The 126590-nt window shown below is 42.7% G+C and overlaps 2 protein-coding genes across 3 annotated transcripts; one reads left to right on the forward strand and one right to left on the reverse strand.

The window, feature by feature from the left end:
- Nucleotides 1-567: 567 nt before the first annotated feature.
- LOC140133645 (uncharacterized) lies at nt 568-15885 on the reverse strand. Its single transcript, XM_072154089.1, has 7 exons — nt 15743-15885; nt 10785-10991; nt 2907-2990; nt 2665-2811; nt 2326-2460; nt 1634-1998; nt 568-1095 (listed from the first exon to the last, which is right to left on the reverse strand). Exons 2-7 carry the CDS (start codon nt 10857-10859, stop codon nt 906-908), a joined length of 996 nt encoding a protein of 331 aa, XP_072010190.1. The 5' UTR covers nt 10860-10991; nt 15743-15885; the 3' UTR covers nt 568-905.
- A 30-nt stretch (nt 15886-15915) lies between these two features.
- Nucleotides 15916-107228, forward strand: ODAD2 (outer dynein arm docking complex subunit 2). Of its 2 annotated transcripts, none has more exons than XM_072154087.1 (20): nt 15916-16044; nt 18180-18468; nt 20112-20272; nt 23788-23983; nt 26571-26677; nt 27839-27975; nt 28054-28170; nt 29973-30190; nt 32118-32264; nt 37178-37325; nt 57710-57856; nt 59072-59281; nt 62786-63022; nt 68471-68581; nt 70498-70652; nt 72530-72772; nt 75613-75727; nt 91003-91191; nt 93776-93997; nt 106782-107228. In XM_072154087.1, the coding sequence occupies exons 2-20, from the start codon at nt 18245-18247 to the stop codon at nt 106893-106895; spliced, it is 3198 nt and encodes a 1065-aa protein (XP_072010188.1). In that variant the 5' UTR covers nt 15916-16044; nt 18180-18244; the 3' UTR covers nt 106896-107228. The 2 variants fall into 2 exon arrangements, with proteins under 2 accessions (XP_072010188.1, XP_072010189.1); XM_072154088.1 differs by lacking the exon at nt 106782-107228 and adding an exon at nt 100969-101073.
- Nucleotides 107229-126590: the final 19362 nt, after the last annotated feature.

Raw genomic sequence — 126590 nt, forward strand, 5'->3', positions numbered from 1 at the left:
TAAAAAAAAATGGATAGTTCGTAATGTGTATGAGAAATTGTCCGTAGACTATCTAGACGCAATCATGACTGATGTTCTAAGGTTGTGCAAGGGGGAAATTTCACACAACTGGCAATCCAGGGCTCCTTCACTTCCATCAAATTTGGCTAATTTGGAGAGACCAAATAAAGAGCTTATAAAAGAAATGCGAATCGCCCGTTTTCGGAAAAACAAACTTGTCAATAGTTTTGATTTCGAGGTAGATTTGACTGACACTAATCTTTTTGAATAGAAACTGTTGTATTCACAGCTGTACCTAAGAGGAAGTTATTGTGTTATCTTATTATTGTGGGATTGCAGGTTTTGTTATTCACTGTTGTGTTTATAGTCATTCCTATCAAAGTTTTTTTCCTATCAAAGTGTTTTATAAAAAATTATCTGAACAAGTAATGTAAAGCCAAAATGGTTCATTGGATTTGTGATGATTGATTAAAATGTGTTGAATTTTTTTAAAAATAAATGTTTCATCCAGTGGTATGCTTGTTTCATTCAATAAATTTAATATGAACTTTTTAAATAAATGCAACAAGAAAAAATAAACATGTAGAATAATTTTACAGTATAAATTATTAAATATTAAAGTGACGTTGGATTTTTGAAAAACCTTCAAGTAAACAAATAATTGTAACAAATCTATGTCTATTACTAAAATTTTTGTTTCAGCCAGTACAGTCACTAATTGGGTTAATTATCATCTTTTTGTTGAGCAACACTCAATTTCAACATTATCATTAGCTACTCCCATACATTAGTGTTGTATCTTGTAAACAGATGGTTTGATGTAAGTTATCAAGCTTTTTTTTTTTTGGATAAACTATAACACAGAGGACAGTACTGGCTGAGACAAACATATCAATAGCAGTGCTTCATTCAAAAGCCATGAACTCGGCCACCCCGTCGTTGCTTGCTTTGTAACCCATGTATTCATTGTTTGGGTCTGGAAATGCTGAACGTACCAAATGTACTACACATGAAGGAATGGGTCGTCTGTTTCCCATTCCTAGGTACCCGTGTACCCATGCAGTAAATGTACGGTAGGCTGTTTTTCGATGTAACCTGAAAGAAAGACATTAGAAAATATTATATTCATAATATTTATCTAATTTTTTTATACATTTTAGTTTACTAAACAACATGTTTTTATATATTAAATTAGTTTAATACTAAACTCCAAAATATAATGACCGTTGCTGTACATTTCTATTATGAAAAAATTATGAAGATTACATTATACTGAACATTTTGCAAGAAGTAATAGACAAGATGGCTGGCTCACACAGGTTTCATAAACTAGTTATGTATAAATTATGTAACTACACATATGTCTCAAGGCATCTCAATCATTCCACTTACAGTCTGTGCTTTACAAGCTCACATATGATTAAAACCAGCACAATGGGAAAAGCCAAAACTAGAGATAGAAACTTTCAGATAGGCTTGTTTGACTATTATTTATAACAATAGTAACCTAACTTTATTTACAGATTTCAATGAATCACTTTGAGGGCAAAATTACTGTTCTAAAAAGTTCATTAGCAGCTCTTTTATATATGAATCACGGTATATTCTCCAAGTTATATGATGAAAAGCTCACCTATTTTTCGCTTTCTCCAGTGGGGGATTCATTACTTGTCCAATAACTCTTAATATAATATTAACTGTGTCAGCTCTCTGACAAAATATTCTAAAGTATTCATGATCTATAATACATGTATGATTAGTGACGTAAGGGATTGCATTCTCAACTTCAAGGCAGCAAATTGACTCAATGCTTGTTGACATGGGAACACAATTATTGCAATTACACCAATTAACATTTCCGATTCTCTCATTGTTTTCTTCTATTTCCAAATCAATATATTGGGAAAAATCGACTCGCAGAGGATTTGAAGGAAAGCATGGCTCATTTGTTTGGTTCCCTCCAAACTTGGATCTTAATTCGACCAGCAAATCGGAAATCTTAAAAAAAGAAAAAAGTTGTTAAAAAAATGGGGTTAATGTTAACAACAATCACATTTTTCAGTTTAATTTTTAATCAGTTTAATATTATGTAATTTTTAATTAATAGGGCATTATTACAGTCCCTTGAAAATTGGTAATTGTTGTAAGGGGACTGTATCCTTTATGTGGTATGGTTGTTTAGTCATCAACTAATGTGTAGTGCATGACAGCAATTGGATGACCACACTTGAGTAGAGAGACACAATGCATTTCTTTAGTCTAACAGCCCCTTGTGACAGACTGCTACAGAAGACCAGCAGAACAAATCTCCCCCAATGTGCTTACATCCTCTTCATCTTCAGTGCTTGTTGGATTATCCACAGTGTTTATTTGAGAGTGGCTACACCCTGGTATCTGAATGTTGCCAGTAGCAGCTAAAGAGATGGCCTCCTCATTGTTGTCCTCGTTTTCAAATAGTGCCTTTATCAAAAAAATACGATTAATTACATTTTTTTTATAATACGGGCTCAAAGTCTCAAATTTGGGAAGGTATTTGCTGTGGGGTTGTATTGTTACATTACTGTACCCTGGGGGAATACATATATTTAGGTTGTGGGTATCCATCTACAACAATTAGAGAAGACGTGTAGTAACAGAATTTTTGTCATGCATAAAGTTACTTACTTGAATGTTGTAAGATTCTCCATCATCCGATTCAACTATACAAGACAGAATGTTGTAATTGGATTCCACCATAATGCTAGAATCAGGCATACAGGTAAGATTTATCACCAAGGATTCTTCGACAAGATTATCTACCACCATTGGTATCTATATGGGATGTAGCAATGTAGAATATTAATCCAAAAATGAAGAAAATTAGTGTTAAATAATACAATTAAACAAAACATAATTATGAGACTTACATAATCTTGATCTGCAAAAAGGTTGCTGTCTTGTTCATTCTCCATTTTATTGATATGAATGTTTGTTTCTGATACTTTATTAATCTTTTATGAAAAATAAATTTAAAAACACATATGAGAGACAAGTTGGTCATTATAGACCAGCAACATTTACCACTACCACACAAACAATGTCAATCCTGATAAATTTTCAACCACACTAATTGCGATATCAGCCACTATGAACCCCCAAAGTTCCCACAACATTCGTTGCTAATATGCCCCCAAACATGCCATCACATTACTATGTATGCCAGCCCATATGCCCCCAAAGTCCACACTCCCTGTAATCCCAGCTAATAAGCCCCCAAACTTACCATCACATTACTATGAATGCCAGCCCATATGCCCCCAAAGTCCACACTCCCTGTAATCCCAGCTAATAAGCCCCCAAATTTACCATCACATTACTATGAATGCCAGCCCATATGCCCCCAAAGTCCACACTCCCTGTAATCCCAGCTAATAAGCCCCCAAATTTACCATCACATGACTATGTATGCCAGCCCATATGCCCCCAAAGTCCACACTCCCTGTAATCCCAGCTAATAAGCCCCCAAACTTACCATCACATTACTATGAATGCCAGCCCATATGCCCCCAAAGTCCACACTCCCTGTAATCCCAGCTAATAAGCCACCAAATTTACCATCACATTACTATGTATGCCAGCCCATATGCCCCCAAAGTCCACACTCCCTGTAATCCCAGCTAATAAGCCCCCAAATTTACCATCACATTACTATGAATGCCAGCCCATATGCCCCCAAAGTACACACTCCCTGTAATCCCAGCTAATAAGCCCCCAAATTTACCATCACATTACTATGTATGCCAGCCCATATGCCCCCAAAGTCCACACTCCCTGTAATCCCAGCTAATAAGCCCCCAAACTTACCATCACATTACTATGAATGCCAGCCCATATGCCCCCAAAGTCCACACTCCCTGTAATCCCAGCTAATAAGCCCCCAAATTTACCATCACATTACTATGTATGCCAGCCCATATGCCCCCAAAGTCCACACTCCCTGTAATCCCAGCTAATAAGCCCCCAAACTTACCATCACATTACTATGAATGCCAGCCCATATGCCCCCAAAGTCCACACTCCCTGTAATCCCAGCTAATAAGCCCCCAAATTTACCATCACATTACTATGTATGCCAGCCCATATGCCCCCAAAGTCCACACTCCCTGTAATCCCAGCTAATAAGCCCCCAAACTTACCATCACATTACTATGAATGCCAGCCCATATGCCCCCAAAGTCCACACTCCCTGTAATCCCAGCTAATAAGCCCCCAAATTTACCATCACATTACTATGAATGCCAGCCCATATGCCCCCAAAGTCCACACTCCCTGTAATCCCAGCTAATAAGCCCCCAAACTTACCATCACATTACTATGAATGCCAGCCCATATGCCCCCAAAGTCCACACTCCCTGTAATCCCAGCTAATAAGCCCCCAAATTTACCATCACATTACTATGTATGCCAGCCCATATGCCCCCAAAGTCCACACTCCCTGTAATCCCAGCTAATAAGCCCCCAAACTTACCATCACATTACTATGTATGCCAGCCCATATGCCCCCAAAGTCCACACTCCCTGTAATCCCAGCTAATATGCCCCCAAACATAACATCACATTACTATGCCAGCCCATATGAGCACCAATGCCCCCCCCCCTGTAATCCCAGCTAATTTGCGCCCCCCCCCCACCACCACAGCAAAACATTATTATGTAAACCAATATACAATTCTGCCCCCCCCCCCCCCCCCACGATTGTAAAATAAACTCGGCAGAGGCTTCAGAAAATACATTATACACTGCCCATTTATGAGACATCTTACCTCTCGGCAAGACAAGTCCGCAATGAGTGTCAAACAAAGTTTGACACTCATTGCGAGTACAGTGTCTAGACTGAGAGGCGCCGGACGAGAGATACGCAAACTCCGTAGGGAGTTGCGTATACCTCAGTGCTTATCAACAAAGGGCGCATCGCCGCGCGTGCGCAGTAGGCCGGCGGCTTTGGCGGGTACTACGATGTTCGCTGCGCATGATGGAAGTGCGCATGCGCAAGAACTCGGCCGAGTAGCCGAGTGACTAGAGAGGCGTGCACAAACGGACGTGGAGGAGGGAGGAATTTGGACTCGGGCGGATAAGATACGCCCCGCTGGACTACCTTGATTCCATCCATAGTTACCAGGTACCGGATAAAAAGTGTTTTTCTGCTTTTGTGAGGATCGATCTTGCTAGTTGAACTAGGGGTGAGTGTGGGACTTGAGGACTCTATTGGAAGCTGTCCTTAGCCCATTTTTTTTGAACAACGGTGAAAGGTTCCCTTTAAGGAGACTGTCCTATTGCATTATGAGAGCAGAGCAAATCTCTTTGGGGTCTGGGTCTTATTATAATGTTGACAGACATGAACACTAACAATGGGGCTTATATCCTACAATCCGAGCATCTCCAGGCTGCATTGTGTGAATGGGACTTTTAAAAGTCTCTTTGTACATCTGGATGCAGTGGTAAAACACAGCATTGGCCGAAAAATACCAAAACGAATACATGTTCACATTGCCTTATATTTACGAACTATGAAATGAATGCATTTGCCAGCAAGCTCCCTGTATAAATGACCCCATGTTCCTCGTAAAATAACCGACTGTCACAAACTACAGCAGAGGAAAGTTATGAGCCAGATACTTACTAAATCTGGATTTTTGTTTTTTCGAATCCAGCCGCTCTTATCTTCCAGCGTTTTTTTTATTAATGGTGAAGCCTTTTGTGTTTATCTTTTACATCATTACTAATAAGTCAATATTTCCACTATTGTATTTCCAACGAATTGGAGCGCGGCGCTGCCAAATGCTTCCTACATATTTAATTACATATTTTGCAATATTTTCCACCTCGGTCAGATTTGTTTTGTCTACTTTGAGTTATAATGAGAAGGTTAAGACGACACGAGGGCTGGAGGAATCCGCTGTGCGCTCTGCGCCGAGTCTCGATGACATGTATCAGGAGCCGTAAAGTGTGTATTTGGCGCTCTTCCTCCATATTTTATACACTGTTGAGAGACGCTTGTTTATGAAGATTTTCTTTTATATTAGACAGAAAACTATTAGGCTGTTAGACAGAGAACTTCTTAAATACCTCATAGCAAATTGAATGAAAGAAAAATACATCTTCGCGAAGACTATAATGACTTTATCAGAGACTGTACAAGAAATAAATCCTCACATAATGTACAGTAGGATTAAAACATTGCAATGTCTCGTTTCTAAAAGCCAGATGCTTTGTAACAAGCGTCTCACTGGATACAACCCCGGACCTGCTGGTTCTGCACAGCGACGCATATAGGGGCAACACTGGAAACAGCATAGCGAGAGTGATCACTGTGGTCAGTAGTAATGGGAAGTCCGGCTCTTCTTAGTGATCTGGATCATTAGGCTTTGCTTACTAAGAAGAGCCGGCTGTTCTGGCTCCCGAACGGAGCCTTGGGCCGGTCAGTCACAACACTCCACTCTTAAACCAATTTTATCCGGTTAAAGGGGGTGTGGAGAGCCGATTAGGGGCAGGGTTAAGTGAGCTATCGGCTCACTGTAGGAAGCCGACTCCCATTGTTCTCACAAAAGAGCCGGCTCTTCTGGCTCCTGAACGGAGCCTCGGGCCAGTAAGTCACACCACTCCACTCTTAAACCAATTTTATCCGGTTAAAGGGGGTGTGGAGAGCCGATTAGGGGCAGGGTTAAGTGAGCTATCGGCTCACTGTAGGAAGCCGACTCCCATTGTTCTCACAAAAGAGCCGGCTCTTCTGGCTCCTGAACGGAGCCTCGGGCCAGTAAGTCACACCACTCCACTCTTAAACCGATTTTATCCGGTTAAAGGGGGTGTGGTGAGCCGATAAGGGGTAGGGTTAAGTGAGCTATCGGCTCACTGTAGGAAGCCGACTCCCATTGTTCTCAAGAAACAGCCAGCTCTTCGTGCAGGCTTGTTCGCGAAAGAACCCATTACTAGGGGTCAGCTACAGCATTCATGATCTGAGAGTTGGGATACCATGCATTAAACTTCCCAATTTTTTACTGACAAGAGGAAGATACTTATCGGAGGAGGAGCACATCGCCTGAGCGTCCCAATAAAGCTCTTTCTATGGATCCTTATATTGGTGGTTGCGCTCGAAGAACGCCTTCACTCGCTGCACAGGTGAAGAATCAAATTGACAGGGAGACAGGAAACATTTCCTAGTCCAGGGTAGTGGAAGACGAAAAACACTCCTATGTTCACACCTCTATGTAGATTGTTTATGCACTTAGATGTTCCAATCAGGCAAAGTGCAAATCGCCCAAATCCACTAGGTAGAAAACAAAGGCAACACCATATTGTAGATTAACCAAGGGTATTTTGATATCACTGAGCCAGGGTTTCGCCCAATTTTGTCTTCTTTTGGGGCATGATCTGAGAGTAACTGCAACCAAGGGTGTTGAACCCATAAGATAGAGCAGGTCTGATAAAGACTTTCGGGTCCACCATATTCGCTTAAGTGTGATGGTATCTGAGTGCATGGCTGAATCAACCATGTGCTGACAGCCAGAATACACGATAGCAGTGGTGGCGAACCTATGGCACTGGTGCCAGAGATGGCACTCAGAGACCTCTCTGTGGGCACTCGGGCTGTCTCCCAGGCACAGAGTTTGACAGACATGGCACTTTCCTGCAGTCTCAAGCAGTCCCAGTAGTGCCCTGATATTTTAAAATGACCCAACCTGTGCTGCCCGGTCCTGTCCAAACAGTGAGAAGGTGTGGACAGGGTCGGATTGGAGCTCAAAGATTCTGGTAGCAATAAGTCTGTTACTGGCTAAATTGCCGTGTTGGTACTTTGGGAAAAGCTAGTGTGTTTTGGGCACTCAATCTCTAAAAGGTTCGCCATCACTGCACTATAGTATATTAGTCTTACAGTGTGTTTTATCAGGAATGAACAGAGAGATGAACAGACCCAAACTTTAGGTTAGGAGTTTTCTGTTCGCAGCTCTGTCTAACCCTGACATGTTGCTTGATGGGCTGCAGAGCTGCAGGTGCTCCTAGCAACTAGGCATGGAAGTACTGTATGTAGTGGAAGTAGTGCATGTATAGGGTAAAGGCAGGGGAGGGATCGCCCAGCTAGACTTAGCTGAGTTGGTTGTTAAAACCACCACTGGGTTGCTGGGCCAAGGACAAACAGGGAAGAGTGCCAGCTCCCTCCCCTGAGTTTCTGCATGGGAGCATGAGTACTTCCATCTCCAGTGCTCCACTGCAACAAGGTGCCAAGAAAAAAAGACAAAAAAGAATAGGGTAAGTATATTTTTTTATTTGTTGTATTTACCACTGGGTAATGGGTAAAGCAGGGTCCGTGACTCTTGGTGACCAACAGCGGGACTACAGTTGTACAACACCGTGACTACAGGCAGCAGGTCACTTCTGGGAAAAGGGACTGTGATTACTGGTGGCTGGTGCTGTGATTACTGGGGGCAGGAATTGTGACTTCTGTTGGCAAGAACCTTGACAACTTTTGCCGAACACTGTGATAACCATTGGCAAGCACTATGCCTACTGGTGGCAGGAACTGTGACTACAGGGAGTAAGAACTGTGACTACTGGCAACTGAAATGGTTACTGCGGAAGACACTATTAATACTGGCTACAGTGTGCAAGCAATGTAACTACAGAGGGCAAGCATTGTGACTATTGACTACTGGGGGTAATCAATGTGACTACTGAAAAAAGGCATTGAGTCTACTGGGGGCAAGCACAGACCTTTTGCTACTTGGGCAAGCACTTTGACTTTTGACTACTGTGGAGCAGGTATTGTGACCATTTGCTACAAGGGGCAGACACTGAAAGCATCATCTACTGGAGGCAGGAACTGTGATTACTGGCTATTGTGAGGCAAGCACTGTGACTGCTGGATACTGGAACCTGGCACTGTGACTATTGCATCTGTGGAACAGGTGCTGTGACTATTGGCTGCTGTGTGAGGGCACTGTAACTATTCACTACTTTGTGTAGCACTGTGACTATAATAGCTACTTTACGGGGGCTCTGTAACTATATAGGCTACTTTGTGGGTAAACTGTATTGACTAATTTGGTGGCTCTGTTATTATTTTGTATGAGAAGGAAAAGAGGGCGGGGCTTAACGGGTGCGCTTGTAACCAAGTAGTGTGAGGTATCCTCGTCAACGACCAAAGCGATTTGGATTCAACAAATTTTATTTTATTAGCGAGATATAAAATCCAATGGTAACGCATTTCGGGATTAACCCTTCGTCAGGCCAAAAATGGAATTGCTGAACAAGTTGCGATAGACAGCTGTAATGGGCTGCTGCTACTATTTTGGCTATTGTGGGGCACTGTTACTATATTGGCTGCAGTAGGTGGCCACTGTATATGGTTACATTATATTGGTGACTGTGGTTACACTATTACTATACCAGTTACTATGTGGAGCTAATAGTGATCTCTTTTGGAGAAGAACAGTATTAAGTTTGTGATAAGAAGGTAAAAGAGATGATGATGAATTGGGTAATCTACAATTTATGTGTTGCTAAATCTATAGAGATGAGTTGTGGCTGGATGAAGCTGACATACAGCAAGTTCTGGTATTAGCATGAGCTCACAATTCTGCTCTCAATATTTATACATTGCACATGGTTCTGTTTGTATGTACTAAGCTGAATTCCGGTGTTTATTTATGTACACACTTTTATTTGGTGCTGTATTTACTGTAAGTACAGTACTAAGGTTCTAGATCTCTATGTATGGTATAGTCTTGGATCAGGTGCTGTATTTAAAGGGAACCTGTCAACACATTTGCACATAGCAAACAGCATACAGCCAGCGACAGGTTCCTATAGAGCTCTATTAACTGACTGACACCCTTCTTTTAGACTCTCAATAATAGCAAACTGTACCCCATACATGTATCTGACCAGATGAAGTCACAGCAGCCTCCATGGACTTCTACTCCTCTCCATCCTCCATGGAGGCTGCTGTGATTTCATGTAATCACATATATGGGGTACAGTTTGCTATTCTTAGAAGGCTAAAGAACCTGCGATGATGTCACTGGTCACATCAGGATGGGTGTCTGGGCCCACTGACACTGTGGGCCCCATAGCAGCTGCTATGGCTGCTACCCATATAGTTACGCCCCCGGGCATAAAGACCTATCACTAAGTTCTCTGTGTAGTGGAGTGTGGAGTTTTATTCATAGTTATCTAAATGTGTATTTTCAATTCTAAGCTAGAAGACTATAAAGCTGTAAAAATGTAAATGAAATCACTTTAAGATACAAAATAGTTGCTTTAAATATATTAATATAACGTGTATTTTACATATTGTAAATGTCAATTAGAAAGGAAGAATATAAACATTAAATTATGTATCCAATGAAGGGGAGTTTGAAGGAAGGAATCAGCATAGAGCACCATCCAAAATATGTTGGGGGGTTGCACCTGTGAGGGTGCGGTCACACATTGCAGTTAAAACTGCATCGCAATTAGTTTTGAGGTGGTTTTAGGTGCAGTTTTGTCAATTTCACAGGTGAAAGACATAAACTGAACGGGTGAATTTGATTTTGAAGGAGAAAGCTGTTCCACAAATGTCATTCACCTGTTGATTTAATGTCTTTCACTTGTTAAAATAAGTAATACCACCTAAAACCAACCCAAAACTAATTGCCATGCAGTTTTAACTGCAACGTGTGAACGCACCCTCGCAGGTGGGAGTCTCAATGTGACCTGTGTTAAGGTGATAAGTCACAATTCTGGGGCAATCCCTTAAAAACAGAACACTTTACCTTGTATGTTCCCTTGTGACTTCCAAGGTAAAAACAGCAGACAATACTTGGAAACTCTGGCTCTAGAAACCTCATATTTCAATCAGTGTCTAACACAATGAATCTCCAATGTCAAAGACTTGAAAGAGTTTCCAGAATTCTTGCTTTCTTTTTTAAAGTTCAATTAACAATCTACCTTCAGCTGAGGAAATGTAATGCGTTTTACAGCTGCGGAGAAAAAAAAAAAAAGGTCAAAAAAGTCGACGCAGCCAAAAATTGTCTTAGGCCAAGCGTTTGCACAACAACAAACTTAGTGAGTATCTCTACCAATAATTCCTAAGAAAAGTGGTCTGTGTCTTGTAAAACGTCTGGCGAGCGGCCCACCTCTCAAACCTGCTAAACTTGTGGTGAGCTTCTGAAATAGTGCGGGTCAGATAAACATAACATTGAGGAGGGCCGTGAATCAGAAACCAATGAGAGGCAGGAAAAAAAAATAATTTCTTGTGTTAAGCTACTTGAACTTTTAATTAAGAAATATTTGGTCATTTCTAGAATAAACATGCGATAACTCCGATTTCTGTAATGCCGTCTGACAAGCTCGTGCTTGTGCATCGAGAGTAGAGACGCTGCTGTTATTTTAGGCGAATTCTGGATTTCTGTAAAAAAAAAAAAAAAAACATTTATGCAAAGTATAATATAAGTCATAGAACTTATAGATAAAATGTGTTTCTATTTTAAAAATCTCTGCTTGCTGGCAGTGAATAGAAACTGCCGCCGGTTACATCCAGTGGAAGGAAATCTCTCTTTATGGCCAACTGATACACTAGAAGAGGAATAGAGGAAAATTCAATTTTGGGGTTTACCATTTAAGGCGGAAGACAGAAGTATAAGCACAAGCAAGGAACAAGCTGAGATATGTAACAAAACCAGTGAGGTCTGATGGGATTGGGCAGGTATATAAATCAGATCCTGGACACGCTGGGGCAGTAACCCTTTGCTGGAGAGTGCGGAACCGCAGAGAGCAGGGTGTGACTCCCTAAGCCACAGTTCACACATAGAAAATGTAAACAGGAATTAAGTTTTGAGAATGACACAAATTTTATTATATTTTCACATGATGTGTTGCCCTCTGGTTTGTCAGATGTTTTTATCACATACAGAAATACAAGTGCAATCATATTATCTGTAACAAAAGCTTTTATTGTCAGTGAGAATGAGTTACTGCAGCAAGTCAGTATCTGCAGTGTTGTCTCTTCTTCTTCAGGACCTCTGCAATTCTCCCTGGCAGCTCTCAATCAACTTCTGGACCAAATCCTGACTGATAGTCGTCCATTCTTGCACAGTCAATGCTTGCATTTTGTCACAATTTGTTGGTTTTTGTTTGTCCACCCGTCTCTTGATGATTGACCACAAGTTCTCAATGGGATTAAGATCTGGGTAGTTTCCAGGCCATGGACCCAAAATCTCTATGTCTTGTTCCCTGAGCCATTTGGTTCTCACCTTTGCTGTATGGTAAGGTGCTCCATCACGCTGGAAAAGGCATTGTTGATCAATAAACTGCTCGTGGACAGTTGGGAGAAGTTGCTCTTGGAGGACATTCTGGTCCCATTCTTTATTCATGGATGTGTTTTAGGCAAGACTGTGAGAGAGCCGATTCCCTTGACTGAGAAGCTGCCCCACACATGAATGGTTGCAGGATGCTTTACAAGTGGCATGAGACAAGACTGGTGGTATCGCTCACCTTGTCTTCTCCCAACAAGCTGTTTTCCAGATGTTCTAAACAATCGGAAAGGGGATTCATCAGAGAAAATGACTTTACCCCAGTCCTCAGCAGTCCACTCCCTGTACCATCTGCAGAATATCAGTCTGTCCCTGATGTTTTTTCTGGAGAGAAGTGGCTTCTTGTGCGCTCACACCTGCCTGCTGCCATTGCTGAGCTCTGCGCTGCACTGCTGGTAGCCCGATCCTAAAGCTGAAACACTTTTAAGAGACGGTCCTGGCGCTTGCTGGTCCTTCTTGGGTGCCCTGGAGCCTTTTTTGGCAACAATGGAACCTCTCTCCATGAATTCCTTGTTGATGCGATAGATTGGTGACTGAGGTGCAATCTTTCTAGCTGCGATACTCTTTCCTGTTAGGCCAGTTTTGTGCAGTGCAATGATGATTGCATGTGTTTCTTTAGAGATAACCATGGTTAACAGAAGAGAAACAATGATGCCAAGCACCAGCCTCCTTTTAAAGTGTCCAGTGGTGTGATTCTTACTTAATCATGACAGATTGCTCCATTAACACAGGTGTGGGTGTTGATGAGGACAGGGCTGGAGATCAATCACTGAAACAATGTTCGCTGCTCCTTTTAAGGGTGTGTTCACACGTTGCAGTTAAAACTGCATCGTAATCAGCTTTGAGGTGGTTTTAGGTGCAGTTTTGTCAATTGAACAGGTGAAAGACATGAACTGAACAAGTGAATTTGATTTTGAAGGGGAAACCTGCTCCACAAATGTCATTCACTCGTTCAGTTCATGTCTTTCACCTGTTCAATTGCCAAAACTGCTCCTAAAACCACCTCAAAGCTGCATTTTCTAGGCAAATATTGATTTTGAAATTAATTGCTGTTAAGCTGATCACTCTTTATAACATTCTGGAGTATATGCAAATTTCCATTATAAAACCTGATACAATAGACTTTGTAAAAATTAACATTTGTATCATTCTCAAAACTTATGGCCATGACTGTACTGCACATTACAATATAGCACCAAAATATGTATTGCTCTCCAGAACTGCCATAAGGCAGATATAGGCATCAATTACTGTATAAATCAGTCGTAGCACGACCTATGATCTGTCCTGGTCTTCATCTTGGAGGTTTCTCACAGACAACAATTCTTCTCTATCAGTTACAGAACTTTGATAACCTCTCCGGCCGTGACTTATTGCTACAGAATTCACAACAAGACATCTTTAGCGCCGTGCAGAACATCCCAAAACTAGATAAAAACTATCTCCTAATTTACATATGGCGCCCACTAATTGTTATACAGCAACAACATCCTCTTATTAATTTATGTTTACTCCTATTGATTAATATTTAGCATTAATTTATATGTAACCCTGAACCCCATTATTAATTAAAGTAGCAGAGCAGCCCTCCTCACAATCCATGTAGTCATCAGTGTCGCAGTAAATAATATGGAGTATAGCATTCTCTCCTCTCAATTTAGTTAATTTAGTTGATAAATACACGGCTCAGCAGCCCCCAGTTATGAATATACTGTCTTGCAGCCTCCAATTGACCAGCAGTCTTCTATTATTATATGGTCCAGGAGACCACCTCCTAATAATATACTGTCAGTATCAGTCATTACTTACCTCCCTGGTCCGGTGCTCCCAGCGCCTTCTTTTTCCCTGTCTCCACGAAATCAGCAGGTAGAGACAGGCCCCCGCGCTCTGCCTGCGCACACTGTATACCCAGGCGGTGTGATGATGTCATCACGGCACCGCCATGGCACAGGGAGAACACAGACAGAATGCAGGATCTAATTCTACATGTGTGGCGCTGTTAATCAATTCTATGTGTGTCTTAAAGACAGACATAGAATTGATTATCTATCCTTTTCCGGGCCAGGCCTGGCCACACACCCTACGGCCACGATTTTTACGCCCCTGCCCGACCTTTCAGAAAACTTTGCAGAAACCAGTGTGTGTACGCCAGGAGCAGGACTGTTTCTAGCAGTTCTTTCCATTGCAGTCCTTTGTCTGTGAATTTTCAGTCCTCTCAGTGCTGGTACATAAATCTTTATATAGCGCCATCATATTCCATGTTGTGAATGGAAAAAACATCCAAATCGTTACTTTTCCACCATTTTGCCATCCATAAAAATATGGATAAATAGTGATCCGAAGATTGTAGAGTTCCCACAATGGTGTCAGTGAAAATGTCAGCTTGTCCCACTACAAATTACACCTTACAACAAAGTATGAACAAGTTACGGATGTCAGAATAAGGCAAAACAAATACATTTTTTGCACAGTTTTGATTTTTTTTTTTGAAGATATTAAGACATAAGATATTAAGAAAAATAAGATATTATTTTTAATATATTAAGACATAACAAAACTACGGTATATCAGTTTGGTATATCTGCAATCGTACTGATCCAAAGAAAAAAGTGCATGTGTCATTTGCATCTCACAGTAAAAGATGTAAAAAAAACCCTGTAAAATAGGTGCAAATACAATTTTTTCTGCAATTTTTCTGCAATTTTCACCACATTTTGATTTTCACAAGAACAGAATATTAAATGGTGCCAGGAGGAAGATGATTTAGTCCCTCATACAGCTCTGTACATTAAAAAGAAAAAAGTTATAGCTTTTAAAATATGGAAAGTAAAAAACTTTGTCCTGCAGAGACCTCAAGACCTCTGGGGCGGTTTCCCACGTGGCGTTTTTGTCACGTTTTTAAACTCATTCAAAACGCAAGTGGGAGGGTGTTCGGCCAAAACACATGTGTTTTATTGGAAACTACAAAAACGCCACTTGGGAAATTGCCCTTATAGTTCCGGAGGAGGTGTCCATCTGATTTGTACAGCTGGGCATAATTTTTATACACTGTGGGGTGTTCACACGATGCGCTGCGTTTTTTGATGCGTTTTTGATCCCATGCTGAGGTTACATAACCTTTTAGCAAGTGCAGTGGAAACGCAATGTAACCTGAGCATGTGATCAAGGCTGAAGCCTTTAGAATGCATCAAAAACGCATAAAAAAACGTGACACAACACATCGTGTGAACGCGCCCTGGCATATAGCCCCGGCATATACAAAATGTGGACAGATTAGGGTAACACACTACATACACATTTATTACACTTGCATTTACTTCTTTAGGAGAAATTTCAGAGCAAATAATTGTGACAACCCCAATGTGGAGGTAATAAAAATAATGCAAATGGTAAAACAAACCAATCAAATTCCTGTTTACATTTTTCACCAGGGCCTTTAAAAAATGAGAGCCGGGATCTGATAGGTTCTAACGGTCACTAGTTCCACTTTCGATTTGCTTAGGTCTACATAAAAGCTCAGTTCCGCGTCAGCCAATCAGCGGTGAGGACGTTACACCTGCCGTAACCAGAGCTCCGCCTACAGGGTTTTTTTTTTGTTTACTACGGTTTCTAAGCAGCCTGATTCCCTCAGTGCGCAGGCGCGATCCCGTTTCTGTAGTTACCGGTAACAAGCGGGGCTGCAGTGTCGGTGCTGTGTGTGCGGCGCTCGTCTGATCTCCCGGTAAGTGACATCATGTATAGAGGCGGCACCGCACCGGTATATATAGACTGGCAGCACTTCTATGCGCTGAGGGCACTTCATGCCCATATATACAGTGTCAGGACTAGGTCCAGGGCACCATGAATACATATAACCTGCTCATTACCCATTATTCCAATTATACTCTATGTGATGACACAACCAGGTGCCCCCAAAGTGGTCTTTTTGGGCACCAAGCTGAGACAAAAGTTGTAAGACCACGTTCACATTTTGCAAAAATTTGCCCTGTACAAGAAATGCTGCTAATTTTGATGTGATCGCTCCTGGTTTTATTGTAATGGGTGAAAGTAACTAAGTTTTGGAAATAATGGATAGGAAACGGCATGGACCTGGTAAGAGTATGTTCACATTGTATGTATACGGTGCACATCAATTCACCCGCCATATGGGTCTTATACCTGCAGCATGACAATACATGATACAGATTTTCTAAGTGCACCATCAAAGAAATCTACCATCATGATAAACCAGGGACATTACTCATAGATCCAGGCTATGACTGTGGTTATCTTCTTATATTTCTTATTAATGGCCTCCTTCCTTCTAAAATCAACTTATTAATAATAATAATAATTCCTTTATATATATAGCGCACACAGATTACGCAGCGCTGCACAGAACTTGTCACATCAGTCCCTGTCCCCAATGGGGCTCACAATCTAATCAACCTAACAGTATGTATTGGAGTGTGGGAGGAAACCGGAGGACCGGGAGGAAACCAACGCATACAAGGAGAGAACATACAAACTCAATGCAGATGTTGACGCTTGGACAAAATCCCAGGTCCCCAGCGCTGCAAGGCTGTAATGCTAACCACTAAGCCACTGCACAACTTTTTAAATTATTCTAACAAGTCTCCATGCCGTGGCTTCAAAGGCTATTAAACTGTACAGAAGCAGGCAGAGGGATGGTGAAGTGCTTAGGAAGCAGGAGGAAGCTACAACACGTAGGGGCTCTGGTAACAAATATAGGCATGGTGCCTGGATCTATGAGTAAGTGTCCCTGGTTTATCATGATGAATTTTGATGGTAGATTTCCTTTAAGTTATCCCCTTTTCACAGGATAGGGGATAGCAAGCTGACCGTTGGGGTCTGACTGTTGGGACCTCCAAAATCCAAGAGAAAAGGGGTCCTTTTCTCACACATGGGTATAGCATGCTCATCCTGCAGCCCTCCTTTAATTGTATGGAAGTGTTGGAAATTAGGAAATCACTGAGCACAGCGCTTGACTATCTCCAAAATCAAATAGACAGTAAAGTGCCAGAGAAACCTGAGCGCTGTAAATAATTAAGGGTAAACGGAGCAGCAGGACTCATTCTTGATGTGCTGCATCATCAATCAGTTAGTGAGAACAGACTCCCCCTTTCTCTGATTCGCTGTGGGTCCCGTTATTGTCCCAGAATTCGAACCACCACCCATCAGCTTTTTATAACTTAAAGGAAATCTACCACCAGGATGAAGGATTGTAAACCAAGCACGCTGACATGCTGGTGTCTGCCCCCTCTGGCAGGACCTGCTCTTCTTGTAGCTTCATATGCCTTTGTTTTTAAGAAAAAGAGGTCTTAAAAATTATGCAGGTGAGCCTTTGGGGCTCCAGGCTCCATTGACATCTACAGAGTCTGGAGCCCCTGAGGCTCATTTGCATCATTTGTGAAACCCTTTTCTTGTAAAAATAAGGTCCTAAGAAGCTAAAAGAAAAGCAGAATCTACCATTATGTCAGTGTGCTTGGTTTACAATTCTTTATCCTGGTGATAGATTTCCTTTAAATAGTTGGTACAACCCCTTAAAGTAGACATAAAAAAATGTATTTGTTGGGGTCCGAAGTTCTCAAAACTAGCAAAAACTAACAATATTATAAGGATACATTAAATTTAAGCAGCAGAATAGTGAATACAGCTCTGGAGTATAATACCAGGAAATCGGTACAAGACAAATAATGTAACCTCCACTTTCTGACGTCGTCATATACTTTCTCTGCAATGTCAGTGGCCTGTAAATTCCTGCATTATAACAATTTTCTAATTTTCTAGATATTTTCCAGCGAGTGTAATACGCTGGGTCATTCCGTTGTTTTATCTTCCTCTACCGCTTGGCAGGTCCTTTCGCTGCGTCTTTACACGTCTTTTAGAAGGTGACATCCCTGTAAAGCTCAGCCGTTCCAATGGGCGTGGCGCTGACGAGAGCGGCTCAGTGGACAAGCGCTGGTTCTGGAACTGGCAAGCTGGAGATCACACCTCTGAATGAAGCCCTGCTAAACGACATCATAAAGTATGTGGAGCCTTTCAGCTCCCGCCATCCAGAAGAGGCAGAGTTTGTCTTCAGAGAACCTCTGGAATGGAAAACCAATTTGGAGCCATCGGCATTTGGATCTGGTTATGATATTAGGTGAGGCCAGACCAAGTTACAGAGAAAATGTCAATGCTTAAAAAGCACAAAAAATGAGTCCAGATTACTTTTATTTCTGAGCAAACAGTCTGTGCCATTCTGTCCAGCATAACCCTAGTGAATAATGACATGTAAAGGCATCACATTTTGATTATTTTAAGTGAAATCTACCATCAAAATCCATCCAGGGACACTTACTCATCGATCCAGGTACTGTGACGGTGGTAATCTTCTTATATTTCTTATCCATGGCCTCCTGACTTCTATTATCAACTTTTAAAATTATGCTAATGAGTCATAAAGTCTGTGGAGGGTGTTACCAGAGCCACTCCATGATGTGGCTTCACAGATTGTTACACTGCCTCACTCTCCCCCTGCTCCCTCATGGCAGCAGAGGAAGTTTCAGCAGACAGTAGAAGGAGAAAGTGCTCCTGCACACTATAACCTGTGAAGCTACAGCAAAAGAGGGGCTCTGGTAAGGGGCTCCCCATGAAACCTAAAAAGGAGACAATGGACAATAAATACAAGTAGATTACGATGGTCACACTGTCTGGATCTATGAGTAAGTGTCCCTGGTTTATCATGATGGATTTGTATGGTAGATTTATAAAGAAAGTTCCTGTCCTGTGCCTGCGCCGGTGAATGTTCGCAGTTTTTTACTGAAGACTACGTCAGGCCGTACCTTGAATTATTCAAGTCCTTTAAAGGGAACCTGTCACCACAGAACCATTATAATCCCCTAAAAGAACCTACTATATGACTGTAATTGTATTTTCATGGTTCCTTCGTGTATTCTATAAGTTCATTCCGAAAAACACTTTTATCCAGCCTGGTTCCTCTCATCGATGCAGTCAAGGAGGCGGGAGACCAGTCAAGCTCTCTCCTGCCCCCTCACAGCTGTTGTGCCTGGTAAACCCACCCACCACTCGTCCCTTGGCACTGCCCTCTGTTCATGTCACAGCGCTTGTGTTTGAAAACTCTGCGCATGCGCCGTGTGGCTTGAGGCACCGTGCAGCTTGTCCCCGGCTGTATCCAGAGCAGCACCGCGCATGCTTGAGTAGTGCGTGTGGTGCTGGGTATGTGCTAGAGCCATGTGCCGATGTGCATAGCCTCACCATGCATGCGCAGAGTCAAACTTAAACGTGTTGTGACATTAACAGGGGGTTTACAGGGCACAGTGGCTGTGAGGGGGGAGAGAGCTGAAAAATTCCTGAGCACTGGTAAAATGAAAGCTGAGCTGTAATTGGTTGCCAGGGGCAACTAAGCAAATTCTTACTCTTAGGCAGCTTGATAAATCTCCCCCAATGTTCTGCCTCCCAGAATCCTTTGCTCCAGAATGGTTTTGCTGTTTATTATGTGTTCATGTGGCTATGGTCCTGGACTCCTGTTTTTATGTCACCCAGATTTAGTTATGTAACATTTGGCCCCCGAACAATACACATTGTCAGTAATGAGGGGGCGCTGGAGCATCTGTTTGTATTGAGAAAACTTGGGTCATTTTGGGGCAGTAAATAAAGCTTCTGGCACTTCGGGGTGTCACATATTTGTCTGGCGGAGTGACGCTCCCCTCAGTCACCGTACAATGTTGGTGATTTATATCATATGACTGCACATTATTCCAGCTCTCGCTTCTCTCCTTCCAGCGATTCCAATGTGAAGTCTGAAGATACTGACAAAGATGGAAACCCATTGTTCTTCATGTCTTCTTCATCAACGGTGAAAATCCGGAGCTTCAAGCACGTATCTCGCTTTCTCCAGATCGCCAGGGATAGGAAGCTGAAGGAGACCCAAGCGTGCTTGGAAGGTCAGTCCCATGAGCAGAACATGGACGAACATGACGTCTTCAGTCCAGGAGGAATGGTCCTTGTGTCAGCCATATATCCTGGACTCTCTGACCCAATGATAGTTTTGTGAGTTCTGGTCACAGAACTGTCTTCAGTTTGTACAATTATAGCAACAAACAGATCTGGGGCAGATATACAGTATGTATAGAAAATCTATAATCCATCAGGGGACACTTACTCATAGACCCAGGCACCTTGACTGTGGTAATCGTCTTATATTTGTTATCCATGACCTCTTTCCTTTTAAACTCAACTGTAAAAATTATGCTAAAGAGCCTGAAGGGCTCCTGTGGGTGTTGCTCCCTCTGTGCTGAAGCTTCACAGGCTTGCACTGTCTTTCCCTTCCACCCTGCTCCCTCAGCACTTCCCAATTCCCTCTGCCTGATGTAACAAATTGTGTGGCCAGGTCTTAGCCCCACATTACGGTCGTGTGTATGAGACCTAAGGCTTCGTGCACACATTGGGGTAGATGGATCATACACTGGCACTCCTGGCACCTGCGTATGATGAAATCCCTGCTCCTCCAGCGGTGCCAGATACATCAAGAGGTTTATGCCTCCTGAAGTATTCGGCATGGTGCCTGCGCAGCGTATATTTCTACTCCAGGTCCCACCCCCTTGCCGTGGAGCTCAAACCTAGTGGTTTGCAAGGCATTGTGATTATTTCAGGGCCTCTATACCAGTTTTTAAAGCATTTTAAGCTATTTGTCTACAATAAAATACATCCTGATAAACCTGGGACACTTACTCATAGATCCAGGCACCGGGACTGTGGTAATCTTCTTTTACCCATGGCCTCCTTCCTTCTAAAATCAACTTTTAAAATTATGTTAATGAGTACCCCCCCCCCCTTCTGCTCTCTTGTTCCTTCCTCTGTCTAATGTAATCTCATACAGTGGAAGAGGGGGAAGTGCTACAACACAGTGTAACAGCCTGTGAAGCTACAGCACAGAGGGGCTCTGATAACATGCTCATAACTTTTCTGGCTCATTAGCATATTTTCTAAAGTTGATTTTAAAAGGAAGCAGGCCATGTAAAAAAAAAAAAAGATAGGAAGTTTACCACCGTCGCGGTGCCTGGATCTATGAGTGGTGTCATGATGAGGTTTGTTGGTAGATTTCCTTTAATGTCATTGGCCATATTGAACTTTTGAAGGCTTTGTAGTGATGATTGTGCTGAACCATTTTTTTTTAGCCTTTGGCACCACTTAGGGGCTTTATCTTCCTGGAAATCTATGACACCAAGTCCTAAATTAAACACCATCGGATTGAATGGTCGTCTGTTTCGCATGTTGTGATGCAAATCTCAGCGCAGCGCTGAAGGGCTTTGGGTGCTGTCTAGTGTAGTGTGGGGATTAGCTATGGTCAGAGCTCACACACTTCCCCAATAAGATCTTATTATGCTAAAACATCCTTCCATATTCATCTTTTAATCCAAATCACCTCAAGGCACATCAAATTATAATGGAAGAAACTTCTATCACTTTGTGTTTGCAGCTTATTTGCAGCATCATATGTTCCCATGGTAACAGACTACAAACAAGCTCTGTAGCCAGATTCTACAGTCCTGCCAGAATTTAGTGTTACACTCTGTGCTCAGAAAAGGGAATAGCTTGCTGGTTATGGGTATCTGAATACTGGGACCCCCACTGATAATGAGAACATGGGGTTTTCTCATAAAAATGCTGCATGCAAATGAGCAGAGAAGAATCATATTTTACCTGAGATGAAGTTGACTGCAGGGGGAGTGTCACTTTAGACTCCCCTATCCTCTGTTCTGTAGTACCTAGAAACATTGGGGCACATTTACTAAGGGCCGTGCGCCAGTTTTCTGTCAGACCTTGCACATTGTTTTATGTGCAAACTGCTTGCACAGGTATTTAACAAGAGTCTGCAACACGTGTGTCACGGCTACATTATTCTTACACAACACCAATTTCTGCACTGAAGGGGGCGTTCCGGTGCTCAGTCGGATCGGGCGCCACATTTATCATGCAAAATCTGACAGAAATGTGTTGCACACCCCAAGTTAAAGGTCCACCAAAAAAATGTTGGTGCACTCTGTCGGGGCAGTACAGGGGGCGCCAGATTGATGAAGAACGTGTGCCAGAAATCCTGAATCTGGCGCCCCCTGCACACTACACAGGCAACTGCACATAGTATATGCTGCACTGTTCTTAGTAAATGTGCCCCAATGTATTATATAAAAGATAAGAATATCATATTTCAGGATTGTGCTTCTGCGATCTACAGAATCGGAGACGGAGAGAAAAAGAGGGAAGTGGATTGTAGGTCCCATACACACGACTGTAATTATGGCTGCACAAATTGCGGGCAGATCATGGCCACTATAGATAGTCTGTAGCATCCGGTCACAGTGCTGTAAGCACATGATGTCTCCCTGCACCTTGACTGGGTTGGGTGTCCGTGCCGTACCTGATTTGCGGGGAGGCCACTCATCTTTCAACGGAGAGGTGCAGGGTTGGAGCACTCACACCCTCTACCTCTCCACCTGGTCCATCTGCAGTTAACATTTACAGCCAATGGTGGAGATTTATCAGAAGTGTCTGAGAGCAGATCTGTTCTAGTTGCCCATGGCAGCCAATCAGAGCTCAGCTTTAACTTTCCCACAGCTGTTTATAAATTTAAAGCTAAGCTCTATCGTGCGCCCGATATCCTGCATGTGTCGCTTCCCCGCTGAGGTCCGCCGGAGTTCACCTTCTTCTTCCCGGTGTATGTGAGCGCATTGTCTTGCGACACAATTTGAATTTTAAATCCTGTGCTCAGTCCGAATCAGTCGGGTTGTCCGACTGCCACGCCCCCCAATTTGTGTTCGGATTGTGCCAAAATCCGATCCGTGCTCCAAAAACCCCTGTTAAATGCGGCGCTAATCGCAAATAGTCGGGAAACCCGACGGAAATACAGTGTGCAGACCCTTAGTAAATGTGCCCCATAGACTTTATTCCAAACATTGTATCCAGCCTAAAGTATCCAATATTGTCACAACCAGCTAATGTGAGCAGGACAAAAGAACAGCCGACGCGTTTCCAGTGTTAACAAACACTTGTACTCATGGCATAAGAACACCCGACGCATTTCCGTTGATAACCAACGCATGAGTAAGAATGTTTGTTATCACTGAAAACGCGTCGGCTGTTCTGCTGACTACTATACACTGGCTACAATTTTTGGAATAAAGTCTACATTTTGATCCTGGACCATGGTTTGCTGTGCTGGATCTATCCTTTCTTCCGATGGTAAATTCTGGTGACAGGTTCCCTTTGGACATGCTGGATTTCAAGAAGCCCAATCCATAAGTTCTCTAGAAACAAAAGCTACCGGCAGAGGTGTTGGAGGATTACGGATCTCTCTCTTAGACAAGTGTGTTTGGGTATAGGAAGTTTAGGAAGAACGTATGTCGCCTAAACACACAAGATCCTTTACATTCTGATTTTATATAGCGCTTTGTGTTTTCAGCAAACAGAGACCCCATGTCCAGAATCCTCGGCGCCGGCTTCTCCACAGTGGAAGGAGAAGACACCTCCATGCTGCGCCTGTTGGACAAAATGCGTCAGAACGAAGACCAAGAGGCCGAAATCAAGATGAAAATCTTTCTGCTGCTCCAGCAACTGGATATGCAGCTGCTGAACAGCTCTCTGAAACACATCTCCCAGTAAGTACATTTACAAACTCCCATATTTCCAGTCTATCATCTCAGACCTCTATAATGAGCAGCAACATCTGCTTTTTATGCGCTAGGAAAAAATAATGACGGGGAAGGTGAAAGATATGAAAATCGTTACATTTATTGATGTGAAAACATAGGAGCAGGCGAAAACCTAATTGGAAGTGGAAAAAAAAAAAGAAAAAAAAAAGTTGTTTTCCAACTCATCTGCGGGATGCGAACCGTGTCCATATGTTTTATATTTCTGGTTATGATATAAAATATTTCAGATGACGTCCAGTCAATTGCCAGTTGCTAAAAAAAGGAATCTATTTCCAGTTGTTAAATCAACACCACCGGCGGGTTGCACTTACTAAGTGTGTGCCACACAGGCCCCCGGAGCTGGCGCTTTATTTATTGGGACATCTTGTGGTTCGTGGCTCGGTAATAGAACATTAGAACATCTCTGATGTAGCAATCGGATCCCTGCGAGTTATCAGTGTCTGATCGTAAGTTGTGCACCGTTCCCACAATGGTTTGGCTGCGGCAACCAGTGGAGAAAACTCGCACTGAGGCTCGAGCCAAGGACAGGATATCACTTTCCACTGGTAGAAAAAAGACCTCCTGTCTTCAGCAGTTGAGGTTTCGAGCCACTTAATCAAATAATAAAATGCTTTAGTGTTTTCTTTTAAGTCAGCAGGCTACACCAACGTCGCTGGTAATACGTTTTTATGTCTGTGAGTATACTCGGTAATCTTCAACAAAAATATTACCCATGGCACACGGCCGGTGTTATAGCAAAGAGGCCATGGGTTATAATGGAAGAAGGGACCCTCCTGCTCACTGATTTTAGACTGATTTCTTATATTATCAAGATCTATAGTAAGGCTACATTCACACGATGTGTGCCCGCCATACCGTAGCTCCGCGTACACATGTTGGTGCTAGGGAGAGGAGCATGGGGCGAGTGCTGCTCACCCCCACCCTCCTCCACAGTGATACATGGCACACGGCGCCGTATTCCGGGGAAAGATAGGACATGTCCTATCTTTCTCCCGGCTACAGAGCGGTACACGTGCAGCACCACTCCCGTACTGCGCCGTGATCCCATTGCCGTCTATGGGGGATCATTAACACGGCCGTATGGGGGACGCCGTATATACGTCCCCCATAGACGGCAATGGGTTCACGGCACCGAACGGTTATCCATGGTCTCATTCCTTCTAAAAAAAATCAACTTTGAAACTTATGGAAATAAGGGCTCTGGGTGCCTTAACTAGAGTCCCTCCATATGGTTGCTTCCAAGGCTGTAACACTGTGCAGGAATGCAGGGATTCTTCCTGTTTGGGTGACCCAGGTGGAAGCTGGAACAATAATAAGAATCCCCCCTTCTTTTAATGGTATTGGTGACCTCATGATGCTAATTCCATTGAGAGTTGTGGCAAAGCACAACTGACAATATTTGACGATAAGATATTGAAGTTAAAAAAGTAACATTAACATTAAATTGCCATGTTTGCACTGTACGATAAATATGTGGGTTTGGGCTTCACTTTGGGGGTCTTCAAGGTTCACCATCCCTTGAACCCTGTAAAATCTGCCTCTCCAACAAAAAGAGAACAGAGGTGAATGTCCAACTCCATTGTACCTGTAGTAGTCAGCTGAGCTCTTGATAAAGTGTATAGGGACTCAGCTGCAGTTCCCAGCGCCAACCACTACACAGGACATGGAGCTGTTTGTGCTCCCTGTACGCCCGGAATAGCTGATTGGTGGGGGAAAAATCCCACTATTTTAAGACTGTTGGACCTTCAGATGAGTAAGGGCCCGAAACTCAGGCCCTCAATTCACTGATCGTGGCATGCAAATATTTTTTGTCAGGTGACTAGTGCCTAGAATTGACTATTAAAGTGTATTGGGTATAATACCTGGAAACGCTACCAGAGCCCCTCTGTGCTGTAGCCTCACCAACTGTTAGACTGTGTAGAAGCACTTCCCCCCTCCCAGCAGGCAGACAGAGGGGGGGAAGTGCAGAAGGAACATGGGGGGTGGGGACAGAGTAACAGCCTGTGAAGCTACAGCACGGTAGGGGCTCTGGTTTATCATTCTTTATATTGATGGTAGGTTTCCTTTAAAAGTTATTATATCTGCGGGTGTAGGGTAATTCAGGGTTGCATTTCTAGATTTAGAAGGTCCTGAAGAAGTCAAAATCTCTTGTTCTGGGGTATTCAAAGATATTGTCTGGCAGGTTGAAGAGTTTATGGCTATAGGACCAGACTACACAGGGCTTGTTTGTGGTCTGTTACCATGGAGATGTGTGGGCATGCCTTGGAGCTGTATGTAGAAACCTGTAGGAATATTGTACTAAAGGATTTGTTTAGTCATTCATCCTTAGTACTTGCGCTTCCCTTTTCTCTGTGTATCGGTTGACATAACAAGGAATGAATCTATTCAGTAGGACGAGGGAGCGTTACCTCGTGTGACTCAACAAGGATTTTTATGTGAAACATTAATACTGGAACACACGGGGCCGTCCACTCTACAGCAAAGACAGATGTTCTGGGTCAAGGTAATAATCGCTTTCTGTTTCTCATTTCAGAGAAGTCCGGATTTCTCCCACCGCAGTGAAGAACGAGATTAATCTGATCAGACGTTTCTGCAAAGATGAAGACAAATCTGTGCTGAAGTCCATAGATTACACCTCAGGTCTGTGCCGTGCGGTATATACACAGACAATATGCTGTGTGTGAACATGGTTCATTATAATGTATGCATTGTCTCTATGTAGTCTAATAGCATTGGCTCAGCTGTAGTTCAAGGGGTTTTCTAGGGTCATATTGTATATTGAAGACCTTGGAATGGTGAGGGTCCAACACTCCGCATATTGACATATCAGCTCAGTATCTGGTACAGAAAGGAGGAAAGAAGTAGACAGCGGTCTCCTGGGTAGTGGTCAGACTAAGTTCAACTCCTATTCATCTACATAAGGGGTAAGTACAATATCAGATTGGTCGATGTCCAGGACCCCCACAGATTCATCATTGGCGGTAAACTGAAAAATGAGGAGATGGCGCCGTTCTCTGTGTAGTGGCTGAACCGAATCATCTTTTCACTTAGCTCCTGTCCAAATGAAAAGATACTGATCTGTAGTAACCTGGTCTGACCACTACACAGAAAACGGAGCTGTCTGCTTCCTCTTTCATTCTCTAAGGGATTGCTGGGTGCCCACCAAACTGATATTGAAGACCTAATTCCAGACTCTCAGATTACTGCTGACTGCAGTGTTCACACTTGTAGTCAATGAAAGTAACGTCATTAAGCCACTACTCACAGGTGAGAGCCACCTACTTCATGCTCCATGCTCTGTGCTGGGCCCAAACTGTGGAATGGTACAAGAACTGGGTGTTGACCCCTCATGGATTAGTCCCCAGCTTCCCTGGGAATGCACCTATGCAATGTATATACACTGCAAGCATCGGAGATGTGTCTCTAGATAAGGCCCCTTTCATGTATATGACGGCCACATGCTAGACATACGAAAGGCAGCTAATATACAGCCACCGTGTAAATACATTGTGTACAGCTCGATAGGATGAGCACCGAGCGACATACTTTATCTTTAGCCATACGTATGGCCTGGCAGCACTCCTTCCTATGGACAAGGGAGGGGCGAGGAGCCTTGGGTGGCTTAGGGTTCCAAATCAAGGCAACATTTTCCTTTAAACATTCCATTTTCAGATCCTTCGCCATAGGGCCGTGCTTGACTGAAGGCAAACCTCCTATAGATAACAGTAGCTGCCCAGGTGACTGTATCTAAAAAAAAAATCTAGCTTATTTCATTTTAACATCATTGTCATCTCTTTATAGACTATGAATTCTCGAACGGCTGCCGATCTCCGCCTTGGAGACAAGTTCACGGGGAAATCTGCTATCTGATGATTACACCTCATGACACCGACCCTCTCTGTGTGACGTACAGTACATCGGGGGCCTTTGTGAATATGGTGGGTATATCCCTGTCTGTTGGTGCTTGGTCTCATATTAGTAAAATTCTCACTCATCTTCCCCAAATCCTTTTACAGGGTATAATGAAGGATAAAGATGAAATTAACTATGACAGACAAGGTCAAGTTTATAAGGATCTCATAACGTTGTTGAAGGACAAGTCACCGCGATTTGCAGAGAACATCACTAAGCAGGTAGAGCGTCTTAGATGAGGTATCAGGTTCTCATTGGCAGGAAATAGGTCCCGATTAGGGTTGAGCGGACCTGAACCCGGACTTCAGACTGAGTTAACCCTATAAAATGCTGCCATTTTCCCTAGAATTGTCGCTTCCCAATGATGTCACGGAGGAGTGACAATACTAGGAAAAATGGCAGCGTACACTCTTTGCTCGCAGCATTTAAAGGGTTTAGACCCGCAATCGGGGCCAGCCCTTTGTTGTGGTTGTTCACATTTGGGTACTTGGACTGAACTTTTGTTCAAAGTTCGGCAGAACTTGGCGAACTTCAACCGGTACAGGTCCGCTCATCACTAGTCCTTATAATCCAATAATTTGCTGTAGCAAAATCTGCAAGTGTCACAAAACATTTAGATTTCTTTATTCAGATGGTTCAATGAATTTTGTTGTAGATTTCGAGGTGCATTTAAGCACTTGCATAGCAAATCCAAGAGGATTTACAGAGGAATAGGTCTTCCTATGTCATCTAAATGCTACCTGTAGTCTTGGGCCCAGTTTTCACCTCCGTTCAGACCTCCATAATTATCTTCTGTCAGAACAAAATTAAAACAGAAGGCGAACAAATCCGTTAATATTTGCTGGAATTTCACTGGACATTTTTATGGCTTTCGTCAGTGTCCATTTGCGCCACTTCCGTAAAGCTTGTCAATTTTTAGTTGAAAGTTAGACTGCTATTTTTTCTGTCTTAAAGGAAATCTACCATTTTTATGCATTGTGAACCAAACATGCCTCGGGAATGCTGTTGAGACCCTCATTCAGAAACATATCTTGTTTAATCCCTGAACTGAGTGGTTTTGCTCAAAAATACAATTATAAAATTCAGGACCTTGGGAAAGTTGGGTTGCGTACAGGCTGCCGTTCATAAACACATTACACGGAGCTTTCCAACCTCAACCTGAGCTGGATGACTCCTACACAGCAGCTGGGGAATGGTGCAGCGATTGATTACTTCTGCCTGTCAGGGACAACACAATGATTGCAGCAGTGCATAATCAGGGTAAGAGGAGAAGCACTGGGGCAGCCACAGAAGCGACAGAGCCTCATTATCATAATTTTTTAAATAATTTTTCAGCAAAACCACTCAGCACAGGGATAAAACAGGATATGTTTCTGCATCAGTATAGCTACAGCATTCTCAAGGTATGTTTGGTTCATAATGCATAAAAGCAAATGGTAGGTTTCCTTTAAATAACAGAAAACCTAATGCAAGTGGTACAACCTGACCCCTTGAAAGTCCCTTGAAAACCTTTCTTGACGTATACACTAAGGGGTACGTTTACTAACAACAGTGCAGTGCCTGTGTAGCGTGCAGGGGACGCCAGATTCAGGATTTCTGGTGCATGTTTTTCATGAATCTGGTGCCCCCTGCACTGCCCGGACAGAGTGCACCACTTCTAATGTAGGCATGTTAAATCGAGCGCATGGTCTGACCGTGCACCGTAACGCCCCCTAATTTGTGTTGCATAAAGAATAGTCCATCTGCGACACATATGTGGCACGGACCCTTCTTAAATATCTGTGCAATCAGTTTGCAGAAAACTGGCGCAAAGCCCTTCGTAAATGTTCCCATAAATGTGTGCGACACTTGTGATCCCAACCTAACAATGACTTTGTATTTTGTCACTGTGTCTATCACTCTCTTCTCCCATTACATCGTATCCTCTTCCTCCATTTTACTAGGTTTGTTACAGCCTATTTCCCACCACGAGCATTTGTCCGAAAAACAACACGATTCATAAAACCGTATTGTCTATTCATAGGATTTTATATATTCCGAAGACCCACCAGTGGCTCCAACCATTCAACATGTGGATGTAGTTGAAGCGGAGGAACCAAGCCAAAACCATTGGTCTAATGAGTATCCAGAAAAGAAAGCACAGGAGAAGACAAGGAATCCGCTTGTAAAAAGCAAGACTAACAAGGCCAAATTAGAGCCGTCTCTGAAATGGAAGAACCTAACCCTTAATGGTCACCAGGAGTATGTTGTCTTTTCTATCCTAATACCTTGCAATTCTCATAGTTTATGGACGTTTTAAATGAACCAGATCCATAGACAAAGGCCAAATTATTTTACTTAGCGGCGGTGATTTTGTAGATGGAAAAATTCTCTGGAAAACCTCAGTCAAATTGCAGATTGCGAGTCTTCATACAAACGAGTAGGACAAGACGACAGACGTAAAAACGTTATTAAATTCTGCCTTGATTTACGCGGACGTTATAATTTACTAATCTAATAAAGATGAGAAATTATAAAGGACTAAAGGGAAAGCACGGAGCCAGGGCTGTAGTTTTATGGCCGTATAACTGTACGTTGTAGGTACGTCCCTGGCTGCGACCACCTTAGGATGCGGGACGGTAAGGATTCAATTCAATTGCAGATGATGGGACATGAGGAAATCATTTCCATTTCTTAAAATCTTAGCAGAAAACCGCTGGACCTAGTCTTAGACTATAATAATATTATTACACTCCATAAACCTCATTGTGCTGTAGGATTGGACTGTAGAAGTGTATGGGCCCCCTAATGCCTCAGCAAATGTGACCAAATCTGAGGTTAATATAGGAGAATAACTGCATGGTATAGCAAGGCACAGAGATATAGATATAGAGAGTATATAGAGCACCTATAGCTCCACATGGTGCGCCCACATACAGGCCTTACTCCGGTGATGAGCTGCAATGTCAGGCAATACAAATATATAAGGTAGTTGTGTCATAATAGGTATTTATCCTCCCATTGTCCCATTGCTAGGGGTTGTAGGTGCACAAACTTCAGGGGTGACTTAGCAAATACCTGTTTGGACCGAGCACAATACAGTGGATAGGACAATATGGATCACAGTGATATATGATGCAAGGATTCCCTTCTTCCCTGCAGTGGAGCAAGGAAGCAGGGACTCCTTGCATCATATTTCACTATGATGCACATAGTCCCATCCTGTCTATGAAATCCATCCAGTGCGCGGTCCACGATCAACTGACTCACACGGCCGCGTACCATCGGCCTACACTTCTGTTCACCCCACTTTCTCCCACTATGTTTGACATGGATACTTCATCCCCCCCCCCCCCAAAAAAAAATAATATTGTGTAATTGTCATGGAAATGAGCCATCCTGTCGCTATACCAAGCAGCTTAATTGGATCTCCTGAGTTATAAGCCATAGCCAAGTATCGATACCATGTCTACACCATTGTGCGCCGCGGCGGCTCCTGCTACGCATCAAAGGATGACCTCATACCGTAACGCCAGCTGCATGTTTATAGATCCCGATAATGGAGACTTAGCCGTAGCATTTCAAAGCCGGTGACCTCCTGCACAGATTCTTTCCACTCTTTGCTATAGAATCTGTTTTTTTTCTGTCTCCGCTAATAGGCCAATTACATCCAATAATTTGTTTCACAGCCACAGAGCCCTGACCCCGGAGCGCGGGCCGTAATATCTGTGACATCTGTGAAGCCGTGGAGTGGCACAAACCGCAAATGCTCCGTGCCTTTGGCAACTCTTCCTGTTATTTTAACAACTTCAAATTTTTTCTTTTTTCTCTTTTATATTTTTTTGCGACTTTTTAAAAGTTTTATGACCGTACAGAATAACACTCAATAACACTAATAGATAAAATATGGACTAATAACTTTGCCTACGTAAGTGCGCCCGCACATCGGTTCTTTGTATCGTAACCCCCCCTTTGCGATCCTCATTGATCTTAAAGGAGTCGCATTCGTTGTCGTAATCGTCTACAAATCTCCGCTCCCAAGTATAAATATCCTATAAAAAGTCCTTACAATATAAGTTATAATAACACAAGCATGTTCCGAATCCAGGAAAGAAATTAAGATTCATTGAAAATGAAAATAACTTTTTTTTTTGCTTGAACGTCTGAACAGAGTCATTTATTTTTCCAGAGCCACAATTACAAACAAGGACGAGAGGTCTACAAACAAGAAGGAGGGGTCCAAAGAACAGAAAAATGCTAAGCCGACCAGCTCAGAGAGTAAGAAAAGGTCCTTCATTGTCACCCCGGGGGTTAGAAGGCCAAGTGCCTTAAAAAGGTAGGATGTTTTTAGGCTTTTACCTCTTATTAACTGCAATACATATTAACTGCTGATGCCCCCAACTATCCAGTGGTTACAGGCAATGGGATGTGTATTCTGTTTGTCACCTACCTTACTTTAATAATAAAGAATAATAATTCTTTATTTATATAGCGCACACAGATTATGCAGCACTGCACAAGCATGTCAAATTGGTCCCTGTCCCCATGGGCTCACAATCGAAACAACCTAACAGTATGTTTTTGGAGTTTGGGAGGAAACCGGAATACCCGGAGGAAACCCACGCAAACAGGGAGAGAACATACAATTTCTTTGCAGATGTTGACCTGTGTGGGATTCTAACCCAGGACACCAGTGCTGCAAGGCTAATCCCCAACGCATTATCCCAGTGTCTCTGTTGGTTTTTACAAATGGTCTTAAAACTGCTACATCTTAGCGTAGCCCTGGTGTAGGTGACATCTGGTAGATCAGAGGATTAATGTGAAGCACCAGGGGTCAGACAGAGAAAAGTCAAAGACAATCTGAGGTCAGGGCAGGAAAGAGTCAGGTAGAATCCAAGGGACAAGCCAGAGGTCAGGACAGGGAGCAAACTGACAGAATCTAAGTTACAAGCCTGAGATCAAGGCAGGCAAAACTGGATCAGAGTCATGAAGCAGAATCGGAGTCGTACACAGGAACAGGGGACACTTGGGAGGAATTTATCATACGTCAGTTCTCCGGCGTTTGATAAAGTCCGGATATATCAGGAGACTCCTGCTGGACAGCTGGTGCTGGCCTACAATTCTTTGCTTGACCCTGCCTTTATAGAATTGTACCATAACCTGCAAACATACAGTCCTGAAGTTTTGTGGGCTAGTGCAGGAACACCCTGCGCTGGCCCGCTCCACCGCCAGTGTGGAGATAATAACCCCCCCCCCCCCATTGGCTTTTTGGATTTCTGGACTCCTTAGGACCCTGGAACTAGTGGCAAGTGGGTAGCACCATGCATCCAGGAGCAGCTACCAGGTGCTGATGAGGAGGGAGCTGGCGAGACACCGGGATGCCGGCAGCCATGGCCGTTACAGCAGTATTGCCTCAACTTTCTTTATGCGGATCAAGCTCCCTTTAGGAATTTGGGCAATCTGACTAATACAGAATGAATAAATTCTGGAATAGATATACTGGTTTGGTTTTAATCCCGCATCATGTCTTAAGGCTTCTTGTAGGTCATGCTTGATGTCAAGGGAGCTGCCTTACGAGGTAGCTAAAAGAGGCGTGGTTTTCCTTATCCCATCATGGAAATTTTTTTGCATATTTTCCCAGAATCCCCTAGTGGAGCATCAATGGCTATAAGACTCCACACGCCTACATCATGGCCCTAGGCTACATTCACACTGCCGTATGGGGGACGTATATATGGCCGATATACGTCCCCCATAGACGGCAATGGGCGCACGGAGCCCAACGGGAGCGGTACGGTGCAGCACACGTGCGGCACCATACCGCTCCGTACCCCAGAAAAAGATGTGACATGTCCTATCTTTCTCCGTAGTACGGCGCCGTGCGCCATATCTTCCTATGGAGAGGGGCGGGGGTGAGCTGCGCTCACCTCCTCCTCCTCTCCCCATGCTCTGCCGTTGCCCGCTATGGTACGGCAGTGTGAATGCAGCCTAAGTTGGCAAAGACTCCGTAAGGAGAACTCTTACTTCCTGACCCTAATACATAATGAAAACTTTCAATCCTAGTGCGACCGCGCAACAGTTATAATGGAAATTGCTTCTTCTAAAGGGGTTTTGTATTTTGAGATTTTATTGGTTTTATAAGAAACCGGAAGCGTTAACCGAATTTGAGCACAGTTATGGGTGGCCACATCTGTAGCCCGATGCCGCATTGTATCTCGGGCAGACGGTCTCGCAGACTTCACTGTTTACCCAGAGAAACATTCAGATTCCCGATAAACCTGAAGCGACCATCTGGATGTGATATTTTCTAGGCGTTGGACACCAAGATTGACTTGACTCGTCCCGATGAACTGTAATGGGTCTCGCACTCAGGACCAGACTAAAAAATTGTCTGATCATTGCTGAAAGATTATCTTTGATTGATGTCAAGCAAAAGCAGATGTTAATAAATGGGAGAGATAATGAGTGGCAGTCGGTGATTTGTTTAATTTTTTTTTTTACCAGCGGACTCTCGTTCCCTCTAATGTAAATTTGGAAATTTTTAAGATGGAAAAGATACGAAAAGGAGCAAATCGGAGCTTATTTTTTCTTTATTTCTTGAACAAAGATTCGCTCTTGTTGAGAGGTAATACAAAACAGATGTCCCGATGCGGGATGATACACCTCCCACTCTAGGTATTCACGTAATTATTTTTCTATCTAATTTCACCTTTAAAAGCTCGGAGATGCTCAGAGATTTGTCTCAGATGTTGAAATCCAACTATGGAAATAATTGTTCATGGAATTTGCAGCCGCACAAAAGCTGATTTTTTTTTTTTTGTTGTGTTAGCAAAAAAAAAAGGCATAAAACGTTGTCGCTGTATTGTAGTTAGTTCTATTCAGATATACATTTGGAGAGTTCTTAAAGAGAAGCTGTCATGCAAATGAATGCACCCAAAATTAAGACTGCATAAAACTCTGGGGCTCAATTACTAAGGGCTCCGCGGCCGCACTTTCATCGGGTTTTCCCGACTTTTTCCGTTTTGCGCTGAATTCCGCCGGGATTGTGGCGCACGCGGCCGGCTTTCACGCGACAGAAATGGAGGGGGACGTGGCCGTCAGAAAACCTGACGGATTCGGAAGAACTACGGAATTTAAAAAACCAATTGTGTCGCAAAATCAATCACTCACATGCACAAGGAATAGGTTGGTGAACTGCGGCGGACCTCAGCGCAGCAGCGACACCTTGTGGACATCGGGCGCATGACCTTAGTGAATCGCCGGAAGACCCGAATCCTCGTCGGAGAACGCACTGCTGGATCGCGTCAGGACCGGGTAAGTAAATGTGCCCCATTATGATTAAAAAGCATAACCCTCATCCCTAAATGGTTCCTTTCAATGGCTGCAATGTTAAAAAGCCACTAGTAAGCTTATGTGAGTCATTCACACTAGTGGAGTCACTAGTTGTTCCTGATTGACAGGCTATGATATTCTGCTGTATGGAGCATTGAGAGAGAGCTCTGTTACGTCATTGGGCGCTTGTCCATATGACCAGGATGACATCATCTAAGAACTTATTACATCTGCAACGTCTACCCCATGTATGTATCTGATCACATGAAATCACAGCAGCATGTCATGTGACCAGCGTGACATCATCTAAGGCTTTTACATCTGCAATGTTTACCCCTTGTATGTATCTGATCACATGAAATCACAGCATACCTCCATGGACGATGAAGAGAAGTAGAAGTCCATGGAGGTATGCTGCGATTTCATGTGTTCAGATACATACAAGGGGTAAACATGACATGCTGAGAAGAGGCATGGGAAATGGGAAGGTGTAGATAGGAGGGGTTGGCTTAGTAGGACACGCCCCCACTGATGCCAGGGAATATAAGATAAAGTTCATTTATGTGTAAACAATTTTTCACTAAAAGAAGGGTGTCAGTCAGTTAATAGGACTGTATGGGAACCTGCCACTAGCTGTATACAACAGGTCCTCTTTAATGTTATCAAATTGAATAGCAAATTAATATTTCAACACTAACTAAATTATTACAATTTGATATTCTGAAAAATAAAAGGGACTTTAATATGGGGGATCTAATGTTCTAATTGGTCTTCTAAGATTGAGGTCCGACTCCCAGCAACCCCACAAGCATCTGATTGGAGAGCTACATAATATTGTACTATCTTGGACGAGGGTAGCGCTGTTTTTCCTGTATCTCATACACCATATATACTCGAGTTTAAGCCTAGTTTTTCAGCACAAAAAATGTGCTGAAAACCCAAACTCGGCTTATACTCAGGTTTTTGTGGTAAAATTAGGGGCCTCGGCTTATACTTGGGTCGGCTTATACTCAAGTATATACAGGCAGTCCCCGGGTTACATACAAGATAGGGTCTGGAGGTTTGTTCTTAAGTTGAATTTGTATGTAAGTCGAAACTGTATATTTTATAATTGTAGTTCTCGACAAATTTTTTCTTTTGTCCCAGTGACAATTGGAGTTTCAAAATTTTAGCTGTAATTGGACCAAGGATTATCAATAAAGCTTCATTACAGTCACCTTATAGCTGATCATTGCAGCCTGGGACTATAGTAAAGCATCCAGAGAGCTTCACCAGAGGTCACAGTGGGCAGAGGGGTCCGTCTGTAACTATGGGTTGTCTGTAAGTCGGGTGTCCTTAAGTAGGGGACCGCCTGTACAGTAATTTGTTTCTTAACATGTTTGACATGTATATGTGCACATAAACCAGTACCGTGGTACACACTAAAATCCACACTGCGCTCCTATATTCTTCAGATCTGTGACTGCATTTCCAGGATCAGTTCACAATTTTGGATGTTCCTGCTCAGTCCTGGTGCTTTGTAGCTGTAATCGCCTCTTAGAATAATAAGACACGATATCTATGACCCTTCCAAAGGTGAACCTTCATGTGAAGAACTCGTAGGAGATAAGTTTTCGACAGCTACATCTGTCTCTGTTTTAAGAAGACGCGGGGGCCTCCCTCATTTATGAGGAATATTCTTATTATCTTGACACCAGACTAATAGCTTGAAATTTTTCCCCCCTTGTGTCTAGTCAAGTGCACAGAGACGACATTACATGCGTTTTCATTAATTCCCTGTCAAACATGTGTAAGCCAGCAGGTAGCGGGGCTGGAGCTAGAGTAAGGAAATCATTTTACCAGAATATTTTCGGCTGTGTTTTGTTATATATTGTACACGTTCCTCTAAAAAAAATTTTTTTTTACTTTTCAAAATAGTAAAACTCCTGGAGGAAAGTCTGAAGAATTTAGTGAAAGTTCTACCGAGAGTGAAGAAGATGAGGAGCAGCCTGAGCGACGTCAGGAGGGTAACACGGACCTGCCCTCAGAGTACTGGCAGATCCAGAAGTTGGTCAAGTTTTTGAAGGTAAACATGGAATATTGTAAAATGTTTTTGAGGCTGGGGGCCATGTTTGTTACTGATGTATTTTGACTGACATTTAGGTTTTAAGTAGGCCCCTGGGGGGCAGAGCCTCACTGGGCCACTTTATCATGCCTCCCAACTTTTGTGGCGTAGAAAGAGGAGCAGAAGATGCAGCAATTTTTTTTGCCCCATCCCTTACCTCACCCTCTTGTATTCCCTCATGATGTATTGGCGCCCTCAGTGCTCCTCATCTCCCCCTCACATTGTGCCTTGCCCAACTACATTCTATATTGTGGTCCCCTCATAGTGTACTCCCCATCTCCTCCTCACAATGTGCCTTACCCAACTCCATTCTATACTCTGGTCCCCTCATAGTGTACTCCCCATCTCCTCCTCACATTGTGCCTTGCCCAAACTCCATTCGATATTGTGGTCCCCTCATAGTGTACTCCCCATCTCCTCCTCACATTGTGCCTTCCCCAGCTTCCCTCTATATTGTGGTCCTCTCATAGTGTACTCCCCATCTCCTCCTCACATTGTGCCTTACCCAACTCCATTCTATATTGTGGTCCCCTAACATTGTACTCCCCATCTCCTCCTCACATTGTGCCTTACCCAACTCCATTCTATATTGTGGTCCCCTAACATTGTACTCCCCATCTCCTCCTCACATTGTGCCTTCCCCAGCTTCCCTCTATATTGTGGTCCCCTCATAGTGTACTCCCCATCTCCTCCTCACATTGTGCCTTACCCAACTGCATTCTATATTGTGGTCCCCTAACATTGTGTTCCCCATCTCCTCCTCACATTGTGCCTTACCCAACTGCATTCTATATTGTGGTCCCCTAACATTGTACTCCCCATCTCTTCCTCACATTGTGCCTTCCCCAGCTTCCCTCTATATTGTGGCTCCCTCATAATTTACCCCCAAATCTCCTCATTACATTATTGCCCCCTCATATTTTTCTCCCCATCTTCCCTTCACATTCTGTGCCCCCCCCCCCAGCTCCCCTCTATATTATGGTCCCCTCACATTGTGCCTCCACCAGCTCCCCCTAATATTGTGGCCCCTTCACAGTGTGCCACCCTATCTCCCCTTCACATTGGGGCCCCCCCTTATATTATGCCCCCCCATCTTCCACTAACATTGTGCTCCATTTATATTATACCCACAGCTCCCCTGGATATTATAGCCCTCAGATACTCCCCTAACACCCCCACCCCCAGCTCTCCTCTGCTGCTGTTGTGTATCACTCTGAAGCCTTTAACAGACATTGCAATGGCTTTGCGTTCAACAGAGACTACAAATCGTAGCCCTGAAGGTCCTCTAACAAATAATACAAGTGAATACTAATGTCCTTACTAATCTACCCTTTATTCAGAAATTTCTACTGATTTTCATCTTGCTAGCCAGAGAACAGAAGCTCAGCGAGGTGTCAGATTACATAAAAGTCTTTGCAGAGGGGAGGGGGAGCAGTGAGTTGCAGTAGCTAGGTCTCCACCATTCTTATTACAAGTCAAGAAGTGGCCAGAAACCGTGTTCCCTTCTCATTTACAGACAAGGGACACAGTTTGTTTAAAGGGAACCTGCCATTTAAATTAACCCACCCAAAATATCCCTAAACTTTCCATGGCCGCAATGTTAAAAAAAATCAGTCTGTAAACTTATATGCAAATCACCTGATGTGAGTCCAATCATACTAAGTGAGTCCTCCATATTAAATGTTACTTGCATTGCCCTGCCTCCTTGTTCCTGATTGACAGGTCTCACTGCTAGGAAATGCTGCTGTGTTGAACATTGAGAGAGAGCTGTTACATCATTGGGCACTCCATGACATGTGACCAGGGTGATGTCATCTAAGGTGCTGTTACATTTGAAATGTCTACCACCTGTATGTATCTGATCACATAAAATCATAGCAGCCTCCATGGACTTCTACTTCTCCCCATCCTCCATGGAGACTTCTGTGATTTCATGTGATCAGATACATACATGGGGTAGACATTTCAAATGAAACGTGACCTTAGATGACATTACCTTGGTTACATGACATGCTGGGAAGAGGAATGGGACATGGGGAGGAGTAGATGGGAGGGGCCGGCCGAGCAATACACTCCCCCTCTGTTAGGTAATATAACACTAAGTTGATTTATAGGGGGTGTGAGGGAAACCATTTTTGACTAAATGAAGGGTGTCAGTTAGTTAGTAGGGGCCTATGGGAACCTGTCAGTAGCTGTATTTGTGAAAATGTGGTGCCAGGTTCCCTTTAAAGGTGAGGTGCTCATACTCATTTACACATAGCACATAGTACACTATTTTAACTTATTATTATTATTATTTATAATAAATGCAGCCCGTTTCTCAGAAGTTCATCAGATTTATGTGTTTAATACACTTTGGAGACACATTAAGACTCTACTAAATGGGTTAAGACGAACATTGAGATCATAGGCAAAAAAAATAAAAAATCCATCGGACTCGCGTGTGGATCCGTGTGCTACAGGTCGCCCCCCGCCTCTGGAAGTGATTATTGCAGAACACTGTTTGCCATTTGTAATTATGTTCAATATGGAGGAAAATCTCAGAAACACTTGAGCTGTATTGTTTTTGGTCCGGGTGCAGGAGGCTCCTCTCGTACTGCACATGAAGCTGGAGGAAATGAATGATTTCAATCTGGGAAGTTGAGATGAAGCTGTTGGTAACTAAGAAGAACATTTCCACCGGAGTGTTACTGCGCGGAGACCATGATAAAGTGTAATAATAGATGGAGCTGCTCATGGGGCAGATTTTAGTTCATTCATTCTTTTCATGCACGGAGCAGAGGACAACCTACCTGCTTCCACTGACTATATACTGTATACAGCACTGTCTGAAAGTCACTAAAGTATTGCTGACCTAAATCTATCAATGACCTATCAGTAGAATAGGTCGATAATAGTTGTACCTGGCTCCCCCTCCGATTAGCTGCTTTCCATTTTGGATGGCAGTGCCTGAACGAGACCTGTGACCCTAGTGTAATGGCCATCTGGAGGTGCAGTGCTCATTCACCTCAATATTTTCAGGACTATTATGTGACTTTTTGAGATATTTTTTCAATTGTCTCTAAGCTGGAGGTGGGGACTAGCTGCAATGATGTCTCCCGTACACTGGACACCGGAAGTAGAGGAGAATCTGTCAAATCACTCTCTCTCTCTCTTAGTCACATAGTCAGGATCATACAGGACATAAATTAGAAGTACTGACCTTTGATGATGTAAATGAAGTGTTTGGGTTAAAGGGAACCTGTCACCAGTCACCCCCTCCCACCCCAACAAACCACACACAATACCTTTTGGAAGTTTTTATACATGTTCCACTGATGCCTCTATCCATGGGATTAGAGCCACCATTCTTCTAATAGATACTTTTATTGATGTCCTCTGTTCCTAAAAATCCAGTCATGGAGGCGGAGGAGCTCCAGTACAGAGTCTACCCTGTCTCCTAACTGGTAGTGACACTGCTAAACCAGCCCCTCTCGGGAGTGAGGGAGGGGGAATGAGGGAGTTGTATAGAGACTTTGGCCGTTTGAGACTCCTGAAGAGAATTCCTGAGAGAGGGGGGAATGAGGGAGCAGAGCATCACACACAGCCAGCATCTCCCTCAACTCTCTCATTCCTGATGGGTTCCGGGTTAGCAGTGTCAGTGAGGAGGACGGGTAGCTGACTGTATGCTGGTGCTCCCCGCCTCCATGACTGGATCTTTAGTAATAGAGGACATCAATAAACGTCTTTTTAAGAAGACTGATGCCTCCGATCCCACGGATAGAGGCATCTAAATGGTATATGGTTTTTTTTTTGGGGGGGGGGGGAGGTCACTGCTGACAGGTTCCCTTTTAAGATAGAGATCCAGATGCCTCCATGTACCTGTGATTCTCCATTATTACGCAGGTCATGCTCACTCCTCCCTCTCCATAGACTACTATGAAATCTGGACGGATTCAGGAGGGTTGTCATAGTCATCATGTGTTTAGGATTATTATATGAATCCGGCCAATCCCAGCACATACCTGGTTCCTGTGCTGCAGCCTCCTGTCCCCCCACACCCCCATTCCTGCTACTGCGCCTACTTATTGGCCCCAGTGGTCACCTTACCGTAGTGGTCACATGATCTACCATGCTTTTTGAGGGAAGCCAGAAAACCCCTTAAAATCCAAAATAAAACCCTTTAAATACTCAGCAGAGGTAAGTACAGCTGAGATTTCCTCCTAAACTAAAACTAAGTAATTTACCTAGCTGCGTATGGGATAGGGGGTGGGCATTTTAACCCTTTATACCCCGCACATCTCTCCGTTCTCTCGCTGATAGCCCGACCTTCTGATCGTGAACAGAACGTGATTTAACGCACGTCAGTAAAACCCGCTGATAGTCCGTAAATCTCCAGACATAAATATCTCGCAGCCCAGGTGCACCGCGCAGACACATGAATCTCAGGTCGGCGTACAGATAGGCGGCCGCTGGAGCCGGGAACAAAGGAGCGACTTCATCCGCGTTTTGTGGACTTCCAGTATTTTCTTTTACTGTTCTTACACTGACAGATTAATTGAAAATCAAGCTGCCTGCTCGCGTCATGTTGTGATAAGCCGCTTTAAATAATGGAGCTTCCAGAATTTCCAGAGTGAAAACATAACTTAAGCATTTGGCCCTACGAGGGAAAAAAAAAAAATGGAAGCCAGTATACCTAACAAGTGTCATATGGAGCTGGAAGGAGATAGCGCCATACCACAGGCAATCAGGCACGCCGTATTGATGAACTGTTATATCAGCTCGCACATGCTTCTAATTATTTGCTGAAGAATAAGTAACGCACACTTGCCCAAGCTAACAAAAAGTTTTGGCTTGCTCCATGCTGGAAAGAAGAAAAAAAAAACTGTCCATGATATATGAAGTTAGAAGCTAAAGTCTGCAAAGAGCTACCTCGGAGTAGGAGTGCGGTCAGCTGCGCTCACCAGCCAGAGACTCAGCGTTGCGATTGTGGATTCATATACTCCTGGTCCGTGCAGGCAAAGGAGAATGAGATCTGCTACTGAAACAATGGGAAATCTCTCCTTCCATGGCTTCCCAAACAGTGGTCAAGGCTTAAAGGGGTTGGCCATTTTAACTCATGTTCTTTGTAATGTGTGTGTAAGTGTGTGGGGGCAGGGTATTAGGTAATTTACCAATACACATCGTTAAAAAGTTCTGCACCGATTTTTTTTTTTTTTTTTTTTTTTGGGGGGGGTTTATGTAAATTGAAGCCTCCTTTTATCTCATCAGACAGACATTCCTGACTGTAGATGGAGCGTCGCATGACCCTTCTACTGCAGCCATTTTATGGTCAGGAATCTCTGGCTGATGAGGTAAAAGACAGGAGGCTTCACTTTACAGATCAAGAAAGCGGAGCAGAACTATTACTAGATGTATATTGGTAAATTACCTCATATCCTGCCCCCCCCGCCGCACTTACACACCCATTACAAAAACATGAGGTAAAGAGGCCAACCCTTTAGGGGCTGGCCTTTCTTCGGATGGCTGGAGGCAGTCGGGACCCAGGATACCAGAGTGGCTGACTAATGCGGCCTTCGGCACCCTGTGGTCATGGTGCTTGATATTGGGACTGGAGAACGGGCCTACAGCCTGGAAGGTCTCCAGCAGGTGGTGTGTGCAAGAAATATGGAGGGAGAGGCTGATGAAGGATGTTTCTCCCCGGGGCAACCCCTGAGGTGTATCCATGGGTGATGAAGGATGGGGAAACTGTGATGGTGACCATCCTCATCCAGGGATCACACAGAGGCACGTTTTGCAAATCAACTCACAGTTATTTATTGGAACTTGAACAACAGGCAACAGCTTAACATCAGCAGCAGGTTCAGCAGTTTGGAAAGCTGGTAGGAGATAGCTGGTCCATAGGAAGTGTTGCTCACAGCCTGGTAGTAACTTCAGGCTGGGCTGGGTAACATTGAGCCGATTCCAGACAGTGGACCTCTCCTGACTGCCCCAAGGTGTCAGGCAGCTGGCCTGAGACACCTCTGCTTCCTGGTAGGGTTTTTATACTCCCCCAGTGAGGTGGCAGCTTCCAGCTTGCTTTACAGTAAGAACACAGCATTTCATTGGTTACAGACAATAGATATGTTAACTGTTTCCCTCCCATACAGTGGTCCCAGCTGCAGTTACACGCCATTCCACTTTTGGAAACCTCCTAGAGTGGTGATAATACATTTTATTTAGAGGGCTTGGTAGAAATTTTGCAACGTTGCACAATTCTATAAGTCACCACGAGTTTTTATACAAAAGTAAATTTTCTATTTTATGTAATTGCAAAACTACTTTCTACTCTCCTTACAGCGTCAGCTCTAGGTCTCAGTTGGCCCCTGGGCGACAGAGCCTCAGTGGGCCCCTTTGCAGTGAACTCACATGGCGGCATTCAGAAACTAAAATAGTCTCCTGTTCCCTAAAATATTCCCTAGTTTATCATCCCAAACAGCCCCCTCATGATTATTTTATATGAAGCCCCCCTCACCGTCATGGATTACTTATGTACCGCCTTATGTGGCCCCCCAGCAGCTCTGGGACCCGACACTAGCCTGGGTATTTGTTTATAAGAAACAAATAAATGGGAAATTCCGGAAAATAATTTGTTCTTTTTCCCGTTGAGGTTACCAATTCCATTTTTATCGCTTCGATTAAGCCTTATTCTAAAAGAATTCTTACTTTGCAGCCTGCCTAAAACTTTTGCACAGTTCTTTACATACTTATCTACACTCACCGGCCACTTTATTAGGTACACCATGCTAGTAACGGGTTGGACCCCCTTTTGCCTTCAGAACTGCCTCAATTCTTCGTGGCATAGATACAACAAGGTGCTGGAAGCTCCTCAGAGATTTTGGTCCATATTGACATGATGGCATCACACAGTTGCCGCAGATTTGTCGGCTGCACATCCATGATGCGAATCTCCCGTTCCACCACATCCCAAAGATGCTCTATTGGATTGAGATCTGGTGACTGTGGAGGCCATTTGAGTCCAGTGACCTCATTGTCATGTTCAAGAAACCAGTCTGAGATGATTCCAGCTTTATGACATGGCGCATTATCCTGCTGAAAGTAGCCATCAGATGTTACAGGGTACATTGTGCTCATAAAGGGATGGACATGGTCAGCAACAATACTCAGGTAGGCTGTGGCGTTGCAACGATGCTCAATTGGTACCAAGGGGCCCAAAGAGTGCCAAGAAAATATTCCCCACACCATGACACCACCACCACCAGCCTGAACCGTTGATACAAGGCAGGATGGATCCATGCTTTCATGTTGTTGACGCCAAATTCTGACCCTACCATCCGAATGTCGCAGCAGAAATCGAGACTCATCAGACCAGGCAACGTTTTTCCAATCTTCTACTGTCCAATTTCGATGAGCTTGTGCAAATTGTAGCCTCAGTTTCCTGTTCTTAGCTGAAAGGAGTGGCACCCGGTGTGGTCTTCTGCTGCTGTAGCCCATCTGCCTCAAAGTTTGACGTACTGTGCGTTCAGAGATGCTCTTCTGCCTACCTTGGTTGTAACGGGTGGTGATTTAAGTCACTGTTGCCTTTCTATCAGCTCGAACCAGTCTGCCCATTCTCCTCTGACCTCTGGCATCAACAAGGCATTTCCGCCCACAGAACTGCCGCTCACTGGATGTTTTTTCTTTTTCGGACCATTCTCTGTAAACCCTAGAGATGGTTGTGCGTAATAAAAATCCCAGTAGATCAGCAGTTTCTGAAATACTCAGACCAGCCCTTCTGGCACCAACAACCATGCCACGTTCAAAGGCCACAAATCACCTTTCTTCCCCATACTGATGCTCGGTTTGAACTGCAGGAGATTGTCTTGACCATGTCTACATGCCTAAATGCACTGAGTTGCCGCCATGTGATTGGCTGATTAGAAATTAAGTGTTAACGAGCAGTTGGACAGGTGTACCTAATAAAGTGGCCGGTGAGTGTATATTATGTATATTACACCGAACACAGGAACATTTCTGTCTTTTTCAGACAGAACAGACTTTATTCATTGTGGTATTTCACAGAATACATATGCCATGGCCGGGGTCCATGTTCTTTTACCAGGATACCACGACCCACAAAATTTCTCCCAAACATAAACCCGGTAGATTCCACGATCAGGTTCCAAAATCGTATGTTCCAAAGATCGCCTTTCAGAGTTATTTAATAACATCAACATGCTGGTTTTTGTGTGAAGTGAGTGACAGCGGAGGGTTTCCACGTTGAGTAATATGCGCGGCCCACCACGGGAAAACCTCTCGTCTTCGAGCCGTCGCTGTAGACCTCATGTTCTGGGACACATGAAACCGTTTTTATTGTGGTTTTGCTTGAAAATTTGGAATATTAGGCTGTGTAAGCAATTTGCAACAAAGGAGGAATGTACCGAGGATTTTCTAACTCCTAATTCGGATATTAAAACATGGTACAAATAAGGGACGCTTTGTTCGGGGGGCGGCTGGAGATTTTTATTTTTTTTCACTTTTTGTAATCCTACGTGTCAGGCATTAGCGTCTAATAGATAGAAACGGAACGAAAAGTCCGACCGCAACTGTGAACGGTTTCCCCTCAGCTGGCAAGTGACCCATTGGAGCGCGCTCGGTGTAAATAGAGGATAGCCACCTGGTTTAGATCTATTGTGGTGTGTGGATATGCAAATGGCCGATCGAAAATTACAATTTCCCATGATGCATTTCCAGTTTTTTTCTGCCTCCTCGTAGGAAATTCGAAGCGGGTGCTCTCTCTTAGGTTTGTCGACACGTTGTTCAGCGTCCGTCTCGCTGTAATAGCCGAACGGCTGTAGGTTTCTAGGAGGAGTATTAGAAAACAAAATCGCTTGCACAAACTATGGACACCTGCCCAAACAATATTTTGGTTCTAATGCAGTAATGAAGAGTTAATGACAGCGTTTTGGCCCGGAGCTCCGCTGCTGTTTTCAAGGGCTTTTGGAGAAGAAATGATCGCAGCATTACTGAGTGGGATTTCTACAGGTTTCTTGTTTTTTTTTGTTGTTGTGTGATATAGTGCCAGTAATTCAGAACTTTTTTTCCTCTTGGCGCGTTGGTTTAAAGTTCATTCTGATGTCACTGCTGTTATAATAGGGATATTAAACAAAACGGCTACTTGCTAACATGGAAACCACCATCCATCAACGGGTTTGATCTTGAAAAGCTTTTTGTGTGTTGTGAGTAGCAGCAGGAGGGTGAAAAAACTTATATTCAAGGATTGCAGCTGGACTTTTTGCACCTTTGCACTGCTGTGTTCTTAGTTCTCTGCATTGAGCATCTCCACAGTACCTCCCCCGTATATGTATTCAAGCAAAAGCCTGCTTAAAGAAAATCTACCATCAAAATCAAGCATGGATTAACCTAGTGACACTTGCTCATAGATTCAGGCAGCGTTGCTGTGGTAATCGTCTTATATTTGTTATCCATGGCCTCCTTCCTTCTAAAAACAACTTACAATTATGCTAATGAGTCTGAAGAGCTCTGGGACATTTCTCCAGTGCTTCAGATTCACAGGCTGTTACATTGAGCATAACCTGTATCACCCTCTTCCTGTTCTCATGCTCCTCCCTCTGCCTGTGTAATCTAGCAGAGGACAACTGCTCTGCTTATTGTAACAGTATGTGAAGCTACATCCAAAAGAGGTTCTGAGCCCGTCCGGCTCATTAGCATAATTATAAAAGTTGATTTTAGAAGGAAGGAGGCCATGGATAACAAATATAAGAAGATTACTACAGTCCAGGTGTCTGGATCTATGAGTAATGTCCCTGGTTTATCATGATGGATTTTGATGGTAAATTTAATGTAAATCCTTATTTAGTGCACATGGGAGCAGCACAGCAATGTGAGGACATTCTCCAATGTTACAAGTCCAGCTACAACCCTAGAATATTAATGCATTTAATTTTTTCAAAAAGCTTTATAGAGAGTTAGAATAGACACTTACAAAATATGGAAATTGAAAACAGTCCACAAATAGGGAAAATACAATACAATCAATTGCATCATCTTTTGGTAGAAAGTATAGCAAAGGTTAAGCCAATAGGTCTAGAGCAGTGGTGTCGAACCTATAGCATGGGTGCTGGAGGTGGCACTCAGAGCCTTCTCTGTGGGTATCTCCCCAGCACAGAGTTTGCCAGAGAGTTTTAGCAACTTAGTCCTCCTCCTGAAGTCCCAGGTAGCTCAGTGATTTTTCAAAGCAATAGATCCTGGGCTTTCTGGGACTGCAGGAGGAGCGCGGAGGTGTGGACGGGGCTAGATTATCATTGGAGCTCCTGCCATGTGCAGACACCAATACAATTGAAGACACCAATTCGATTGAAACCTGTGGCGGAGCAGAGCAAGAAGTTGCTGATTAAATTGCTGTGTCAACACTTTGTGACAAATAAGTAGGTTTTTGGCTGTAGTGTGGGCACTCAGCCTCTAAAAGTTTCACCATCACTGGTCTAGAGTATTCATCTGACATAGTGCGATTTATGCATTTTTCACAGTTCTGCTGCAACTAAAAACCTTCATAAAGATATAGTGACACAGGTCTTGGAAGACGTTGCAACTACTGCGCTGCTGCAACTAAGTAGAAAGCAAGTACAGGCGGTCCCCTACTTAAGAACATTCGACTTACAGATGAGCCCTAGTTACAAACGGACCTCTGGATGTTGGTAATTACTGTACTTTAGCCTTAGGCTACAATAAACAGCTGTAACAGTTATCACAGGTGTCTGTAATTAAGATTTATTGTTAATCCTGGTTCTTATGACAACCCAACATTTTTTAAATCCAATTGTCACAGAGACCAGAAAAATTCTGTCTGGGTTTACAATGATAAAATATACAGTTCTGGCTTACATACAAACTCAACTTAAGAACAAACCTACAGAACCTATCTTGAAGTAGGCAAACCAAGGAAATATTGAAGATTCTTGTCAAACACTTGATCGTTAATGGTGCAAGTGGCTTAGGCTACATTCACATGATGTATGGTACGGTACGGAGGGGCATACATCGGTGCTGCGGAGAGGAGCAGGGGATGAGCGCTGCTCACCCCCGCCCCTCTCCATAGGGAGATACAGCGCACGGTGCCGTATCACGGGAAAAGATAGGACATGTCCTATCTTTTCCCAGGCTACGGAGTGGTACGGTGCCGCACGTGTGCTGCACCGCACCGCTCCCGTACAGGGCTGTGAGCCCATAGAAGTGTATGGGGGACGTATATCGGCCGCATATACGTCGGCCGTACATACGTCGGCCGTATATACGCCCCCCATACATGTGTGTGTCTGTAGCCCTAGCGTGAGAATCCCGATCCTGAAAATTCCATTCCTTGACTCTAAACCTGCTCCAAGATCTCCCCATCTTTCAACAAAGATGTTGGAGTTGGGTAACAAAGGGCTGATTCTGAATGTTTGTGATGTGTTTTATCCCTCTTTGGGTGGGGCTCGGCAGGAGAATTCATTTCCATCCCATGCTCTATAACTATGCGATTAGGAAAAACTTGTTCATGCGGCTCCATTGCATCCATTAGTCAGACGTCGGAGGGGCGTAAACCCTGGAAATATGATTAATAATAGATTGGAGCTGAAGATCGCTCATTATATCTGTAATCTGCTTTAGCCTGTCCTATTATATCTCTAGACTGGAAGTCACGTAGAGTTGACGGGGTGAATCCTCATAACCAAAATGGCTGTCGAAAAGTTATTCTTCATCCCCCGGGTCTCAGAATTACACCCTGACCCCTGACTTTCCACTTTCTGAAAATCCAAATGACTTAAATACTTTAAATGTTCCAGTCATTTGTTGTCCAGACAAAGAGCGATCAGCTTTCCCTTTCCAATTATCTGGTGTAGATCTATTAGCCGGCGTATCTCCAGATACTTTTCCTGGCTCGTCGTTTGTCTTTCCCTACGTTACACTCTGTGACCCGTATTATATCTGTCACTCAGATTCTTACTGTAATAATACAAGTTTTAATCGAATTGTATTTTCTTTATTTTACCTCTTATACTACACATCTTACTAAACTAATAAAGAGGGAATTACTTTTCCCCTCTACTTTACTCTCTGCTTTGAATTAATGAAACACGGGAATGTAACATTGAGGACCATTGGGGAAGATTTACTAATCTTGTCTGATATTCAGTCTGAAAATCTGTAGGACCGCTAAACACCACATGCTCTTAGGGACTGATGAACAATGGCAAATACCTTACTACGTCCTGTTTTCCTGAATAGTTGAAGCTGTAGCTCCTTTCCAATTGATGGAAGAATAGATAATGTCCTATTGTCCCTCTTAGTCAAAGATGTACCTCCATTTTAATTGGTGGAAGGGTGGACCTTCCTTTCCCCTGAATAGTGGACCAGTGATCCCCTTATTTTAAGTTTTGGAAATTCCCATTAAAATCTCTGGTCTGTCTGAAGGAAATCTGAAACCTCTTTGAGATTCCAAACCTCCCAACCATCCCGGATTTGGCGGGACAGTCACGGTTTTCAGCCATTGCCTAACTGTCCCGGGCGGTTGGGAGAACATCCCGAGCTGCCCCTCTCACCCCGTGCTTTCTCCCACCTCCTCCTGGTCCCATACATTACAGCTGCAGAGCAGTGGCACATTGTAATATATTATGTGTACAATCCCCATATACTGCCATACTGTAATAGGGGGGTCTGAAAAATTGAAAGAAATTTGTTTTAAAAAGTAAAACATTTTTTAATTCAAACCATCCCCTTTAGTTAGAACTGATACAAACATAAATAAACAGTAAAAATTGTTAATATGTTGAGTATCCCCATGTCCCAAAATGTCCGATCTATCAAAATATAATAACAGTTATTACCGGTGTGGAACTCTGTAACGGAAAATAGTGCCAAATGTCCGAACTGCCACTTTTTTGCCATTTTGCAACATATAAAAAAATGTTATATAAAGTGATCAAAAGGTTGTAAAGTCCCCAAAATGGTAGCAAAGGAAACGTCACCATATCCTGCAAAAAATTACGCCTCACACAGCCCCGTACACCGAAGTATAAAACCGTTATTAGCGCCAGAAGATGGCGAAGTTAGCAAATTATTTTTGGTCACAGAAGGTTTTCATTATTTTAAAATGTATTAAAACATAATAAAACCTGTATAAATGTAGTATCTACGTGATTGTTCTGACTCAAAGAATAAAGTAGGCATGTCATTTGGGGCGCACAGGGAAATCTGTAAAATCCAAGCCCACAAGAACACGGCGCAAATGCGTTTTATCACCAATTTCACTGCATTTGGAATTTTTTTCCTGCTTCCCAGTACACGCCATGGAATATTAAATACCATTACTATGAAGTGCAAAATGAAAAACAAAAAACTAGCACTCACACAGCTCTTTACATGGTAAAAGTAACAAAGATTTGTGAAGGTGGGGAGTGAAAAACGGAGACCCAAAATCGAAAATAGGGGTTTTCCCACTAAGCAAATTTAAGCTCTATCAGTGATTAGATCCCCCAGATCACGAGAAAGAGGGGTCCGATGGGGTCCCAGGTACAGCCGTTGGACCCCTCGTCACTCTCAGAGAAGAGTGGAGCAGACGGCAGCACTCTGCTCCATTGATTTCTATAGAGCTGTCTGAGATTGGACGGCACGTGGCTCAGTGGTTAGCATTACAGCCCTGCAACGCTGGGGACATGGGTTCAAGTCCCAGGGTCAACATCTGCAAAGGGTTTGTATGTTTTCACTGTGTTTGCATGTGTTTACTCCGGGTCCTCCGGTTTCCTCCCACACTCCAAAACATACTGGTAGGTTGATTAGATTGTGAGCCCCATTGGGACAGGGACAGATCTGGCAAGCTCTGTGCAGCGCTGTGTAATCTGTGTGCGCTATATAAATATAGGAATTATTATTATTTTTATTGCTCGACAATCTCCGTTAACTTCATTAGTCTCGGGGAGCAACGAGGGGTCCAACGGCGGTACCTGGGACCCCATTGGGCCCCTTGTTCTCATGATCCTAGGGCCTAACTTTCTTGGTGGGAAACCCATTTAGCTAACTTTAGGGCAGATTATCGTCCAAAGGGATTAGCATAAGTACAGCTACACCTCCCTTGCAGTATTGTTCATCAAACTTGCATTTTACATTCAAGCCGAACTTTGCTTTTGTAACTTTCCTTAGACGAGTACCAGTTCGGTCGGCCATTGACGTATCCTTGTTTATTGCTGGATCGGTCATCGTTCTCATCCGGAGACATGTGGCCTTCCATAAAAAGTGATGTATTTTCTTTACTGTAGTAACTCCAAGGTCTCCATATATCCCCAACAAACGTGAAATAAACCTCCTGTACACATGTAATTGAATTTGCCGAATGAGCTCATGGCACGCTGCGGGCACAGCAGGTTCTGCTTAGGTAGGCGCGTGCAGTTTAGACTTCCCCACAAATGTTTTCATGACTTAAATTGTTTGGTATTCGGAGACGGGCAAATTTGTGACCTAAATGCCATCCCAAACACCGCGCTGAGAGACAACAGTCTTCCTCTTTCTCCTACCTCGTAAATCTTTTCTAGGCACATGACCCCGGCTACGGATCCAGCCTCAGCAAGCGGGTTACTCTCTAAGGTCCAATAACCTAAACTGACCGCGTATGAGTGTAGCACTATAAATGTTTTAATATAATAACACTCAAGCATGTAATCTCCTTTGCTTTAGGACTCATTAGGAATATTGATGCGATGTGTAATTATAGCAAAGGTTTCTCCGAGACGCAGAGCTCAGGGTATGTAGGCATAAAATAACAGAAAGTTACTGTCATGCTGGAAAGTTTTTTACATTTTGATAAATAGGGGGGGAATTGTAAGAGCACAGTGCTACCGCCTGCCTATAAAAAGTCTGATTTACGTCTCATAATCTTTATAATAGTAGGTTTTTTTTAATAGTAGGTGTTTTTTATAGGTATTTTATATACCGTATAACATTTAGGCTATGCAGTTAATGTATACTTCCATAATAATAATAATAATTCCTTTATATAGTGCTCACAGATTACACAGCGCTGCACAGAGTCCAAATCAGTCCCTGTCACCAATGGGGCTCACAATCTAATCAACCTACCAGTATGTTTTGGAGTGTGGGAGGAAACCGGAGGACCTGGAGGAAACCCAAGCAAACACGGAGAGAACATACAAACTCTTTGCAGATGTTGACCCTGGGACTTGAACCCAGGTCCCTAGTACTGCAAGGCTGTAGTTCTGACCACTAAGTAGACTGTAGCCTGCAAGGCAATAGAGCTAACCACTAAGTAGGCTGTAGCCTGCAAGGCAATAGTGCTAACCACTAAGTAGGCTGTAGCCTGCAAGGCAAGGCTATAGTGCTAACCACTAAGTAGGCTGTAGCCTGCAAGGCAAGGCTATAGTGCTAACCACTAAGTAGGCTGTAGCCTGCAACGCAAGGCTGTAGTGCTAACCACTAAGTAGGCTGTAGCCTGCAAGGCAAGGCTATAGTGCTAACCACTAAGTAGGCTGTAGCCTGCAAGGCTATAGTGCTAACCACTAAGCCACCGTGCTGCGCATATTTTCTTCCATGTATACCTCCACCCTATAAAACCATTCAGTGGTATACAGTGGCCATTAACCACAGCAGTGTGAAATAAAAACAGTATAGTGTGTTTTTTTTTCCAGTGGTTTACTATATGGTATGTACAAAAGTAAGGTATGGTCATCCTGGTGGAGGAAGTTTACCATCCAAAAGATCTTATACTTGAACCTATCATGCAGGAATCTGGCAGAAAGCTCAGCTCTTACGAAGTAGTTTATCTAAGAACCGACATTGAATTGCCTGAATGCATTGAGTAAATATTCTGAATGTTTATGTGCAAACTTCCATGTTTCCAAATATCTGCACGTAAAACTGAATTGATAATAGTTCAGTGTGGGTCTGACAACCAGAACCCCATGGGCTCAAGTGTCCAGTGCTTGGTATTTGAACCTATCATGCGGGTCAAACTCAGGATCTCAGTAGCTCAACTTCAGAAGTCATGGCAGCATGGAGGACATTATAAAGCAATACTCAGTTTAGCTGTCAATTCAGTATCTATAAGAAAACACCACTAACTAGTTAACAGCAACATGTTATCTGGTTCTTCAGTGAGCCGGTAATCCATCTTGTCTCTCAAGATGAATTTAGTAGCAAATTAAAGCTAATCTACCATCACAATCCATCATGATAAACCAGAGGCACTTACTCACAGCTCCGTGAGGCACAGTGACTGTGGTTATCTTGTTATATGTGTTATCAATGGCCTCCTTCCCTATAAATATCAACTGTTAAAATTATGTAATTGAGCCAGTAGGGCTGGGGGGCGTTACCAGAGCCCCTTCATGCTGTAGCTTGATAGGCTGTTACACTGTGCAGGAACATTTTCCCATCCACAATGTGTGCTGAAACATCCTTTGCTGTAAGATTACACCAGGCAGAAAGAGGGGGTAAGTGCTGAGGGAGCTCCCCCGCGCCATTGTTGCTTAATAGCATAATTTTAAAAATTGCTTCTAGAAGGAAGGAGGTCCTGACTTGTGCAGCGGGCCCTTCCTGCTGCATTCTCAGTGCTGAGGAAACTGGGGGGAGTGTGAGACAATGTAACAGCCTGTAAAGCCAAATTGCAGAGGGGCTAGGGTAGCCCTCAGGTTTATTAGCATAATATTAAAAGTTGATTTTAGACGGAAGGAGGCTGTGATAACAGATATAAGAAGATTACCACAGTCCCGGTGCCTGGATCTATGAGTAAGTGTCCCTGGTTTATTATGATGGATTTTGATGGTAGATTTCCTTTAATTAGCTACTAAATTCTTCTTTGACCAGATGGATTACCGGCTCACTCAAGAACCAGATAACATGTTGCTGATGACTAGCTAGTGGTCATGTCTTATAGATACTGAATTGACAGCTGAACTGCTTAGTATTGCTTTATAACGTCCTCCATGCTGCCATGACTTCTGAAGATGAGCTACTGAGATCCTGAGTTTGACCCGCATGATAGGTTCAAATACCAAGCACTGGACACTTGAGCCCATGGGGTTCTGGTTGTTAGACTCACATTGAACTATTATCAAACACCTGGAAAAACCCCTTTAATTCAGTTTTACGTGCAGATATTTGGAAACATGGAAGTTTGCACATAAACATTCCGAATATTTACTCCAGGCATTCAGGCAATTCAATGTCAGCTCTTAGATAAACTACTTCGTAAGAGCTGAGCTTTCTGCCAGATTCTGAGTTTTCTGTAAGATTTTATGAAAACCCTTTGGGAGAAAAAGTCATTTAAAATATTACATATTTAGTCTCAATAGTAATTGCTTTTCATTAAACCAAATGAGTTTAGCAGTTGAACTCCGAATGTCAGATTGTCGGGGTCAAAAAGAACAGTATTCGTGCAGAAAAACCTCGCTTCCAGAGCATTTCCATTCATGTAGTACTAATACCCCGTATGATTGGGTTGGGTTCCGACATTAAAGGAGCAGAACAATTTACTCTAACTGCACGAGAAGGTCAGGGGTCGTCTAGAGTTTATGCAGAGAAAGACCCTAAAAATGTTAGTTCATCTCTGGCTGTGTCTGGACCACAATCTGGAAGCTGCATCAATTTCTACTACTTTTCTGATGTATATTATCCTAAATTTGTCAACCATTGCGCCTGACAATTGGTGTAGAAAAAAAATTCTAAAATAAAAATGGCGTCTTCTCCTTGCTAGAAAATTGCATTACAACAGATCGTAAAGGTTCAACTGTGTGGGATGGGAGGCACAATGACCATTATTCACCTTTTTTTGACTTGATAAAATTGCGTAAATCACCAGTGCAAATGATAGTAGTAAACTATATAATATACTTACAGGACCCCTGTCATCAGGTCTCTGCCACTAGTCCTGTCACTACTACCTGTTGGAGCAGCTCACAAGGATCCCATCCCAGCCTTTATCTAGTTATTTCATACATTATTCATTGTAAAATCATCTATTCTTTATCACGTAAATGAGGCTGGTCACATGGTCAGAGGCAGTGATGTCACCCCTGTTACCCCTCCCCTCTCCTCCCCCTGCTCATGTCTGTGTGTAATGTATAGTAAAGCATTGCTAGTGTGTGTGCTGCATCTGCTGACATGCTGCATCCTCCTAATACACAGATACATGTTCTGTTATAACATGTTCTGCTTGAAGCTGCTGTATCTCTCCTATACACACACAGGCTGCAGGGGGCGTGGCCACCAGCAAGCACATGGAGCCATCACATCATTATACAGCCTCACACCATTATACAGGCTGTCAGTCAAGCACTGGGGGTGTGGCTGTGCCTCCCACTCATGAATAGAGTGGACAGCTTGAATATGCTAATGACTCATTGGACATTTCACAGGTCATTTGCATACAGCTTTAGGACCTCATTGCTTAGGTTTACAGGCATGTAGAGGGACAATGAAGGGATAGAGGCAATGCTCTCTAATGGCAGAATATGAAAATATATTTAGATTAGGGGGTTATTTTGTATGACGGGTTCTCTTTAAAGGGGTTCTCCAGTGACAACAACTTAGCCCATATCCACAGGAGCGCCATGCACTATTGGCTGTTCTGTTCATCTTGTGGTACAACAGGCTATCCACAAGATATAGGTTAACTTGTTATCACTGGAGAATGCCTTTTATTAAAGGGGTTTTCCCACAAACTAAAGTTAGGCCCTATCCACAGGGTAAGGCATAACTTGCTGATCAATGGGGGTCTCAGTGCTGAGACCCTCAAAGATCACAAAAATGGAGGGTTCGTCGGTCCCCTCGTTGCTCTGTCTGACTAATGGAGCAGACGGCCGCGCATGACTGTTCTGCTCCATTAATCTCTATGGAGCTGACGGAGATCGGTGAGCGCGGGGCTCAGCAATCTCCGTCAGCTCCATAGAGATGAATGTAGCAGAACGGTCATGCGCGGCCGTCTGCTCCATTAGTCAGACAGAGCGACGAAGGGTCCGACAAGGGTACGTGGGACCCCATCGGACGCCTCGTTTTTGCGAACTGATCCCGTGGATAGGCCTAAGTTTAGATTGTGGGAAACCCCTTTAAATAAATATGTTTCCATGCCCATCTTTTTCCCCTGACTTTGTGTCTGAAGTGGACAGAAGTCGGAAGGCTTTCCGATATACTGCTCACTGCAGGAGAAAGAAGCAAAAAAATACCCCTGAAAAACTTCTTTACTGGAAGTATATTACATAGTTTGCTACTATCATCTGCTCTAATCATTTCTACAATAAAATATAACTTCAGGGGTTCAGGGACTCTTTTATGATTTAAAGGGGTAACTTCCCTAATAAATACAAAGAGTAACTGATTTAAATAATATTTTTGTGACTGGCAATTTTATGAGAAATCTCTCATATCCAGTATGAGCAAAGGCCATTAGTATCAGTTCAAGGGCAGAAGGGCGATGTGTGAATACATTGGAGCAGATTTATCTACCAGTCCATCTATCAAGGGGTTTAGACCACCGTTAGGTAATTTTTAGGACCAATACCTTAAAAGGGTGTGTCTTAGCAAAAGGGGTGTGGTTTAAAGGGAAAGCGGGCATGAGACAAATCATGCAAATATGAACACGATGCAAGATATTTGCATTTTAAGATACCTTGAGCGATTTATTTTTTTTTTACTTCTCTATCCTTCAAATATTACAGACATAACACAGACTTACATACAACGTCGTATAAATCATGATATTCAGAGGTAATAATCTATATTTGACAGCGCTCCACACGTGTGTTTGGCTTCACTGGTGACATTTCATAGGCTCCGCCTCCTGTCTGAGGGAGGAGGCGGGGCTTCCGAAACGTCGCAGTTTTGAAGCTTTGTCTTTTTTTTTTTTTTGTACCAAATGAGGCTGATACACCGAAGCATCTGGCTTAGAACATCCTGAACTGTTGTTAATTATATTATATGTTTTTATTTATACTGTATATATTCGAGTATAAGCCGACCCAAGTATAAGTCGAGGCCCCTAATTTTAACACAAAAACCTGGGAAAAACTATTGACTTGAGTATAAGCCGAGGGTGGGAAATGCATTGGTCACAATCTCCCCATTATATAGCCTGCCGGACCCTGCCCCATAGTATATAGCCAGCACCTGCCCCCCAGTATATAGCCTGCCAGCCCATATCCCCCAGTATATAGCCAGCAGCGGGGGAAGACAGAAAGGTGAGTTTTGATATATTTTTTTACTCGAATTTAAGCCAAGTTTGGGTTTACAGCATTTTTTTTGTGCTGAAAAACTAGGCTTATACTCGAGTATATATGGTAATTACTTTTGATTACATTTTGTCCCTTTTGTGTCTCTTTTAGGGAGGTAACCAGACGGCTACCGTTATCGCCCTCTGCTCCATGAGAGATTTCAATCTGACACAAGAGACGTGTCAGCTGGCTATAAGAGACGTCGGGGGGCTGGAGGTTCTTATTAATCTGCTGGACACACAAGAAATCAAGTGTAAGGTACGGAATAATAATAAATGTGCAGAAGTATTATAAAAATATGTCATAAAACTAATACAAGCGTATAAAAACGTAACCACACAGGCTATAAGGATGTCCTTGCTTTACCTCCGCAGCTATACGGCTATTTTAGGTTTCGTTGAGGCAGCTTTTACATGGTTAATACGCTCATACTACTCCTATACATACAGTAGGTTGTATCTTACGTCTAATAATGGCTGGATGGTTCCCGGATCCCTAGATCCAGATCCTCAGTCATAAAGGGAGGGGGGGGGGGGGTTGTGCATTGTATTTTCTAATATTGATAGATAATATCATACAGGCGGTGGCCTACTTAAGGACCCCTGACTTACAGACGACCCCTAGTTAAAGACGGACCCCTCTGCCCCATGTGACCTCTGGTGAAGTCTCTGAATGCTTTACTATAGTCCCAGGCTGCACTGATCAGCTGTAAGATGTCTGTAATGAAGTTTTATTGATAATTCTTGGTCCAATTAAGGCTAAAAATTTTGAAACTCCAATTGTCACTGGGGAAAAAAAATAACTTTGTCTGGAGCTACAATTATAAAATATACAGTTTCGACTTGCATACAAATTCAACTTAAGAACAAACCTCCGCACCCTATCTTGTACGTAAACCGGGGACTGCCTGTATAGGGAGTTTAGATGCAGTATTCTTGTATGGCCACTAAACAGTGGATGGAGCTACAGGCGGTTCCCTACTTAAGAACACCCGACTTACAGACGACCCCTAGTTACAGACGGACCTGTGGTAATTGGTAATTTACTGTACTTTATCATTTGGCTGCAATAAACAGTTATAACAGTTATTAAAGGTGTCTGCAGTTAAGCTTTATTGTTAATCCTGGTTCTTATGGCGATCCAATTGTTACAGGGACCAAAAAAATTTTGTCTGGAGCTACAATTATAAAATATACTGTTCCGACTTACATACAAATTCAACTTAAGAACAAACCTACAGAAACTATCTTGTACGTAACCCGGGGGCTGTCTGTATCTGCTTGTAGGTCCATTCACTGTATGGTTCTGGTGCTGGTGCACAGAGCTGATTGGTGGGGTTACTCCCAACCGGATATTAAGTTTATAAACTCAGAAATAAGTCATTTGTATTACCCGCTGATCCCCGCGCAGTCCCTTGAAGGCTAAAAAAGAAATTTTAATTAAGGAAAATTTTCTTTTTTTTTTTTGATCCAGATCGGAGCTTTGAAGATTTTAAAAGAAATCAGCCACAATTCACAAATCAGAACCGCTATCGCCGATCTTGGGGGACTTCAGATCATGGTCAAAATACTTGACTGCCAGGACAAGGATCTGAAGTGCCTGGCAGCAGAAACAATCGCCAACGTTGCAAAGTTCCGACGAGCGCGAAGAACCGTGAGACAACATGGCGGCATAAAGAGGCTGGTAAGTGCTGCGTCTGTGTTATCCGTGGCCTCCTTCCTTCTAAAATCAACTTTTAGAATTATGCTAATAAGAGCCCCCACCGTGCACCATGTTACACTCTCTCCCCCCCCCCTCCTTCACTCTCAGCACTTCCCCTCCCCCTGTCCCCTGATACAGTGGAAGGGGGAAGTGCTCCTGTTCAGTGTAACAGCCTGTGAAGCTACAGCACAAAGGGTCCTTACTTGGTACTTGAGCGGAAGTCTATATGATATTAAATATTATAATTACATAAATACATGAAATGCCTTTTCTAGATTTCCCTCTTTTATGTGAAAATACAGTCTTTTGCCTATAAAAGAAATCCCCTCCAAAGTCATGTGAAAATGAGCAGAGAAGAGTCATATTTGCCTGAGATGATTCAAGCTGATGGCCAGAGGTGGAATGGGCCGGCGTGTGGCCTGCGCACTCATTATTGCCCATGACCATTCAAGCCCGAGCCTGGCCTAGAATTGTACGGCAGCTGTATACATCAGGAGGCTCCGGAAGGGAGGGGGGGATACAGCATGAGTGCCAGTATGTGATAAATGTCCCCCCAGTGAATTCCTTCTAGAATAATATAAGTGGCACAGTCAAGTGCCATACTAGCTTAAAGGACATGTATCACTAGGATGAAGGATTGTAAACCAAGCTGACTGACATACTGGTGTGCGCCCCCTCTTGCAGGACCTGCTCATCTTTTATCTTCCTATGCCCTTGTTTTTAAGAAAAAAAAGGCTTTAAAAATTATGCAAATGAGCCAGAGGGGCTCCAGGCTCCATAAACACCTATGGAGTCCGGAGCCCCTCATGCTAATTAGCATAACTTTAAACAGCCTTTTTTTTGTATAAACCAGAGAATAAGCAGCTAAAAGAAGAGCAGATCCTGCCAGAGGGGGCACACACCTGTATGTCAGTGTGCTGGGTTTACAACCCTTCATCCTGGTGGTAGATGTTCTTTAAAAAATCTCTCTACTCTGCAAGTAATGCATGTATAGATTATATGAAGGAATGCTATTGATATTCTGAGCCAACCCCATAAGCAACCAAAACGTGAGTCACGAGCCACGACTTGGCATAACGTATATACTAGGGCTGCGGCCACGAACATAGGAGAACATTTTTGCTTTGTTAGCAGAACCAGGTTTTCTCTGGCAAAACATTTGTCAAGCAGTGAAAACGTCTCGGTTGTTTTTACTTTATCAAAAGCACCAAAAAAATTTTTTTTTTTAAATCGGCCCCCAACCTCAAAATTCTACAAAAGATAAAATACTGATGTTTAAAAACCTGATACCACAACCAAAACCGCCCCCATGTGTGCACCTATAACATTGACAATACCTCGACATGTCCATTCCTATAATTATGTTTTGCCAAATTTTTTTTTTTTTTTTTGGGAATTGCTGGGATTTTCATTATTCCCAGGATTTATGGCCGGCAGATTTATAACTTGTAAAGTTTATGAGCAGAATTAATTAATCATTGACAGCAGGGCAGTATATACTGTATTAGCCATGGCTCCTCCCCCTCCTTGGCTCGGCCGCCGCGCTCTTCAATAAGTAATTTTCCAGTTCTCAAGACCGACTCAATCTGAGAAGCTTTGGAGAAATAGAAAAAAAAAAAAAAAAAAGACAAAAATTCCATTTGAGATCTTTTAAAAAATATTGGGGAGAGATTGGAATGCGAGTTTCGTGGGCAGGTTCCACATCTGGAAAATACCACTTTGTTTCAAAGACAGTTCATAAAAAAACTAATAGATGCCTGATGAGAAGACAATTGTACGGAATCTAAACAAAAACAGCCGGAAAAAGGAGCAAATCCAGAAAAACATGGAAAAAAAGTCACTGCAGACCCAGGAGATTATCATTATCTATGTAGAGGTTTCGGGTGCCCTCTATGTTACAAATTTTGCGTGGTGCATGATGGGAAGTTTTTTCTTGTAATTTAAAACTATAAGACTTTCACTTATATTTTTGTGCATTCAAACACTACTCATAGATTCAGGCACCGCAACTATGGTAATCCTATTATTTTTGTTATCCATGGCCTCCATCCTGAAAATAACTTTAAAATTATGCTAGTGAGACAGAAGGGGTGTTATCAGAGCCACTGTGTGCTACAGCTTCACAGGCTGTTATACTGTCTCCCTCCCTCCTACTCCCTAAGCACTCCCCTCTGCCTCAGTGGGGGGCAGAGGGATGAGTCTACCCAGTGTAACAGCCGGTGAAGGGGCTTGTTAACAATCCCAGATTCCTTCTTGCTCATATATTTAATTTTAAAAGTTGATTTTAGAAGGAAGGAGGCCATGGATAACAAATATAATAAGATTACCACAGTCACGGTGCCTGGATCTATGAGTAAGTGTCCCTGGTTTATCATGATGGATTGTGATGGTAGATTTCCTTTAACCGATTGCTCACCTATCTTTTTCAAGGAGTTGTCAATAGGGAAGAAATATTTAGGAATTCAGCAAAACTGTCCTGTCCTACTGCCATTTAGATTTAAAGGGGTTGTCCACTTTCAGAAAATAATGTATATTATTTGTGTAAGGATAAGTTATACAATTTTCCAGTATACTTTCTGTTTCAATTCCTTACCGTTTAATAGATCTCTGCTTGCTGTCAGCTTCATTGTTTACTTCCTGTGGATAGAAATGCAGGTACAGGAGCCATTGGGATCACACGGTTCTGGTTACTCTCTGGGATATAACGGCTCCTGCACCTGTGTGACATCACATGACCAGGAACAGATTTCTATCCACTGGAAGTAAACATAGAAGCTTTCTATAGAAGGACAGCAAGCAGAGATCTAGAAAACTGTGTGGATTTGATACAGAAAGTATATTGGAAAATTTTATCATTTTTCCTTGCACAATCAATATCAATTACTTGCCAAAAGTGGACGACCCCTCTAAGTTTTTTAAGACAGTTTCCTGGAATTAGGTGACGACCATTTGTAGTGTCATTACTCAGTAGGTGACCATTGTCCACCATTGTTTCATACATCACTACAATCTATACGTTTTTCTTATACATTGGGGGTCATTTACTAAGGGCCCGATTCGCGTTTTCCCGGCGTGTTACCCGAATATTTCCGATTTGCGCCGATTTCCCCTGAATTGCCCCGGGATTTTGGCGCACACGATCGGATTGTTGCGCATCGGCGCTGGCATGCACGCGACGGAAATCGGGGGGCGTGGCCGAACGAAAACCCAACGGATTCGGAAAAACCGCCACATTTTTTAAAAAAAATGTGTCACGGAGCTTGCACTTACCTTCACTAGGAATAGGCCGGTGAACTTGAGTGCGTTCCGATGCTCTTCAGCGCAGCAGCGCCACCTGGTGGACGTCGGAGGAACTGCCTTAATGAATCCCGGCTGGACCCAAATCCACCGCACAGAACGCGCCGCTGGATCGCGAATGGACCGGGTAAGTAAATCTGCCCCATTGTTTATGTATTGTGCGTCCTCATTGTGAATGTTATCTTCCAGGTCGGATTGTTGGACTGCGTTCCGATGACCTCAACCAACCTGACCCCAGAACAGGAGAAGGACATAGAGGTCGCTCGCTGTGGAGCGCTGGCGCTGTGGAGCTGTTCCAAGAGCACCAGGAATAAGGAAGCAATCCGGAAAGCGGGCGGCATCCCGTTACTGGCGAGACTGCTGAAATCTCCCCACTCCAACATGCTGATACCTGTGGTGGGCACCCTGCAGGAGTGCGCCTCAGAGGTACGCACCACCCCACCCAGTGTCCAAGTGTAGGGTTATGTACCTACCTAACTATGATATCATTACATGTATACAGCTCCCATGAAAATAACGGGAGTTGTACGCACTTTATATGATGCACCTGGATATGCTTTTTATACATAAAACTTAACACAAGTGCAGCCTAAAAATGTGCATATCCACATAATTTATACACTAAACATTTGTTGCAGATTTCATTCCTTTCAATTTGTTAAAGGGCATCTACCACCAGGATGAAATACTGTATGCAAATGAGCCTGAGGGGCTCCAGGCTTCATTAACACCTATGAACCCTGGAGCCCCTCAGGCTCATTTGCATACAGTATTTCATCCTGGTGGCAGATGCCCTTTAAATCCGTGACATCGATACATTTTTACATGAAGTTCATATGACTTTTGCAGAAGACTGCTCACAGGAGCTTTCAATCTATGAGTATAGTACTGTAACTACAATACGCCACTATCAAGGGAAAGTTGGAGGTGATATTTTGATTACCTATCTTTTTTAGGAACAGATATACATGGGGAACATCTGAAATAAATCATGGAAATCTTATATTTATAGGTAGTTTCTTTTATGTTAAAGCAAGTCCACCATCAAAATCTATCAGGACTTACTTACTCTTTGATCCAGGCACCGTGACTGCAGTAATCTTCTTATATTTGTTATCCATGGCCTCCTTCCTTCTAAAAATAAAAACTTTTATAATTATGCTAATGAGCAAGGTGGGCATTTCAAGATCCTCTATGTGCTGTAGGTTCACAGGCTGTTACACTGTGCAGAAGCACTCACTCCCCCCTCCCACTGTGTGAGGTTACATCAGGCAGAGGGAGGGGAAAGTGCTGAGGGAGAAGTGGGAGGGGAGACAATGTAACAGCCCATGAAGCTACAGCATGGTGCTCTGGTAACACCTTAAAGAACAGTCCTGGCACATTAGCTTAATTATAAAAGCCGATATTAGAAGGAAGGAGACCATGGATAACAAATATAAAAAGATTACCACAGTCAGGGTGCCTGGGTCTATGAGTAAGTGTCCCTGGTTTATCATGATGGATTTTGATTTCCTTTAAAGGGGTGTTCCCACAAAGACAAGTTTATTATATGTACTCAGGATAACAAAATAACACATTCTCTAATTTCCTGTTTTTAACAAAAATGCAGCATTTCACAGATATAAGTCCAACCTGTCTCTATCAGTCCTGGTGTATACAATTTCAGTTGCCCCTAGACACGACCCTGTAACTTCCGACTTAGGGTTGGGTGGCCACCATCTTGGATTTCTGTGTGAGATCGTGCAGATGAGATTTCTGTCTCTTTCTGCTGTGCCTGTAGCCACGCCCCCTGCACAGAGCTCAGAGACACTCACTTCCTGCCAGGAGATTGTGAGGAGAGAGATAAGCTACGAACTACAAGGAGATAAGTGATCCGGGGGAAGGGGGAGGCAGACACATATCTGTGAGATGTAGCAGTACTCATAGTGTAACAGTGTAATGGTCTATCAGCCTCTGTGTAATCATCTCATGCATCTCTCATCTCTCTCATCTCTTTTTCTATGTGTCAGTGTGTTAGTACAATGTCAGATGCCAGATGAAATTGTATATAAATCCTTTACACTGATAATGTAACCACATTGTCACCCCACAGAACTAGATATATACCGTAATAATGTGTCTGCATAAAGAGGCCCCGCCCACACCCTGGGATTTTGCACTAACCAGCCTAGAGAGTGGTAGGAGCTAAAACTGCAATAAAACTGAGTAAAATTGTAAAGTAAAGGGTTAAAATGATCTTGTTAACATCACTAGGGGATGGAGATGTGAGAATTTTCTTTCGTGGGAAAACCCCTTTAAGGAAGATCATTTACCATCATAGAAAGAGAGCACTTACCTGTCTCTTTATGCCGCCATGTCGTCTCGCGGTTCTTCTGGCTCGTCTGAGCTTTGCAATATTAGCGATTGTTTCATGCTTGATTTGATGGTAGATTTCCTTCAAAGAACTTCCCAATTGGATCGACAATAAGACTCTGTTCACATTTTCATTGTGTCCTCCTTATGGATTCACTGACGTACAATGCACCGAATCCGAAAGGATGTGCGACTGATGCTCCGAACGGACCTTCCAGAGCACAAATTTATAGTCCTACTTATTCGTATATGACAGGCAGTCCCCGGGTTACATACAAGATAGGGTCCCTAGGTTTGTACTTAAGTTGAATTTGTATGTAAGTCGGAACTGTATATTTTATAATTGTAGATTCATAAAAAAAAAAAAATTTGTCCCATTGATAATTGGATTTTCACATTTTTTTTGCTGTAATTGGACCAAGGATAATCAATAAAGCTTCATTACAGAGACCTTACAGCTGATCATTGCAGCCTGGGTCTATAGTAAAGCATTCAAAGACTTCACCAGAGGTCACAGGGGGCAGAGAGGTCCGTCGGTAACTACGGGTTGTCTGTAAGTTGGGTGTCCTTAAGTAGGGGACCGCCTGTATATCACTATTAAATGACATCCCCATCTATGAGTATAACATGTAATCATATGGTTGCCATAGCCACGATTTTTATGAACTACAAAGCGACTTCCAAAAGTTTTGTGGATACAAGAAAGTAAAATTTGATTAGAGAAGTCAGATGGGAGCGCAGATATCGAAGCGTTCCCGCAGTTTATACTCATAATATTATTACAGTATAATATCTAGTGAAAATCTGATCGTTCCGTCTTGGCACGATCCTACTGGTATAATTGCGGTTTTATACTGTTTATATTGTCGAATTTCGTTCCCCCTACAAGAGCATTCAGTGAGAATAGTAAGGAGACTTTATCCTGTTTTTCGCATAAATACTGCATTTTTATCAGAAGATTAATATCCCCGGATCCGCGAGGCTGAAACACCTGCATTTGGACGAATCGAAAACGTCTTCTGTTAAATCCCCCCTTAGTGTTTATTACGGAATCGCAAGTTATAATGTTACCGTCTGTGTTTTCCAAGCTCTTATTAATATTTTGTTTGGTAGTTTAATAATTAAAGTCTCATGAGGGTGTAAACCTTAGACACCCCCCCCTCCTCTAAATAAATATACACATATTGTATAACGCTTTGGAAAGTGCTAGCCTATCACAAGCTGCAATAGTCATTTACCTTATATACCTTTATTATTACATTTTGGGTAATGTGTAATAATAATTGTTATTTCTCGCATTGGTTTTTCTATGTTATTCATATTAGCTCTGAGACGGATAAAGGATTACTGCAATTTGATTTTATCATATTCTCTGTATCAGATATATGACACGGCCACAGAATAGAATAATATTATTAGATTAAGTAGGTAGAATGTGATAATAAAGAATAGAGAGTATCAGATTATGACAATGTAGATAATTTGGGGGTCATTTAACTTTAGTCCTGTCCTGATTACCGTATATACTCGAGTATAAGCCGTCCCAAGTATAAACCGAGGCCCCTAATTTTACCACAAAAACCTGGTAAAACCTATTTTTTTTTTACTCGAGTATAAGCCGAGTTTGGGGTTTCAGCACATTTTTTTGTGCTAAAAAACTAGGCTTATACTCGAGTAATATGTAGGTTTTTTTTGCATTTTCTGAGTTTTGTACATTTATCTTAGAGGGTGATATATCAGGCATGTGTGTCTGTTGTTTTTTTTTTTTTTGCACTTTTTAGTTTTTTATTAAAGTCTTACAAAAGTTGCAAATTCTTCTGCAGCCCTCTTCTAAACTGTATCCCACGCCTGCACGGGGCTGTAGTTTTTTTAGTTATTTTATTTTCCTTTTACAGCGATAAGTGCCAAAATTGCTAATTTTTTTTTATTTACATTTTAAATATATATCAGGTGTAACACTGAAAAGTTCTCGTACAGATCGCTTTGTTAGGCGAGTCAAAAAAGGTCACAAATTTGGGAGCATACAAGAATATAAGAGAAAGAAAAAAAGAAAAGCCTAAGATAAATGGCCCCTAATCATAACGATCATTTTACAGATTATTACATTTATCTATTTACTGTATCTATCTAGCTAAGGTATCTATATATATGGGGTCTTAGGGGTCCCTTACTAATCCTCTGCATTGTGCATAAGAGATAAGTGTTCATAATGGGAAACCCTCTTTAAATAGTTGCTTTACTTTCTGCAAACTGCATAAATTCATAGTAAATTGGATTGTAAAATGCAATCTGCAAGTCCTATAGTGGTCAAATGTAAACGACTTCTTATACTACTCATTCAGCCGGGCGGTTCTGAGGTCCAGTATGTGGGCGGCATTTCTGACCCTTGATACTTATAGGACTGTTCACACATCCGTTTTATTCACAGATGTGCAGACAGTGAGAAAAAAGTTGCAGTGTTCTCACATACAGACCTCCAAAGAAGTCACTGGATCTACAAAAAAGAACCTGACAGCACATGGATGACATCCGTATGTGGTCCGTTTTTTTTTCGACTCAGGAAAAGTCAGGAAAAAAAGTAGATTAGAAACCCATCTTTTTTTTTTTTTGGCGGATTTTAAAAAAAAACAAAAACGGGTGACATACGGATGTTAAAAAAAGGATGTGCATACAATATGGACTGTACATGGACATCACACGTCCACATTTTTTGCAAATGTCTGAATAGCCCTCGTTACGTTGATTCTCTGATGCTCCAGGATCTCTACCCGTCAGGTGGGTGTGGTCAGGCTTGGACCGCCCATCTGAGAATCATTACCATATTGTGGATCGGAGTGATGAGTTGGAGTTGGTAGAAATTAGGAAAAGGTTTTCTTAAAAAGGACCTTAGAAGCAGAAATGATCACGTGTAATATCCGCTGTATGACTCAAGATGTTGTTGCTTATACAGAGAGTCCCCTACTTAAGAACACCCGACTTACGGACGACCCCTAGTTACAAACGGACCTCTGGATTTTGGTAATTTACTGTACTTTTAGCCTTAGGCTACAACAAACAGCTATAACAGTTATCACAGGTGTCTGTAATGAAGCTTTATTGTTAATCCTGGTTCTTATGACAATCCAACATTTTTAAAGTCCAATTGTCACAGAGACCAAAAAAATGTTGGCTGTTGTTACAATTATAAAATATACAGTTCTGACTTACATACATATTCAACTTAAGAACAAACCTACAGAACGTGTAGTAACCCGGGGACTGCCTGTATCCTGAGACTACCCCATATAGATTTTATGGCACATCCCCCCCCCGCATTCCTTCTATGTATATCATATACTGCCCACAGACAGGACATGTATCAGTTCTTCCTCTGGCACCGCACGTGCCATAAACACTATAATAATAGAGATAAAATATGTGCAGTGCTTCAGGAGGCCGCGACCCGTCAGCTGAGGAAAGGAAGAAGAATCCGCTAATTGCTGCGGATATTTCTCATTGGTTATTTCCCTTCTCGTTTTTCAGCCGAGTTACCGACTTGCAATTAAAACGGAAAAGATGATTGAAGATCTGGTCAAAAATCTGAGCAGCGAAAACCAAGAGCTGCAAATGCACTGCGCGAGTGCCATATTCAAGGTAAATCTAGTGTATACCATGTCCTGTCTATCTATCTATAGGCACGTGTAAGGGTATCCCCTGATCTGTAATGGACGTCTAGTCGCTCCATAAAAATGTGTATCCAATGGTCTTCTGAGTTATACTGCATGTACAGTGCTGCACATTATCTATTCTACTCTCCTGTTCTTCTTCTATTGTTCTGCTTTCCTTTATTGTTCTATTGTTCTGCCCTGCTATAATTACAATGACATCTAATAGGAGATTCCAGTATTCCCAGTGCTTGGATGTCACACAGGTGCACGGCTTGTTATATCAGAGAGAGTAATCAGAGCTCTGCAACATAATGAGCTATGCGTCTGTGTGACATCGCATGATCAGGGATATAATGAGCTGTGCACCTGTGTGACATCACATGACCAGGGATATAATGAGCTGTGCACCTGTGTGACATCACATGAGCAGGGATGTAACGAGCTGTGCACCTATGTGACATCACGTGACCAGGGATATAATGAGTTGTGCACTTGTGTGACATCACATGACCAGGGATAGAGCGAACCGTGCACCTGAGTGACATCATATGACCAGGGCTATTACTAGCCATGGACCTGTGTGACATCACATGACCAGGGATAGAATGAGCCGTCCACCTGTATGACATCACATGACTAGGGATATAACAAGCCGTGCACCTGTGTGACATCACATGACCAGGGCTATAATGAGCCGTCCACCTGTGTGACATCACATGACCAGGGTTTATCCACATGAAGAAAACAACTAAGCTTTCTATAGAATGACAGCAAGCAGAGATCTAGAAAACAGTGAGGAACTGATACAGAAAGTATATCGGAAAACTGTATAACTTTTCATTATACAAACAATATCCATTGTTTAATCCAGTAGAAGAAACTCTTTTGTGACCGGAGCTCAAAAAAGAGTTTCTTCTACTGGATTATTGAATAGTGGATGTTTGCTGGATCCATCTAGGACCGTTAAGGACAGCTCATAAGAGGGAAGGTGCAGCACCACGCAAAATTAAAAAAAAAAAAAAAAAAAAAATTTTTGTTGGAAAAAAAAAAAAATTTTTTTGTTGGTTTTTAATATCCATTGTTTGCTGGAAGAAAACAGCCCCTTTAACTACATGTTATAATGTTACGGGAGCGTCATACAAAGTGAAAAGATCCGTCAACCTTTTGTTAATATACGTATTGCTACAAAATAAAAAACAGTAAAATATATACTGAAAATATCTACTGTACTCTGCGTCTTCCTCCACCAGCTCTCTGGCTCTTTACCAAAACATTCCTTGAGTAAAATGAACCTTTTTTTTCGCTTTTCATTTGGCGCGTCCTCCGTCGATCCTCCCTCTCCGGTAATGATGTCCCCGCATTATGTCCTGATTGGATTTTGCAGCGTTACACATGTTGCGGTTTAAGTGACAACAAAATGTTTTTTTTTTTTCTTTCAGTTTTTTTCCTGCAGGCTCTCGTGTTTGTCTGGATTTTTATCTATTTATTTTTTTTCTGTATTTATTGCTTTGCTTCTTGGTATTGTTTATGACATCAGGTTTTATGATTAAGGCCGCTGCCAGCATTCTTCTCTGTTTAAGTCATCCACTTTGTCTCTCTAAACCGGACCAAAAAAATAATTCAAGTGGCAGCGCTGTTTTTTTTTTTTTTTTTTTTTGTAATTGATGTCATATTGAATGTCCAAGTATTATGAAATGGATAACATGCACAGAGATGTTCTGGCGGAGAGACAGCAGCCACATGCAAACCATAATCACCAATTCCCACCTCGTAAGGCAATTCCTGCAAATCTTATTACTTATCCAGTCCATTCGCAAACACAAAACGATAATGTGAAAATCGATGTTGTGTGCCGGATCGGGGAGTGTTTTTGAAATTGTGTCTCTGTTCTGTGATGTATAGTGTGCCGAAGATGAAGAGACCCGAGATCTGGTCCGACTGTACGGAGGACTGCAACCCTTAGCCATGCTCCTGGGGAAGTCGGACAATAAGGACCTCTTGGCGGCGGTGACGGGAGCCATCTGGAAGTGTTCCATCAGCCGGGATAATGTGACAAAGTAACGAGTAACATTTTGATCTCGTCTTATTAGTCCAATGTCATTGATGTGTGTTTCGCATTATCTAAATCCCAGACTTCGATAATGTTCAACCCCCCCGAAAAAAGTCGTCGTAGGCTGTTACCGGCCCCAGCTGGTAGAGTTGAAAGAAGGTCACAGGCAGGGTGAGGGATTTCTTACAGATGAAGAGGACAAGATCAATGAGTAATGAAAGTAGCAGGGAACTTAAATGAGTTCTTTGGCTTAGTTAACAAGTGGCTAGGCTGCAAATATCGTCTGGATTGACAGGGTAAGCGCCTCTCAGGAGCAGTTATATACATCAGGCTCTCTCAGAGGGGATCATTTAGAGATCAGTCTCGGTGATAAGCAGCTGCTGGCTAAAGAGTGAGGACAACAAATATCTCCATATATCGCCAGACCTGCACATAACTTACGGCTAGCCTACACGTAAGCTGAGAAAAATATGGAGCTCACGCGCTTCATCTGCTGCACGACTTAGCCGAGATGTCACATAGTTGGCCCGACGCTGATCTATAGCGTGGTATATTGCAGATAAAAAATCGGTAATCCCTACTTAGACAAATCAGTTTACACCCTATAGATTTATAGCATTGTTCCAGAGCTTGCTTTTTTTACGGTTCTTCATTCTGGGTGTTGGAGGAATACATATTCATAGGAGCCTTCCCCCTGCAGACCTAATAATAGAGTGTTTTATGGCCGCTGCTCATGGAGCTTCCTAAGTCACTAGACATCTTTGAGGATAGTCAGAATACAAGCCAACAGGTTAAAGCTTGAGGTTTTTCTGTAGGGGACACTTAAAGGGCTATTTTTGGTTTTCTAAAAATCAGTCGTGGTGATGTGAATATCACACTGGGGTAACAAGCCAAGACTAGGGCAGATTTTTATCCATGTTGATTGAAAGTAAGGATTAATTAGCTGACATTGGAAATGCCCCTTTAGAGAGGACCTCTCATTAGGACAGTAATGTATCAATGCTTGAGAAGTGGTAGAAATGTTGTACACATTAATGTCTCAATGGTGGAGAAGACATGTAAATATCCATATATCTCGGGCAGTTTCGATGCTTTTCCGCCATACGCACCCTTTGGACATGACAATGTGGAGACCGACGGGGGGAAGGCAGGGGCGTGACAGTGGGAACTATAGCCAAAATCGTTGCCATGTCTGTTCTAAACAGGTTCCGACTTGGTGGATATTGCATCCGGATCTACTAAGAAGCTGAAACATCTGAGTAGATATGGGAGGCAGAGCGGCGGTGGGGAGGTTTTAAATTCCCCCTATTGGTTCTACTTATTGCCTTCCCTTCTGACCCCCCAATGCACACATAGCATTAATGTGCTTTAGATAGAGAGAGGGGAGTTCATCTCTGAGGGTATACTATGTAGCCCAAGTATCTGGTCCTTATCTCCCCAAAACATCTACTGTTAAAATTAGTTGGGAGACCCTTAGACACCTTGGAGGTTTGGCTTTTGAATAATCTAATATACGCATATGGTCACCACTAACCTGTGACCTTGATGAATGAGGTAAGGTGAGGTACAGTTTAGGCTAGCTTCTAAGAATATCCAAGCACATGGCTTAAACATTCATAATATTGTTGCATGTGTAGCAGAACAGCAACCACAGTTATAGAGTGCAGAGGTAGAAGTGACAACTTTGAGTATTGAGCCTAAGTATGAGAAGACATGTAATAGCTTTGGGCATCAAGGTCCTGCAGCTTCAGGTCATACCACTGAAAATAGACACACATGTGACTCTGTTTTTGTCCTCCCTAAATAAAATTTCTTATATAGAGGGGTATATTTTAGCAAGTCAAATGATACAACTTCTCAATAATTGTTTCCTTCCTTTTAAAGGTTTCAGGAATACAAAGTTATCGAAACGCTGGTGACCTTCCTGGCCGACCAACCAGAGGAAGTCCTTGTTAATGTTGTAGGAGCATTGGGAGAATGTGGCCAGGAGCCCGCCAATAGGGCCATCATCCGTAAATGTGGGGGCATCAATCCTCTGGTCAACTTACTAACCAGCACTAATCAAGCCTTACTAGTAAATGTTACCAAAGCTGTAGGAGCCTGCGCATCGGAACCGGATAACATGGCGTAAGTTTAAAATTTTGCTGTTATATGTCATAACAATGGAGCAGGTTCAGAATCGACATACGCCAGAATCAAAAGCAGCTAAAGATGCACCAAATTTATCTTACAATGTGATAAATGTGAAGTATATAGTCTAATCTAAGTTGTCAAAGTTAAGACGGGAGATCTGTGTATTTACTTGAAAATATTGAAAAATATGGTGCAAAGCCATTTCTAATAAATGTTCTCAGAACTTCTTAATGCAAAGCCTCAATTTCACTAGTGCATACCAAAAAGCCTGGGGGCTGATGTATCAAAACTAGGGATGAGCGGACCCAATCAGGTTAGGGTTTATCAAGTTTGAACAAACCTTGAACGAAAGTTTGGTTTGGGTACCTGAACACCTGTAACACATGGGATCAGTGAAGGTTTTGCCAGGGGCATTAAAAGGGTCAAAGGGGAATTCCCACAAACACAAGGTTGTCCCTCTATACGACTGTAAATCTTCTGACTATGGTCGGATTCTTCTCATGAATAGCTTATCTTGTCTGCACACTGCCTCCTGCATTACAAGACCAGCTCAGACACTTCCTGCCAGCATGCAGCAGTGTGCAAATACTTTCTCCACAAGCTACAGAAAGATAAGGTCTTTATCTGGGAGGAAGGCATATAGCAGAGATGACAGTGCGTTTAGGTAAAGTAGCAGAGCTGAGAGTGTCATTGTGTTTTATATCCATCTCATGGAGCTCATCATCTCTCATCTGTCTCATCTCTTTTTCTATTCGTCAGATACTAGTAGAATGATCAGAAGCAAAATAAAAGTGTAGATAAACCTGTAACCTAATAATCTAAGCACATTGTCAGCTCACGGCATCTTATAGCAGAGAGGAATCATGAATTATCTGCTAAGATCTGATGGATTCTTACACTGACCTGTCTAGGGAGTAAAAGGACCAAAAACAGTAAGGGGTTAGAGACCATCTTTATCGTATAAACATCAGTAGGGGATTAAAATTTGAGAACTCTCTTTCATGGGAAAACCAGTTTTACTCTTTTTACCTGGGATCGTGGGTAATGTATGGGAAGAACCTAAACACAGAAACCCATGTTTTTGGCTGTAAAGTAGGTTTGGAGACCCAAAACTGCAATGTTCAGGTCCGTTCATCCCTAATCAAGACTGATGCTGTTTTCAACAGACTCAATAATCGGTGCTGCCGGCCTGCAACAAGCCAGAATTTCATGTTCCGACCTCTGCTCTGGCAATTCTGGTCCAGCAATTGCACGCCAATACCAGTTTGAAGTCTACGTCAGTCCCAATTTTCTGGGGCAGGTTATAGTAAATTTGGGTAACCAATGACGACCCTGCCCTGGCCTGCTGCCTTCTCTGCCGCACCCACCTTTTGTAAAAGTGGAGCAATAGAACCAAAAGGTTGCAGTTTCACTGGTGTGTGCCAGAAGTTGTAACATATTTAGGCCTTGCACTCCAGAAAGACTTGATACATCGGCCCCATGGGGGTCACAAAAAATGACCCACTGCAATCCCGAGAATCTATAAATGTAAAGCGTGAAATCAATCTTTGAATTTTTCGGGTCAACAAAAAATGGACCCTATCAATACTTTTTAACTTTTTAAATATTTAGATCTATTCCAATTTAAAATTGAAAAAAAATATTTTATGCATTTATTTTAGATTCTATAAATATGAAATTATTCCTTCTATCATTTGTGCACACGTTACCAATTCTAACTTTTTAATATACTTTCTTTTTCTATTTCATTATCTATTTTTAAAATTGATAAACATATAATTTTTTTTTTTATCAATATCTACTACACATTTTTTTTTCCATCGGAATCATTGGAATTGGAAGGGGCCGTATGAAACTGCTACAAATTATCCTAGATTACATATGTATATACATTTGTTTTGGGGGTTTAAATCTTTGTTATCACCCCAAAAAAATCTTGTAGGAGGATTTTGAACATCGACTTTGCACTCGGATACAATTACGTACAAATCGCGTGGAGACCTTTGGGTCACGGCGATATGTTTTTATAGTTCTCGGGAGATGATAATATCCTCTCGTACGCCTGAATCTGATATGTTTCAAGCCCACGTTCTATCTTTTAGCAAGATTTAGGTTTACAGCGTACAAAGATAGGATTGTAAGGGGATACGAGGTTTAGTCTGCTCCTCTGTGGACCCTGATGATGAGGACCGATTCTCCTTCTGATTGATGTATAAACAGTGGACAGATGGTGCCGCCATGATCCTGATGATAATTCATTCCTCAGCCAGTCATAAAGATAGTTTGATTAGAGTGTGTTTAAGTAATTAGACAGCGGTATTTAATGGCGCTCATGTTAGTTGGACCGCACATGGAAAACAAGTTAAACTTTATACGTTCCTAACAAAGGACACACTGTGGTATAGAGGTTTAAACCTCTATCAGGATTACAGATGCTTTTCCCTTCACGGACAGTCTACGCTTTAGAATAGGAAGGGGGGAAAAAAAAGTTATTTCAAAAACACACACGTCCCCCTTAAGTAATGAGGTTCTGAAAAAAATATTTGTTTTGGAAAATTCCTGCCTTTTACAACATGTCTACGTTCTTACATCGGATTCCATCGATGTCTCGCAAGTTCCTTTGTAGCTGCTAATAGACCAGATATAGTTCAAGGGACGAACGGAGAGAAGTTGTATAAGTGAACATGGTTGGAATGAAATGTGAAATCCACAAGAAAAGTCTGTGACGATTTGACTCTGATTTCTTGGTCAAATCCAATTCTTCACAGTCGGGATCTTAGATTTCTGCTGCTCTAATTGATGTTTATTTCTTCATTGCCTTGGCTGCGCGACAGGGTAATTGACCGATTAGACGGAGTTCGTTTGCTGTGGTCGTTGCTTAAAAATCCTCATCCAGATGTTCAGGCAAGTGCAGCGTGGGCCATCTGTCCCTGCATCGAGAACGCTAAGGTGGGTATATACAGTACCATAAATCTATAGGCACATCCCACAGCCATACAACACAGAACTCTCATACTCATTTTTCTACTTGGGCCACAGAAATAAAAATATATAATTTTTTTTTTAAAAAATCGTATGTAATCACACTGGCTACAGTAAAAAAAAGAAAAAAAAGAACTTAATGTAAACCCATTTTTGTAATAGCAATTTATATTATAAATTGAAACGTACTTTGTTAAATTTTCGAACTGATGTTCATTTATAAAAAATGAATACATATTAATAATAATAATATATATCACTAATATTACTATAATAGTAATATAGATGTATATTATTCAATATTAATATATTATTATATAATAGAATTAATATATCATACTAATGTATTATGATAATATTGTATATGTATTATATTGTGTGTAAAAGAATATAATTGTATTAGGTTGTACAGTATTTGCATAAATATTTAATATAAATACAAATTTGTCAATTTGCTATACAGGCGGTCCCCTACTTAAGAACACTCGACTTACATACGACCCCTAGTTACAATGGGCCTCTTGATATTGGTAATTTATTGTACTTTAGTCCTAGGCTACAATAATCAGCTGTAACAGTTATCACAGGTGTCTAATGAAGCTTTAGTGTAAATATTGATTCTTATGACAACCCAACATTTTTAAAATCCAATTGTCACAGAGAGCAAAAAAAGTTCTGTCTGGGATTACAATGATAAAATATACAGTTCCGACTTACATACAAATTTAACTTAAGAACAAACTTACAGACCCTATCTTGTATGTAACCCGGGGACTGCCTGTACTTGCTATACATGTCAAAAATGTCAGCGTTCTGAATCATTTCAATAGTTTATATAAGTTTAATTCACATAACCTGGCTCCTTGCTAGCAGCGGGTCGTGAGCCCTGGGACTATTTGTAAAACCTTACAGCTGAAACTAAATCTACCATCCAAATCCATCATTAAAACCAGGGACATTACTCATAGATCCAGGAACCATGACTGTGATATTCTTCTTATATTTGCTATCCATGGCCTCCTTTCTTGTAAAAAGCAACTTTAAAAATTATGCTCATGAACCTAAAGGGATCTGGGCTTCATAGGGTGTTACTTTATCCCCCTCTCCCCTGCTCCCTCAGCACTTCACATCTTCCTCTGCTTGCTGTAATCTCACACAGTAGGAGGGTGTAAGTGCTCTATCACAGTGTAACAGCCTGTGAAGCTACAGAATAGAGGGGCTCTGGTAACGCCTTCCCTTCTTACTCATTAGCATAATTCTATATTAGTAGGAAGGAGGCCATGGATAACACATATAAGAAGATTACCACAGTCACGGTGCCCGGATCTATGAGTAATGTCCCTGGTTTATCATGCTGGGTTTTGATGGTAAATTTCCTTTAAGACCATTTAATATTAAATTCGGGTCTTCTTTTTAGCCGTTCCAATGCCTGTGGTTCTAAAAAAAAGAAAATCTTTTATTGGTGTATGTAAACTGAAAAAAGCTGAGGGCATTATTCAAAGACACAGAATTTCCAATACATAAAACAATACGGAGCATTTGATTTCTTTATTGCTCTGCATGCAGCGTAAGATCTATAAAATTAGACATTTCTGATGTTAAATCTAAAATAGAAACGAAAAACTGGTAATTATTGAGAAAACCAATTAGGCTGATTGACCGCATTGCAAATGTGAAATATATACGTTAATAGATTCATTAAAATTGCAACATTGTTGCCAACTGCCAAGATTTCCTGCTGGTGCCAAGATCCATAATTCTCCTATTATTCTTCCTCTTATGTATTTCGTTATGTATAAGGAGATGCAAAATTGTATTATCCTGGTGTTATTTCTATATTATAAGACGTCAATGTAGCCATCTCCTTTCCCATGTTAGGCTGGCGCCAGTCACACTACTACACATGTGTCAGCTAGAACAAAAAAAAGTTAAAAAAATAATTAATAGTATTAGATCTCACTGATCGCATCTAACAACCAATCCGAGCTCTGCTTTTAACGTTTTGAGGTTTTCCCACCTTGTCATTTTCAGGTCCAACCTTGTATGCTGACTAATCATTTAGTGTACAGGCGCTCCCCTACTTAAGGACACCCAACTTACAGACAACCCCTAGTTAAAGACGGACCTCTCTGCCCACTGTGACCTCTGGTGAAGCTCTCTGGATGTTACTTTAGTCCAAGACTGCAATAATCAGCAGTAAGGTGTCTGTAGTGAAGTTTTATTGATAATAGTTGTACCCATGACAGCAAAATTTTTTTTGGAATCCAATTGTCACTGGAGCTAAAAAAAAATTGTCTGGAGCTACAATTAAAAAATATACAGTTTCGACTTACATACAAATTCAACTTAAGAACAAACCTAGGGAACCTATCTTATACGTAACCCGGGGACTGTCTGTATATACTTACAGGGTTTGGAGCTCTGCTGAGTTAGATGCTAAAATTCTCACCAATGGAGTGTGCAATGCTCCTGAACTTTTACATACTACTCTTTAAATGGGATTTGGAGCAAATAAATCAAAAAAGTAGAGTTGCCATCTTTTTGTTATGTCTAGTTTGTTTCACAACCAGCAGATATCAGAAAAGAAGATCTCTGTAAGTGACCATTAGAGATGAGAGGACCCTAATTTTATGCCGCTTTATGCATCCCGGACATGTTACTTGATAGGCTGTGCAGAGCAGACAATTAGGCAGGTTTACTCCCCTACCAACTAGGCATGGCTGTGATTGGCCAGGTGGACACCTGGTGGAATTGCCCGGCCAGTTACATCCATTCCTAGATGCTAGTGGTGTAAAGCTTCCTGATTGGCCGCTCTGTAGCCCATCAAGCAACATGTCTGTGTTAGAAGGAGGTGCCCAAACAGAGGACGCCAAACCTAAAGTTTGGGTCCACTCATCTGTAAACTAAATAAGTGCAAATGAAACGTGAAGTAGAGAATATCAGAATTAGTCTTTACATGCCCTTTAAAAAGATGAAACCAAACAGGTTTCTCTGGGAAACGATTTCCCTTTATCTGTAATTTTGAGACTGGATTATGCAATGATTAATGATATGAAAGTATAAGACACAGGTTTAGTCATCCAAAAAAAGAAAGGAAAAATATAATTGACACTCATTAAAAATTAAACCAATTGAAAATTCTCACACATAGAGCACACATAGCCCTGCTACATCTATTCGCTCACTCAGGTCTGCTACATAAAATTCACTCAAAATACCTCAGCACTGCTATGAGCGCTACGGAATATCATGACGATTTATAGAAAGATTATTATTATATCCACACACACACTCACAGCTCAAGAAGTGCCTCTTATAGTCCTAAAATACATGAATATACTATTACAATGATGGGGGGGTTCCATGAGTTGAGATGGCACTTGAGCGTTGAAAACTTCTGGGCCGTAAAGTTTTCTGTCCCCTTATAAATGACACAGTAGTTGAGGATCCTATTACATACAGGCAGTCCCCGAGTACAAGATCGGTTCTGTAGGTTTGTTCTTTAGTTGAGTTTCTATGTAAGTTAGAACGGTATATTTTATTATTGTAACCCCAGTCAAAAAATTTTTGGTCGCTGTGACAATTGGATTTTAAAAATGTTGGGTTGTCATAAGAACAATAAATCTTAATTACAGACATCTTTGATAACTGTTATAGCTGTTTATTGTAGCCTGGAGCTAAAGTACAGAAATTACCAACATCCAGAGGTCAGTTTGTAACTAGGGGTCATATGTAAGTCAGGTGTTCTTAAGTAGGGGACCGCCTGTATTTGTGTTGTGCGTAGGAGCTTCAGATTATTCCTCTCCTAGCACACACAGCACATAGTAATGTGGCAGGTCATCCAATCGATAAAAAACGAGAAATGTAAAAAGTTCTCGTTTTTCACTAGCATCGGGTATATTGTGTGTAAATAATTGCCCCCTGACCTTTATACAAAGGGTTTGATGTTATTAAATGCAAGAACATTGCAAAGTTTCCAGTTGACACCTGCTTTTGTTTCCTGGATAGTCACGGACCACAATTTTGTCTCCAAATTCTTAGCGGAGGCCTCCATGTCGGTCTTTACAGTTCCTCAAATTCTCCGTCGTAGATCGAAGTGTTTTTCACATTAAGCTCCACCACGTCTGCTAATTATACGGCATCACAGTGTTCTGTACATGCCCTTTCACCCCAACACGTGTCTAAAAGGAAAAAAAAAATCAATCTCATCCAATTTTTTTCTTTTTTTTTGTAAAAAAAAAATAAAAAATTCCAGTCTTCTACCAAAACAGTCTAATTTAATGGTTCAATGTTCTAAGCATTTACAAAACAGATTTAACATAAAACAGCTGGTAGACACATATCTAGACATAATAACTTTTATATACCAGTTCTGTTCATTGTGCTCAAATTCCAGCAGTACTTTCTTCCACAAATTTCTGTAATGAACAATCACATTTCCTAGTTTGCAAAGTGGATCACATCCATATTCATTAATCGGTTGCGTTAAAGAGACAGTGGCCGTACAGGGTTTTTTTCTTCTATAACATTATTGTTGATTACAAAATTTAATACAAAATAAAACCCACAATTTCATTTTGTTAAGTTACCCTTAATTTTGAGACCGCTCTGCTACATCCATATACTCACACATAACTTTGCTACATTTGTTCACCCCCACACAAACAGCTGTTACATCAATTTACACACTCTGTTCCTTCACATCCATTCCTTCACACAGCACTGCTACATACATTCACTGACACAGAGCTCTGATACATACATTCACTGACACTCAGCTCTGCTACATACATTCACTGACACTCAGCTCTGCTACATACATTCACTGACACTCAGCTCTGCTACATACATTCACTGACACACAGCTCTGCTACATACATTCATTCACATGAACACACTTTGCACTACTACATCCATTCACTCACAAACACATGCTGAACATGCGTTCACCCCCACACAAACAGCTCTGTTACATCTATTTACACACTCTGTTCCTTCACATCCATTCCTTCACACAGCACTGCTACATACATTCACTGACACACAGCACTGCTACATACATTCACTGACACACAGCACTGCTACATACATTCACTGACACACAGCTCTGCTACATACATTCACTGACACACAGCTCTGCTACATACATTCATTCACATGAACACACTTTGCACTACTACATCCATTCACTCTCACAAACACATGCTGAACATGCGTCCACCCCCACAGAAACAGCTCTGCTACATCTGATTACACACACATAGCTCTGCTACATCCATTTCCTCATACAGCTCTGCTACACACATTAATTGAGACACAGCTCTGCTACATACATTCATTCACATGAACGCACTTTGCACTACTACATCCATTCACTCTCACAAACACACACTCACTAACAAACACAGCTCTTTTTCATGCCCACTCCCAACCACAACTTCTTCTCGCTTCTTTGGCCCAATCCCCTGGCAGCATGAAAGGGTTTATGGACCTTATAGGGATGCAAGAAGCATGTGATCAGTCACATGCTTCTGACATCACTCTAGGACCTGCAGTAATAGTCATGTCAGAATGAACAAGTAGATGGAGAGCAGTGCAGAGTCTCTTAGAAATTGGTAGAAGCGCTTTGTCAGCGCTTCCCCGATCACTAGAGTCTGGCAATGCTGGAAACTTGTCTTCAGGGTATAAGACGCAGGCACTTTTTAGCAAGATTTGTTTTGTGTCTTATAGTGCAAAAATATGGTACTAAAGGGGCCAAATTAATTAGCAAAACAAAAATGTATTAGTTTTCTTCCCGAAATCTCAGCTGCTGCATTTATAAAGCTCATGACTTAGTATGTGAAATGGGTATTTTCATGTATAGTGTTTATGACAAATGTATGGGATATGTTAATGTATCTGGTCATACTGATATGGGATTTTGATTTTATTGATTTACGTTAGCAAAAAAAATATCAATAGTGTGTGACATTTTGGTCATAACCTAATCTTCATCAGACACAGTTTGCTGGTTAGTTGTAGGGAAACAAGTTAGATGCTGCTATGCAGGCATACATGCTATTGGGGATGGCGGGAGGCACCTGCTCTGACTTAGAAAAGCACTTTTCTAAATATCAGATTCTTATCTTGAAAGGAAATCTACCATTTGTTTTCATGCATTGTGAACCAAACATACCTTGAGAATGCCGTAGCTTCACTGATGCAGAAACGTATCTTGTTTAATATTTTTTTGCTCAAAAAACTATTATAAAATTTAGGACCTTGGGAAAGCTGGGTTGCATGCAGGCTGCCGTTCATAAACACATTACACGGCGCTTCCTGAACTCTCCAGACAGGACTAATCAACCTGATCTGGATGACTCATACACAGCAGCTGGGGGATGGTGCAGCGATTGATTACTTTGGCATGTCAGGGACAACAAAGTGATGTTGTACTGTATTCTTGGCTTATGCTGGGCAGGACAAGGCTAGATCAGTGCATATTTAGGGAGAGGAGAAGCACTGGGGCAGCCACAGGAGCAACACAACAGTTCAGGGATTAAACAAGATGTTTCTGCATCAGTGTAGCTACAGCATTCTCAAGGTATGTTTGGTTCATAGTGCATAAAATCAAATGGTAGGTTTCCTTTAATATGACATGGGCAGCATGTTTTTAGGTCCTATAGAACGGAAGATAGGGCATCTGAAGTGACACTCCATCTCAAGCGTCTAAACATGACTCATCTTGGGCAAAACTGACTCTTCTCACTTCATTTGCACATGGGGAGGAGATTTTTATACATAAACGAGGGAGATTTCACATAAAAGAGGGAATTAAAGAAAGGACCTTTCATTACCTAACTGAAGGGGGTGGTAGTGTAATGGGGTAAATTCTGGTGACAGGTTCCCTTTAAAGCCTTCCTATTCCATGATACATAATAATACAGATTACTGCATGTTTCCCCATTTAGCAGATGCCTGACAATTAATTTCCCAGATAGCTAACATTTATTTGCACAATTATTCTATAATATTTTGGGCAAAAGTGTGTTTTATGGAAAGATTGGGGCTCATTTCTTGCACTTTCGTCAGACTGTTTTCAGGATTTGCGCAGCTTTGACAGATATTTAACAAGTGTCTGCACTGGGATTTTGGCACACACGATCGGATTTTGGCGCAGCTGGGCTGGTTTCCAAATCGGGGGGGGGGGGGGGGGGGGCGTGCCGTCGGACTTTCTGACTGATTCGGACTGAGCGCGTCATTTAACATTCAAATTGTGTCGCAAGACAATGCACTTACATGCACCAGGAAGAAGAAGGTGAACTCCGGCGGACCTGAGTGGGGAAGCGACACGTGCAGGATATCGGGCGCACGATCTTAGTGAATCGTGATCTTATTGGCGGACAACGCACTTTAGTGAACACCGCAGGACCGGGTAAGTAAATGAGCCCCACTGTCCCTGACATCACAGGGTTTCATACTCCCGCAGATGTATGAGGCATTTATCGCCGCCGCATGTCTCCGTGTTTATTTAGTTGTAATCTATGAAATAAGGAAAAGATTCGCGTTTCTGGGACCTGATTTAGCTTTGGGATTATTTTTTCCTGGCTGAATCCTGTTTTGCTACTTTTTTTCTTTTTTTTCAGTTGATGAACTCTTCTTTCGGGGGGGGGAGAGTCAGAGGATTTTTGCTTTCTGGAAAATAGATCTCTCTAAATTTAATTTACATTTTAATGCAGAATAAAGTCTCTTTGCTTATCCCGGTGCCACATACAGCCTGTTTTCAACCTGTTCCAGATGCCGGAACATCTCAGCCTTGAGACATACGAAAGACATGAAAGGAACATTGGACAAATCATAAGAGTTATAGATGATCATATAAAATGTTAAAGCAATGACAACATGTAATGTGTACCACAAAATCGATATTTTATTTAGAAACCCTTTCCATGTGATGACCTTATACTACAGAGACCTAGACCAGAGGATCGGCAACGCATCATAGACTTTTCCGAGAGACTATTAGTCTTGCAGTTATTGCAGTTTTATGCACATGGGTATATGACCATATAACGTTTTATGTATTTTATATGACACTTATACGGCTCCACTTCTGTAAAAATGTTGTGTTGTGAATTGCGCCGCCCCATTTAAAGGGGTTGCACCTGCACAGACAGTAAGATAATAATAATATAATAATAATTTCTTTATTTATATAGCGCACACAGATTACACAGCGCTGCACAGAGCTTTCCAAATCTGTCCCTGTCCCCAATGGGGCTCACAAACTAATCAACCTAACAGTATGTTTTGGAGTGTGGGAGGAAACCGGAGGACCCGGAGGAAACCCACACAAACACGGAGAGAACATACAAGTTCAATGCAGATGTTGACCCCGGAACCTGAACCTAGGTCCCCAGCGCTGCAAGGCTGTAATAAAAACCGCTAAGCCACCGTGCTGCCCTAGGAATAATTCACTGGGGGTATGAACAGGGTGAGGAGAAGAGAGCCTTAAAAGGGGTTAACAAGTTAAAATAGGTCCATAATATCAGATTGGTGGGGATTTAACATCAAGATGTTTCCTAATGAAGTTTTTCCAGAAGGATTTAATCTTTCCACGACTTTAGAGGATACATCTCATCCCATCTTTTATCTTCTTCTTAGACTATGCGCATTCTGACCAGTATATTCACTTTAAAGGGGTTGTCCACTTTTAGCAAATAATTGATATAGTTTACGTAATGGAAAGTTCTCCAACTTTGTAATGAACTTTCTATATAAATTCCTCATGGTTTTCTACACCTCTGCTTCTTGTCATTCTATAGGAAACTGCATTGTTTACTTCAGGCGGATAAAAACCAAGTAGAATGACAGCAAGCAGAGATCTAGAAAACAGTGAAGAATTGATACAGAAAGTATATTGAAAAATTGTAAAACTTTTCATTAACAATAAGTAAAACAACCAAGTTTCCAAAAACCGTCAGCAGGTAGAAAGATATTGCCACCCGCCAGGAGCAGCTGTGGGGCGCTGCACTTTTATGACATTTATGATTGCAGTTATGTGATTTTGTGCAGCGAGGTTGTCAGACTTTATAACTTTATTTTCTTAGGAAACAATCTTACATGGTAGAAGTCTGTAATGTAATGGAACTTAAAATAATACAAGTACAAGGGAAACCGAGACATAAAATTGTCACAGAACACCAACCGACAAAAAGAGTAAAATAAAAATGTACATTGAAATGCACAAGGTAATGAATGGGGAAATCAGAGAAGTCTACCCAAAATGTAACGTGTGATGGGGGACACCTCCGAGCCTCTGAGAAGTAATGTCCCAAATAAAGTTATAATTCCTCGCTCGTCCTCCTGGGAAAATAAACTCGTGCCGTGATGATCCCTTATTCACGCCTGTAAAGAAAGACATAAAAAGGATGAGCGCTTATTGAACAGAATAAAGGAATCAGAAAATCGAAAAGCCGAGAAATTTACGAGCAAAGAAATCTAAGACCTCTCTAGATCAACATGTACCAGAGATTCTCAGATTATTCCAATAGATAAATTCCTGAGTTATTACATTATACCATATTCCACATCTTACAGAACAATTTAAAAAAAAAAAGACTTTAAAGGGAACCTGTCACCAGGGACCTAATTTTTTTTACAGACAGATTGCAGTAGCCCATCACACCTGCAGTACACATCTGCCTTTCTACATTTTCTAAGTATTTGCATTACAATATAATTGTGTGTTATAACTTACCTTGAATCCTGACAAAATCCTGGGGTAGTCACAGGGGTTGGGCTTTGGTTTGGATGCATTTCAAAAAACAACACGTGGCATGTCTGTGTTACTCACTCCTCAGATCTTAGCCCCCACCTTTGTGCTCCTGTACAGTTCCACCTCCTGCTCCTTCTTAGAGGTCACAGCCTGGTGAGATGGCATCAGTGGGGGAGGGACAAGCTGTACAGGAGCACAAAGATGGGGGCAGCCTGCAGCTCACACAAGTCACATTGAAATGCATCCAAAGCAAAGCCCAACCCCTGTGACTACCCTAGGATTTTGTCAGGATGCAAAGTAAGTTATAACACACAATTATATTGTAATGCAAATGCTTAAAAAAAGTCAAAGAGGCAGATGTGCACTGCAGGTGTCATGGGCTTTTACAATCTGTCTTTAGTGAAAATGAGATCCTTGGTGACAGGTTCCCTTTAAGTGGGAACTTGATGCAAGTTTTCTTTGAATAGAGAAGGAGGACCTTTGTCATTGCAGTCAGAATTGGACTTGTGTAACGTAGGCCTACCATAGAAAATCTGGCAGTATTCTGCAATTGCAGGTTATGGAGTAAATCTATGGAACAATTATCTCTAATATCAAAGAACTGTTTCTAAAATAGGTGTCTATTGGTTTGTTCTCTGTACCTTAAAATGAAATCAACCATCACAATCCATCATGATAAACCAGGGACATTACTCATAGATCCAGGCACCGTGACTGCGGTAATCTTCTTCTATGTGTTATCCATGGCGTCATTCCTTCTAAAATCATTTTTTACAATTATGCTAATGAGGGGACTATGGGAGCATTAGCAAAAGCATAATTATGAAAGTTGATTTTATAAGGCAGGAGGCCATGGATAACAAATATAAGAAGATTACCCCAGTCACGGTGCCTGGATCTATGAGTAATGCCCCTGGTTTATCATGATGGATAGTGATGGTAGATTTCCTTTAAGGAGGGGGAATTTATTCCAATAAATCAATTTCAATAAATGAGACATGTTTTATTAAGACAGCGGAAGAATAATTACTGTTGATGTTACATAAATGAAGACAAATTTTTGGAAGGCAGATACGATTATACTATGGGTTTGCACATCCTGGATAGTCCTGGATAGTCAGGCAGGACATATTTATGGTATCATTTGTTGAGTCTGGGTTTGGATATGAACTGATTTTGGCATAGGTGATGCACTTCTGCACGTCAGCTGTGATTACTTTCTATTGGTGCTGTTTTCACAAGACGTGTTTTTGACGTTTTTTTTGAAAAATCCATGATTTAAAGTTGGAAAAATAAACCCTAAAACTGTAACCGGAGAACTAGAAATATGTTAAATGGGAAAAAAAGGTCCAGCTTTACTTTACAGCAGCCAATGGGCTGATTATCCTTCTCAAGACTCCATTACATGTTAAAAACTCAACCCAACCGATGGCCATGATATAGCCGCTTCACAAGCCAGACAATATAGGGGGCACTGCCTTCTGTGCATCATGGGGGACGATTTGTGGAAGTGATCAGCTCGGTGAAGACCACAGTCGGTGCAACATACAGGCAGCCCCCGGGTTATGTACCAGATAGGTCTTTAGGTTTGTTCTTAATTTTAATCTGTTTGTAAGTCGGAACTGGTTTACACTGGTAACTCCAGGACAAAAATTATTTTTGTTCCTGTGACTATTCAATTTTCAAAATTTTGTGCTGTTATGGCAACCATGATCATCAATAAAACTTCATTACAGAGACCTTACAGCTGATCATTGCAGCCTGGGACTAAAATAAAGAGACCCTCACCAGAGGTCACAGCGGGCAGAGAGGCTCATCTGGAGGTCGGGTGTCCCCCTGTAATTCATAATGAAAGATCAAGTGGAACTCACAAGTGATAAAACATCTTCCTTTATTTTAGTTTCATTAAAAACATTGGGGGGGAATGTAATAATTTGTGGCGCATGGTCTGTTTTCTGGCACCCAAATTTAGTGTCGTGTTTCTCAATGTGATTAGATATCGTGGCAGATGCCCTTAATTTATTTGGTGCACCACAGGCAAAGAAATGGGCACCAGAAATAACACTCCATATACAAGAAGGGGTATAGAGATTAACAGATAGGCTTTTGGTTGGTTTAAATGTGTACCACAAGTTGCACTCGGAATATGTCTATAATATTAATAAATCCCGGGAACCTTTCAGAATCAAAAAGCGAAATAATAGTCTAGTCGTGAGGGTCGGGAAGTCAAACTGATTGTGCCGAAAGCGGTTCAATTAATAAATTGTGTGATCCTCCACTTAAAAACTGGCACTCAGGCAGTTATACATTATTCCCTCAAGAATGCGTGACAGGAATCTGCTAGAGATTGGGGGTGGGGGGGTTAAAAAATACTTCTCAAGGGGTAACTACCGTAACTACTAATATAACTCTAAAACGGCAATGAATCTGTACCAAAATTAGTTAATGTTACCATACTATTTGATATAGAAGATTAAGGGCAATGTCTCTGACCATACAATCCCTTTAATAGATTTGTAGATGTGGTGAGAGTTGGGAATACTCTTTTGAAAGCAAGCTGTATGGGACCACTTATGCAACACTGAGAAAACAGGGTGAAAAGGTGCTTTGGGTCTGCTGAAATGGGTCCACACGGGGGCTGCTGTGGTGATATTGTGGCAGTGAAGGTTATGACATGGTTGGACTGTGAGCATGGTCTTCTATATGTAATTAGCACAATATGCTTCCTTTAAGGGAATCTGTGAGGCTGTTTGGGACCTCTAAACCTCCGGCATGCCTTTATGCTGGTGGGGTTTTGGGTCAAACATATTTAGCTCAACTTGGAGAAAACCTGGTGGAAAGAAGCTGTGGGTCTACTGATGCTGGTCCGCATGAGGGAAGGCAGGGGGCAGTATACCATGCTCCACGGCACCGTCACTCAATATCCAAGACTTGTGTACCAACCTCAAATTCACCAGAAACACTGCGCTTGTGCCAAGGGAAGGTCATAACCGCTCTTCATAAGTCTTGTGAATTATGGCAGGTGGTGGGGGCATTCTGGCAGGTAGAGCTTAGTGGTGAGATCTCTACCTCCCACAAAGTTGATTTTCTGGGTGATGCTACCACACTGAGTCATAATACAAGAGACATAATCTGGAAGGGGCTATTCTGCTTCACAACGTAATCACACAGAAATGGTTGCATAGAATAGTCCAACCTTGTCATAACCTTCAATTAGATCGATATTAGTGGTATAGATTGTCGTTGGTTTATCAAATTTCAATTTATCAAAAAAATATATATAATATATAAAGATCTGTGTATTCTTTTCCCATGATGGGCCGCATCACCATGCTACATGAAAACGGATCGATACACAGAGCAATTTCCTATGAATGATTGAGCATTTGTGGGCAGCCATTCTATATCACTGATCTGTAAAACTCATTTTATCAGACAAATTTGAGTTCCTAGCGGCCAGACAGGGCGGCGACATGGTTGCCCCATGTGTCCCAGGGAACACCTTTATAAATTCTCTGACAAACTTGTACATGAGTAACACAATCCTGTACAATCCCCGGTGCGGCGTTGAACTGTGAATAGAAGACCCAGCGGGCACATTATCAATTACACAACGCTGCGTTTTTCCAGAATATGCCAGTCGTCGAAAATAAAAACCAATGACCGGGAGCCTCAGAAACATGAACGTTCTGGAACATAACACCCAAGAGAACATGATTCATTGTGAAGTGCCCCTCAGATCCTGACCCAAAAATATGTAATTTTAGATGGTGGTGATAACATTTTAAGTAAAACAATGTTTAGGAATCCCACATGCAAGTTTAGTAGAAAAATATGCCCGATAATAACCCAATTAGGACAAGTTTCTAAGTAGATTTCTGTACAAAGTCTGTGGCGAAATTAGCCATTACAAAACAGAATCTAATTTGGAAAATGTAAACGGTCTAATGTGTTTAAGACATCTGAAGAGCTGCCTCGTATTATTGCCATTCAGGAATAGAGGCGAGTAATAAATGAGCAGAATACTGTAACGGCCTTTGTTATGTCTCAATGGAATGTGAAACAAGACATTCATTTCTCTACCATTCTAAATATGCTTTGATATTACCACATTATTATTCTCCGGAATATCCCTATGCCGTGTCTATAGGGTTTTTATGTTCCCAGAAGCACATGGTTTATGTAAACAGAAATGATGTTTGGAATTAATTTGATCTCCATAGGGAAAATGTCACATAGTACATACAATAATACAAAACATAGAAGTTTGTAGACTCTTCAGGCAAGGTCATGCTTTAAAAAAATCGCTCGGGGATAGCAAGTTAGACCCTATCCACATGATAAGGTCTAACTTGCTGGTCAATGGGGATCACAGTGATCAGACCCCCAAGGATCGGGAGTACGGGGATCTGTTGTACCCCCATTGCATCTGAGATGAACGGAATAGCCGCTGCATGTGGGACTGGCTTCTCTGGTCATCGCGGGCGCAGCGGTTGCCCATCATTGAGACCCCCACTGATCATGAAGTTAGGCCCTATCCTGTGGATAGTGTCTAACTTACTGGACAACCACATTAAGCTCAAAGGAGGATCTTCCATCAAAATCAAGCATGAACACTTACCAGGGGCACTTACTCATAGATCCAGGCACAGAGAATGTGGTAATCTTCTTATATTTGTTATCCATGTTAACTTTTAGTATTATGGTAATGAGCCAGAAGTGATCTGGGGGGCGGTGCCAGAACCCCTAGATTTGAAGGCAAGAGCACGTATCACCACCCTCCCTTCTCACTCAACACTTCTCCTCTCCCTCTGCCTGCTGTATTGATTACCTTTAAGGGTCCAACACCCAGCACCCACACCGGTCTCCTGTTCCCAGCAGCCCTCATAGCCATAAATATACAGTGATGAGAGTTGAAAGCTGAGTAGAAGCTTAGTAGCAGCTCAAAATGGCTACGCATGCTTCCTGTTATGTATGCTGTAGAGTTGAAGCCCCAGAGACTGCCACAAACTACCGGTAGAGTACTGTGTGTAACACCCCCCACCAACGTGATATTCACAACATCATAAGGACAAGTCTTCAATACCCTTTACGGGATTGAAGATGATAAAATTCTAGTGGTTTCTAGTCACTACCGGATTGGGTTGCTTGGAACCCAAAACTGTTGACGTAACTCCATTCTGAAAGCGATTGCCTCTTATGATACCACCCCTTTAAGCATGATCAAGTTTATTAGCATAGCACTGCATTACCCTCTCATAGGATCACCATTTCCTTGTGTTTCTCTACGAACCCCAAAACTTTTCTTCTAAAGGGACATTTAGACACTTTTCTAGTAGAAGTCGGTGATTTCTATCCTAACCTATATTCTCTATAGACTAGATTAGGTCTTAGGACCATAGAGGCATGAGTACTACACAGCCTCAATATATTGATTATAGTTCTTGAATGGATAAGCATATCCACTAATTTCTCCTTATTTTAGGACGCTGGTGAAATGGTGCGGTCATTTGTTGGTGGCTTGGAACTAATCGTGAACTTGTTGAAATCCGAACACATAGAAGTTCTGGCGAGTGTATGTGCGGCCATTACCAACATAGCCAAAGACGAGGAAAATCTGGCGGTCATCACAGACCATGGGGTGGTCCCCTTATTATCAGCACTGGCCAACACGGTATGTATAAGAAGAAAAGGATGGAAAGCCATGCTTCATCAGGGAAGTTCTCATCAAACCTGACTTGGAATTCTTGTAAATCTCAGCACTAAGACACAAAGAAATCATTGTTTCACACAGAAAATAGTGGAGACCTCTCCAATAAACTTCCGATAAACCAAAGATTGTAACTGCATTAACTCTCCAAACCACGAAATCATTTCCATGAAGTTAGTGCAATGTTATGGCTGTGTTACCTTATGGCCAGAGGCGTACAAATAAGACATTACATAAGACAAGTGTAGTCATGATTGCTCTGTCTGATCTCTGGTCTAATCTAAGACGATATAGGAAACATTTGGTAAACCTTGACTGATGTCTTCATGGTTTTTCTCATCTATATTGAGGCTTAAAGAGGAAGTTTCCAAATCTCCACTAACTTCAGTTTAATAGATGCCATGCCACTGATTCCGAAACAGCTCAATGTATGTGATTGGTGGGAATCCAACAACTGGACCAAACCACTCCCAGAGCCAAAACATATAGGGGCAGATTTACTTACCCGGTCCTGTCGCGATCCCGCGGTGCGTTGTCCGACGAGGATTCGGGTCTGCCGCGATTCACTAAGTTCGTGCACCCGAGTTCCTGCACTGAGGTCCGCCGAAGTTCACCTTCTTCCTAGTGCATGTGAGTGCTTGATCTTGCGACACAATTCGTTTTTTAAATTCTGAGTTTTTTCCGAATCCGTCGGACGGCCACACCCTTCGTTTTCTATTGCGTGCATGCCAACGCCATTGCGCAACAATCCGATCGTGTGCGCCAAAAACCCGGGGAAATTCAGGGCAAATCGTAAATATTCGGCGAAAGTGCGGCGTTCGGACCCTTAGTAAATGAGCCCCATACTCTGATTAGAGCTTCTGAATTCCAATCATAGTATAGATTTGAGTATTGGTTAATTGCTGGAACAGCTGATTTCTGCTGCACAGGATGCAGGTATCAGACATCAAATTTGAGCCTTGAACCCCTTCCCTCCCACTAATCACATAGAGAAGACCTATACAGGGGAACAGAAAGAACCTTTAAGGCTGGTACACGCCCATATTACAATTCATGTTATAATATTACACCAATAGCCTACTCAGGGCCCATTCTACACTGCTCCGTGGCCAGTGTCCAACTGGCCCACAAAGTACCAGAGGGTGGCCCATGTTGAAGCATTGGTCCTCAGAAAAAATTTTTATGGTGGGTCAAAGGAACCCTATTTTGACACTGTGTTCGCCTATGATTTTTTGCCTAGAGGGGATGTCTACCAAGAGGTGTATGTCAACTATTAAGGATCTGAAAGCCACAGTTGAGATGGAAGAGAAAGGTTGGCCAAATACTTAGCCAGGTGCAGATTTATGCAAAAAGTGTTAGAGTTCAAAAACTAAAGAAATCTTTGAGACTAAAGTTTTCACCACAGAAGGTGTAAATTATCCCACTGTGGATATGATAACACAACGGATAACACAACAACCCTGATACCAAAACTTAAAGGAATTGCTGCCTGTCCATCCGTAAGTAAAGCACAGCTGATGACTCCCGCCACTAAGTAGGATGAAGGGGTTTCAAGTGTTTTTCCAGGCACCGTACAGAATTGTTGGATTCATATAGTATCTGCCTGTGTCTCCTCATGGAATAGGAGACCTGTAGATCTATAAGAAGGTCTCATAGGAGTCTGGAAAGTTGTAATGATTGTCATAGGCTTAGAAGACCTTGATGAAGACCCAAAGACGATCACTTATGGTGCACACCTGATATGCTGCTTTCTTCTGTTAACGTTGACACTGATCCAATATAGATGCCCTAATGTAACAATGCCTTCAATTTTTAGAATTTTTAGGAAAATCAGGCATCACAAAATCTGTTAGTAGCGTCGGAATTACCACTAATAACAATGCTACATACCAGGTTAATGATTGTATAATACTTTTCTGTTGTATGAGTTATTGGAAACTTGCTATAGAAAATATTTTTCCTCACGTTTCCATTCAATAATTAACTGTTTAATTGCCTCTAACTCGCCAGCCATTTCTTACTCGGGACACCATTGTAGTTTTTGGCACTTTGTAAGGTATAAATAAATTCCTAAGACGTCCTGAGTTCATATCATATTTTAGTAGGTTGTTATATAATATGAAAAGTTAATATGTGAGTCTATAATTGAAAAAGGATCTGCTTGTAAGACGGCGGCCACAAGCTCCTAACCCTGCGTCTCTCTCCTATCACTCCCATGACACCTGGCTGCTAAAAAAATGTTAGCAAGTCGATGTCTCCCTCCCCGTGCGGAAAATCAGCATGCTGAAAACGGCAATAAAACCCGAGATAACATTTCACTCATAAGATTTTGATGGCACCTAAGCCTTGACAACCTCTTACGTCTTGGTCATGGAAAGCCAATAACGGGAATACTTTCTTCACCACAGCGTGAAAAACTCTCCATATTTTTTAAGCATTATCCAATCCACCAAGGGACCTTTTAAAATTATGACTTTCGAAAGGAAAATTTAAAAACTAACTTCTATAGTTAGAAAAAAAAGTACATTATCTTCTTTGTTTCTTCTAGACGGATGATAAATTGAGGCGCCACTTGGCTGAAGCCATCTCCCGTTGCTGCACGTGGGGAAATAACAGAGTGGCTTTCGGAGAAGCTAACGCTGTGGCTCCTCTGGTCCAGTACCTGAAATCCAGCGACCCTGCGGTGCACCGTGCCACGGCTCAGGCTCTGTTTCAGCTCTCGGAAGACGCTAACAACTGCATAACTATGCACGAAAATCGAGTTGTCAAAGTAAGTTACACAACAACCGATTCCTACCATAGAGTCCGTGAGGGAAATTTATTACCATGAGACTCTTTGAAGTCAGCTTTGCTGGAGACTTGCATTGCCTTTACGATGCTGCAAATTTATGAGCTGTTTAAAAATCTGGTGCATCTTGAAGTCTAAAATGTTGCTCCATTCTATATACCACCCCTTCATTGTACTGAGACAATAGGGGGAAATTTATGAGGACTTATATGCCGTCAGGCATTGAAATTATTTACCCCTTTACACTACTTCCATGTCAAATATAGAAAAATCCCGGGAGGCCTTGCCTGCGGTAAGAAAAAAAAAAGAAGACATACATTCCCTGCTCTGGTTGCAGCGTTGCTCCGGTACTTCTGCAATGGGTTACAATGGGTCACGGGACCCACTTCATAATAATTACTTCTGCTTAGACTTCCTGTGTTGTTCTCTCATCTGAAGAGGCCAATCATGAGTGGAACCTCTCGGCCATATTTATGGGAAATCCCCATTAACTGAGAAGAAAAGCTAATTGGTGGGGTAGCCAAGTGAAACCAATGGACCTAAACCTCCAATCAATATACCTGGGGAAGTACTATAGTGACATGTGGAAATGCCGGTCCGGTGGCACTAGTCATACTGTCCTGTACTGGAAGCTACGTCTTCGTAATGGAGCAATATGCTCAAGACAAATGGCTCACTACCAGGAGAGAATGGGGCTCCAAGGGACTCCAAATTGTGTATAGACATTAGTTCAGTGTGTAGAGAGAAAATGATAGATAATAGTCTGATTTATAGCGAGTCTCCCTCAGTGTCTTCTCCTTATTACTGTCAGGGATCCTTCTTATGATGCCGTAATAAATGAGTCTCTATCTACAGCCCCGGTAGTCTTCTCATCAATGACCCCTTCATACATTGAGTTCAGTGCTTCCTTATTTCCCGCTTGTGCCGTATTATTTTCCTGTTCCTTTAATGTAACTATTTGTTTTTATTGGAAGTAAATTCTAATGGAAAAAGGACATGTTAATTACATACCATAAAAGCTCTATTCACTAGTGAGGGGCACTGATGTAGAATAGACCCTTCACCAGATGCTGAAGAAGCAGCAGGAAAGCCGTCCACCTATCCTGGGATCAGAAAGAATTTTTTGTCTTGTCTTCCCGAAACGGGACTAATTACCCCCAATTATTAAGTAGCTGCAGTTTATTTTTTTATTATTGCAAGAACTGATGACGTCCAGGCAGTGCAGGGGCAGAGGCAGGTGACGCCTGTCACTGGATATTAATTAGTTAGTCTTTACCCCGCCAAAAACAAGCTCCCTAGTTAATCCATCATCCACAGAATAACACCTTAATCCAACTTCTGCTGCAGCCGAGTCTACAATGGCATCAATCACATCACTCCAAAAAACGAGTTCAAAAAGACAGGCCAACACATTAAACCAAACGTCAGCTTTTGCAGACTCGGCTTTATTTGTTTAAGGAAAGGGGCTGCTGGATGGTGGAAACCCTTAAACATACGGTAAACTGTATTTAACGGGACGTCAGGTGCTAAGGTTCTCTGCAGAACTGATGGTAGTGGCAAACTGATGCTTTGCTAAGCTAAATGCCTAAAAGATGAATTTTGGCTTAAAGGGTTATGGTCCGGATAGGATAGGTCATCAATATCCAATTGGGTTGGGGGTGACAACTGGCAACCTCTGGCATCGGAACAGACGGTGAGATAAAACCAAAGTAGATGGTTATCTTCTCTTTGCAGTCACCAAACCTGGTCATAGTGCATAGGGTTAAAGTAAACCATTTATGTATATACTTTTGTTGTTCGCCCCCCAGGAGCTGTGGGTCATGTGCATGGATTGGCACACCCCTCCAACCACTGAGTGTTTAGAACAGGGAGGGCATGCATACTGTAATGACTATTAGCCAGAAGCCAGCAGGACTTGGGATGTCACAGGAAGTTCCAAATCCTGGTATCTGGAAGTCCTGTGGCGAACACTAGACTTTAACAGGCTAAGTATCATGTAGGTGACCCTAGTAGAGTCTTATACTTACCCCGTTACAATTTGGTATAAGTGGCAAAACCTTTAAGCAGTTTGTGTAAATCAGCTTTTTCTCTCCATACTCCAATGATGGGAAGGAGAGATAAAGGAACCTAATAGTTAATTTAATGACTTAACTCTTTACACACATTCCTTGGAGAGATGAATCATCAAGAAAAAATGGAAAGAGTTAATCGTTAGCCTTCTTATCTGTCTGAAGGAGGCTTTCAGATACACTGCTCACTATAGGAAACAGAGAAGCTGCTTAACTTAATGAAGTATATTACAAAGATTACTATTATCAACTGCTGTACTTTGCTGAAATAAAAATAATTACTTCTAAGGTTTACTTACACTTTAAGTGCTGGGCTCAAGCTTTAAACTCTGAGCTTGCAGTGGCACCATAGGCTGCCAGGAAGAGTCATTAATGGGGGTGTTTGGTCCACACCAGTCTGATGACTTATCAAGTACAGGCGGTCCCCTACTTAAGAACACCAGACTTACAGACGACCCCTAGTTATAAACGGACCTCTGGATGTTGGTAATTACTGTACTTTAGCCTTAGGCTACAATAATCAGCTATAACAGTTATCACACGTGTCTGCAATTAAGCTTTAGTGTTGAACCGGATTTTTCTGACAACCCAACATTTTTAAAATCAAGTTGTCACAGAGACTAAAAAAAATTGACTGGGGTTACAATTATAAAATATACAGTTCCGACTTACCTACAAATTCAACTTAAAAACAATCCCATGGAACCGATCTTGTACGTAACCCTGGGGCTGTCTGTATCTCAGAAAACCCATTTAATTTAAAAAAATATGTGTACTGTATATTTTGCGCACCAAATGTATTATGTTTTTTCTACACGTTTTCTACATTGGATTGGCGCGAAGTAAGCCAACTAGTAAATGGTGTGAAGTTTTAGAAATGTGTCATAAGACTCACCATTTGTATCATCTGGCACGGGCCCGTTATGGCACATTTTTGAACTGCCTGGTCCAAATTTATCCTTCCCCAATATTAAATGGTAAAAATTTGTACCAGGTCCCTAACTAAATATAGTATTGGTCTACTATTATGGGGAAGAGACATTGGGGCACATTTACTTACCCGTCCGGAAGAGTTCCCGAAAGTGCATTGTCCGTGTATAATGCACTGTGCCGCCATTCACTAAGATCGTGCCCCCGATATCCTGCATCTATTGCTTCCCCGCTCAGATCCGACAGAGTTCACCTTCTTCTTCCCGATGCATGTAAGTGCATTGGTTGTGACGACCCGTCCCCCAATTTCTGTCACATGAAGGCCGAGGCTGATGTGCCAAAATCTGATTGCGTGCGACACAATCCCTTTCTAAATACCTGTCAAAAAGACACAAATCCCGAAAACTTCGGGAAGTCCAACGGAAATGCTATTCGTGGACCCTTAGTAAATAAGCCTCAGTATGGCTGGCTTCAAAGTTAACCGAACCTGTGCACTCCCACTAGTTACAGCCCTGTATAATTCTGTTTAGATTGGGGGTCCCATCATGTGGCAGCTAATTCTATAAAGCTACAAAGTGTGAAATATGTTTCCAAGCCGTCATTTTTCATGGGGGTGGTCAGGGAGGTCCAGAATCCATCTGACTAAAGTTAACATTAAAAAAAAACCTAGGGTAAGACTATCGCATTACTCGACTTTTGGACTATACAACAAGTGGTGTATTATAGTCTGTCTGATCCCATCAAGGGGAAAATTCTGGGCACAAGAGAGTGGCTTATCTTTGCCTCAGAGCTGGCTTGTACTAAGACATTGAGTAGAGTATGGTTTGGATACTCTACCGAGCGGCTGGCATCCGAGCTTCTCTTGGCAAACATCGAGGATGTTTTTAGCCTTACAAACAGGAGCTTGTACCTTCGCGCAGCTTGTTTTCTAGAACGTAACACACAAACCAATTCCACTTCTTCTCTCGATCGTTTTGATAGTCGAGAAATCTTTTTGAAATCCGAAGAAAATCGAGATCGGTTTAAAACGAGATCCACAAACAAACCAACCTAAACATATGCAGCTACATTTAATGGAAAAGATTGCTATTTCCTACGTCTGCCAGTTCCTCATCGAGCCAGAGAAAGAGGAATCTGGCACTGTCCTCGGTTCGCAACTTCATCTTTCATCTGCATTTCTCTTCTGTATTTATCTTGCTTCAAGAAAATTCAGAGAATGTCTTTTCCTTCCGACTTGGCTCTCGCCGTAAACCACAGAAATACTCGGAGCAGCGTCTTGCAATTGTTCGGCTTTGTGTACAGTACATGTCGCCGGCTTCTGCTAAATAACAAATGTATGTTTAATGTGACAGCTATAAAATAAAAGATAAAGCAATACTTAAGACCTCTTCTTGTATAGCATAAAATCACGGTAAACCTCCCGATTTTACATCCTTTTTCATTTCGCTCGGGTTAAATTGACATCCTCTGGGTGACCTCACTGTCGGGCTCGGAGCCAGCTGATCTTTAGTTTTTCGAATGTTAATAAAAACATTATCATAGCCTTTAGCGTCGTAGTATCTCAATATCTGGCTGAAGACGGGAGCCAGAAGTGGATTTTGACGAGGGAGACTCTAATTCCGACTTTATTGAAAGTATTCCTTTTTATATGTATATGACATGTAGATGACTCTATAAGAGCCATCTATACAGAACGTCTTTGTGTTTCGGGTGGGATTCCTTGGTGGGATGTAGACACTTGTCATTCTGCCTGCACTTGCGATGAAATAGGAAGCATGTGGATCTTGGAAGTGGAGTGTAATCCTCATCCTTAGTGGTGGTTCCTCCCTATCTTTAGCACATGTTGTTCTTGTCTTCAGCACCAGGATTATGGGTTGTCAATGTGAAGGTTCATGCCTTTTCTGTTCATACTTTTATTGGAATACAGTACAAACAGGAGTGCAAATAAGGATTGTCTAAGACTCTTCCTTCTATGCCACGTCACTCCAACATCTTCATCACCATCTATATTAGAAAGCATTTGGCAGGCACACCTGGTGGCTTTTCTTTCTGACGATCAGGCATATTGAAATCAAATCCATCCCATCAAACTGTAACTAATTAGTTACAAATACACATTACATGGTCCACCAGGCCTGGCGGGTTATAACTCTATAATGTAAATGGTCAACTAGGTAGCTCGAAGAGATTGGTGGGAATTTATTATTGGTCCTGTGCCATAAAATGATAAAACTGTGCCCAAAATATCTAAAAACACCTTCGGACACATTTATGAAGGCTTTTCCGACTCGTGCGACAAAAGGACCATGAGGAATGGGCACTGACTTTGGAAAAGGAGGCATGTCTATAAGGAAATTAGTCAAAAAACTAAAATTTTGGAGGGCGCACAGCTAAAATCAGGTCTAAAAGTAGAACTTGACAGTCTTACACTGCAATAGAGTCATCATTATCATGGGTTATGATGTTCTGAGAAGCCAGGATACTGGTGCAGCCCTAGACTAGTGTTGTCGAGGTCTGCGACACATGAATGAATTTCCTCTATTGCTTTACATTACATATGTCTCTAGGGATAAGATGATCACAGGCTGACCTCATAAGATCTATTGTGAGAACTTTACAAAACAAGTATACAACTTATCTGCAGCACCCCCAAAGGAAAAAAAACTGAACATTACACAGAATCCATCAAGAGATGGTATCGGGTCCTAAATGGAAAACTTTGCTTGAAAAGTTCATCTAAAATTGATTTTCCTAACTTAATGGTAAAGATCATGGTGTTCGCTTACTACAACAGTGATATTTCAGGGAAACAATCTAGCTTTATAGTTGCCCCATTCAGTCCAGGTCTTTTCAAATTTATCTTTAGTATGGCAAAACATAGCGGTAATATACGGTGTTCCCAGGAATCCCTTTTATTTAAAGGGAACCTGTTATCAGAAATGAGCCAAATAAACCACTACCAGCATGTTGTCAAGCAGCTGAACTGCTTCTAGATCATGTTTATCAGCTTGGAGACATCATCCACAAAATCAACTTTGAAGTGAGATGTTAATTGGTTGTATAAAGTCAAGGAGGCGGAGAGTTTAACACTGAAGTCAAGCTCTCCCAACCTCTGAAGCCTCCTCCCACGTGATTGGTATCATGCGCTGGACCTCAGGAGATCTGGCCAATGATGTCCCTGGATGCATAGATCATAATTACAGTGGAGGAGGCATTTTAAGCAGGGAAAGCTTGACTTCAGTGTTAAACTCTCCACCTACTTGACTCCATGAGATCGAATTTACATCACACTTCAAAGTTGATTTTCTAGATGATGCCTCCACACTGGGCCATGAAAGAGACATCATCTAGAAGCGGCTCAGCTGCTTGACAACATACTGGTAGTGGTTTATTAAGACAATTTCAGATGACCGGTTCCCTATGAGGTAGCCCTGGAGGCATAGTTGCCATTTTCGTAACCAACAGTAGCCAGTCATCAGATCATCTCCATCCTATCAATTACACCTAAGTCAGTACATGTAAACGACAGGTCTGTAGCACTTTTACCGGCTCATATAGACGGGCGCGCGCTCTAACACATGACATGAAACGGGATGTCAGCGTCTGCCTTCAATTTCTGCCTATATTCAGCAATTTAGGATCCCGAGCTGTGTTTTAGCCATAAGGAAACTATGCAGCTGGGATGAGTGATAACAGATTTCCTTGTGGTTATCAGCCACATTGTCAGTATGAGTAGAGGATCTGCTATATTTTATCGTAGGGGATGGATTTCAGTGGAGCACTTAACATGAAAGAATGTTTACTGCGCTGTTCAGCAGACCTGTCATTGTCAGGCGCAGGCCAGATATTACCTTTTTGGATAGTTTCAGTACATTCCATTAAATCCCCCAATAGAGAATGATGTGGATTACTGTTTTATCTCCCGGCTTGACTTTATGATTGCCTACTGTGCAGGGTGCCACCGGGGACCTAATCAGATACATCCCCCATTGTAAGACGACTAAGGACATTCTGCTATACTGAATGAAGATCAGCTGTCCCAGCACCAAGTATAAACCAGACCGAAGATTTTATATCCTCAGTATCATCTACATTCCCTCCATTATTTATAGTTCTCCACTTGGAGTCTGATATCTTTCTACACCAGGAACAGGTATATGTAATGGGAAGAGCAGATACAGGAACACAGAAGACAGTAAACCCTAATACTAAACCAACCAAAGGCCTTACCTGCTTGCCTCACGTGCCACACAAGGACAAAACAATACTAACAGATAAGAGAAGCTGACGGAACCAGGTCACAACAGATAGGGTAACGAGAGCTTACAGTCTATGAGGATGAGGGGGTAACGAGAGCTTACAGTCTATGAGGATGAGGGGGTAACGAGAGCTTACAGTCTATGAGGATGAGGGGCTGACACAAGAGCTTACAGTCTATGAGGATGAGGGGCTGACACAAGAGCTTACAGTCTATGAGGATGGGGTGACACAAGAGCTTACAGTCTATGAGGATGAGGGGGTAACGAGAGCTTACAGTCTATGAGGATGAGGGGGTAACGAGAGCTTACAGTCTATGAGGATGAGGGGGTAACGAGAGCTTACAGTCTATGAGGATGAGGGGGTAACGAGAGCTTACAGTCTATGAGGATGAGGGGGAGACACAAGAGCTTACAGTCTATGAGGATGAGGGGGTAACGAGAGCTTACAGTCTATGAGGATGAGGGGGTAACGAGAGCTTACAGTCTATGAGGATGAGGGGGAGACACAAGAGCTTACAGTCTATGAGGATGAGGGGGAGACACAAGAGCTTACAGTCTATGAGGATGAGGGGGTAACGAGAGCTTACAGTCTATGAGGATGAGGGGGTAACGAGAGCTTACAGTCTATGAGGATGAGGGGGTAACGAGAGCTTACAGTCTATGAGGATGAGGGGGTGAGACAAGAGCTTACAGTCTATGAGGATGAGGGGGGACACAAGAGCTTACAGTCTATGAGGATGAGGGGGGACACAAGAGCTTACAGTCTATGAGGATGAGGGGGGGCACAAGAGTTTACAGTCTATGAGGATAAGGGGGTGACGCAAGAGCTTACAGTCTATGGGGATGAGGGGGTGACACAAGAGCTTACAGTCTATGAGGACAAGGGGGTGAGACAAGAGCTTACAGTCTATGAGGATGAGGGGATGACACAAGAGCTTACAGTCTATGAGGATGAGGGGATGACACAAGAGCTTACAGTCTATGAGGATGAGGGGGGGGCACAAGAGCTTACAGTCTATGAGGATGAGGAGGTGACACAAGAGCTTACAGCCTAGGAGGATGAGGGGGGCACAAGAGCTTACAGTCTATGAGGATGAGGGGGGACACAAGAGCTTACAGTCTATGAGGATGAGGGGGGGCACAAGAGCTTACAGTCTATGAGGATAAGGGGGTGACACAAGAGCTTACAGTCTATGGGGATGAGGGGGTGACACAAGAGCTTACAGTCTATGAGGACAAGGGGGTGAGACAAGAGCTTACAGTCTATGAGGATGAGGGGGAGACACAAGAGCTTACAGTCTATGAGGATGAGGGGGGACACAAGAGCTTACAGTCTATAAGGATGAGGGGGGACACAGGAGCTTACAGTCTATGAGGATAAGGGGGTGACACAAGAGCTTACCGTCTATGAGGATGAGGGGGATGACACAAGAGCTTACAGTCTATGAGGAAGAGGGGGTGACACAAGAGCTTACAGTCTATGAGGATGAGGGCGTGACACAAGAGCTTACAGTCTATGAGGATGAGGGGGTAACGAGAGCTTACAGTCTATGAGGATGAGGGGGTAACGAGAGCTTACAGTCTATGAGGAAGAGGGGGTGACACAAGAGCTTACAGTCTATGAGGATGAAGGCGTGACACAAGAGCTTACAGTCTATGAGGATGAGGGGGTGAGACAAGAGCTTACAGTCTATGAGGATGAGGGGGTGACACAAGAGCTTACAGTCTATGAGGATGAGGGGGTGAGACAAGAGCTTACAGTCTATGAGGATGAGGGGGGACACAAGAGCTTACAGTCTATGGGGATGAGGGGGTGACACAAGAGCTTACAGTCTATGAGGATGAGGGGGTGATACAAGAGCTTACAGTCTATGAGGATGAGGGGGGACACAAGAGCTTACAGTCTATAAGGATGAGGGGGGACACAGGAGCTTACAGTCTATGAGGATAAGGGGGTGACACAAGAGCTTACAGTCTATGAGGATGAGGGCGTGACACAAGAGCTTACATTCTATGAGGATGAAGGGGGTGACACAAGATCTTACAGTCTATGAGGATGGGGAGGTGACACAAGAGCTTACAGTCTATGAGGATGTGGGGGACACACTTGCTTACAGTCTATGAGGATGAGGAGGGGACACAAGAGCTTACAGTCTATGAGGATGAGGGGGTGACACAAAAGCTTACAGTCTGTGAGGATGAGGGGATGACACAAGAGCTTACAGTCTATGAGGATGTGGGGGACACAAGTGCTTACAGTCTGAGGATGAGGGGTGACACAAGAGCTTACAGTCTATGAGGATGAGGGGTGACACAAGAGCTTACAGTCTATGAGGATGAAGGAGGTGACACTAGAGCTTACAGACTATGAGGATGAGGGGGTGACACAAGAGCTTACAGTCTATGAGGATGAAGGAGGTGACACAAGAGCTTACAGTCTATGAGGATGAGGGGGTGACACAAGAGCTTACAGTCTATGAGGATGAGGAGGTGACACAAGAGCTTACAGTCTATGAGGATGAGGGGTGACACAAGAGCTTACAGTCTATGAGGATCAGTGGGTGACACAAGAGCTTACAGTCTATGAGGAGAGGGTGACACAAGAGCTTACAGTCTATGAGGATGTGGGGGACACAAGTGCTTACAGTCTATGAGGATGAGGGGGTGACACAAGAGCTTACAGTCTATGAGGATGAGGGGGTGACACAAGAGCTTACAGACTATGAGGATGAGGGGGTGACACAAGAGCTTACAGTCTATGAGGATGAAGGAGGTGACACAAGAGCTTACAGTCTATGAGGATGAGGGGGTGACACAAGAGCTTACAGTCTATGAGGATGAGTGGGTGACACAAGAGCTTACAGTCTATGTCTATGAGGATGAGGTGGTGACACAAGAGCTTACAGTCTATGAGGATGAGGGGGTGACACAAGAGCTTACAGTCTATGAGGATGAGGGGGTGACACAAGAGGTAAAGATATTGTATAATAATCCAGCCATTCTTTATAAGGGAACAATCTAAAATAATTTAATAAATAAAAATTCTGCTGCTTGGACCAGCCCTCAGCCGCCATCTTATTTACAAGGTGCAAGGCGAAAGTGACTGCAAAGAAGCCTGGAGCTTGGTAAATATCTGGTGTTTGCCGGGTAACAGACAGGAGATAGGACATAGGATGGATTAGTAAAGGGAAAGTTGACATTTCATGCAGTTAGTGAGTGTGATAGACTTTCTTAAAGAGATGGGTATTAAGAGAATGTTTGAAACTTTGGAGGATGGGTATTAGTCTGAGAGTCCGTGAAAGGGCATTCCAGAGAATTGGTGCAGCTCGGGAGAAGTCCTGGAGACGTGCATGAGAGGTTCGAATTAAGGTAGAGATTAATCTAATATCACTGGCAGATGGAAGAGTACGTGGAGGGTGATAGAATAACATGAGAGAAGAGAGATAAGGAGGTGCAGCATTATTCAGAGCTTTGTGGATGAGGGTTATTATTTTAAAGTGAATTCGGAAGAAGACAGGCAGCCAGTCAGTGATTGGGACCGTGTAGCGGTCTGAAGGACAAGTTTGGCTACTTTCTTCATATATTTCAAACTTTTTGCCCAATACAACTATGACCAAGGGAAATGGGGAGATGAATGGAAAAGGTTACTTGATGATTCTCCTTAACATATAAATGTGTCAAAATTATAAGAAAATATGGAGTTTTTTAATCTGTTATATTGAGCCAGTGGAAACTACTTACGATTAGTGAGAAAGCGGGGCAAGGATTTTGATACTTTACCTGAGTACAGGGGGTTCAGTCCTCCACAACCTTTGTAGTAGAGTTTAGCTGTTCTGCACACATAGTTTTTGGATATGCTTGACTTTCTTGTACTATGTAGTTATTGTTAGAATATCTTAAAATAAAGATTTTTTTTTATTCTCGAAACAAGGAATGTTCAAGCTCAGTATCATTGCCCAAGTTCCAAATGTTTCATGTACTTCGATGGAGTATGTAAGTAGTAATTCTGCCTCCATATACTTAATCCCATCAGACCACTTTGGCTTTGAGTTACATTTTAGTTGCGTTTTTACAGTCTCTGCGCTCAGTAATTTTGTGGTAGAAAAGCATGCATAGCGCATATTTACATGATAACATAGGCGGTGAGCTAAAGCAGACGGACGTAAAGGCCTACTCATGGCTTCTGTTCATAAAGGAGCTATTGTAGCGTTGCCTATGGTGAAGCCCACATGCAGGGGAGCAGCACAATATATTCTATGGCCACATATGTCATTATTTTCTTTTTCATAACTCCCAAATCCTTAAGGGGTTGTCCTAGCTCTTGTGAATATTATTGTATTGAGAACAGTTATTATACATGCATTATTCACTACTAATAGTGTGTACCTGGGAAATATTTCACCTCCCTCCAGCACGGTGGCTCAGTGGTTAGCACAACAGTCTTGTAACACTGGGGACCTAGGTTCAAGTCCCATCCAGGGTCAACATCTGCAAAGAGTTTGTATGTCCTCTCTTTGTTTGGGTTTCCTCCGGATCCTCCGGTTTCCTCCCACACTCCAAAACATACTAGTAGGTTGATTAGATTATGAGCCCCATTGGGGACAGGGACTGATTTGGCAAGCTCTGTGCAGCGCTGCGTAATCTGTGTTGCTATATAAATAAAGGAAGTATTATTATTACCTCCCACCTTTCCAAAATTGTAACTGGGGGGTTGTGTGAGCCAAGGAAAATTTTACGCCCTCATGGCACAATGCTATCTTCCTTCCTAACCACGATCCTAGACTACCATCATCGTATAATACCTCCCTAATTCCCCCCCCACATTATGTAAAAACCCAATCCTCCAATGTATCCCCATTTAGAAGCCCCCACTTATAATGTCTTCTTCCTCTAGTCCCACTTATGCCCCTTTTCTTTTAGCCCCCATAATTCCTGTAACTTTAGTTAACTTTTATAACCCCCCCAACTTATAATCCACTGTCATGTTGTTTGCTCACTTATGCCTCACTGTTCCCTCCTCTTTCTTTTTTGCTGTAATTTTTTTTAAAAATCAGATACTTTCCTATCCCCGTTTCCCCTGCAGTAGCCCCGCCTCTTACTATGATGCTGCTCTGATGTCATCACATTGCGCCTCACAGCCTGTGCCAGACACAACAACGGCAGAGGCAGAGACACACATTGTATACAAGACACACATAATACAGTGTATGCGGATGGCAGTGATGATCAATCTCTAGAAAATAAAATCACAAATGTGGACTCTGTGTAGGCCTTTTGGATGTCTGTATCCAGTAGTCCTCAAAAATTATGTTGTAGAATCGACTGGTTTTCATGAAGAGTCCATGAAAACAACATGGCAGTCATAGCTGATTCTCCATACAGACCAGGATTGGCCACATTAATGTGCATTTAGCGTTATCCTCATCTTACTGAGGACATAATAGCAAGGTGTGTAACGTGAAATAGCCCTAGTCCTAACAATTTTCTTTCTTTGTTCTGTTTTTTTAGCTTCTCATAGACCTGGTTGGCTCCACCGACTCCGTTCTCCAGGAAGCCGCAGCTGGATGTATCGCCAACATACGTCGCCTCGCACTGGCCAATGAGAAAGCCAGATATGGTTAACCCTTAAAGAACATAAAATATCTTTGCCGTTTTCTCAATTTCAATTACAGATTACTCGCTGCATCAAACTTGATTCATACTCACAAAGCAGACAGTCATTTTCTAGTCTAAGGACACAACCAACACAATTCATACTGATATCAATACATTATCATGCTCAGTAATTGTAACTATTCATTCTAACCTGTGTACAAAATGGCCGTCCTTTCCGGCTATCGGCAAATTCCACTTTATACAGATTTGGTATTCAGTATCGAAAATGTTGACTATGCAAAACGTGTAGATATTATTCTGACATCACGAGTAAAAGTCATGAAACACTGGAAGCCAAAATGTGTTGAGTGCTTCACAGCATGTTCCAAACCTGGATCTTATAAACCTGTCATTGGCCTCTGTCTCCTAAGTTTTGAGATCCACAAAAAAAAAAAAAAAGTTAAATAACCATCAGGAATGACGGCTGGCGGCATTGAGAAAATAAAGAAGTGACCAGCTGGAACGTCCACCTCATTCCAATATCGTTCCGTCATGTCTTACCATGTTACCAACATCTAATTATAGGGAAATCGCTAATATATACTTCTACTGCTTCACTGCATTCTACAAATACACAACCCAACACAACCTTCTTCTGTATGGAAATAACAGGCCTGTGTACTGCAAGGACAACTCTATATACTGCAGAGACCTGTGTCCTTATAAATCTGTCTGTACACTCAAGGTAGACCAACCATAATTAACATGTAGACGTTTTCATGACAGTGTCGGATCCGTGTGACCCACACTTGGATCTGACACTCTAGTTTTTAGAAACATTATAGTATCAATCTGAAAATTGGCAACGTTTCAAGAACCACAAACGGGACTTTATAAACCAAAACGTATAGTCTGTCACATTTTTATTCAAAACATATTTTTCCAACTCGAAATTTTTTTTTTAAAAAAAGAAGGAAACTGGTGGATGAGTAAGTTATGGAGACCCCGGTGATCCACCAATGAGTCTAAGTCGGAAGATCTTGGCTTTTAGTCAGAAGGCTACACGTCATCTCAGCTTCCAGAGAGGGGTGGTTTTACACAAACGTATTTAGACTGTAAATCGCGGACCAAATGTAGGCTATGTTGCTCGAATATGATGTTTGGAGACACAGAACGACTGACCCACATGCCAAACGTGATTACAGTAAAGGAGAGAGTCCCTTGGTGAGGCAGAGACTTGTAGATGACTCATAGTCCCAGACAGTGTTGAATTCAGAAATTATGGCCAACACATGGTCACCGATTTAATACACAGTGGGGGACATTTACTTACCCGGTCCATTCGCGTTCCAGCGGCGGCTTCTCCGACGAGCGTTCGGCGATTCATGAAGGTCCTGCGCCCGATGTCCACCAGGTGTTGCTGCTGCGCCGAGGTCCGCCGAGTTGCGTCGGAGTTCACTGATCTCTTCCTGGTGCATGTGAGTATGGCGCGTGCGACCAATTATTTTTTTTTAAATGAGGCGGTTTTTCTGAATCCGTCGGTTTTTCGTTCGGCCACGCCCCTCGATTTCTGTCACGCGCATGCCAGCGCCGATGCGCCACAATCCGATCGCGTGCGCCAAAATCCCTGGGGCAATTCAGGGAAAATTGCTGCAAATCGGAAATATTTGGGTAAAACGTCTGGAAAACGTGAATCGGGCCCTTAGTAAATGACCCCCAGTGTGAACAGGGCTTAAAAAGTAGGGTTTTGCTAAGGTTGGACAAGCCACTACGAAGTACCATGAAATCCCTCCATAGGGCTAGGAGAAGACATCCTCTTTGGAAGCTGCCACCTTGGTCTATTTCGAATGGGATGAATCAGTATATCAATAACCTAAACATTATCAATTTATAATGTACTACCTAGTATGGCCCGTGTGTACAATGATAATGTTTCCAGGTACTATAAAACCAAACATAAGGGCATCTGCAGTGATGCTCCTTCTGCAGCCTCTAAACTTGAAAGCAGAGTCAAAATTTGCTCATTTTCACATGATTTTGGAGTTTTTTTTCTAGGTAAAAGAGATAAGATTTCACATAAAAATAGAATTTTCAAGAAGAAAATACACCTATAAGAAACTTCTTGGCAAATATTGCAGAGTAAGGCTGCATGGTGGAAAATCATGGTTGAAGATATACTCAGAATGGGTTAGGACCTATTTCTCACGAGCTAGTTCGGTCCGAGCACTGGTGGGATTTTCCACACTGAACTTTGCATCAATGGACTGAAATCAGCAGTGAAGTGGTTCAAGATTCGGTCCGGGAAATCCTGACAGCGCATAGACCAAGTTTCTCGGACCAAATTCACTCATGGGTAACCGGCATTATTGAAATACTTCAACCATATATCCACTCAGTGTCGGACTGGCCCACCAGAGTACCAGAGGATCCTCCGGTGGGCCCTGGCTCAACCCAATACTGAACCCCAGAGGTCCATCAGAAAACACCGCAATTTGGAGGCTGCTAGAGTATATTTCCTAGGGGATAATGAAGAGTGGGCCCCCAAATTGATTTTCTCTGGTAGGCCCAAGGAAACCCAGTCCGACACTGTATCCACTGACTCTGGGTAACACCACCTGGTTTCTTCCAGGGAAGTAGCCATCACTACACAGTATGTGGTGACCAAACCTCCTTGCTGTACACAGGTTTTTTGTAATCTGGCAGAGGGGCTTCTTGAAAATATCAGAAAAACTCCACTACTTTTGTAGGTTACAATCAAAGACCATAACCATACAAATGCCACACAACTAAACTGGGTGGTCCTCAGGTTTTAGATGAGCACACACTAAAAATTTGAATGTTGCATCATAAAACCATAAATAGAGCCCTTTTACCCTGGATTTGAGCACATCTTCGATTTATCATGAGGTAACTTATGTACTGTGCAGCATGAATACTAGTTTGTACCTGAGGAACATGTCACATACCTCCCAACTTTCAAAAATTGGAAAGAAGGACAACTGGGGCCGGTTGCGAGCCTTGGAATAGATACAAAGCTTATGGCACGCACACTACTATCCCCTCTCAAATCCACACCCCCTAGAGCAGTGATGGCGAACCTATGGCACGGGTGCCAGAGGTGGCACTCAGAGCCCTCTCTATGGGCACTCATGCCATCTTTCCATGGCAGGGTTCGCCAGATAGGACACAAGGCCTCTTGCAGTCCCAGGCAGCCCAAGACACTGGAAGGAAGCTACAATGATAATCCAAACTTTTTCTCCTTCGTTCTACTGTATTAGTGTCCTCAGGTGCCTATACAATTTAAACACGTGACAGAGTAGGGAGTAATAAGTTACTGTTTAAATTATTGCATTGGCACATTGTGAAAAATATATGGGTTTTGGATGTAGTTTGGGCACTCGGTGTCTAAAAGGTTTGCCATCACTGCCCTAGAGTACCCGCATGGTATAACATCTCCTTTAAAGGCTCCCTACACTGTAAATACCTGTGTAGTGTCCCCCACTTAGTATAATGCCCCCACACTGTACAGTTACCCCAATGTGTCATCTCTTAGAAGCCTCCTATTCAAAATTCCTCCCTTCTCTTAGCCCTCATAATGCCTGCGACTATGGTTAACTTTTAGAACCCCCCCCCCTACTTATATTCCACCGTCATGTAGTCCCCTCACTTATGCATCACCGTTCCCTCCTCTTTCATTTTTGCTGTCACTTTTTTAAAATCATATACTTCCCTCTAAATCATCTCTATTCCCTATCACAGCCCAGCTTCTTTCTCTGATACTGCTCTTATGTCATCACATGTGTCCCACACACCAGTGGCAGAGGGGGAAAATCCAAAATGGCACGTTACATTTTCTACAATTGCAAAATGGCTTCTATGGCAATTCCCCAAATCACGTTGCATGTGACTAGCTAAAGAAAAGCTTTCGTCGTCCATCTACAAAACACAATCCATGTGCCAAATTTCCTAGACCCACCGTGACCGTGTGCACTGACCTATAGTTACGTTACCATTAGACGTTGCCTATTTGGGAGGTCAATGCATCGCAACAGACTTGGTCATGTGACCATGATAGGTCAAGGAAGAGTTTCTCTCACATGGACCTTGTCTCTTGACTGTCACAGGTGCTCCTGCGACTCTTGTCCCGGATCGCAGGCACACCCAAGCACCCTGCTGTTTCCCTGCATTGTTTCCTTCGGCCTGGCACCCGTCTCCTAGGGCGCTCTGCTGATTGCCACTGGCCATCCCTTAATTTAATCAATAGCTGGCCCCTGCCTACATATCCTGCCGGATCTTTGTGCCTCAGTGTAAAACTGTGTTTGATAGCCTGCATTTATACTGATTTCCCGTTGTGACCCCTATTCCGTTCCTAACTTTGCTTCTCTGCTGCCTGCCCTGACCTTCTGCTTTGCTATTGACTACAATCCCGTGCTGCCTGTCCTGACCTCTTGCTGTCCCCCCTACGATTCTGCTCTACGACTCTTTACTTCGCCTTGGCCACCACCGCGGACAAAGTCGCACCTGTGGAGCGACCTAGTGGTATCCCGCCGCAGCAACACCAACCAGCTTTGCGGCGGGCTCTGGTGAATACCGGGTGCCACTTACATTCTGGTCCCAGGTGTCGGCTTACGTCATCCCTTCGCGGTGGTTCAGTGGATCCACTACCCCTGATCGTGACATTGACTCCACACGATCACAAAAAACCGGCCTCAGCACATGATGTGGATCTGGGGGGAGAAATTGAGTATGAAAAATTTCTCCCCCAGATTTTCACACTGAATCTTTTGCAGGTCCATAAAACTGTTCCATTCTCAGAACTTCCTTAAAATTAATTATGACATCAAGTTCTTGATTTAACAGAAAATAAAGACAATTTCCATATCACGTAAAAAGTAATCCAAGTAAAATACCGAAACGCAGGACTATAATAAATGATACACAAAAAAATGCTTACTCTTTGAAAACCAGAATTCCCTCAGAATACGTCCACTGGAGTCCCACACATTTTTATTTTCCTAAAGTCTATGTTTTATGGCCATTTCGGAAAGGAGCAGGTTTATGAGATCATTACACAAACCAAGCAGTTCCAACCACAAAAAAGTGCTGATTTACTTTTACATAAGTTCTACCACATGCTAAACAGAGCGAGACGAATAATGATGCCAATATATTTCTAGTACAGCTCCATATGATATCAGGGACATATAGCAGAGCAGTATACAGCAGGAGGACGGCTGGATCCTAAAACTGAAAATCTGCTCCGTTCATATAAATGATGATTACTGAGAACTCGTTTTGACAAACTTTTTACAACAAAATCTGGAGCATGTAAATTCTCCTTAAAGGAAATCTAACACCAGGATGAAGGATTGTAAACCAAGCACACTTACATACTGGTGTGCCCCCCTTTTTAAGACCTTTTCTTTTTTAGTTTCTTAAACCGTCGTTTTTACAAAAGAAGGTTCTAAAAAGTTAAGCAATTGAGCTGAATAAATGTCAATGCAGACCGGAGCCCCTCAGGCTCATTTGTAAAAATTTAAACCTTTTTTCATAAAAACAAGGGCTTAAGAAGCTAAAGGAAGAGCAGATCCTTATAGAGAGGGCACGCACCAGTATGTCAGTGTGCTTGGTATACTATCTAAGATCCTGGCGGCAGATTTCCTTTGATAAACCAGGGACACTTACCAGGGAATCGTCCTGTATTTGTTATCCATAACCTTCCTTCTAAAATCAACATTTAAAATTATGCTAATGAGTCAGAGGGGCTCTGGAGGTGATGCTGTAACTTGATAGGCTGTTACACCGTCTGAGCATCCTCTCTGCTCCTTCAGCACTTCCCCCTCCTTCTGCCTGATGTAATATCACGACAGCAGGGAATTTGAACAAGTGTTGAACAAGTGGAAAGGGTAAGTAATTGGGGCTCTGCTATCTCTGAAGTGCTGCCCAAATAATTTTATTTTTTATTTTATCATTTTACGCCTTTAGAGGAATCTGGACTTCACTGCCAAAATGTCTCGTGCTACCTGTTTACGTGGTCCTTTGTAGGCGATTATTGTACTAGATCCAAGAGACAGCAGTTTGAAGCACCAGGGGAGAGGCAAAAAGCTCTCAATTGCAGGCCGAGGTCTGGACAGGCAGAATCGGGTCATATATTAGGACATATAAACTGGCTTGACTTTAGGTCACTACATAAGGTCTAAGTGACCTTTTTGGTTTTTTTTAACTTTTTCACTCCCCTAAAGTGATCTGGACATTGTAAAAAGGTCTCTTGGTTGGCGTTGTGGGTGATGATTGCCCCAGGGCCAAGAATTTGAAGTTTCAGGAGATTCGGGTTTTGATAGAAGCTGATATACGGATGGCCAGAATTCTTGGAAAATTCAAAGTCATGACATAGAATGGGATGTACAGTAAAGATTTGTAGTAAGATGTAGATGTAGTAAGCCGGAGTTGACATGGGAGACCAGCAGGTCGAGGACATGTTCCAAAAAACGTATGCAGAATTATGGTAAATTGTTTGGGGCACTTAGATTTGGATTTATGTGTTGGTTGAGTAAGCAAGAGTACAAGTCAGCACGCGTACCCTACAAGCCAAAGAAATGAGGAGGAGAAAGAGCAGCCAACACCAGGAGCAGGAAAGGGCAGATCCGGTGGTCAGGCCCACCAGAAAAGGTACCACGCCAACAGCATGAAGATCTGGCCTTATATCCTACCACATAGTTACTCAGCTCAGAGTGTTAAGGTCCAAGCTCTGGAGAAATCCATAACCTTTCTACAAATCACAATATTTTCATGTGAGCCGTGCCTCAAAGAGCGCCACTTATGTGTGTGATTTATCGCATGTTTTCCTAAAAATATGTACCGGTATGTATCCCATACATGTTTTACTTGGCAGCATTTTCAAAGGCGTGTTGCATGCTTAACATTGACTACCGCATTTTTCAAGTAAATGACTAAATTACAGGTTATCCAATCTGGTACAGAAATAATATGAGTTTTGCTGTAGAATCCAGTTATGGAATGTTTTTCTGTTACATAAGATGAGTAAGAAGTGTTCCTTCAGTAGCTGGGGCAAAGGTAGTACAGGGCGCAAGGTTTAGGAGGAATCATAGGAGGCTAGAATTGATTATTATAGGGGGTTTTGGGTTGTCCTGTATCATTTATTATGAATAAATGAGCTGATGTGTTACGAAGAAAAAATGTATCGGCTGAATCATGAGGGGAACAAGGGGATTTGGCCCCAAATATCATCCATTGATGTCTTATATTGAATATGACCTTTGATCTCTTGAACTCTCAGTCCACTGGAAATAAACAATGAAGCTGTCTATAGAATTACAGCAAGCAGAGATCTAGAAAACCGTTAAGAAATGATACATTGGGGCTCATTTACGAAGGGTTCAAACGCCGCACTTTTGTTGGGTTTCCCGAATATTTCCGTTTTGCACAGAATTGCCCCGGGATTTTGGCGCCCACGATCGGATTTTGGCGCATCGTCTTGCACGCAACAGAAATAGGGGGGACGTGCCGTCGGACAACCCCACGGATTCGGAAAAAACGCAGAATTTAAAAAAAGAATTTGTGTCGCAAGATCAGCACTCACATGCACCGAGTCGAAGAAGGTGAACTCCGGCGGACCTCGGCGCAGCAGCGACACAGGAAGGAACTCGGACGCACGAGGTTATCATTAATCAAACAAAATCAATTAGTTGTTGAAATGGGAACACCCCTTTAAGCTACAAAATTCAGAAATATCCACCTGAAACCTTACAAACTGAGTTCAGACAACAACACTATTCCTGATGTAATCTTCTCTGACTTCTGCCCTGTTCTCGCCAGACTATAAAATCCAGTTCCCTGATGTTTTAATCTTTTCTTTCCTAAAATAAATTAAATTTGACTTGGACTTTGACGCATGTGAATGAGACATTATAAGAGGAGAAATCAGGTTTGTAAGATGCCAGTGCATATTATACATCAGCCTCTGGACTAGAGATCACATTTTTGTTTCATCTGGTTCTTCATTGACCTTTTTGTATTTTATAGATATGATAATAGGTGGATAGACTGATGGATAGATAGAGTAGGTAGCTACATATGCTACAGATAGATAGATAGGCAACAGTCTAATATTCCAAATTTCAAAAAGAGGTGAAGTTGGCTTGGAGAAGGTGGTTTGACACTGAAACGTTGCCACAGTTTCAGTAAACTTCACATCTTTTTGAAATTTGGACTATTGGAGCGCTGCCTGCGTTTCTACACGTAACTATTGGAAGGCCTAGCCAGGAGCTGTGGGGGCGCTGAACCCCTTGCAACATCCCTCACTGGGACCTAGCCTTTTCTTGGGGCCTGGAGGCAGCCGGGGCCCAGAATACCGGAGTGGCTGGCGGTTGCGGCCTAGGGCACGCTGTGGTCACGGTGCTTGGTATTGGGACCGGAGGGCTGTCCTACAGCATGGCAGGTCTCCAGCAGGTGCTGTGTGCAAGAAATATGGAGGGAGAGGCTGAGGTACTGGTTCTCCCTTGGGCAACCACTGAGGTGTATGTAAGATAATTCCCTGGGTAATGGATGGGGAGTCCGTGATGGTGATACAGCCATATCCAGGGATCAGACAGAGGCAACGTTGTGCAAATTAACAACAGCAGGAAACGGGCCTAAACGGTCAACAGCAGATTCTGGTACTGGAGTGGTCATGGAGGGGGTCCTCAGGAATAAAGCACCAGCCTGGTAGTAGATGCAGGCTGGGAGAATTTGGATGGAGCTGTGTCCAAACTGTGGAGGCTGCAGCTCTGGGTTAGAGTCTCCTGACTTTGGTCCTGGGATTGGGTTCTGTGTCAGTACTGAATGTATACTGAACACTATGGGGGTCATTTACTAAGGGCCCGATTCGCGTTTTCCCGACGTGTTACCCGAATATTTCCGATTTGCGCCGCTTGTACATGAATTGCCCCGGGTTTTTGGCGCACGCGATCGGATTGTGGCGCATCGGGGCCGGCATGCGCGCGACAGAAATCGGGGGGGCGTGGCCGAACGAAAACCCGACATATTCGGAAAAACCGCCGCATTTAAAAACCGGAAATGTGTCGCTTGGGGAGCGCTCACCTTCACCTTCTATGGGATGGTGCATTCCGGGGCGTTAAGATTATTTTTGGCGCTGCAGCGCCACCTGGTGGACGGCGGAGGAACTACCATCTTAAATCCCAGCCGGACCCGAATCCTGTGCAGAGAACGCGCCGCTGGATCGCGAATGGGCCGGGTAAGTAAATGTGCCCCTATCTCTCTGTTCACTCTGTCTCTGCAGACTGGACTGCTGCTCTCTGGAAAGACCATGAGGTCTGACCCATGTGCTACCACTGCACAGGGGTTTTTTACCCCCCTGGTCAGGTGGTAGCACCTCTCCAATCACACTCCAGTTTACAATACAGCCAACTCATTGGTCAATATCTTACACCCACTTAACTATTGCCTGTTCAGGCAGAATCTATAGCTGCTAATTACCTGTCATCTCCCTGCATAATCCCTTGGGTGAGTTGATCAGACTCACTAGATGGATCCTGACAGGTAGAGGGCCTTATTCGCAACTACTCCCTTGCCTGTACGTGGGCAGGGGTGTTGCACCCTCCTTTCTAAGGAGTTATGCAGACTTGGATTTTTAATTTAGATAGATAGATGCTGTAAATAGATATAAATGTGATACTTTAGATAGATATGAGATAGATGACTAGATACTTGCGTCAATAGATATATACTGTAGATCAATGATAGATAGATATGAGATAGATAGATATGAGAGAGAGATGATTAGATCGATACTAAAGTCAATAGATAGATATATGATGGATGGATGATAGATAGATAGATAGATACTGTACATAGATCGATATAAGATGGATAAATAGATACTGTGGATAGACAGATGAAAGACATAAGATGAGATAGAAGACACTGTAGATATATAGATAGGTAGGTAGATAGACAGTATCCATCTACTGATAGATCATTGGCTATAAGCCCCTCTATACATACAAGTCCTGATATCGCAGAACAATGGATAACACTAAGACTGTCCTGTGTGCGGCTGCTGTAGGTACATCGCTCGCTGACTCATTTGTGGTGAGACCCTGTTTTTCATGTTGTAGTTGGCACGTTTATAGCCACCTCGGGTCAGGATTGTTTTCATCCATTGAAGAAAGTTTCATTTCGCAGTTTGGGAACCACATGAAGGCCCCACAAATCTGTCACCCGGACCCCACAGCGGGCTACATTTTCAAGGTCTTCTAAATCCTGGCAAATTACAGAACATCTTTATGGCGCACATGTTACCGATGACTTAAAGGGAAGTATTTCACACCCCTGTTAGGAAATATGCAAATGTGAGCTGTATAGGATATTATGTCAGTCTGACCTGTCTTACGGCACAAACTCTATTACCCTGAGAACACTAAAATGCAGGTGTCAGAGGGATATTCACATTACAAATCTCCGACTTGGGTTAAATACAACATTAAACTATCAGAACCCCCAGAACACAAGTTCAGTCATTGTTTATTCTGAGCATTGATGGAGGCTCACAGCTGGAAGAAAATCCAGACATGGAGAAGTTAATATTTCCATAATACACTATATTTCCTTCTCCCCCCTGCCGTTTGCTTAAAGGAAATGTCATATATGTTTTATTTTGACTTTATTAAAGGAGGTTTTAGACTTTTAATATTGATGACCTCGAGAGTGAGCTGCAAAAACTGGACGTGTCAGCATATTGTGTGTACTCTAGCGGGCAGAATAAAACCTGGAATATTTCTCTACTGACTCCATCAAGTGTTATAATCTGCATGTTGTAGAGAAATGCGCTGTGATTTCTTTATTTCTTTATTATTTATGTACATTATGCAAGTCTTGCACTTCCCACGATCTCTGTCCCTGCCTACTTGCTGGCTCTGTGCTAAACCGCAGGCTACAACTGGGTGGCAGTCCCTACCCTGGGTTTGTCCACAGAACAAAGAAACAAGAAAGACAAAAAACAAGGTCAGGCAAACTCAGTCAAAACCAAAATAGTAGCTAGATACAAAATCGCAAGGCAGCAGAATAGTCAAAAGGAACAAGCATGGTCAAAATTACAGAAAAGCTCTGTACAGATTAAACAAGCTAGAACACTTGTTTAACAGGCATCTGAATGAGAGAAGATGGACCAAGCCGTGCTCTTTGATCTGCCAGTGATGTTAGATCAATTTCTACATTATTCTGAACCTCTCCTGAACTGAACCAATTCTCTGGAATGCCCTTCCCTGTACTATCAGATTATTACCCAACCTCCAAAGCTTCAAACATGCTTTTAAAACCCATCTCTATAGGCAGCCTATCACCCTCGCTAACTGCAAACTCTCACTTTGCTAACCAATCCTGTGTCCTTTTGTCTGTTACCCAGCAAACACCTTCAGGCTTCTCTGCAGTCTCATTGACTTTGGACTTATTATTTATGGCATCATTTTTATTATAATTTTTTTAATTCTGTTTCCTTATGAAGAATTGACTATTATACAAGATTTTATACCTCTTGTGTCACCCCCTCATCCTCATAGACTGTAAGCTCGTGTCACCCCCTCATCCTCATACAATTTAAGCTCTTGTGTCACCCCCTCATCCTCATAGAATTTAAGCTCTTGTGTCACCCCCTCATCCTCATAGACTGTAAGCTCTTGTGTCACCCCCTCATCCTCATAGACTGTAAGCTCTTGTGTCACCCCCTCATCCTCATAGACTGTAAGCTCTTGTGTCACCCCCTCATCCTCATAGACTGTAAGCTCTTGTGCCCCCCTCATCCTAATAGACTGTAAGCTCTTGTGTCACTCACTCATCCTCATAGACTGTAAGCTCTTGTGTCACCCCCTCATCCTCATAGACTGTAAGCTCTTGTGTCACCCCCTCATCCTCATAGACTGTAAGCTCTTGTGTCACCTCCTCATCCTCATAGACTGTAAGCTTTTGTGTCACCCCCTCATCCTCATAGACTGTAGGCTCTTGTGTCACCCCCTCATCCTCATAGACTGTAGGCTCTTGTGTCACCCCCTCATCCTCATAGACTGTAAGCTCTTGTGTCACCCCCTCATCCTCATAGACTGTAAGCTCTTGTGTCACCCCCTCATCCTCATAGACTGTAAGCTCTGGTGTCACCCCCTCATCCTCATAGACTGTAAGCTCTTGTGTCACCCCCTCATCCTCATAGACTGTAAGCTCTTGTGTCACTCACTCATCCTCATAGACTGTAAGCTCTTGTGTCACCTCCTCATCCTCATAGACTGTAAGCTCTTGTGTCACCCCCTCATCCTCATAGACTGTAAGCTCTTGTGTCACCCCCTCATTCTCATAGACTGTAAGCTCTTGGAGGACACCAAGTAGCATCTGCCTCATTAGCCTATGGATGAAAAAAGGTATTTCTATAAAAAATAATGGGACACATTTACTTACCTGGCCCTGCGCATTCCCCGATCCAGATCGTGCTGCGGGACCCTTAGTAAATAAGCCACAATGTTTTTTGTTTTTTTTTAAATCATAGTGCATTTCTCTACTACATGATACCAACAGATTACTATGATCGCGGCAGAGTAAAGTGGTAGAGTTTTTATGGCTACTCACAAATGAAATGAAAAAATGTGTTGCATGAAATCTAGCACAATAAACCAGGAACACTGTGACTGTGTTTAATCTTCTTATCCATGGTCTGCATACTTCTAAAATTGAAATGATGCTGATGAGTGAGAAATGCTCTGAGGGTGTTATCAGAGCCACTCCATTCTGTAGCTTCACACGCTGTTACACTATCTCACCCCTCCTTCTCAAAACACTTCTTCTCTGCTGTAATCTCACACAGCGTTGTGCTCAGTGTAACACCCTGGGAATTTGAAGAACAATGGGGCTCTGGTAACGCCCCCAGAGCTCTTCAGGGTCATAAGCATAATTTTAGATTGACTTTAGAAGGAAGTAGCCATGGATAACAAATATAAGAAGATTCCCACAGTCCCGGTGCCTGGATCTATGAGTAATGTCCCTGGTTCATCATGATGGTAGATTTCCTTCAAAGATGTCCAATTTCTTCTTGATCACCTAGTTTGCGGGGATCTCTCAGCTTGTTCCCATTGACCATTTTAGTCACATACTCCATGGAAAATATTACGGGACTACTTTTTTTTTACTTTTTTCCTGGGTCGTATCCCCAGAAAATTTTCCAAACTGAAGTACAAGCCTTAAAGGGGTTTCCAACAAAGCAAGTCACAGTGGATAGTCACAGGAGATGACCTAACTTGCTGATCAGTGGGGGTTTCAGTGATGGGACCCCTACAGATTACTAGAATGGGGTCCGGTGTAGCTCCATCGTAACCCTTGCAACCCTCATTGCACAGGCTGCCCCGCTCACCTCTATGGAGCTGACGAAGATGGCCGTGCGCCATACTCGGCAAACTCCATCAGCTACGTAGAGATGAATGGGGCAACTTGGCCATGTGCAACTGGCAGGATCGGCTATTTCGGTGGTGCTACGAGAGATGCAGCGGGGGGTATATTGGACCCTGTTTTAGTGATCTGTGGGGGTCCCAACTTGAACCTAACTTGCTTTGTGGGAAAACCCCTTTAAGGACTTCATGACCCAGACTGTATAAAGTATATCTGGCCATGGAGTAACAAGTGTCTGGCCGTACACTTGCACATTTCCAGTGGATTCGGCGGTGCACAGTGCGGGGAGCAGGGGCAGGGACTTTCTTGTGGTCAGTGGTGGACAAATATTGTTTTTAGCAGCTGGCAAATAGAGTAGAAGCCGGAGCTCTAACAACCTATTTCCCTTTTTAGGGTCACAAGAAGGACAGCGCTTCTCACTTCACCACAATGTGTTCTCTGAACATAATTGCCAGATCCCTGAAGAATACACCGTAAATCAGGCTGCACACAGAGCCTCCCGTGTTCTGCTTAAAAGAAATTAAGATTCTTTAATATGATTGAAAATATGGTCCTAGTGCGAGGAAGAAACCTTCTAACCCTACACTAAAAGTGATGGCCTGCTGTATCTGCGGGTTACGCCATTATTTTGTGACTAGATGGGGGTCTGACTGCTAGGGATATTATAACCCCTGAGAGAGGATCAGCACTGGTATACGGCTACTCCTGCTCTATAGGAAACCGAAGCCCAAATATATTCAAGGGAATGGAGCCGGTTGTAGTCCACTGCAGAGCTGGGTGGCGGTAAGACGCTGGGGATTAGATGAGCAAGTAAATGACCTCATACATCTACTCATGATGAGCAGCTTTTCAAGACAACACAACTATGTGATATTCTATCCCTATAGGTATATTTCTGCCTTAGGATCGGAGCATGTGAACAGTTTTGTTGCCTAAGGTGAGGATAGGACACTCTCTAGAATCTCTATAACATGCTGCCTGAAAACAGGACACTGCGTACAATCCGCTCAGCTCCTCCTGCTCTATAACATGCTGCCTGAAAACAGGACACTGCGTACAATCTGCTCAGCTCCTCCTGCTCTATAACATGCCACCAGCAGACAGGACACTGCGTACAATCTGCTCAGCTCCTCCTGCTCTATGACATGCCGCCAGCAGACAGGACACTGCGTACAATCTACTCAGCACCTGCTGCTCTATAACATGCTGCCTGCAGATAGGACACTATGTACAATCTGCTCAGCTCCTCCTGCTGTATAACATGCTGCCTGCAGATAGGACACTATGTATAATCTGCTCAGCTCCTCCTGCTCTATAACATGCTGCCTGCAGATAGGACACTATGTACAATCTGCTCAGCTCCTCCTGCTCTATAACATGCTGCCTGCAGATAGGACACTGTTCAATCTGCTCAGCTCCTCCTGCTCTATAACATGCTGCCTAGAGATAGGACACTGTGCAATCTGCTGAGCTCATCCTGGTCTATAACATGCTGCCTGCAGATAGGACACTATGAACAATCTGCTCAGCTCATCCTGCTCTATAACATGCTGCCTGCAGATAGGACACCATGTACAATCTAATCAGCTCATCCTGCTCTATAACATGCTGCCTGCAGATAGGACCCTATGTACAATCTGCTCAGCTCCTCCTGCTCTATAACATGCTGCCTGCAGATAGGACACTATGTATAATCTGCTGAATTGAATATTATGTATGTCCGGCAGACTCTATAGACATAATTTGTGTGTCGTTTCCTAACAAAAATGTATTGTAGCTTTACTAAAGGTTCCACTCTTCCACTCTATGGTAATACTTCCTGAGGAGTGCTGCCCCCCACTGCCTATATGCAGAATAGACAGGATTGTGTTCTCTCCAGGGACACACTATGTACATGCAAACAACACTTTATTTTTAGTAGCCGCATATTAACCAGGAGCATCAGAGATATCCAGATATGGACGCCGTCCAAGGAGGGGGAAGAAGTGAAATAAGAAGCTCCTATGTGTAAAAACCAACAAACAAATCGACCCGGTGAGGATTTTCTCGAAAAAGAAGGCGCTTAGAATCAACATGAGTTTATTTATTTACTTTTTTTTTTTAGCATTTTTGGTCTGGTCCTCAGAATGAGTCACAGTCAAACACTTTTCAAGGAACTGTGTCAGGATTGTTGTTACATGGAAACAGCTTCTATTTATACAGGGTTATTTTCACTTTTAGTTTTCTATAAACATTCTGTAAAACATTTTGGCTTAATGCGTTTTTGCACAGAGAGAGGTTTATTTATTCCTAGACCTGGATTTATTAGGACTCCATCCAAAGATGCTACAGTGTATAACCTGCCCTGGGCCAAGGAGACCAAGGAGAACACTGCCCCTAGTGGGCACATGATTATTAGCAAAATTCAGGAAAATTCTTTATGCTAACAAATTTGAGGGGTAATTATTAGAGATGAGCGAGCACTAAAATGCTCGGGTGCTCGTTATTCGAGACGAACTTTTCCAGATGCTCGAGTGCTCGTCTCGAATAACGAGCCCCATTGAAGTCAATGGGAGACCCGAGCATTTTTCAAAGGGACCATGGTTCGGGAATAAAATGTGTTAATTAACTGAAAAAGAATGTCTTCTGATAAGTTATCAGATGTATGCAAACATCTGCGATCTATTCTTCACTGTTCCGTGCGTATATAATCTCCCGACAAGTTAACAGATGTGAAGAACAGTGAAGAATAGAATAAAAACAGTGAACACAGGATCATTTAAGTGAAAAACACAGTGAAGAATAGATTGCAGATGTTCTGCACATCTGCTTATTTGTCGGGGTGATACGCTGTCCCGGGATCCGCTCCTCTTCTTCCACTGAAGTCTCCCCCGTGCTGCCCGATGTCTGTGTCCCCCGGGCAAATGTCTGTGTCCCCCGTGCTGCCCGATGTCTGTGTCCCCCGGGCAAATGTCTGTGTCCCCCGGGCTGCCCGATGTCTGTGTCCCCCGGGCTGCCCGATGTCTGTGTCCCCCGGGCAAATGTCTGTGTCCCCCGTGCTGCCCGATGTCTGTGTCCCCCGTGCTGCCCGATGTCTGTGTCCCCCGGGCTGCCCGATGTCTGTGTCCCCCGGGCAAATGTCTGTGTCCCCCGTGCTGCCCGATGTCTGTGTCCCCCGTGCTGCCCGATGTCTGTGTCCCCCGGGCAAATGTCTGTGTCCCCCGTGCTGCCCGATGTCTGTCTCCCCCGTGGTGCTGCCCGATGTCTGTGTCCCCCGGGCAAATGTCTGTGTCCCCCGTGCTGCCCGATGTCTGTGTCCCCCGTGCTGCCCGATGTCTGTGTCCCCCGGGCAAATGTCTGTGTCCCCCGTGCTGCCCGATGTCTGTCTCCCCCGTGGTGCTGCCCGATGTCTGTGTCCCCCGGGCAAATGTCTGTGTCCCCCGTGCTGCCCGATGTCTGTGTCCCCCGTGCTGCCCGATGTCTGTGTCCCCCGGGCAAATGTCTGTGTCCCCCGTGCTGCCCGATGTCTGTCTCCCCCGTGGTGCTGCCCGATGTCTGTGTCCCCCGGGCAAATGTCTGTGTCCCCCGTGCTGCCCGATGTCTGTGTCCCCCGTGCTGCCCGATGTCTGTGTCCCCCCGTGCTGCCCGATGTCTGTGTCCCCCGGGCAAATGTCTGTGTTCCCCGTGCTGCCCGATGTCTGTCTCCCCCGTGGTGCTGCCCGATGTCTGTGTCCCCCGGGCAAATGTCTGTGTCCCCCGTGCTGCCCGATGTCTGTGTCCCCCGTGCTGCCCGATGTCTGTGTCCCCCGGGCAAATGTCTGTGTCCCCCATGCTGCCCGATGTCTGTCTCCCCCGTGGTGCTGCCCGATGTCTGTGTCCCCCGGGCAAATGTCTGTGTCCCCCGTGCTGCCCGATGTCTGTGTCCCCCGTGCTGCCCGATGTCTGTGTCCCCCGGGCAAATGTCTGTGTCCCCCGTGCTGCCCGATGTCTGTGTCCCCCGGGCAAATGTCTGTGTCCCCCGTGCTGCCCGATGTCTGTGTCCCCCGGGCAAATGTCTGTGTCCCCCGTGCAGCCCGATGTCTGTCTCCCCCGTGGTGCTGCCCGATGTCTGTCTCCCTGCTGCTGATGTCTCCCTGCTGCCGTTCCGCGCAGATCTTCCGACAGGTAAGCAGATGTGCCGAACATCTGTAATCTATTCTTCACTGTGTTTTTAACTTAAATGATCCTGTGTTCACTGTTTTTATTCTATTCTTCATTGTTCTTCACTGTTTTTTTTTTAATTTAATGCTCGATCTCGAGCAGGGGAAATACTCGTCCGGGCAACGAGCCGTTTCGAGTACCTTAATACTCGAACGAGCATCAAGCTCGGACGAGTATACTCGCTCATCTCTAGTAATTATCCATGGGATTAAAATGCTGCACTTTGAGTAGTAAATTTGATCATGTGAACGGCATGTGACCCGACAAGTCCAGTACAGGCGGTCTCCTACTTAAGAACACCTGACTTACAAACGACCCTTAGTTATAAACGGACCTCTGGATGTTGGTAATTTACTGTACTTTAGCCTTAGGCTATAATAAACATCTATAACAGTTATCAAATGTATCTGCAAGTTTTATTGTTAATACTGGTTCTTATGATGACCCAACATTTTTAAAAAGTACCTAAAAAAAATTTAGCTGGGGCCACAATGATAAAATATACAGTTCCGACTTACATACAAATTCAACTTAAGAACAAACCTATAGAACCTATCCTGTACGTAACCCGGGGACTGCCTGTAATTGCCTGAATGTTACATAACCTGTGAACATCATAATGTTATTTAAGGACCGGAAGTCCCAGGGGACTAAACCTGCATTACTGGAACACAGGGAACAGAAAGGTTTTGGAAGCAAAGTCATATTTTATGTGTAAGCAAACGTTTATTAAGAACAGAAGAAATGAAACGTGTCAAATCAACCTAATAAAGGTGCAGGATCATGCAAGGCAATATAGAGCGACAGATAATAATAATAATTCCTTTATTTATATAGCACACACAAGCGCTGCACAGAGCTTGTCAGATCAGTCCTTGTCCCCAATGGGGCTCACAATCTAATCCACCTACCAGTAATGTTTTGGAGTGTGGGAGGAAACCGGAGGACCCGGAGGAAACCCACGCAAACACAGAAAGAACATACAAACTCTTTGCAGATGGACAGGGACAACAGCCGCAAAGCTGTAATGCTAACCACTTAGCAGATCAGAAGTATATGCATGTATTTGCGATATAATAAGTAAAGTTATATTTTAATCTCTGGTGTGTAGAAAATGTTGAAAACCACCTGGACAACAATTCTAGTTTAGTATTTGGCAGTTGTATACATCTGTATACAATTAGCTCCCCCTAGTGGCAGGTGCAGCTACTCGCAATGTTATTATTTCAATCTACTATGGTTGTAGTAGGATTGAAAACTATCTACCAGTGGTTTCCTAGTTTGGAAGGTAAAAATGGCCACCAATAACCATCACTAGAATCACTGAACTTTGATCATTTGTTATTTATTATTTTAACAGTCCAATTATTTCTATGTTCAACCACTTAGGTTTTAATAAATTGACTGTAGACCAAATAATATTTCTAATAAAAGCAGACTGCCAAGGGATATGACAGAGTGGGGAAGATGTACAAAGCTAAATTATGCCTGACTTTAAAGGGCATCCACCACCAGGATGAAGGACTGTATGTAAATGAGCCTGAGGGGCTTCAGGCTCCAAAGGTGTTAATGGAGCCTGGAGCCCCTCAGGCTTATTTGAATACAGTCCTTCATCCTGGTGGTAGATGCCCTTTAACAAGAGGGTGTGGCTTAATTCAAAGTGGGCGTGTTTAGTAATAAAACAAAGTCAGCTGTAACTTTACTCTGATCAATTTCTCTTGAAAGGGATTTGAGGCTGCAGTAATCGCGCATAACCACTAAATGGAGCCATCCATCTATAGGTGGCCCGGTGTTATCCTGGGCCTATACAGCTGATAGGTGCTGACCCATGGTCAAATATCGATAACCTACTTTAAACATGAGCTATCCATAATTAATCATGGACACGCTCTTAACAGTAAAGCTCCATAATAAATAGGTTTGGGAAGATCTCTTGATATAGAGAAAAAGCTAACAATAAAAATAGGTTTTTAAATAAGCCAATGTCCCCCAAAATTATGGAGAACAATGATTTACCAAAAACTGCAGTTTGTTTTTGTTTTGTTAAAGGGAACCTGTCATCATTTTAATTACCATTCCCCTCAGGTTGGGTATGAAATG

This window comes from Engystomops pustulosus, chromosome 5, assembly GCF_040894005.1.
Source record: "Engystomops pustulosus chromosome 5, aEngPut4.maternal, whole genome shotgun sequence".
NCBI lineage: Eukaryota > Metazoa > Chordata > Amphibia > Anura > Leptodactylidae > Engystomops > Engystomops pustulosus.

What these genes read in the sequence shown, in the direction of transcription:
- LOC140133645 (XM_072154089.1), bottom strand. Translation starts at nt 10,859, where the DNA reads ATGAGGTTTCTAGAGCCAGAGTTTCCAAGTATTGTCTGCTGTTTTTAC. An exon ending in GTCACAAGGGAACATACAAG is followed by an intron (nt 2,991 to 10,784) that starts GTAAAGTGTTCT and finishes TTTTCATAAAAG; the next exon opens with ATTAATAAAGTATCAGAAAC. An exon ending in GAGAATCTTACAACATTCAA is followed by an intron (nt 2,461 to 2,664) that starts GTAAGTAACTTT and finishes TTTTTGATAAAG; the next exon opens with GCACTATTTGAAAACGAGGA.
- ODAD2 (XM_072154087.1), top strand. Translation starts at nt 18,245, where the DNA reads ATGGGCGTGGCGCTGACGAGAGCGGCTCAGTGGACAAGCGCTGGTTCT. An exon ending in CGGGGGCCTTTGTGAATATG is followed by an intron (nt 27,976 to 28,053) that starts GTGGGTATATCC and finishes ATCCTTTTACAG; the next exon opens with GGTATAATGAAGGATAAAGA. An exon ending in AGCCGGGATAATGTGACAAA is followed by an intron (nt 70,653 to 72,529) that starts GTAACGAGTAAC and finishes TTCCTTTTAAAG; the next exon opens with GTTTCAGGAATACAAAGTTA.